Source organism: Nyctereutes procyonoides, unplaced genomic scaffold (genome assembly GCF_905146905.1).
Source record: "Nyctereutes procyonoides isolate TBG_1078 unplaced genomic scaffold, NYPRO_anot_genome, whole genome shotgun sequence".
In the NCBI taxonomy this organism is placed as follows: domain Eukaryota; kingdom Metazoa; phylum Chordata; class Mammalia; order Carnivora; family Canidae; genus Nyctereutes; species Nyctereutes procyonoides.
The window spans coordinates 35,673,942-35,818,120 of NW_026575139.1; the positions used below are offsets into that span (position 1 = coordinate 35,673,942).

The window sequence follows — 144,179 nt, forward strand, 5'->3', positions numbered from 1 at the left end:
TATGATCCTCTGAACTGAGTTGTTTCATCTTTCCTTAAAATACTCCTCTACCTCAGGTAAAAAGTAGCCTCTGTCATCACATGCTGTATCTCTATGGAGCAAAAAATTAAAAGTTAGAAGAAAAAAAAAAACCCTCTTCAGAGAGCAGCTAGCTAACTTGACCCATATGGACAGCCTTTCTAGTATAGTTGAACAGAAGAGACTAGGAAACCTCCTTCTCTGTTGTCAATATAACTCACCAAATAATTGCCAAATCCCCTCTTCATCTGGGACCACCTCAAGAAAAATAACAGATGTGAGAAGACATGATGGAAAAGTCAGGGTAATCTCAAGATCATGGAACTACTTGATCACAAAGACAGAAATCAAGCACAGATATGAGTTTAATCTTTACTGAACTATTTATGTCTGCAGATACAATTTTATAAGTACTTCAGTTCTCCTGGGAAGTGATCAGAGCACATCTTCCACTAAATATTTTGGATTTTAAAATTAAATATTTAAATACCATACAGTCCACCTTAGAATCCATTTAAACTGTAATCATCTCACTCAAGACAACCCTTGAATCTTGTCCCTCCTTGAGATGATCACAGATGTAATGCTAATCCTGTCTCCTACCCCTTATCTTTTTGCTAAAAAGAATGAGATGCTTCACTATGTAGTAGAATACATATTAAAATTCATCTGGACTTCAAATTATCACCCAAGATTCCTCTTGAGCCATGTCTCTGCATTTCCCTGGAGAGACTCTAAGGAAACTGTAAAGAGACTATGGAGTTCACAAGACATACAATGTGATTTGATTCATCAATAAAATGTTACTCAATATATTTTTTTAATCACTACAAAGGACTTTAAGAACCATAGTCATGGATAACCATCTCAAGTATTTTAACATTTAAAGATGAGTACATCCCTGTTGAAGGAATGTCAGAAATAGCAATCATTTGTCAAGTTTTTGGTTCTGTAGATGATTTACTTTAAAACTCTATTCCCTCTCCAATATTCTGTTTCTGCTTACAATTTTATATGATTTACTTTGGTGTTTTTAACAGGTTACGTATGTATCTAGTGCACATACGCATGTAGAAATGCTCCATCCTACTCAGGGCTGTCAGACTCTGCCCTGTGGCTCTGGAAACATCAACTCAAGTGATCTTTATTTGTGAAAGCACCCCTGAACAGTGTAGAAATGCTCTAAGATAACTAGTGTGAGCAACTAAAATCCTTAGCCAGCCTGTAATGTTCTAGTGTCACCATGGGTTAGGAAGAACTGAAGCAACAAATGAGCTTACAGTTAGCAGGTTTTCTTTAAATAATCGCCACTCCTACAATATTGAAAATAAGATAGTTTTTTAAAAAGGAAAAAAATGTGTGTGCTACTGTGTAGAAGATTCTCACCAAATGGATTCATTTGCCTGTACACACAAACTATAGTTCCTAGCCTTCTTAAATATAGGTGGAGCCATGTGACTCATTCTGACCAAAAGAGTTTAGATGAAAGTGGCAATCATTTCCTCTAAGCCTGGTTCCTTAACTGTACATTTGATTCTCATGCTTTTTCTTCCTCCTCCAATTTGCATGGCCATATATCCCTTCAGAGGCCCTAAGGACTCTGGGATGGCTATCAGTCCCTGAGATGCTGCTAAGAAAGAAAGCTGCATGGGCAAAGAACATCCTAGGGAGAAATGAACCTATCTTATGCAGACTCACTGACATTTAGGGTTGTTTATTATAACGAGTAGCATTAATTATTTCAACTAATTCAATATGCAAAAATGGTAAAAATAGATTTCCCCTGAAACATCTAGAGAATGTTTTGTTTGTCTATTTGTTTTGGGGATGTCAATGATGTTTTTACTGCTATGGAGGTCTGACCATAATAGCTCTGCCCTTGTATTTCTAGCTCACTGCACCACAGCTTTGTAAACATGTTTGAACTGGGTATACACAGAGGGGCCAGGACTCCTGACAAAAGCCTCCCTGCTGAACAATTACGTACCCTTTTGTACAGGATACCTATATTTTGCCTTCTCAGAATCCTCTTCAGGTGCAACTTAGTTATTTCAGGTGATCTTTATGTATTATAGTTCCTTACTTACCCAATATTCAATACTTTAACATTTGAGTTAAAATGTTGATTCATATATGTGTTCAACATAAAAGCCTAGAGCATCCTAAAATGAAAATAAATTATAGGGGTCATAAATGTAATATCATTCTAATATATATGTCTGTAGTTGGCATGGTTTTGGAGTTAATGGTTTCTGTGTATACTAAAATAAGCAATATCATTCAGACCCATAAAATTTGCATGTTGATGCTGCAAAATTGTATCTTTTTTTAGCATAAAAAAATTCACACGTATACATATAAGCCATCTGCTTAAACTTTATTGATAAAACCAGTAGCAGCAGTTTTACAAAATTAGAATGATTTTCGGTTTTGAACTATCATGAGTTCAGTTGCAGCAGACATTTTGTACAAACTGGGGCTAATACTTCCATGTTTCTGCTTTAAACAAAAAGCAATTCGAATTTATCCTCATGCATTTAAATATCTAATACAGAAATAGTTTTTAGGCTGCATAAAATATGCTTCCAACATCACTGTAAGACAGAACATCTGCTTTTAGCATTATTTGTACCAGAAAACAATAATTCTTCTAATCACAAACTTATTCTCTATCACAGGTAAACAATTTTAAATGTTCTAACATATTTTCAAGGGTGTTTCTATCCCAAGAGTATGGATATTAAATATTTCCCTGGCTTGCCCAGTAATAACACAAGACATAACAGTACAGCCAAAACACATTAAAACCACTGTTATGAAATCTTGAACATTACAAAAGGTAGAAAGGTATAACAGTTTTTAAGTTTAGCAATTAAAAAAAAATTCCAAACCTTTTCCTATACACTAATTATTCATCAATAGAAGTAATTTTAGAAATGGGTGGGTCATTACATTCTATAGCTGTTTGTTTTGGTAACAGCTGGAGATACATTCATGCTTCTTAAATAGAAGACACTGTAAGTCAGTAAGTCATTCTGTGAGGAACACAGGGACACCTACATGGAATGTTCTGAAGATTTCCGAAGTTTCTAACATGAGAGTTCTCAACCCTTTGGAGGAGAAAATCCTTTTTGTTTCTCCCTTGAACTCCTGGACCACTCAGAGATTGCTTCTCTGCTGGAAAACTTTGGAGAAGAAAATATGACAGCAGCCCTATCTAGAAATGCCCATGAAGTAATGGGACAGGTTTTGGGGCAGCTCCTACCTTACAATTAACAAGTCTGGCCTGGGACAATGGATTTGCCCATGGAAGCCTTCTTTTGACTTAGAAATTTAAAGGAAGACCAGATTTTAAGCCACATTATGCTAAATTGTCCCCACAAGTGAAATCCATTAAACTATTGGCCGCCGTTCACAGCCACCAAAAATTCAGGACAGTTGATTGCATGTAATTCATTAAAGTAAACATGAGATAGAAAAGATACAGGATAACAATATTAATACATCTCCAGCATCCAGCTGTGATTTGAACTGAAATACAACCTGCTGAGAACAGTGTGCTCCATGTAGGGTAAAATCTCCCCAAAATAGTTACATATGTTCAAAATGAATGAATCATTCACATTTACTTTTTTTTTGCATGCAAGTTCTTCAAGGACACCCATCAAAAGTTGAGATTTAAAGGAAAACCAATAAAATATTTTAAAACAACAGAGTTGCACACAGTATGCATATGGTGAAACATAAAAGTGTGAATGTGAACAACTGTTTCGGATGCCATATGAAGACCAAAAAAAAAAAAATCGAGAGTCAGATTTATCTTGCACTGTGAACACCAAATATTGCTATGAAATCTTGGATGTACCTTGAAAATGTTTTTTTTAAATCTTTACTTTTTTTCTGGGAGATGATAAATGGTATTTAGGAAGAAAATGATTATACGTGGGTGAGGAAAGTCACTTAGGAGGGGAAAGCTGAAGAAATTTAATTCTCCAAGAGAAATATAATAATGTAGACTGAAGGACATTTTCTGGTGGGGGAAGTATCTTTCCAAATACTGTATTCAAATTCCATTTTGTGAAAAAAAAAAGTGCTATTCAACTTAATACTTTCCCTGTACTTAAAGTTAAATTGTTCCAAAGAAGAAAGATCTATGTTCAACTCGAAGATTGGCAAGCCTGCCAAAACAATGGATTTACAATTTGTTCCGTGGTCAGGGTATCTGAACAAAAGATTTTGAACCTAATACTTTATTTCTAGCTTCTCAGAGGCACAATGGTTAAAGACCATTTTGACTGTAACTTTTAGTCAAATAACTGGCACTCTATGAATATAGCTCGATGACTGGCAGAGATCTAGAAGCGTCAATTACTTTGATATATTGACATATAGAACTGATTTCACTTTCAAATAAAAACAAGAAAATATCTCACAGCCCTCAAAAACTCTCAGTTCTGCAAAGTGTATTTCCATCTATTACCTTGTTATGCCTGTGACCCCCATACATAGTGAGGACTCTGGTCTGAGTGTTTGTGATATTAATGAAGGAATGAATGAATCTTATAACAACATGGTGAAAACAAGTAAAATGAGTATTACTATTCCCAGCTGACAGATGCAAAATTGAAGGCTTAGAGAACCTGTGACTTGACATTCATTTTAGAGCTCATTAGAGGAAGACTTGGTATAGAACATAGGCCTCATTAATTTTAATCTAATCCAATATTCTTTCCACAACCACACTCATCTCTGCAACAATGCCTCGCTCCACAGGTGCTGCAGCTACAAAGCAAAGGGCAATCAGTGCACATGAAAATGTCAAAATGTTTCTCAGATATTGATCATCAGTCAGGTCCTCCAATTCACCCAGTATGATTATCAGTGTTATCACTCCAGTATCCACTACTTGTTCATTCAGCCTATGCATTATCCCAGGTCATCCTTCTATTCAAAATTCAGAGTTCCTGTGTGATCCAGATGCTTACATACCACTTTCAGCTAATTTGCACAATTGACTATGACAGGGTGCAATCACGAAGCTTCCTTTCTCTTGGCAGCAGCGGTAAATGTAAAGTCATACAAACTAGTAACAGAAGGTGGTTTTCTGTCATGAATCAGTAATAATGTAATTAGCACTTTTTATCAATGTACATTTAAATCAGTGCTCAACAAGAGAAAACACCACAGAGTCGCTAAATTTGGGGATCATATCCTCATTGCCTTCAGAACTTTCTCTGCTTAGATTCCAACTGTGAAATTACGTAATGTTTTCCATGAATCTTCTCCTCAAAGGTGAAGCAAGCCTAATATCACACAGGTGAAATTTACACCGGACTGGAAATTGCTACATGTTACTTCATGCATCACATGAATTAATGCTCCAGTTTTCTTGAGAACATGAACATTGGCAAACTGTACACTGGCAATCAGAACCAAAAATAAACGTAAATAATGAACAGACCAGCACATCCAGACAATGAGATATTATTATTATTCAGCGCTAAAAAGAAATGAACTATGAAGCTGTGAAGAGACAGGAAGGAACCTTAAATGCACATTACTATGTGAAAGCAGCCAATCTGAAAAGACTGTATGATTCCAACTATATGACATTCTGGAAAAAAGCAAGCTATGGAGACAGTAAAGAGATCATTGGTTGCCAAGGGTTAGGGAGGAGGGATGCATAGCCAGAGCACAGAAAATGTTTAAGGTAGTGAAACACCAAGAGTGAACCCTCATGTAAAATATGTAATTTGGATGGTAATGCTGTGCCTGAGTAGGCCCATCACTCTAACATACCCACTCTGGTGAGGTATTCCGACAGTGGGGAAGGTTGTGCAAGTATGGGGGCAGGGCATATACAGGAACTCTAGTTTCTACTCAAATTTGCTATAAACCTAAAATTGCTCCCAAAAAAGTTTACTGATTTTTTTTAAAGCAAGTAAAATCACAAAGACCATTATGCTTTTTTTCCTGGAAATAGAGGCCAAATCTTATTTCAAAATATTATCAGAGAAATGTCTCGGTCACACTGAAGTATACAAATACTAACTTCTTATTCACAAACTTAAAATAACAAAATCTGCAATATTAAAATTTAAAATTCTGGAAAACATTTTGTGTTTCATAATAACGAAATTTAATTTACATCTGCATTAGTATGGTGGCATAGTAAAAGACTGCAATATAATTTGGTGTAGTTGTGAATTAATAAAGCTTATCATGGCCCACAGGGAAATGGCAATATTAGGAAGCTTTGCTCAAGGTGCTACCTGTAAGAAACTTGACAAACTCTTAAGAGAGACATGTGGCCCTAGAATGTGAACATAGTATACAGAAGAGCTTACATGGAAATAGCATTCTTTTGATGTACATACTACTCACCAGTTTTTAGTGGCAGCCTTTTAATATCTTTTCCCCCCAATCAAGGTCCTTATCAAATAAGAGATGTAAACTATTTTATTATGGACCATCCACTGGGGCAACACTAAAAGACTATCTTCAGTACAAATTTAGGCCACCAAAGATTCTGACCTGGAATCATGGATTGAGACATATTTAGTTGATATTTAAGATAAGTTTCTATGGTGTTAAAAATTATAAGTATTAAGTCCATATGATAAACTCCTTTGTCTCCTGTTATGAAATTGAATATAAGAGTTTAAGACTATCTGCCAAGGAAGGGATACTCCCAATGTTGACTTTTACCCATTTCACAGAGATGTCCCAAATGTGTTTAGTGTATAATATCTAGGACAAACATTAATCAAAAGAAATAGATTGGTAAGCAGGAATCTTTGTTTCACACCGTTACCCCTTTATTTGGCAGCTATGGTTTCCACTTCACTCTTTCAAAAAGTAAAAGGTAGGAATGCCTTTTAGTTGTTAAAACATTGAGCTTTTAAGAACTGTATTACATTTGTTTGTACATTCCAGGCTCTGACCTGCTTCCTGCTTTATAAAAGATATTCAGTATTCAATTATGTAAGTGAAAAATACTAAATATCCATCTATTTCAAGCTATAACTCATGTCATTACTGGAATGGAATGCTGCATTTCTTCCCTCAGATATAAAGCATCCATTTATTTTGAAGGGAAGCATAGACTGATAAACAGTGCATTTATTTCTTAACCAGAGGCAGAATAATAACTTCCACTTTCCTTAAATCTTCTCCCTTTCAACAGGGAGTAAAAAAAAAAAAAAATTACAGAAATACATTTGGCAAAAATTAAAGGGTAATAAAAGATCTTATTGTTTACCTAGTTTAAAAAATGGAATATTTAGAAATAAAAGCAATCATTGAGCTCAAACTGTTCTACTCATCTACCATTCTCCAGCCCCTATTCCAGAACCTGGGATAAATATACTCAATATCTTTTGAATGAATAAATTTTAAAACAGTAATCAGATCCTTTAAGGGGAAAATGAAGTAGACAAAAATAATGCATAAATATGGTGGTATCAATGGGCAAGCAGCCTTCTTAGCATCCTCAGAGTAGAGTTGGTAGGTAGCATTGCTGCTCAAAGGCATGAAGTAAAAATTCCCATGGAGACAGCTTAAGGCAGCATTAGTGAGCAAGGGAGCTCAGGTAGTAACATTCAGGGGTGGTTTATTCTAGGAACGTCCACAGGCCTCGATGACTGCCCCTGAGTTTTTTCTATAAAGCCTCAAGCTGTTTTACAGGTTCCACAGTAGCTATAAATACAGCTGATTATTGTCTGTGTGTCTAGGATACTGCTTGGAGCCCCAGGGGAAAGAAAAACGCCATAGGAGAGGAAACTCATCCAGAGCCTGCAGGCATCCCCAAAGTCACTTAAACAAAGCCCAAACAGGAACTCCCCAGAGAATACCTTCTATGAAGCAGAGAAAAATCAATGTGGAAACAATGTCCAAAGGGGAAGAGGACAGGCCTAGAGTGTTGTTATTGTTGATTCTGTCTAGAGGTTACATATAAAATATTAGACTTAGAAGGAACTTTAAAAGCCTTCTAAGATGATTCTGTGCTCTCCTTGGACAATTCCTTCTCCAATGTGACCAAGGTCCACTGCAGGTCCCGGCTTCTTAGACACTCTCTCCAATACATTCAGTCAATACATTTCACCTCCTTTCAACAATAACCCATAACAAGGAACTCTGTTTTTTATAGCACATGATTGGATCAACTGAACAATTGTTGATAAATGTTGTTTTTATCATGATGACTAATTGCTTCAATGTGTAATCACACCACTCCAAAAAGTTGGAGGGGGAAAAAAGAGATTTTAAGTCCTATATTATGACAAATAGCCTGGTGCTAGACCCAGGAAAATCTGATGAACACATTTTGAATTAATGCAAAACAACCTTCAAATCCTTCTCCTTATATCTAAGGTAAACTCTTGTGACTTGATTTAGATGGAAGCTCTCACTCTGTCCACATGACCAGGAAGGGAAGGAACACACATTCTGGATAACTGTTTCTAGAAATCACTCCACAGTCTTTCAACTCCCATCCATTCCCTGTAACTGCCAACGTGAACTGTTCCCTACGTGAACTGTTCCCGACAAAACCCCTCAGCTAAATGATTCTCTTCTAGTGTCTCCATTTCTCCTTAAGTGGAAATCCCAGAACCTGACGCAGCACTTTGGCAACCTGGCAATCTTGGGGATGTAGGCTCATATTTCCACATTCCAGAATCACATTTGGCTTAAGACATCAAGTAGTGCATGACTGGTTCATGGCACTTCGTTACCCTAAACTTGAGGTGGTTTGTTCCTGACCACTTCTGCAGATCAAATGTCCACAAAATTCTCAGGAAATTCTCCTTTTTACTCACAGTCTGAACTCTTGAACACAACTCAACATGTTTTATATTACATCAGCAAATCACTCTTTAAAACCCTTTTCAAGAAGGACTTAATATGAACTCTAATAGAATTCCTTTCATTGTGATCTCCTCAGGGAAACAGTGATAAATGACTGGTCCTGAAAAGAATTATCCAGTTAAACAGATGAGTTTTGATAGCTGCATGAGAACAGTTTTAAAAATTTGCCTATGAAGATATCTTTAGTATAGGCTAAAAAATTGTCCATTTTTAAACAAGTGTCAGTGAATGGACATACCATTTTTTAAAAAATGTTCATGCCAAAGTTGAAATATGTACTCAAATTGTCACCTGACCAACTCTTTTCATTGGTATACGGTGCTCTGTCCATGTCTGAATTGAAGAGAACAGGGGGTAAAGCAATTTATGAAGACGTGCGCAAGCACCAAGGTTTTGCGTCCACTCCAAAGTAAGGGGGTGAAAGATGAAGATTGGTTATTATACATCATTTGGGGTTTATTAAGACCCAATAAATCAGGCTTATCTCTTTCTAGGTTACCCCATAAGACTTCTTTTCTTTACAAATTCAGACCATACTTTATAAGTCTACCCTTTTTAAAATATCTAAGAATTGTTTATATAGCCTTTCTCTGTTACTATTACTTTTGCTAGACAGAAACAAATCTTAAAGGCTTTATTCTTGTTTAAGTATGACTGGGGATGGGGGAAATTGAATGCTTATTATATGCCAGGCTCAATGGTATTATTTCATTACCATCTTTTAAAAAAAAACCTGATGAGGTAGGTATCACTTTCCATTTTCCAGTTGAGGCATCAGGGATACAGACTGGCTAAGCATTTTCTTAAGGCCACACAGCTGGTGGAGTTCCATTCTACCCCAGGCAAAGACTGCAGCCTTGGTCAACTTCATTGAGCTAAACTGGTCTCACTTCCCTCATTTTTAAGTATTTTCCAAAATTCCACAAGTTGTGAAAAAATGATAGCTAGTTAACCTGAAATGTCTTTTGGTTTATTTGTGTACTCTTCTTGAATATATGCCAGTGGAGGCTGAAGGTATCTAGCATATTTATTTATTATTTCATTCTTCCATACTTATGCTATATGATTTGTCTTTTATAGTTTTGCCTAGCCTTTCTTTTTTGGAAAAAAATGATTTTTTAAGACAAAATACTTTTGCCACTTCAGGATTATCTATTGTTTGTGTTTGTTGTGGATCAAATGGAATAGAATGCGCTTTCGCTACAGTTCCCTTAAACTAAGAGGAGACACTGCAGGTGCTTTCTGGTCCTGTTTGTTGTTAAAACATGTGTCTCTATTTGGTTTTATGTCATCTACAAATAATCCTCTTCTCTCACTTTTCTGATCTTAACATACTAACTTCTCTGCTGCAAAAGGATAGCCTGGCCTTTGGGGAACCCCACAGTTCAATGCCCACACTGAACCATCAGATTCATAAATTTAGTGGCTATCAGAGAATCATGTTTACTAAACTCAATGGTAGTTTCAACTTAAATGATGAGTTACTTGAAAAGAATTTTTGGTTCTCCGATATGAGCATCTAGTACAGCCATAGTGTACACAGATGTGAAGCATAGTGTCTGACCAAGGGGTGTCAACAATTTGTAAAATGCCCCCAAAGCCCCTCTGCTGCAAATACAGAGGCTATGTTCTCACCACAGCACCTCACACTGCGGAGAACATCAGTGTCCAAGCTCTATCAGTAACTGTCATCAAAGAAAGAGCAGAGTACTGGGTGCCTTAAGTGAAGGACAATGCAGTAGCATGCTCTCTTTGCCCCCTAGCAGTCACAGTGAGGATTCTTTCTCGAACTCTGTGCAGGTGGATGCCAAGAGTAATACATCCAACAGCGGTACAAGTTCTTCTACTGTTAAGGAAGGCAAGACCTCCTTCCAACAGCTATGCTACATCAGCATAAACAGGGGCACAAACAACTGCGCATCACACAGGGAGCCAATGAAGGAGAGAGAAGCCAGAGCAGATGCCTGGCTGCCTGGTGAATGGTCCATTTACAAATTCAACAATAGTCAGAGGGGAGCAGGGAGCACCAGAGCCACCACCATGATTGGTGAGACCAGCACTTCTCAATTCAGTGTAAATTACTGTCCTGAAAGAAGATACACTATAAAGCAGATTTGTATAAACCTAGTGCAGCAGTTACCCTCTATCGTAGTATTTAAAAAGCACTGTCTTCAAGAAAAATCATGGAAAGAACTACTCATGTAACAAATACTGGTGCTTCTTTTCTTCAATTTCAAATGTCTCTATGAGATGTTAATTCTTAGCTAGATAAAATAGGCAAAAGGAGCTTTTCTACCACTGAACTAACTAATTATCTTTCATAACTCTGTTAAAAAGCAAATGTAGATGTGAGAGCTCTAGTGAAAAGAAAAACATGCTGAGTGCATTGTGTCTAGACTTTGCCAAGCAAATAAGGGAGTTGAAATGTACAAAATCAAAAGATCTTACTAAACCAGAATTTCAAGTCAATGTAAAAAAAAAATTCAGCCTCATATTTTAATGTATCTTGTCATTAGCATTTTATATTTACACAGTTTTAGATTGCTGTATATTCAAGATGTACATGCATCCTACGTGGTGAATAGCACCAACATAGTACAATTACAAAAATTAAAAAATGCCTTTCAGGCGTTTTGTTCCTTAAAATGCTGCACATTCCTGCAACAGTCCCATAAACAGACTTATCAGAAAAGAGATCAAACCCACAAGGATAGCTTCACTATACCAGAAAACCCTAAAAATTGATGGGTCAAGGCAGCAGAAAATGAAGCATAGGTGATTATTGGGCACCGCAAGACAAGGGATGCAGCAAAGCAGAGAGCAGGAAAATATGAGGGGGAGAAATCCAGGATGGTCAGTACAATATATGCAGGTTTTTTTCAAATGTAAATCTTAAAGTGAATGCTGCTTTTATGTTACTGCATAAAGGAAAGCATAACAAGGCTGCTCTACTTCCCTTTAAACACAAGCACATAAAGAGAGTAAGAGATGTGAAAAGCCAATTCTTTGTGCCGCTACTTAATCAATTGCACTCAGTTCTACTCGATGAGAGCCACACTGCAAAGACCACTCCGCAGTTAATGGATATAATGTTGGAAAAGCACTTTGAGGTCTTCTAAAGAAAGGTAGGATAAAAACCCAAAGGAGCATGGTTTTATTACTTATTCCCAATAACCGAGCAGTATTAGAGATGAAACTCCCATGACCTAAAAAGAAATTAAGATATTAATTTATTTTGCTAATTCTGATTCTTCCACCTGAAATCACTTCTTCCAAAAATTGGTACTTGAAATCACAGAAGAATTATCCTGTGCCCCCGTCTCTTCTTGTCAGGATAACCATTACATACTGCACTGTAAGGAATAAATATGTTCTTCAAGTGTTACAGCCTACATTTACAATCTGTCAAAATGTAGAGCTGAGGAGGAGTTATGTGTTTTTAACTGTATACATCCATCACTAGCTATCACTCTTCCCACAGACAGCAAAAAGTCAACAATGAAACATAAAAGCTAAAAATAAGTGACTGAGCAATTGCTCAGAAGAGCTGCACATTAGGTGCCACATTACATGTACACACATTTTCCCTTTTATTACTGACAATTTAAAGTAATTAAAATTAAGGACTCACATATAAGCAAAAGAAAAATAAACAGGCACTGCACAGATATGTAAAAGTCGGTTGGAGATACAATTTCATGCTCATCACTGTACAAGATCAGTGTTCTGAATGGCACATGCCCAGAATGCACATAGTGACTAATATATACTGCCGCAAATGCCATGGAAAATGACAATTATAGGCACTTTCAATGCTCAACAAAACAAAACAAAACAAACCCAACTCAGTGTCATTTCATACAAGCTGAAAATATTTCTTCATTCACAGGTATCATAACATGTTTATTTTTCAGAGTCAATTAAATCAACATTTATTAAGGACCCATTGTGTACAATTTACTATGCTCTAATGATGGAAGATAATTACATAAAAAAGAATATGGTTTACATGCAGGTGGACATTCAAAATATTTGTATGAGTATATATCACTGAATATAGAAAAAGTATAATCTAAAGGAGAACATTCGATTCAGAAAATCAACAAATCCATGACTTAAATAGGTTTTTTGTTTGTTTTTAGTTTTCTTCTTATTCTGTAAGAATTTATGAGGTGAGAAAAATAGCATAAAAACTATGAAAATTATAAGTTGGAAATCCTACATATTAAAAGGAGACAAGATATCTTTCAACAGTATTTTTCAATTGTTTTACCTTCAAAATTATTCATCTAACCAAATCTCATAGGAAACCGCAATACATAAATGAGAAAGAAAGGTATTTAATGAACAAAAATTTGTTTTGTAAGTACGAATTTATAACATTTATTTGTTAGGTAAATAAGGAGTTTTCTTCATAAAGAGAAAAATGTAAAACAGGGGATTAAGGATGACAGTTACATTCTCTTATGAACCTAGGCATCTTATTCATTTCTGCAGTAAGGAATTTTTTGGCACCATATTAACAAAATTCTGATTGATACACATACCTGGTTACAATAGTGAGATTTAACAGCTCCCTTGTAATCTCAGGGGACTCTTCAAGCAAATAGAGACAGCAAGAGAAGCTTCATTCCACTGGCTGAACCCAGACTCAATAATATATTAACACAAATTAACTCATCATCACTGTTCCTAACTGTGGTTAATTTTCCATAAAGTACACTTGACCGTGTATGTGGTTTTTTAAAAATTACAATAACTGAACCAAATCAAACCTTGGAGAGACCCAAAGATCCTGCTTAGAATGTCCCAGAGGTTAGTAGATTCTAATACCTATTTGTAAGCCTGTCTTTAAAATGCCTACCAGCATATGCTGGGTTGGTATCAATGGCCATAACACTGGTCACTGGGGCAGATGTAGCATGCAAATGCCTGTTGGCAAAACTAGGATTCGAGCAAGGTGTGCCACCTGCAGATTTGCTGACCTTTGGTTTCCTTCATTTCCTCCCAATGGTCTTGTTCTTCCTCTCCACTACTGTTTTGGCCCAGAGCAATCCAACCAATCATCTCTTTACGCTTCATAGTACGCCTGTTATAAACGGAAATCATCAATGTGACATCAGAGAGCTGAAAGAGGGCCACCTGGAAAACAAACGTTTCCTTATAGACAGGATTGGGTTGACCACGTCGAATGGACGTCTTACAACGGGACATCTCTTGACCCACAGAATTGAGAAGAAAGAGCTTTCCATAAGTATCTAAGGAAAAAAAACAACAGAAATAAGAAAACACCAGAGCTCAGTTCCACTAGTTTTGCTGTAATATTTACACAGGCTCCAAATTTTTCCTTTTTAACATACTGTTCAGCATCCTTAGGCCTGGTGTTTGCTGTAGGACTAACGTACTTCCCATGAAGGAAAGGGATCATTACCTTCAATGTTTAATGTTTCCTGCAGCCTGCTATGGGTACCTTGCTGGCATTCATTAGAAGCTCTACATGTACAAAGGTGTATACATGCATAACCACAATGCTATTTGTGAGCATGCATGGTTCTTAAATAAATAAATAAATAAATAAAATGTGGATGAAGATAAATATGTACATTTGCTCTATGTGTATTTTTCTTTTCATAATCAAAATACTATTTTATGCCTAGATTAAAGAGTATCTTCTCTTCTCACTCCCTACATACAATATTCTTTCAATCATCTTACCCACTCAGGGACAAGTACCAAATCTGTATCTCTGGCCTAGACTTCTCTTCCAAACTCAAGCCATACTTATTTCTTCCTGTGGACATAGATCCCACACGTGTCTCGGACATCATGTCCCCAACTCTTAAAAACTTGCTGCTCCAGTATTCCCCATCTCTGCAAACAGTAGCATCATCCACTCAATTATCCAAATCAGGAGTCAGGATGACATTTTTGACAAGCCTGCCTCCTCACCCCTAGTCCAGCCAATCAATTACCAAGCTCTGTTGATTCTGTATCCTAAATAGCATCTAGGGCAGTCCATGTCTTTCCATCCCCAAGGCCCCTGAACTCAGTGTGCATGGCAAGCTCCAGTCACAAGCTTCCATTGCCTACATCACTGCAGGTCTCCTCACCCATCTCCCATCACCAGGCTGCCCAATCCCACAGTCATAGGGAGCTCTGTAAAATGCAAATCAGTTTATGTCACTCTCACTAATAGACAAAACCAATAATGCCCACTAATCCCAGGGTAAAAACAAAATTTCTTGGTATAGATTACATACTCTGACCCTTTACCTTCCAGTTTCACTGGGTACCACTGCTGCCTTTATATATAGCATTCTCACTCCACTGAACTACCTTCATCCCTCCAACCCACCTTTCTCTTTCCCTTTCACTTCTGTACCAACTGTACATACTCTGATACCACAAGTGATATCCACTTTCCCATTATTTCTGTTCATTAGTTGGGTCTGGATGTGGCTTTAGCCAGGAATTTTTGCTAACCACTTGTCCACATCCTGACCAGATCTGGTTAAGATAACCCCTCTGTGGGCTTCATCAAAACCTAGCTTCAGATTATCCCAGGACTTAGTACCTAGCATTATCACTGATTGCTTACTCATCTGCAAGGGTGTCAGTTTGAAAGAGGAAAGGCCTTGTTTATGACTGTACCTCTGGTTCCTGGCCTAGTATCTAAAACATGGTAGACATTCGATATATATTAAATATTCTGTAACATATATACATGGCTATTCAGCAGGCTCAACTTTCTTTTTTCTTTTGGTCTTGGGCTTTTAAACTTGCAAAATGAAGATAAACCCCTTGGTTTTATCATCTTTGCACTAGAATGCTATAAAATGGTGACTAGCCTCATAAATTTAATGATTTATAGAAAGGAAAGAAAATATCCAAATTTTACTAATGTAGTCTATTACTTCTGCTAAAATTCCTGAATAATTATAAAGATAATTATCCTTGAAGACAATTATATTTATATTACAATCACTTAAATTGACAATTTCTTGACCCTCTCTCAACTATAATTTTTACCACTACTTATGTGTGTCCTAGTCTTAAAAAAAAAAAAACCCTAAATGTTAGGGCGTTTCCCAGATTCTGTCATTCTGTACATTCTGTTCAATGCAGGCTGAAAGCTGATTAGTGTTTACTGCTCACTTTCCCACCTAACAACCAGTCAAACTTTTAAAAGTGTAAATCCAGATCTCTGTAATTTACTGTTCCTACAAGAGTATTGTAAGATAGGAAACAAATTACAACCTGCAGTTTTCTTTCTATGTTGATCTTTTTCTATTCCGGTTTGATGTGTTATTTTATTCACTTATCTGCTGAGAAACACAAGGTGTGAAATTACACTTCAGGTGTGAAAACACTTCTCTGTCTCAGAAACAGGGCTCTCCACTCTTCAAACTGCTCTACGGAGAAAGCTGTCAGAAAACCAGCAATAGGGGAGTGAATCTGTGTTTCCGCAGCTGTACAGCTACATGATTCCTATAGGAAAAGTTCAATCCAGTCACTGAACTGCTCTGGCAATTCTTTCCCCTCAGTTATGGCAGTGGGAATTGAGTTAATGTTGCAAACAAAGACCTGCTCATTTCACAAAGTGCAATTTCAATCTTTATCCTGTCACAGATCACATTCTAATTACAAAAAAGGCCATTTACTACCAAACCACCATCACCGAAGCTGAATTATATGTGTATGACAAAAGGGGAAAATAATCATTTTATCAACAATCCAGGCTGAGGGCACCTAACCAGAAGAAGGGAAATGTTGCTGATTGTTCCAGCTCAGAGGGAATCTTTCCTCTATAGCAATACTGTGTTTACTTTTCAGTGTCCAGAGCAAAGGCTGTGCCCAAGAAAGTCTACCTATGAGGAACAATGCAGCGTACACCTGGGGTCTTTTCGGATTCAATGATTTATTCCAATGAGCACCAGTCAGAATGGATAAAGAAAGAGTTAAGTGAATATAAAACGTAATTGAATTCTGTTTTAATTCTTTGGAATTGATAGCATTGCTACAAAACAATACCAAGTGATATTTTATCTTCTGATAATGATTGAGAATGCCCCTCAGTGGTTCTAGTAACTCAAAACCATCATCAAAAGTTTGGATGAGTCACAATTCTTTGATAGTCCTCGATGCTGTTCTTCTGACTCCGCTGTGTCAGCTGCTTTACCCATCATTGTATCCTCCAAAAAGGAAGATGCCATGTGTACCAAAAAAAAAAAAAATTATAAGAGTACACAATCTTCAATTTATCGTGGCACAAAAATATGTCATTTGAAACTCAGAAGTCATTTTTCCAAAGAAATAACACTGTCTGTCCATTTGCAACATGATTATCTACCGATAGTACTACAGACTCTGCCTTGGGACAGGGGTAGGGCACCATGCCTGTCTGGGCAAGAGAAAAGAATTTGGTCATTTAACTTCCCTTTTCCAGGACGCCTAGGTGGCTCAGTGGTTTGGTGTCTGTCTTCGGCTCAGGGCGTGATCCTGGAGACCTGGGATCAAGTCCCACATCAGGCTCCCTGCGTGGAGCTTGCTTCTCCCTCTGCTTATGTTTTTGCCTCTCTCTGTGTCTCATGAATAAATAAATAAAATCTTAAAAAAAATAACTTCCCTTTTCCTGTTAATTTATCCATAATTACAAGATATTTTAAGCATATATAAGAGAGTAGAGAACAATGTTACACATATACAAATACCTAACACATGGACTTGTGATATTGAGCATTTGTCATATTTGCTACTGATCTTTTGCTTTTGTTTGATTTTTAGGAAATAAAATATTATAATTAAAGATCCTTGAGGACCCCTCCTTGATCCTATTTTATTTCTTCTCTCACTAAAGGTAATTACTACCCTGGATTTGGAGTTCATTATTTTCATATATGTTTTTAGATTTTCACTAGATGGGCACTGAGGGGGGCACTTGATAGGAAGAGCACTGGTGTTATACTATATGTTAGCAAATCAAACTTCAATAAAAAATTTTTTAAAAAAACTTTTCACTATATAAGTAAACATAAATATATCCAAAATGTACTTAACAGAATTTTGCACATTTTAAAAAAAGTATTTAGCATTTTACTGTAGGTATTCCTAAAATTTGCCTTTTTTTATTCAGCATTATATATTTTATATTACCTATACTGATATATATATCTGTGATTCATTTCTTTTAAGTGCTGTATAGTGTTCTAAACCATAACTCACTTGTCCATTCTCTTAATTAATGGATATTTATTTATAATTACCGAGAACTGAAAATAATAAGGTATCACTGAATATTTTTCATTTTATACTGTACAAAAATTTGAGAATTTTTTCAGTATATGTCTAGGAGTAGATTGCTAGCTCTTTATAAATTCTAGATACAAAATCTTTGTTATAGTTATTGCTAGTATCTTCTCTCTGTATCATTTTATTTTATAGTGACCTTCGTAGTATAACTGCTTTAAATTTTTTGTGGAGAGAGAGGCAGAGACACAGGCAGAGAGGGAGAAGCAGCCTCCTCACAGGGAGCCCGATGCGAAATTCAATCCCGGGATCACGCCCTAAGCGGAAGGCAGACACAACCTCTAAGCCACCCAGGTGTCCCTTATGCATTAATTCTTTAAGAAATCTTACCCAAACTCAATAGTCTCATATATTTTCTTTTTTGAGTCATAAGAATTTATTTTTCATATTTGATCTTTAATCTACCTAAAATTGATCTTTATATGTGATGTGACATAGGGATCTATATATTTTTTCCATATGGTAAGCATTTATTAAAACTCCTGTTATCTCCCAACTGATTTGTAATACAATGTCAGATACCAAGTTTCTAGGCTTGAGTGTCTTTCTTCCATCTGATAATAGTTATTATCATCATTTTATAATACGCCTTTGTGTCTGCTATGAAGAATACTACTATTGTCTTTTTAAAAACTTTTCATTATTTTAAGTTCTTGCTTGGTTTTACTGGCTGTTGCATATGAATTTAGAACCAGCTTGTCAGGTCCTATTTTTTTTTAAAAAAAAAAGCAAAATATATGAAAAAAACAACAAACAAACAAACCCTAAACCCTGTGGGGATTTGGGTTGGGATTCTACTGGATATATAGATTAATGTGAGGAAAGTTTTTGTCTTCACAATATAGAACATTCCCACCAATGAACATAGTTTACTTATCTATTTTGTTTTCTTTTATGTTTTTCAAAAAGTTTTATATTTTTCTCCATTATTTTCTTAGTCATCTCTTATTAATGTTATCCCTTGATACTTAGGTACTTCCTCACTGTTTTACATAGTAATGTTTCAAAATTCTACTTTCTTTCCTTTTTTTGGGGGGGGGGATGAGGAGGGGCAGAAGGAGAGGGAGAATCTTACATAGGCTCTGAGCCCAGCAGAGAGGCTAACCAGGGGCTGGATCTCAGGATCCTGAGATCATGACCTGAGTCGAAATCAAGAGTCAGCTGTTTAACCAAGCCACCCAGGCATGCCTTATAATTCTACTTCATAATTGTTATTGATGAATTAGAAAATAACTGGTTTTATATGAGAAACTTATTAGTTCAAGTTTGTAGATTTTCTAATGTAAACAATTTTTTATGAATAATGATAGTTTTGTTTCTTCCTTTCATATCTCAAATTTTTATTTCTCTTTCTTACCCTACTGAATTACCTTGAGCATCCAGTCTAACACTGAGTAAGAGTGGTGCCAGTGGGAATCCTTATTTTATTCCTGACTTATTAAAGAAATTTCAGGATTAAGAATGATAGTACAGATTTTCTGTAAATGCCCACTATTGAGATTAAGCAAGCTCCCTTCCATATCTCATATTAGTTGTTGATATTGAACACCATTTTCACCTTTCTATGCAATTTCCTGTACCAAAGGGGCATACAACTTAAAACTACATTTCCCTAAATCTCCTGCCAGTAAGATTCCACTAATGAATGCTGCTTGTCTGAGACTGGAAGTAGAAGAAAAGGGGAGCCACGTCTCTCTAGATCCAGTAGCTGGCATGCATCTGGGCACTACAGATGGCAAAGTAGGGGTTTTGCCCATGGTGTTTAAACAACCTTATGAGAATAACTCCTTTCCTACACAAACAGCTCAGACCATTTTGGCATTTTTCCTGTGATGTCTGTACTTCTATATTTCCTGAGGGAGCCCTCCCATGCTTCAACCCTATAATAAACAACATCTGACTCAAAGTATCTAGACTATTTCTATTTCCCTGACAAAATATGACTGATATTGTAAGTGATCATCTGGACTGGATTGTTGCCATAATAAAAACATGAGAATGGGCACTGGCATCAAAGGTGGGTGCCAGATGATGAAGAGATCAGAAGCTAGGACAGTGGAGACCCATAATCCATTTTATGTGATGGTAAAATCACCATCTGATATAAGTTGGGAAGGAGGGCATAAACCCAGTGAGTTTGTTGCTCTAGAGAAACAGATTGGAAAACAGAATGTTAGAAGTGTATTTAGTACTACTAGCTTCATTTGGGAGACAGAGATAGACAAAAGGTAAGCTTGGGAAAGAACTGGCCAGTGTGCAAGGAAAACAGAAAGGAAAAAGAAGAAATACTGAAATTCAGACCTTTTTGTAGTTGGAAAAGCTGTTTCCAGACTTCCAAACAATGAGCAATGGATCTTAAAAGAATTCAAACAACAAAGGCCCAACAAACCTTCTCAGCAGAGTAAGATTAGAATGAATCAGGTCAAATATCAAACTAAGGATGTAGTCTTCATACCAGATTTGAGTTGACCAGGCCTTGTGACTGACTGAATTCTGAATAATTCCACCCAAGCAAGAAATTTCCCATGCTGTCTCTTCCCCTTCCATGACAACAATGAAGGTCACATTTTGAATATGGTAACATTGTTTCATTAGATGGAAAGAGCCTGTATGCCTTTGTCCCAGCTGAGAGGACTCACCTGGATCACTATAGACAATGATGTAAGGGAGCACTGAACTTTGCTGTGTTGAGCCACCCAGACTGCAGGCCTTATTTGTTACTGCATCTTAGCCTACCCTATACTAACATACCTTCGATTATCCATCTGCTGAGTTCTCTTTATCAATAATGCATAGTGCATTATCTCAAAGGCTCCTTTTGCACCTGTTGAGATAATTATAATGGTTTCCCAGAAATCAGTTAATATGGTGAATTACACTAGTGGATTTTCCTAATGTCAAACCCTTCTTATATGCCTGAGGTAAGCTCAGTTCATTGGTAATTAGAATTTTTTTTCTAATACATTATGAGGCCATGTGGGCCAACATAAACTACAGTGTGAGTGAAGGGAGGGGAAACAGGGAGAGACTGGGAGCAAGAGAGATAATATAGTGTTGTATCTATCTTTTACACAGCAATTTTAATCTCTTTACATTTATTATGATCACTGATAAATTTGTATTTATTTTTATCATTTTGGTTTTTTTATTTTTTTTATTTTTATCATTTTAGTTTGTGCTTTCTAACCTGCATTTTCTATGCTTTTACATATCCTTTTCTGGTTTCTACTGATCCACTGACTTTTCTTTATTCTAATTTATTCCCTCTATTGGTTTGAAAGTTAGATGAAAATTTTAACATGTACCTTGATTTAATGTCTAAGATTAATATTTCTACTCCTCTTAAGCAACATAAGGATCTCACAATTCTTTGATTTCTATTTCCCCTTCTCATTCTCCATGTGACTTCTGCCTATAACTTCATTTTGACTTGTTGTTGTATTCCCAATATATTAGTCATTTTTCCTACTGCTGCTTTTTTGTTTCTTGCAGTATTTACCTACATGTTTACCAAGATTTTTGTTCATTATTCCTTCCTGAACTTTACTATTTCCTTCCAAGTTCAATTTCTTTCCTTCTGAACTACATCAGTTAGTAGTTCTTTCAGTGATAAACCCTTTCAAACTTTGTGGAAAATATCTTTATTTTTCCTTCACTCAAACAGAACACTAAACGTTGAGAGTGTTTTCCTCTCATGACTTTGGTGATATTGTCCCCTTGTCCTCTGGCTTCTGTCATTGCTGTTGAAAAGTCTATCCTTGGTCTTACTGCCATTCTTCTATAGGTAACCTGGTTTAAAAACAACAAAAACAGGGGATCCCTGGGTGGCGCAGCGGTTTGGCGCCTGCCTTTGGCCCAGGGCGCGATCCTGGAGACCCGGGATCGAATCCCACATCGGGCTCCCGGTGCATGGAGCCTGCTTCTCCCTCTGCCTGTGTCTCTGCCTCTCTCTCTCTCTCTCTGTGTGTGACTATAATAAATAAATTTTAAAAAAACAAAAACAAACAAACAACAACAAAAAAAAATACCACCACCACCAAACAGCTTGATTGGGATATAATTCACATAACATGATAACCGTATCTCCCTCCTGTTGCTATTCTGTCTAGATTTTTCTGACTAACTTCATTCAGTATTGTTGTGGGAGTTCAGTGGGTTAATGGAAGTAAAGGATTATCACCTATGCACTCAGTAAATTAGTGCCACATATAAAATCTCCATTTAATTCTGAGCACACAGTGGTTACTAATATACACTGATAAACACATATTTGGCTGAAAACTGGACCAGGATTTTGAAGGAAAGTGATATGCCCCATATCTGTTCATTTTCATTTAGCCCTTTTCCCCCTTAACCTGCACTCCATTTGTACAGCTCACCCCCTACATCCCACCTGTTCTTCGCACTCGACATGAGGCAGCTTGATATGCTTTTTTTTTCCTTTGCTCTAGTCTCTGCTATTGTGAGTGCCAAACAAGGTTAATATGCTGGTGCTCTAAGTATTATCATTTGGGATGTAATTATCACATGTGGCTAATCATGCACATGCTGAGACACTGGGAACTTGTTGTTTTTAACTGGAGGGGACATCTTAATGATAGTTTTTGACAAGAACCATTATATGTGTGTATATATACACAAACATATACACAATGCAGTAATGCGCTATAGGAGACATAGTGAAAATAAATATGGAGAAAGAGAACCTGCCAACAGAATAGCTAATATATTTTTTTAACTTAGCACTTGTATCAGTAACATTAGCTTGTTAACCTCATTTAATAGGGAAGGAAATGAAATTCAGAGAGGTTAAATCAAATGTCGAGGCCATGCAGTAATTGGGTGGCAGGCAGAACAGAGCTGCTAAATTGTTAGTGAATTGCTTTCCCATGAAGCCAAATTTGAGGATAATCAAATGTTTCTAATTCTCCATGGAAACTTTTTCAAAAGCATTTGGAAATGCATATCGAGATTTCATATGTCTACTAGGTACTATAAAACTGCTTTTTCACCTGAACCATCCACCATGTATAGATATGGAGACTATTCCTTGCCATCAGTTTGTAGACTAGCCTATGCCACCTTAACAGCAATAACGACAATATTTTTGAACACTGACCACACATACTAAATGAAGTATTACCCTGAGAACAGCTGGCATGGTTCTTGGCACACTGTTACATGACTGAGGCTAAGATTAGTTCATGCTGTTGCTTCATTTATATGTTGTTTCTGAATTGGTTCAATGGGCTTCTTTCAGTAATTTTCAAATAACCTATTTTATCATCCCTAGCCCACCTATTATATGAAAAAAAAATTATAACATGGGCATTTTCCAAAAAGAAAGAAAGAAAAAAGTATGTAGATAGATGCAAATCTAGATACAAATCTATCTATATCTATGTCTATATCTATCTATATCTATATCTATATCTATATCTATATCTATATCTATATCTATATCTATCTATCCATCTATCCATCCATCCATGCATTGGATGAACAGAGAAAAGGTTAAAGTTAGAAATCAAGAGGTACTTGTTCACACACTTTTTCTTGGGATGGGTGTGGTTTATGGAGAGTGCTACAGAAGATGTCCTTAGGTTCAGTTGCTTGTTACTCTATCCTATCCATTTGAATCAGGGGGATAAAGTTGGACCTTAATATGTCAACATAAATAATCAAAAACAATGTGATCTAACCACAGAAGCTGAGGCTTATGTTTTATTTTTACCCACTTGACCCAGCTGAACTATTCTAGACTAGACCAGCTTTTTCTGACCAATACTGTATAAGTAGAATTTTCAAGTACACTGAAAATTTGAAATAATTATACAGTGGACATCCATATATACTTACTGCCTAGATTCTACATATGTTATATTTTGCTTTGTTTGTACTATGGACTGAATGTGTGTATTCTCCCAAAATTATATGTTGAAGTGTTGAAGCCCTAATCCCCAACGTGATGGTATTTAGATATGTGACCTTTGGGAGGTAATTAGGTCATGAGGGTGGATCTCTCTTGAATGAGATTAATGCTCTCATAAGAAGATATGAGACATGATTTCTCTATCTCTGTCTGTATGCAAAGCAGGAAGAGGGTTCTCAGTAGGAACCAAATCAGCTGGACTTTGATCTTGAACTTCCCAGCCTCCAGAACTGTGAGAAGTAAGTTTCAGTGAAGCCACTTAGTCTATGACATTTTTGTTGTAGTAGCCCAAGCTCAGACCATTTTCTTTCTTACATACCTGCTTATCTATCTACCCATCAATCCATTCTAGCTGTGTTCATCATTATTCTTCACCCATAAACATTTCAGCACGTATTTAATTAACCAGAGTTCAATATTTTATGGTTCTTTGTTATTTTAAGGAAAAATTAACACACAGTGAAATGCACAAAGCCTAGTTCCATTCAGTAAGTTTTGACAAATGCAAACACCCATTTAACTCATACTCCCATCAAAATATAGAACATGTCCATCACTCAAAATACTCTTTCATGTCTGTGTCCAGTTCATCTTGACACCAATACCAATCCTAAGGCAACTATTCTTCTGCTCATTTTCAGTATAGATGAGTTTTTGCCTATCTTAGAACTTCCTAAAAATGGAGTCATGTAGTAGGTACTCAGTATGTTTTTGAGATCCCATGTTAATTTCATTCTTTTTTAGTTGTTGAATAGTATTCCATTATATAAACATATCTTAATTTGTTTATTCATTCATATGAACATGAGGACTCTTGCAGTTTTTGCCATGGTGAATAAATCTGCTCTGAACATTCTTGTGCAGGTCTTTTCTTCTTCTTCTTAACATATGGGTAAATGTCTAAAAATAGAACTGCTGGATTTAGTGCAAGTTTAGTTGTGTAAGAAACTGCCAGGCCTTTTCCCAAAGTAGTTGTTCCATTCCCACCAAGAATGTATTCTCCACATCCTCACCAACACTTGGTGGAATCAGCCTTACTTCTAACCATTCTGGCACATGTCATAGAGACTCATACCTAAGAATGCTCTCAGCAGCTTCTGCTTATCAGCAAAACCTGACTCTCGCTGAACCCTCTCCTTCAAGGATTTATCTCAGAGGTTTGAGAAGGAGGGCTTACATTTCAGTGGTTTATTTCTTCTAGGGCCCTAGTAGTGAAGAGGAATTTCATCCACTATCTGCCCACTTTTCCTCTATCTTGCTTAGGAAGAAAAGTTTAAAACATCCTAACAGTCATCCAACTGGATCAGGTTGGCAAGTTCAAAATTATCTTTTGTTTCATGATATATTTTGAAGCAAAAGATTCTCACTTGTAAATCTCAGCCTTTCTCACAGTTTCTAGAAATATTTAGAAACTTTGATATTCTAAAGAAGAAAAGTTCCCAATATTTAGGCTCAACCTATTCTCCTTTAGGCTTCTCTAAGGACCATTCTTCAATTTTCAGAGCTAGTCTGTAAAGCAGGATTGGTGTCCCCTCTTTACAGAAGAGGAAACTGTCCCAGAGCCCCAGAGGGTTTTACAACCCTCACACAAGTGTTACCACACATGTCTCTACCCTGGCAGGCAGTTCCTTGTGGCAGCCTCTGATGCAGGCTCTGGTGGCACCTCTTGCCCTCTGTCCACTTCATGGGGACAGTGCACTTGGCAGTTTCCCTCAGCCACCCATCACTCCCAGGCTCATTCATCCCCCAGCTTGCATCCTCTCTTCTCCCCCTTTCTTCTAACTCTGCTCAGTTATCTCATAAAATTCTTGTTCTGTCTCTTATTTTCTTCCATATGGGAACTAAAAATGTATCCTAAGCTTGCCTGATGACTGCCAAAGTAGTGCTAGTGGCATAATAAAGTGAGACATAATGAAGAACAAATGCCATCAACATCTAAAGCCCTTGAAAATACCACGAGATCCCTTTTACAATCTCCACAAAGGAACCTTCTACTTTCTCAGCCCCTCCTGAATAAACGGGTTTTTCCTCAAGTACCAGACTCTACATAAACAAAAAACTGTTGTCTTCACTACTAGGCTTCTGTTTTAATGAACAGCATCACAGCAACATTGTTTTCTATTACTCTGGTTGCAAAGATACAGCATGTCAGTTAGGGCTTAAATTAAATTGCAACATTATGTCTACAAAAAAATCATGTAGCAAATGCCAAACTGACTTAAACTTCTGGAATAAAATCAATTTCTAAATTAGGACTTGCCTTTTTTTTCTTATTCAGTTTTAAATATTTGTTACAAGAATTTCCTCTTTGGCATGTTTTCTCTTATATAGAAATGTATAATGATACAATAGTACCATCCTCAACATCACAGCTTTCTATGTAGTATTTCTACCTAGAAAGTATATATGATTATAATTCCATTTTACAGACGAGGAAGCTGAGATTTAGTAAAGTTTAATAATTCCCATCTAGTAAGTGGCAGAGCCTGAATTCACACCTTAGCTTATTAGCCTTCAGCTCATGCTTTCTTAGCCACCATATTACCACCCAGCACACAGATTAAAACTTCCCAGCATGGAATGGAATAGGTCATGACTGTGTGATTCACCTCCATATCATTCTTTGCCACACCACCATGTTCTACCCAAAGAATTACACAGATCTCAACACATTTCAGGAGGATAGGAGAAAAGTGGCAAAAGCTCTAACGGAAAAGCAGCAAATAGAGGTCTTTAATAAGTCCAGAGCTATTTTTAAAAACAAGGCTGTATCTAACAAAGAGACTAGCTGTGTGATTAATAATCAGCACCTATGATGCATTTAAATAGCTCTCACGTGGCTATGAGCATCAACCCAGAACATTGCTTATGTACCTGCTCTCTTGTTATCTGGAGAGCTGGGTTTTCCAACTACCTTGCTCTAAGGGTATTCAAATAAATACAGATTGACTAACAAGATACCACTGAACAGAGACTTTGTGGGCTGCAACACAGTTAAAGACTAAGAAAAGAGAGAGCCTGGATTTGCTATAGAAGCTGACACTTTTCTACTAGCATGGCTGGCTCTTCACCTGATGCTGACATGTGAGGCCAGAGACCATTAACTCCTTTAGCCTACCACGTTGTTACCAACTTCATCCTTATTTCAGTAACATTCTGGTCCCTGGGGTGGATAGGCTCACTTGCCCTCTACTCTACCCCTTCTAGTTTACTTTCTGGGCTTAAAAGGTTGGAAATTCAACAACATTTTTCAGACTCCCTTGCAGCTAGAACTCCAGGTACAAATTAGGTTCCTCTCATTATATGTATTTGCATGAGATCCAGAATGCAGAAGTGATGCAGAAACCATCTTCCTATCCCCCTTTTAAGCTACTTTTGCTGACAATTATTAAGGACGAGCTAACTTTGAGCAGTATTATTCTGATGCTCAGTCTCTAACTTCTTGGATCCTGATAGGCAGTTGTGGCTGTTTTCAGCAGCAGCATTTTTATTCCAGGTTTCTGAACACAGGACTGCAGCTATGGGAGTACCTTGAGCCTCTCTTTCCAGTGATGATCTCCAAAGTGGTAGCTCTCCTGGTAAGTCAGGTTCATATTACCCCAGATCCTCCTCTTCCACCTCCTCCTCTGTCAGCACCATAACCACTAATATTTCTTATATGCTCACTATGTGTTAGGCATTATGCTAAATGCTTTATGCAAATCGTTTTATTTAAACCTTCTGCCAAAAAACCCATAAGGAAAGTATTATTACCATCCCTTTGTTCCAGATGATTCTACTGAGATTCAGAATTGAGAGTTAAATTGTACTGGGTCAGAGCAAAGCTAATGGGTAAGTGGGTAGATCTGGAATTTGACCCCAGCTCTGCCTCACTCCAAAGCCTAACTCTGCCTATTTAAAATTATTTGTAGGCCTAGAACCTATAAGCAGATTTTAATTGCCCATACATATTATATTGCTGAAAATACATCACTTCCCTTTCACCATATACATGCAGAGGCCAGCCTATTTTGCATGGAGATACATCCAGGTATTGAAGAAGCCTTCAATCTAATTAGAAAGGCATTTTAATATTCATTCAGAGGTATCACTTTGTAAAAACGTGTCTAAGTCATACCAAGATCATTTCTTTATAAAAGTTAAAGAATTAAGACCAAAGCAAACACAGCCTTCTACTTGCCCCTGGTAGGCCCAGAACTGGGGGGTATAGACATGCACTTACCAGGCGCTCTATTCACAGCGAGGTTTCGGAAATGGCTGCCTTTGATCATTTCCACAGATAATCGCCCTGTTGTGGCATTGTATGCCAGCCCCACCAATAGCTCTGGCACCCCTCCATGAGACAGCGACTGCGTGGATGAAGCACTATCACTGTGAGAAACTGCAGATGGGCTCAGCGGAGACTCTCCACTCTGGAGGGGAAGAACAACAAAGAATCCATTGGTCCATGCTGTATGACTCTCTTACAGAAAGCCAATATTATGTGTGGTGAAATTGTGGCGCCATCTCAACTGCTGCCAAAGATTACTAATGGTGCACTTGGTGTGAATGATAATGGGCCTGGGGAGTGCAGGCCTGGATGAGATGCCCTGCATTATTAGCTGACATATTTGCTTCAAGAGCTGTCTCCATTCAACATTTCCTCTCTAAAGACGAAACGGACAGAGATATTATTACTAGTGTAAATCAGACTCTCTCAGATACGTGAAGAGCTAATAATACATTTAATATAGACCAAAAATTCCCTCCTGTGTAATTTGTGCTGAAATGCTTCTATGGAACCCATCCACTCTAGGCAGGAGTTTTGTTTCTGTTCTCTGTAGCTTCTTGATAAATGTAGCAATACAGGAGGCACTTTGTCTTCACTAGAAAAGAAATAGCCACTACCATCTACCGTCACATAGAACATTTGGCCTCTAGTTCTGCTTCATAGGGTTGTCAGGAATATGCCAGACGCTACATTTCCCCCCCCCCCGGTGAAATGAACTACATTGAAAATGGGCACTTTTATGACTGTTTGGCAAAAAAAAAAAAAAAAAAAAAAAAAAAGTGCCCATGTGTGGACTATAGATCTCAGAGAACTTGCATGCACCAGGTGAGCCTAGGAGACAGACTGTCTTCTGTCCTGTTTATTTACACGCTTGCTTCTCCAAAGTACCCAGACATGTTGGAAGGAGGAGAGCAAAGCATGTTGACTCTCATTCGAGAAGTATAGTGGGCAGTGGCTCCATGGGGGCAAGATGACTAGCCTCTCAGAGGCTAACACCACCTCCTCCACCAGAAGCAAGTGCATCAGACTTAGCTCAAACTTTCTTCTCAACATCTGAAATAATTTCCTAAAACTTTTTATCAAAAACTCCAACAAAATAAATACACTAAAAAGGATTAGATATTCTTCACATCTGTAGGAAAAGACCCTGTTTACCAAGCCATGATCCCTGCTATCTAGATAGATGATGACAGTCTAGTAGTGACATATTTGTTTAGTTTAGGGTAAGGATCCCCTGTGCTTCTACAGAAGCATCTACCAAGATACCTATCACTACAAAGCTTGCCTTTCCCATCACGTTTTGAATCCTTATAAATCACTCCATCCAGTGCATAGCCCAATGCCTGGCATATAATCATGATCAACAGATAAATGATGAAGAATTTTTACCTTCAAAGTTCTTTCACACTGGCTCAGCTTCCTACTCAACTCTGTGCCCTTAGGACAAGACCTGGCACAGAGAAATAGGGTTGTGATCATACCTACTCCTATGCCTTATAGTGCAGGATTCTTTCTGACCTCCTCTGGCTTCCATTTTCCAGGGTTTCAGATATACTTTACACAGAGCTTAAGAAAAAAGAGGAATTTAAGCAGATATGAGACATGATCTGGCTTGTATTTTTTGTTTTTTTTAAGATTTTTATTTATTTTAGAGAGGGAGCACTAGTAGGGGAGGGGCAGAGGGAGCAAGAGAATCCTAAGGAGACACCACAGCTGAGAGCAAAGCCTGACCCGGGGCTCCATCCCAGGACCCTGAGACCATGACTGGTGCCAAAATCAAGGGTTGCATGCTTCATGAACTAAGCCACCCAGGTGCTCCTAAAAGTCTCATTTGGGTCCCTGGATTGAGAATAGTCTGTAAGGGACAAATGCAAAAGCAGGAAGACCACTAGGAGGCCATTTGAGTAATCCAGCAGAGTTAGGTTCTGGTTATAGTTTGAAGATAGAGCCAATAGGATTTCAGGTTGACCTGAACAATTAAAAGGATGAAATTTCCTTTAGCCAAGATGGGAAGGCAGCAGGGAGAATAGATTTAGGGAGACAAGTCTGGAGATATTAATTTTGAGACATCTATTAAAAATTTCAGTGGCTGGATCTCCCACTACTACACTCCAGACTTTCTGGCTCCTTTTCTCCCCCTGGACAGGACAAGTTCCTTTCTACTCCTTGATGCCTGCATGTGCCATTCCCTCTGCCTGGAATCCTTGGTTATCCACATGTCATCAGTCTTGACCCCTTGATTTGAGGAGTTCTATGTTTTATTACCACTTCAAAGACACATTCTCTGACTCTTCTAAACCCAGAGCAGTCTCTCTCCCTCTCTCTCCCTTCACGTACCCTGGTTTGCAATTGTTGCCCCTCTTCCACCAGGTTGTAAGCTCTTGAGGGCAGAGGCATCACCCTTTCTGTTCTTTCCTACATCCCCTCTGCCTATACAGTATCTGACATAGCAGCCACTCAGTAAACATTTTTGAATGGATGACTGATTGGCCTAATAGCAAATCAGACAAGATAGCTCCCTGATCTTTCTCATGGTTTTTATAAAGGAGGCCCTCATATTAGATGACACTTAACCCCTAGAAATAGTGGGTTGTCCATTTTGTAGACATATAAGCTATGCTGTCCTTCCTCAAAACCCCAGCAGGAATGCAGAGGATAAGGCACATGGGAGTTGGCCAGTCATATAAATGGAAGGTCCTAGAGGTGGCTGGAGATCAGGGCTGCTGTTGTAGCCCACTCAGAAATACATGTTAAGGAGCTCCCCTTGAATGTCCCATCTCTGAGATTCATCATAATGCATATTAAGAGTGGGGCAAGAGGGAGAGAGTCAGACCACAGGTCAGTTAATCAGCAAGCTAAGACCTCCCCCTACACTTGCTGTCATTTCCAGAAATGGACAGGGAATATATCCATCGGCTTATAAGGAAGATGAGCAGAAAGAAAGAAGAAAAGAAAGAAAGAAAGAAAGAAAGAAAGAAAGAAAGAAAGAAAGAAAGAAAGAAAGAAAGAAAAGAAAAAAGAAAACAAAGAAAAGAAAAAAGAAAACAAAGAAAAGAAAAGAAACCATTGTACCATGAAATGCAAACCATGGCTTACAAGGATGAGGAGAGCCAAATGGAAAATTAAATTAAGGTGTTTGAATTCACAGGCTGAATGTATTAAATCAAGGGCTGACAATTCCAGATCCTTGAACATATCGCATCATTAGCAGCACCATTTAACATACTCACACTGATATTACTTCTTGGCTCCAGAACCAGAGTCACTTTCATTTCCCCTTCTGGGTGCAGGTGGCTGAGATGGAAGAGCTTCTCTCCCATCATTCTCTCACGGGTCATCATGCGGGCAGCATACAGGCGGAAGCGGATAGCATAGGCAGCCACATCTCTGGGCTCCAGCTTAGCAAAGGTGACCTTCTCCTTGAAGACAGGGTTGGGGCCTCTTTGTATGCTTGTCCTGCCCCTCTGTTTCTTACTGGGCAGCAGCACCACATGAACTTGCCAGGAGTTAACACCACTTCGGTCCTTATCTGGGAGGCCCTGTGCTCTCACAATGGTCACCGTGAGCTTCTGGCTGGAAGCTCTATATTCAAAGATGACATCCAGGTCACCACATTTTGAGATGGGCTCCAAGACCCCAGTTGGCACCTGCAAATTGGCCCCACCCTGTTCCTGTTGCAGATAGAGGAAGAGATTAGGAATTGAAATGATAAGGCCCAAATATATTTTGGTGAGATGGTGCCTCTCTGTCCTCCTTTAGAACCTTGCACTTTTTGACCACTGGCATATATCCCTATACATTAGAAGGGTCTGTTTACTGGTCTGTGTCTCCCCTAGACTGTGAATTCTTTAGGGGTACAATGCCTGGCATATGGTGAGCTTCATGAATGCTTTTGGCATGAATGAAGAAAGCTTTTATATTTACGAAGTGTTTTCATATACATGGGCTCTCAAAAAGCACAACTGACCACTATCATGAAACTGAGATACTAAGTCTAAAATTAGTCAACTATGCAACTGCCAAGAAATTACTTTTTCTGGAGTCCCCAGGAGAAATGGTTGATTTTGGGCCTGTGCTCCAAGGGCCAGGAGTTCTACAGATGTGAATCCTAATGGGGCTCATGGACAGGTGATCCTTCAGTAGATTTTCAGCTGCATTGGAGAAAAGGTTTAGAGTAGAACTTCCAAACGTTCAAGTGGACTTGAGTCACTCAGAGTTTCTGATTCCATAGAACTGGGATGGGGCCCGAGACTGCATTTCTTAGGTCATGAGTATTTCAGTGGGCCTCAAACTGCACTTTGAGTATCAAGAGTTTAGGAGGGCATCTGCACCAGCCGCTTAGCAAACAGTGACACTGGTTGTGGAGATAGAACACCTGGATTGAAATCATAACTCTACCATGCACTAGCTTTTTTTAAAAAAATTTAATTTTATTTTTTTTAATAAATTAATTTTTATTGGTGTTCGATTTACCAACATACAGAATAACACCCAGTGCTCATCCCGTCAAGTGTCTCCTTCAGTAGCTTTTTGATTCTGGTCAAATAGACTACCCTCTCTGTGCTCTAGCTGCAAAATTATGATGCCTACTTGATGGAGTGGTGTGGAATCCCAGTTGTATGGAATCAGAATATCTATTCTCATCAATGAACTGAGGCTACCTATTTTCAAACATGGGCCCCTCATTATAAAATAGCACCCTTAGACAACAATTCACCCGTAGCCAGTCAGCTCTGATGACCTCACTGAGAAAACTGAGCTGCACTGTATTATCACAACGAAGTACTCTCCAAAAAACTATAATGTCAACATAGTATGATTTTTTTCTATGAAGGCATGATACTTACTCATAACTAAACTTTGACCTGATTCTTATTGTAAATTGGGATCCATTCTAATTTATGTAATTGAACACCAGTCTTCACTAACTTAAAGACTATTTTTTAAAGTATATAGTGAAAATGTGCATTCATCAACAAAACTTTCCTGCAGAGTTGAGGTGAAAGTGCATGGTTCTCTGGAGTGAGACATACTTGGGAATCCCAGGTCTATCACTTACTCCCTCTATGGCACTGGATAAATTATTTAATCCTTTCCACTCTCGGCTTTCTTCCACAGTAAAATGGGGATGAAATCTACTTATAGAGTTGTTGTGAAAATGAATGGACTTGACACACAGGAGACATGGGATAAATGCCTTCTCTTTTAAAATTCACATTAGTCTACCAAGAAAATTTAGGCTTTTTGCAAAATAAGGAAGCTCCTTATATTCTTTCCTTAGCATGCATTCATGTGAGAGTGTTTCTATTCAGAGGTACTTAGTTTCAAGTGATAAAAGTGGTTGCTATAGAAACTTCTGAATACAACTGACTAGTGTAGATATAATATTAGAAGCAAGTCTCCAAGGAGTTAGGCTAACTCAGAAATCAAGTTGCAGTCTTCTGTCAAAACTCCCATCTATTTTAGCCTACTCTTGATCATCTCTCTATTGGATCTTCTGATCCAAACACGTTGGATCAGAAGTCATGATGGTCAATATCCACTAAGTCCTATCTTACGCCAGGTGCCATACTAAATCCTTTACAGAGTGCAAAAGCCCACTCCTATGCACTTCAAACCTTCTTGGCTTTGCCTTTTGTTACATCTCCCCTACAGGCACAGCCTGTTGGACTCTAAGTAGCTTCAGCATGACACAGCCCAACAAGGTCTCACCTCCTGCCCACATGATTTGACTCTCAACTCCCACCACAGGCCTCTCTGTTGATGTTAAGGCTTGGAAAATTTATAGAGTCCTGCTTGGCATCCACGTATATAAAGTCCAGCTTGTGTGTGAGGTTACTGCCCCATGCAGTAAACCTGTCTCCCCTTGGACGAGTGTCCTGAGATCAGTTAATACAGCTTCTTATAGCATGGTCTCTCAAGATTAAGCCAAGAGTCACACTTAGTAGTAGCCAACTTGATTGCCCATTCTCATACTGGCTCTTTCTTCTTCCCTGCCTCACTCCCCTTTGTCCTTCACTCTTGTTCCAGGGAATGTATATCCTAACAAAATAGACTTTGCTTTTTGGGAAATGCAGCTAGGAAATGTGGTCTTTTAAAATGTTCATATTAACCTAATGAGGTAGAAATTTCAATACCTTCATTTTATGAGGGAGGAAATTTAAGATTCAGAAACTCACTCCCTGCCCCCAACATCATAATGTCCCACCAGGGCTGTACAGGATTTACCAGTAGTAATACTCAAAATCTGAAACCTTATGTCAAGCCATGATGTCTCCCTTCTTCTCCCCAAGCCTCTCGCCATAGCTATTTATATTTGTAGTAAGTGGGTGGGGTGAGGCAGGAGTAAGATGAAAGATGGGAAGACATACTACTTTGAATTTCACATCCTTTTAAGTTCCTGCTCTTAATGATTGTTAACAGTCCCCAGTTTTGTCAGCAGCTTCAATGTCAAGGTAAAAATATTCTGGTCAGTGAGTTTGTGTCCACTTATCTATCAGGCTATCTATTCAGACTAATGCTCACTCTACCTATAGGTCTGTGAAGTCCTTCGAAAGGCTCTAAAACAACCCTCCTCAGAACCCTGCATTAGACAGAGCTGTAGGCCACAGCCAGGCCCTGCACAGGGCCAGTCCAAGCTGTGGCACAGGGAAGCTGGGCTTTGTGGCTCTTTCCTGGGTTGATCTGAAACAAAGATTTGTGAAGGCTGGTACTTTCATAGCAATTAATTATTTCAACACCTGTTACTTATCACCAGGTTCTCCTCATGTGGGTACTGTTAATACCACTAATCCATCTGACCTTCCTGCAAGGTAAAAATCTCTTCATTTTTATCCCCATTTGGCAGATTTTAATTAACTTCTCAAGGCCAACCAGTTAAATCAGTAGAAAACAGAGATGAAAAGTGGGACACCTGCTTCCCTGCATGCTCAGAATCGCCAGCCACCCTCCCATTGTCTTCCCTGCAAAGCCTTGGGTCTGCAGGAAAAAGTCGATGGCCTTTTCCAGCAGAGAGTGGTGCTAAAAAATCCATCAGCCTAACAGGTAGTCATACCACATGACTGGTTTCCTTCTAAGGCAAAACAAAGGATTCTTTTAATTCTAATATCCTGATTTTTCTTTAAGATGGGAATACCTGTAACACTCTGACAAAACCCTTGTAGGTTTAAAGACTTTCTATCAGATTGAAAGCCTCTGTGTTTTAGTAAGATAGCATTGATGTCATCTGTGCGGCCCCAAGTAAAGAGACCTGCAATCTGTTCCTGATGCCAGCTACACAGGGGAAGACGGGGTTCTTAATACAGCTAAGAGGCAAATAAATCAATTCTTAAAAGGCAAGCTAAGCCTGCAAAGCAGGCAGTTACAGGAACTGCCTCCGAGCTGCATCTGAGATTCTACTGTAGGAGCACCAAATTATAGTTTTGTCTCAAAATAGATAGGAGGTTGAATGGAGCACACAGCGATGTCTGGGTATTTTTGGAGTCTGAGAACATTTAGTGCTCTCAACACCAAGTCTTCTATTAAAGCTCCATGAGTCAGGCAGATGGGAGGTTACCTGAAGAAAAGCAATCTCAAGCCTAAGGAAACAGTTATCAAGGGGCAGGTGAACAAGGTTATCAAGGAACAGTTATCAAGGGGCAGTATCAATAGGCAGGTGAACAGTTTTGTTTTGCTTTTGTGGTGAGAAAGCCAAAAAGAATATTTTTAAATGTTAAATGTTATTGTGTGGGATTTTATAGGACTTTGGACAGTAGACCAACTGGGAAGCAGAATTAAAAAAAAAACTTATAAGGTTAATAGCTTTGGGTGTCTCTAGATGCAGGGTTGCTCTTAACAAACCACAAATCATGTATCTGAGTTACTATTTCTTGTCCTCAGCCATAACAGCAACACATGGGCATGTGCACACACACACACACACGTGCACACCTCCTTATGCTCTCTCTACACATCCCACTGCATTAGCAGCTAGGTTTTGGAACATGATTTTCTGTGATTTTTTTTCTCTCTTGATGAGCATTTGGTATGTATGACAGTCTAGATCCTAATAAAAGAGTCCACCTGTTTATTTTCTCAGGCAGACTGATGCTAACAAACCATGCACTTTTCTCCTTCCTCTTGCCCCACAAATTATATTAATATTTTATATACATATATTATGTATTTCATCAAAGTTAATTTCAAAGGAGGCATTAGATATTATTTAACATCTCTTAATGTCACCGAATCATAATAAAAGAGATATAGCTAATAAAGAATAATCATAAATGCCTGTTAGATAATGTTTGCAAATCTTCATCACAGTGCCTGGCACATAGTAACTGCTCAACAAATGGTAGTGTCTATAATAATGACCTCCAATCATACCTCGTGGTGGTTAGGCATACTCTGGAGCAAGTTTTAATTAATTAATAAATTTAGAAGGAGCATCTTTTATCAGAGATTTATTCTAAAAAACAATGTCAATGGCTAGAGGGTCATCACAAACTAACACCATCTCCTAGATCTTGAATTTAATTCAAATCTAACAAAAATACTGCAAGATCTTCATTATAATATCTTGCATCATTTCATTTGGAGAGCCATTTTAGTTTAATTTTCAAATAATTCTTTTATTCAAGTAATTATAACTCAAGATATGGGGCAAATAAAAATAGACTCCACTTAATTGAAAACCATGAAGGAAATAAACCAGTCTTCTCGGAAGAACTAAAAATTCTTTTATATAAACAAGAAGTGTGATTGTTGCTGGCTCCATTCTGCCACCATCCTTTTTTCCCAGTTTGATAGAAATTTATCTCTGATTCTTTTATTGGTACACACAGGGGCTGTGACTTGGTCACCTGAAAAAAATTTATTTCAAATAAAGTTTCTTTACATCTTTGTTTTTCAAGGCAATGCTTCCTTTTTTGGAGAAATCTTTTTCTTGAGGCTTGGGGAGCAAGAGGAAAGTATGAACTCACCAGAGAGCACACAACATTTAAGTATAAAAAGAATGGAAAACAAATAACTTGCCTCTGGACTCCACATGGAGGAGCTGTCAGTAGCATAGGAATCTTCAAATCCCCGGTTATTAAAAGCTGTCTCCAATTCCACGCTGCCTTCTGTGGACTGGCGACGGAGGCCTCGAGGCACATTGGTCTCTTGGGGAGATGCACCATGGTGTCTGCTGTTCCCCACCTCACATGGGGCTTGTGAGTGGGCGGAAATGGGATCATCTTCACCATAGGACAGATTCTCAGAGTAATTCAGCTGGCTGGCTCCATCCAAATCTAAATTTGCAATAAGGAAACTATTTTAAATGTACTATTATTTTACACCTTTTTACCTAGAGAAATTGAGCAGTAGCAACAATACAAATACAAAGACCTCAAAAGCAAAACCCTTCAAATAACACCTGCAGATTATATTATGTGCAGATTATATTATTATATTATATATATTATATTATATAACACCTAGATTATATTATGCAGAAATATAATTCCAGGCCATGTGGTGGATAAACATGGTCTATATAACCAAAAAGACCATTAGTTCATCACATGGGATATAAGGTTTAATACTTTCTAATAATATGAATATGAAGGATGTGTGCTCATGTTAAAAGGTTAAAATAAACACATTAGCGTTTTGTTGAACCTAATGATCACAAGACTTTGGGGATAGATCTAGAAAGCAAGAACAGCAATCTACCACAGAGATCATTTTGTCTCTTGACTCTACCGTTCTTCTTTCTCTCTTCCATGTTCACCATCTTACCTCTCCTTGAAAGGCTTCAGTGGTTCTCACAAGTAAAAAGTTCTTTACTTGATTCATGGAAGAACACTAGACTTGGATTCAGATGATCTAGATTTAAACCCTAGATTTGCATTATGAATTTATGCAGTCTTTGCACTGTCCAAACTTTTGTTTCCTTATCTATAAAATGATGATAAAAGCCATCAGAAAATCATTGTGGACACATGAAAGAATAGCCACCTGGCATCCACTAGGCTTTCCATAAATATTAGCCTTGCTTGCTTGTCTGGCCCAAACTGGCCTCATACAACCCAGTAAACCCCATTTTCTACTGCCTCCCACATTGCTGTCACCTGTGGTCTCATGGGCTCATGGAAACACTAGTTGTGTATTTCTATTCACTGTGGTCCTCAAACCCCCTCTCCTGCCCTTTCCTTCTTGTCTATCCAAAGCCCGACAACTCCCAAATCTTACCTGACTTCTTGGACTCAGTGTTCTTCTCTGACCTTAGTGTTATTCTATTTTCTCTGTTAGCACTCCCTCACTAAGCATCCCCTTCCTCTCCTTTAAAACCTAGATTACCCTCAGACAGTAAAGAAAAACTGCCAGGATCTTCCTAAGCAATAGCTTTTACCCTAAATTTTCTCCCACATCCAAAAAGTAGCCAAGGATGTATTCTCTCTTTAGTCCCCAGTCTCCTCCAGAAGCCACCATTCCAGAATAAGAGAAAATTAGAGATATAGATGGGATGAATGAGTGGGATAACAAAGTATGGATCATGAATTCAGCTCTTATTTATACTGTATGGTAGCAATTGTTTCCACCGTTGGTCTTAAAGCCTCAGCAAGAACAATAGCTCCTTGAAGGTACTAAGCCACATACCTATGCTTTCCAGTCTTTATCCACCAGTAGGTTTCACTATACTCTCAAATAACTTTCAAGGCTAGGAGGGTAACAAATATTTGAAGCAGCCAGGTATGTGGCAGTATGGAGTAGTGGTGACACTGGTTTACCAGAGAGTTTATGACTGTCCTGTAGTAAACATGCAAACTTAAAAATATATATTATCACTCTATGCAGACTATACAAAAACATCTTTAGGCAGACTTTGTACCAGAGTGCAACTTCAGACTCCTGACTTGGGATTTTGCAAAACCGTGGCAATCCACAGGGAATTTCCCCTAACTGCCTTGTTATTCTTAATCATTCACTTCAGGTCCCTTTGGAAACACTTTCATAGGACACCATAACATTTTTACATTCATACACTCTCAGTTATTGGGCAAACACACTTTTAAAAGGCCACAGAAAATGACAGAACAAGGGATATTCCATATGCAAAACCCTACAACATAAAGCAGAATTTTCTTCTAAGGCTCTAATTAGCACATCCATTCCTCATATACATGAACACTAAAATGTCCTATTAAACAGTAGGCTATTCATCAACGTGGGCAGCACCCAGCAGGATTTCAGCACAAAATCTAACTTTGCCAAGAAATTACCCCCATAAAATTGTCTCATGACTTTAACTCCTATGGTGATAATACCTAGATCAGTAATAAGGGAATTTTCAAAAGCTACATTAAGCCTTGAAAAGCTATTCATAACTGAAAAACATAAGAACTATATTAATGTAACAAACCATTTTCCTTGACAGACAAGCGAGGAATGAATTAGAAAAGCAAATCTGGGGTAAAAATCATGAGGAGGAGGAAAAAGAAAGGGGATTCACCATTACATAAAGCAGTTTTCTCATCCTCTAAGTTAAAGAAGATTGTGTCACCTTAAACGCATACAGAAAAGTAACTGCCTGTTTCCAGAGAAAGGCATCCTAGCTTCTTAGAAATTATAGGCCATAATTATGTCACATAAACCATATTTATTTTAGCAGAAAATTTTTGCACTTTTTAATCCATATCCCACTTTGATATGGTATAACACTATTATCCAGTTACTTTATTTTACACCAAACCCTTCCCTCCTACCGCCACCCACAGACACATGCTTTTGCCCACCACCTGCAATGGTCAGTTTTATGTGTCAACATGGCCAAACTATAAGATTCAACTAATCAATCAAACACTAATTTAGGAGATACTGTAGAGGTATTTTGTAGATGTGACTAAAGCCCTTAAGCAGCTGACTTTAAGTAAAGGAGATTATCCTACATAATTAGTCCACTGAGAGTCTTAGGAGAAATGAGGTGTCCCTGGACACAAAGATATTTCACCTATGGATTTCAGAGCTCTGTATTTCTGTTTCCTAGCCAGCTCTAGCAATAGCATAGTTCAATTCTTTGCAATAAATCTCTTGAGATATATATATATATATATATGTATATATATATATATATATATCACTCTAATATCACCTTTTAAAAATTTGTTCTAAGTAAACTCTATCCCAACATGGTGCTTGAACTCATGACCCCAAGATCAAGAGTTGCAAGCTCTATCAAATGAGCCAGCCAGGTGCCCTAGTGTCACCTTGGTATATATAAAATCCTAATAAATACACCATCCCAAACAAAATTGAGCACACATTCCAGGAATAATTGAGGTGTTTTAAATGACACCAGGAGTGTAACGAATAGCTTTTATGAAACATAGCTTTCATGTAGTTCCTAAGAACTACATATTTCACAAGCAAAAATAAGGCTTTGTTCAAAAATAAACGAACAAACAAATAAATGCTTCAATAAGTGGATTACTATTCTGCAGCCCACTTTTCAGACCTAAAGACCTGATATACAGCCTTTGCTCTGGATCACTTAACATAAACCCTCTTTGACATTACTGGGGATGCAGTGACAGTGAATACACAACTATACTAAGTCAGATAAATGAGACAAGAGATAACTTGCCAGGATTACGAAGATAGCATTTGCTTGGTTCTAATTACCTCACCAGTCCATCTAGAATGAAGGATCCCACTTGATGAAACATTAGACAAGCTACCGATACCTCATTCACCGTTCAGATTTTACTTGGATTTGGACCTTTACTTTCACTAGTCCAAAATTTTGAAAGCACTTTTAAAGTGGGAGAATTGTCTACAATTAAATTTTATCTTAGAAAATCATATTTAAATTAGAGTGAAAAAACCTAAGTAGATGGAGGACAGGCAAAAAAAACCACAACTCCTCTCTGGGGTGCATGCTTAACCTCTTTATTGCTGAAAACAAATTCACAGATCTAAAGATGAGCAAAAAGAAATGACAGAGAAAAAATCATGCAATAAAAATTACATTAACATTTCCATGGCATTTGATAACCTAAAATTTAGCATGCAGTTATTCCCTTCTATGAAGATCCTGCTGATTTTCTTCAAAATCTACAGGTAATTTACCCAGTGCAGGGTGCTTTTTCCTCCCTCTGATAGAGAAAGAAATGTGATCTTTCCTATCCCTCTCTGACAAGAATTTCAGAATCACCAGTTATGACTAAAGTTATTGCTAATTCCAGAAAGGAAGGGTGAGGGTTACAATGGTTGTCAGAACTCTCAGAACATGGGCCATTTGTATAAATCAGAAACTAGACATTTGGGCTTCTGGGAAATGGAACCATTAACTTTAGAATACACCGAGCTGCTCCCAGGGAATCAGCTATTAACTTTCATTAGCTAATACTTGCCCTCACAGCGGAGAGGGAGGAAGGCTGTGATGTAACACCACGGAAAGGGACAACAGGAGAGGGGTGAGTGAATGACAGAGGGCTATAGCTATTGATACAATTAGATCATTACTTACCTTGGGCTTAAGGGAATGGCAATAAAATATGTTATGTTGGGCAGCCCCGGTGGCTCAGCGGTTTAGTGCCTCCTTCAGCCTAGGGTGTGATCCTGGAGACCCGGGATCGAGTCCCCACATCAGGCTCCCTGCATGGAACCTGCTTCTCCCTCTACCTTTGTCTCTGCCTCTCTCTCTGTCTCTCATGAATAAATAACTAAAATTTTTTAAAAAATATGTTGGCCCATTTCAATAAGTACAATTACACGACAGCTAATTATTACATTTCTGCTGACAAATAAAGTTCTTCCTGTATGTTCTCTTTTTAAATAATTTTTACTTTGTTCTTTTTTGGGCTGCCTCATCCACCTTGACAAGCCAGACATTTCTTTTCTGTTATCTTCTTTCAATCTTTGGATTCTTCTCTTTCTATTGGGAAGTGTTGAAAAATATGGAAGACCTACAACTATGTCCCCATTAGTTTAACTGACCACATGTCCAAAGGGAGGAAGGAAAAGATTCAAGAGCCCAGGTTACTGAGTCCGGGTCACTAAAGCAGGTGGTGTTACACTTCTTCTAGCTGTCTGCCTAATATAATTCATAGACGCATCCCTGTTTCAATATCCTGTACCCCTTCAGGATTCTGGGCATAAAGGAGTAAGAGAGATGCCTGACCTTCACTAGGGAAATCACTACGAAATATTTAGCTGTTCTTTCTCCAGCTTATTTTGTGTGGTGTGGAGGGAGGACTCCTAACAATGCCTACCTACCATAATGAGCCACTAGCTGTGCTTACTCTACTTCAGAGCATTTCTCCTCCCCACTGTCGAAGGTACTTAGTCTGAGAATGGCAGAAGACCTTGCTCTTGCTCTGCAAGCAATTCTCCTGTGGGGCAGGGGATGGAGGTGGGGCGGGGGGCAGGGGGAGGGAACAGAGACTACAGGGAATGTGGGAGGGTGTGTTGTTTGCAAAAGGTTATTCAATATTACTGTCACACATATTTTTATTTGAAAGATAAAACACACGTATTGCTTTAATAATATGAACTATTAAAGGTTTCAAAAATGGTCAGAGCCTATATAGATGGATAGAAAATAGATTCTATGATTCCAAATGAGAGAAAAGGCAGAGAATCTCACCATCAGCAAACAGGTATGTGAAATGTTTGTATTTATCAGAAGAGAATAAGATTTTATAAAGCTTAATAAATACCATCCTGATTCTAGCCATTAGTATTCAAATACAAAATGATAACCTACAAGGAAGGAAGGGGTCCTGCAAATCAGGGTCAAGATTTTGGCATTCCTCCTCTCAGTTCCCTGCATGACATCCCCTCTGCCGAGTTTTGAAAGAACCCCTTTACTCTGTTCCAGCCTCTAGGTCTTGCCCCATTTTCTTTTCCTCTCTGGACTCTCAGATACAAGTGTAGTGACTAAGTGACTCAAAGGTGCTCTTACCATTGTCCACCCCTGCTTTAGTTAAAGGAAGGGTTTCATGCAAAGAATACCTTCACAGGCAGACACTTTTCTGTTATCCTCCTCACAGGTAGAGAGCAGGCGGCTGAATTTTGATTTCTGCTCCAATCCCACCTGCTTTCCTTTCTCAGATGCTTCTGAATGGAAACTCTGGGACCGGGACACAGAAATCTCAAATTGTTTGATCACCTCTTCGTCACTATCAGAAGACGTGCATGGCTCCTCATCATCTCCAAAGCTGTTAACTGGGAGCAAACAAGAGCCATGAGTCTCATGTGGGGTTCACAAGAATACAGAGATATGTAATCCAGAGAAAGAACATGAGTGATTAGTCTGGATAAAGCAGGCCTAAACCAGACAGAAACATCTTAAAGCATTTTTTGAAACACAAATTTGAGTCTTAAGGAATAAAACAGGAAAAGAAAGTTTAGGTGGGCAAGTAGAAATATATGGCTAGAACCCAGGAGGAACCATCAGGAAGCCCCTAGATGACATAACAAGGCAGGGCCCTCTTGAGCAGGGCGTCCCTGCTGATTTGCTGTGTTGCTGACATGTGTTTATAACTGCGAACAGGACATTTGACTTACGTTCATCCTAGTCAATGATGACCGAAAATATGCTCTTAGCCTCATCTCTGTTATCAAAACACAAAGAGCCAAGCCCCACTCCAGAGAGGACATACTTGCAACTGAGATCTTCCAAAAGTGTGCTAGTTTTGAAGACACACCCATAGTAGTGTATGTTAAACAAAACAAAACAAAACAAAACTAGCTTATAAAATGCTGATGACTCTCAGCACCAACAACCCAACCCAAACACCCTTTGAATTATTTGTACCACTTTCCCCATATCAGCTCACTGGCCCTTTCATTTTCTCCAATAAGCCAAGATAGTTCTTCCCTTTCAGTTCTTTGCCCTTGTTCCATCCATCTGGAACCCTCCTGCCCCTGGTGTTTTCCTGGCTGGCTCCTCTCACCCCCTGAGGTGTCAGCTCCACTGTCACTTCATCCTAATTCCTAATCCCTTCCTTCTGGATTTGTTTTGCTCTTTTATGAAGCTGCTGATCCAAGAGCACAGCACTGTCAACTCACTCAATGCTGTTGGCTGTGACCAGTATCAGTAAGATCTAAAAAAACTAAATGTGAGAAGACACTAGATATCCTGCTAATACTAAAAAACAATCCCCATGGAAAACCATCATAAGAGGCAGCCTTCCCATGTCTTAATATGCTGTGCAAAGCACCTGTTGTGGGATAGACCATCACATATGGGAGAGGCCCAGAGACCAACGAAGCAAAATTTAACTCCCTTCACCATTAGTGCATAGGACCAGCTAAGCGCCTGGGAAATATGCATTGGAGGAAGCATTTGTTGGAGTTCTTTCTAAGTCTGAGATCCATTCCATTTGTATTATTAGGTCAGTTTTTAAAATGTAAGTAGCCATAGTCATCAATTTCAAATTGACAGAGTGGATATTTCCTCATCTATAAAATCGATAATTGGAATTCATTAATTTTTTTTTTTTTAGAATTCATTACTTTACATTATATGATCCTTGAAGTTTTGTTTCCCCAGTGAGTCATTGATCTTCCACAGAGGAAAGATTTCCATTTCACTAAACATAGACTATATTCCAGGCACCTTCTTGGACTTTACATATATTATCCCATGTAATCATCACATCAACACCATGAAGTAAGGATTATTATTATTCTCATCCTAGAGATGGAAATCAGAGGCACAGAAAAGTAACTTGCCCTAGGCAACAAAGTTAGCAAAGTAACAAAATGGGACTTGAACACAGACCCTACGTTTTTAGCCAATGTGTGTATCATCAGAAGTTATTGCATGAGGACACTAAAGCCATACCTAGTTTACTTTTCAGAGTGAGGTGAGGGCACTCTGCCACTTCCACCCTGAAATCTGCCAGGAGGTTCCTTCCTTTGTGAGAAGAGAAGAGAAGTCTGTCCATGTGGGAATGAATACATACAGGCAGGCTGCAGTATAACTGGCCTATTGCTCTCCATGGGATTATAAATAAAACTGCTTATACTATTCTAAGTCTCACTCTCCAAGGATCTCAGGGAATTCTCCATTCAAAAATGAAAACCGCCATCCTTCCTAAAAACCACTAAGCAGCAATGTAAGTAACTAGTGACACTATTACAAAAGCAATTCCATACACAGCACATATCATGAATACTGCAGGGGCTATTCTAGAACATTATATATTTTAATTTATTTACTCCTTAACTCTTTAGGTTATACTAAATAACCTAAAGAATAGCTACTTATCATTCCCATTCGTTGAATGGGAAAACGGAGACAAAGTCAGGTTCATGATTGGCCATTGTCGTACAGTTAGTAGATAGTGGAACCAAGATTCAAACCCAGGCTGTGTTGCTCCAAAGTCAGTGTAAATGAACATAATGCTCTCTCTACCATCTGCTGCCTCAAGAAAAAAAATTCTTAAATCCTAGTAAAAATCTACACAACTCTGTTTTATCACTAAGAACACAAAATCACATAGGTTGAGCTGGAACGAATTTTTATAAGCATATTTTTTAAAAGATTCTTGCTATTTGCCTTGTAATGAGTCAATGTCAACAACTAAATAGCTGATCTGGTTTGCATTCAACTTAAATTTTTGAAAATCACAAAGTTTCAATCTCAGTTGTGACACTTATTTCAGAGATAAGATAATACTTCCTAAAACACCATAGAAATATCTAGTTTAGACCCCTTTCAAGCTAAGTAACCTAGGAAATAGCACAGTGGGAATTTGTATTAAAATCTTCATCCAAAAAAAAAATCTTCATCCAATTAGTTTGCTAAAATAATAAGGAAAAATTGCACAATTACCATGGATGTGGATACATCTTAAAGTTGAGATTATTCATTTCACTCAAACACAGAATACAAAGGGATCATAGATAGCACTCAAATATCCACCACCAAAGAGAAGGCATATTCTTTTGCAACGTTTCTGATGCTTGGCCACCCAGCCTCATCCCTTTGTTCACACACAGTCAAGGTGCTACTGGGGGCTTCTTCCACTGGTAGAAAGTTCATGTCTCAGAAAGGTACAGAGAGCTGACTGACGACCCATCAATATTGAATCCTTACTACGATGGAGTCAGATTGTCCCTCCCTCTAACTTTTAATTATTTTTTTTTCTAGTTTAAGTAGCAAGGGGCAGAACAATGCCATCTTTATCTTTCACATTTAAGTAAAGAAGCTGGGGCCCCTGTGCCACAGAAACTGCCTGTCAAGTATAACATCAGTCAAGGTTAGGGTGGTTAAAAGAGTGTGGAATCTGGAGTCAAGATGCCTGAGTTTGAAATTGGTGTCTTCCATTTGCTAATTTGAGACCTAAGTAAGTTCCTATTCTTTCTGAACTTCAGTGTCCTTATTTTGTGATTTCTAACTTCCTAATGTTGAAAGAAGTGAAATAAATCAGGGCACCAGGGTGGCTTAGTGGGTTAAGCATCTGCCTTCAGCTTGAGTCATGATCCTAGGGTCCTAGGATAGAGCCACAAATCCTTACTTAGTGGGAATCCTGCTTCTCCCTCTACCCCTCCCCCTGCTTATACTTTCTCTCAAATAAATAAATAAAGTCTTTTAAAAATATAAATGGAATAAACTACTTAGCACATGCCTGGTACATGATATGCTAAAATATATTATTATTATTATTATTATTATTATTATTATTATTATCATCATCATCATCATCATCACCCATCATGGCAGTGCCCTGGGTGGAAACTCTTCTATGAAGCTTTGCAATCACTTGCAAAGGTAAGAATGTGCCTGTTCTTGCAGGGTCTCATTTGAAAACTCATCATCAGGGTTGTTGTAGGGGAAAAGTAGAAGAAACAAGGGCTGGGAGAGGAGAAGGATAAGGCAATAATGTGAATAATGTTACCTTCTTTACCTCACTATCTTTTTCCCCAAGCCTGGAGGTGGAGTGCTCTGTAAGAGCTGGCAATGCTGTCAGGATGTGGGCAGTGCCTAACACCTGCTCATTTTCTTGTTTCTTTTAAGGCAACAAAACCACCAACTGGTGATGCAAGGGAAGGATTTCTTAAGCCTGTCTGCCGCAATTTTACAGATGGAGTTTGAATTTACAAATGATCAGTGCAGCTCCAAGCTTATTAATTCATTCCCACCCACACAGGAGTAATTAGATGGAAGGAAGTCCTGCTCACATGGTATAGATGGGAAGTGGAGACAGGTGGGGGTGGGTGGTGCTCAGTGGTGCAGTACCTGGGTGCTACTTTTAGCTACAATTGCAGGAAATCCCTTATATATACTAGATTTCTCAAATACCCACAGCAAATGTCTGCCCAAAGTGGCTGGATAAGAATGGAAATAAGAACAAGAAGTTAGTTAATGTGATAAAGCAGAAGGGAGGTCATATGAGACAACTGCCCATTTCAGATCCTAAGAACATAACCCACATTTCTAGAGGTACGATCCAGCTAATATTGGATTCACACAGGAGAGAAAAATATTTTTATTTATTATTAAGCCTTAAGGGTTTTTTTTTTCAGACTATGTTCTGTGGAAGTCTAGGGCTCTACAAAGGAGCTTCAATGCCACTATACAAGTGGAGGTATGGGTGGTTGCACTGAGCAAGTTGGGTCATATACCCTCAAAGCTATTTTGCTCTAATATTATTTACATTTGTATGAGATTCTGTTGGGAAAAAAATTGGAACCCTGACACTTTTTAAAGGTTTGAAAAACATTAATTTAACCCAACTTCCTCATTCAACAGAATAGAAACTGGGTTTCAGGTTACGTAAGGGACTCACCCATAGTCAAATAGCTAATTGGCAGAAGAAGTACTAGCACCCAGTTCTTCTGTGCACACCTGTTTTGTCACCCTCCACCTTGTGTGAGAGATTTTGACAACTCCATTTTCTATTTGCACAGAGATGGCATTTGTAACAGTTAGACATGAGTGAGTCAAAAAGAAAATATTGTATTAAAACTAGTTACAGATCATTATACTAGGGAAAAGTTACAATATTGAAGGTCCCAGTTCTGACAACAGCAGAATAAGTGATTTGAACTCACCTACGAATTACAAATCCATGAAAAAAAAATTTAAGTCAACTATTTGAAGGCATAGAGAGTAAGCAAGAGCAGGACAATCTGGAGAGGACCCAATTTTTTTTTAATAAATTTATTTTTTATTGGTGTTCAATTTGTCAACATACAGAATAACACCCAGTGCTCATCCCGTCAAGTGCCCACCTCAGTGCCCGCCACCCAGTCACCTCCACCCCCCGCCCACCTCCCCTTCCACCACCCCTAGTTCGTTTCCCAGAGTTAGGAGTCTCTCATGTTCTGTCTCCCTTTCTGATATTTCCCACTTATTTTTTCTCCTTTCCCCTTTATTCCCTTTCACTATTTTTTATATTCCCCAAATGAATGAGACCATATAATTTTTGAGGACCCAACTTTTGAAAGAAGGAAACCTCACTGGGAGAGATACATGGTTACATGTCTTTTCTGCTAAAAATACCAGCAAGTTTATGAAGTACAGGGTATCTCAGACTCTAGCAGACACAGGAGTCTTATTGAATTAAGGTGTCAGAGGACAGAATTCAAGGCAGCTGGAGATATAGAGGGAAACTCCAGAAAGGAGGGAACCACAGAAAAAGAACTTCAGAATCTGCATATGAACTCGGCAAATGCTGGACTAAAACCTGAAATATGAATACATGGGGGAAAAAATCCAAGGAACCCCCAAAAAATAAGAGCTAGGGGGCTAAAAATTTGAGCCAAATGTCTAGGCTGCAGCCTATATCAGGGAAGACTGAGCCAGGACTTTGAATCTGGCCATGTTAGAGACCCCAGGTATTCCATTAAAACTCTAGACAGATTAGCCTTAGAGCTAAGACTAAAAATAAAACTGAAACAAGCCCAACAGAACAAAGCATGAAGCCAATACCTCATGAGATCAAAGGAATCAACTCATAATTTAATTGTTTACTAAAACAAAAAGAACTCCTTTCTCTTTCCCACCAGGCCAAACCCATCCAAGGTAAGAGAGAAGACATCATGAAGACATCTGGGGTGAGGTGATTGCCTCAGACTATGGGGATCACAAAAAGGCTGCACCATAAAAGGTAGTACAGACCTGTGTCTGTACTCACTAGGGCCTCATTTCTCACTATCTGATTCTCTCAACTACAAATGTTTCCTGAACACTTGACTTTCACAATCACTTTCTGGTTCATCACTGCAACAGGGCTCACCTGGACAAGAGCAAGTACTAAAATATTAACCTCCCTGACTCTTTCCAGCTCTGGTCTCTAATATGTATGCCTCCAACAAGGGAATTTCTTGATAGGACCCAAGTGTTGTGTTGTTTTCTGCTATAGTGGCATTTACATACAAATTAATGGCCATGTTGTAATTTATTCTGCTGAGAACTGTGGTGACCTGATAATTAAATTTCTCTGCAAATGCAAAAAAAACCCATAAAATCAGAATGGTTGCTCTTGCTTTCTTTTTCCCAACCCCCAATACTTCTCTATCACTCCAATGAATCCTTACAAGCAAATGTGAATCAACATTTTGATCTACAAGTGTTCTGATTAGGAAGACAAAAAACAAACTCCATTGCCATGGATACTAAAATGAAGGGCCTGAGATGGATAACCAAGACTGAGAGAGATAATAAACAGATCTTGAGATGTGCAGGTGTTGTGAGTTTTTGAAATTCTATTTATTCAGTTCATTCACTCATCTTTCCAAAATCCCATGCTGCAAATAATTCTCAAGGCAGTTTCCAAAGTTATTGTTTTATCTTGCAAGAGAGCCCAGTCAAGCTACAGAGATAATTTAGGTGAGGCAGTCTGAAACTCTCCTCGGTACCAAATCTACAGTAAATATATCCAAATATATCATGATAACTGAAAGAAATAGGCTGAAAATGCTCACTTGGCTAAGTAAGAGCTTCTTTAGAAGAAAAATAAAAGCTGTATTCCAAGAAAAGGCACATAATTCATACATCATATATTCAGTGTTGGTATGCATATATTAGAATAGTAGCCCTCAATGATGCCACTGATAATATCAGGTAATGAATAACTTCTCTCCACTTGGAGAAAAGTTAATGGAAATTTTTCTAAATGTTTGACTTTTCCCATAAAGTTTCTATCCCTTGGGTGCCTGTTATCACATAGGCTAATGTGCACACCCAAGTAAAAAAAAAATTAACAAAGAAATGAAGTAGCTAATCATGCTTCTTTCCTCAGCTTGTTTTGTCATAGATATGCATACTCATGGCTGTGACTGTTATATGGCTTACATCATCTAGTCATATTTTCCACTGGCAAAATGAGTCCTGCTTCATAATGAAAATAAATACATTAAAATTGCATGGGGTGCCACAAAAATCACATCAGTTTTCGGCATTGAGCCACCTCAACAAGTCTGGCACCACTGAATTAGAAAATGTTGCACTGGGTATAATCATGTCCTTTGTTCCATCTATATTCTTAACTGTCACATAGAACTTACCTTCTGTTATTTATCTTACTTACATTTTCTAAATGGGTTTCTGTAGCTGTGGCTCCTCTAGCATGTTCAAGGAATTTGTGGTCCTAATTCATTCTTCTCTATTCTATCACCTTAGTGTCTAACATACTATGAGGAATAAAGCAAATCCTTTGATAATTAATAAACAAATGAATTTAGAATTAGTACAGTAGTGTATTAGCCAGGTTATCTAGATAAACAGAACCAATAGGGGCTTTATATATTTTTTTTAATTTATTTATATTTATTTATCTTAAGGTATTGGCTCATATAATTATGGAGGCTGAGAAGTTTCAAGACTTATAATTGGCAAGCTGGAGACCCAGGAGACCCAGTGGTATAGTTCCAGGGTGACTGAAGGTCTGAGAACAAGGAGAGCCAATGGTGTACATTCTAGTCCAAGACCAGGTGAAGGGCAATGTTTTTGTTCAAGGAATCAGGCAGATGAAGTTCTCTCTTACTCAGCTTTTTTATTCTATTCAGGTCTTCAATTTATTGGGTGAAGCCCACCCACATTAGGGATGGCAGTTTGCTTTACTCAGTCTACCAATTCAAATTTAATCTCATCCAGAAACATCCTCCCACATGCACCCAGAATAATATTTGACCCATTATTTTGGCACCTGTGGCACAATAAAATGGTACATAATATTAACTATCACAAATATCATACAAAAGCCAAGGGCAAAGTGAGAAGAACACCAAAAAGATGCAAGTCACATATAGGTTTTTTTTTTTTAATTTTTATTTATTTATGATAGTCACAGAGAGAGAGAGAGAGGCAGAGACACAGGCAGAGGGAGAAGCAGGCTCCATGCACCGGGAGCCCGACGTGGGATTCGATCCCGGGTCTGTGGGATTCGATCCCGGGTCTCCAGGATCGCGCCCCGGGCCAAAGGCAGGCGCCAAACCGCTGCGCCACCCAGGGATCCCCACATATAGGTTTTTATCCCAGCTCTGACACTTCCCAAATGAGTGATCTTGGGTGAACTTCAGTTTATTCAACTTTAAAAACTAGACCAGATTTTGGAAGTCTGAGGCCATATAAAACCCCTCCTGCTAAAAACTCATAGAAATGCTGACAAAATTAGAAAGATATCTGGTATTATCCCAGAGGGATAATCAATTCATTTGGCTGATATCTAGGATATTAATGGTTCATGCAAGGCTGGATTCAGGACCCTAGTATAAAGCTACTACTCTTTAATAAAAGCTGCCCTTTCTATGAAAAGAGGACTAGTAAATTTGAGCTAACAGTTTGGGCCTAGAGAAGTAGCAAGGAAGGTTACTACCCATTAGGGTTGTGGATGACAAAAAAAATTATTCTATGAGAAATAAAAATGAGTCTACCTCTCAAAGAGATTTAGTACCAGCAGAGCACAGATATCTGAAGCTAAGAAATTAATATGGGAAGTGGGTAAGCACCTATGAAATCCAGGAGACCCAAGAGAAGTAAGTGCAAAATTACTCTATAGGAATACCTCCATAAATTAGTATACACAGGATTACACCCCTCATCAAGCACAAATGTACCCCTTCTAAAGATGAGCTAATCCTGAAACCCACAAACTATAAAACAAAGAGGAATTAAACTATCTTGAGATGAGATGGAAAACAATCTAAGAACACACGGTGATTTAAATATGTGGAAGATTTACAAAAATTAGCCATGTATTAGGCCACAGAGGAAGCCTCAAAAATATAATTATACCACATTCTAATCTCAAAACAGTTAGAAATAAAAGACTTTTAAAAAATTATAAAAATGTCTTTTGGAAACCAGAATCCACATTTTTAAATAATTGATGGGTCAAAGAATAAACCCTAATTGGAATGATAAAATATTTATAACTGAAAAATAATGAACACCCCACATATCATACACTTGTGGGCTATATATTTAAAGTGGTACTTAAAACAAATTTATGGATTCATTTAAGGTATATGTTAGAAATCAAGAAAAAGACTGAAAGATTAATATTATGATAAATGGTCAATTTAAGATGCTATTGATCAACAGTTTCAACCAAAGTAAAGTACATGGAAGAAATAAAAAAGACAAAGAGCAGATACTAATAAAAATGTTACTACAAAGAAAATATTGAAACCTAGAGAAGATGAAGACAGTCTCCTAAAGATAATCCATTGCCAAGATTAAGACAAAGAATAAATTTATAGATAAAATGGACATTTAAAAATCATAAGAGAACAAAAACAAGTTAAACAATTTTTAAAAAGAACAAATAAATAACATAAAGACCAAGTGCCACTAGAGAAATAACAGGTAGAAAAAAATTCAAAAAGTGACACAACACATCCAGATGGTTTTGTTTAACTCCTTCCAACTTCCAGGTGAAAAGATAACTGCTCTTTTATATAAGCCAATCTAGAAGGGAACACTTCTTGTAATACTTTTTAAGGACAGCATAAACTCAAGTAAGGGAATTTATATAGTAGACCAATCTCTTACAATGCTAGTTGCAAATATTATAAACTAAGCAGGAAACAAAATTCATGATATGTCAAAAACAAATGCATTAAGAATAAGTTTAAGCACCAGGAAAATCTCTTAAATGTACTTAACCACATTAATGAAGATGAAAAACATCTCAACAGATGTGGAAAATCATTAAATAAGTTTCAAAACCTATTTATGACAATGATTCTCAGTAACTAGGAATAAAAGGAAATTTTCTCCACCCAGAAAAGAAAATGTACCATGCATTACACTCGAAAGTAAACTTTAACATTTCTTAGAAACAAAAGACAAGAACACTTGACCTTATCACTTCCTTGCGATTCTTTTTTTTTTTTAAAGACTTTTTATTTATTTATTCATGAGAGACACAGAGAGAGAGAGAGAGAGGCAGAGACACAGGCAGAAGGAGAAGCAGGCTCCACGCAGGGAGCCCGATGTGGGACTGGATCCCAGGACTCCAGGATCACGCCCTGGGCAGAAGGCAGTGCTAAACCGCTGAGCCACCCGGGCTGCCCACTTCCTTGTAATTCTATACTGGAGATCTCAAAAGCAGTATAAGACAAGAAAAATAAATGAAGGGCATGTGTTGGAAAGCAAGAAATGAAAGGCCAAAAGACTGAACTTTCCATGTCAAAAAAAATTCCAAGAGAAGCCAAGGCCAGCCTTTCAATTATTAAGGATTCATCAAGGGGACTTCTTCCTCTAATCAAGATGAAATAACACGTACTAAATTTAGCCTCACACGTGGAATAACTAAAAACCTGGACAGAAAAAATGGTTCTGAAAATATTAAACATTAAACAACTAAAAACAGGGATTCCTGAGAGATGAGAAATGAGTGAATAAGTTCTATGCTTACCTACACTGACTGCCTGGAGAAAGTTTTGAGGCAAAGCTGGTGGTCTCCCTGATTTGAGGAGATGGAGCTAGAGGGCCAAGGCTGTGAGAACTCACCAAAATAGCACGGAAGAGAAAGCTACAAAGAGAACTCAGAGACCTGCTGGGTATTTGAAGTCTTCAGAAGAATATTATTAAGTGCATGTGAGGAAAAATACTGAAGAGTTAATGGAAATGAAAAGAATTGATGGAAATGATTGGAGATAATAGTATCTGGAGCTCACACAGAACCAGGAACATCGCCTGGTTCAATAGCAAGCATAGAAAACCTCCTCATTAAGTGGGGCATTGGTTAAACTACTCGGAAGGTTTTGCCTCAGTAGGAAGGAACAATTAGCCTGAGATAAAACAGTACTTCAGCCCTACCTAACAAAGTTTAAAATCAAGACCTGAAAGGATCAAACAGTTTCCAAGTAGCTTATCCACATTCCAGATCCAAGCTCAAGAACTGTTATACATCTAGCATGCAAAAGGGAAAATTACAATGTATACCATCCAATCAAACATTTCTAGGCATGCAGAGAAGCAGAAAAATATCACCCATAATGCAGAAAAAAAGTCAATCAATTGAAAGGGTCTAAGAAATCACATAGATAATAGAATCAGTAGGCAAGGACACTAAAACAGTATCACTGTATGTATTCCATACATTCAAGAAGCTAAAAAGAAAGATTGAACATTCAAGAAACTAAAAAGATTGAACATAATAGAGATATGAAAAATTTGAATGAAACTTAGAAATGAACTACACTAAGATGAAAAAATACACGGATTGGAATTAATGGCAGATTGTGCACTACAGAAAGACTAGTGAGGGACACCTGGGTGGCTGAGTGGTTGAGCATCTGCCTTTGGCTCAGGTCATGATCCCAGGGTCCTGGCATTGAGACTCCCATCAGGCTCCCCACAGGGAGCCTGCTTCTCCCTCTGCGTATGTCTCTGTCTGTCTCTCTGTGTCTCATGAATAGATAAATAAAATCTTTAAAAGAAGACTAGTGAGGTATCCCTGGGTAGCTCAGCGGTTTGGCGCCTGCCTTTGGCCCAGGTTGCGATCCTGGAGTCCCAGGATCAAGTCCCGCGTCAGGCTCCCGGCATAGAGCCTGCTTCTCCCTTCTGCCTGTGTCTCTGCCTCTCTCTCTCTCTCTCTATCATGAATCAATAAATAAAATCTTTAAAAAAAAAAAAAAGAAGACTCATGAGCCTGAAAACATAGCAATAGAAACCCATCCAAAAGGAAACAAATATAATCACTGTAAAAACATGAACAGGAAAAAAAAAAAAACATGAACAGAGGGACACCTGGGTGGCTTAGCAGGTGAGTGTCTGCTTTTGGCTCAGGGTGTGAGCCCAGGGTCCTAGGATTGAGTCCCACATCGGGATCCCTGCATGGAGCCTGCTTCTCCTTCTGTCTGTGTCTCTGCCTCTCTCTCTCTCTCTCTCTCTCATAAATAAATAAAATCTTAAAAAAGAAAAAAACATGAACAGAGAACCAGCGAGCAGTGGGACATCTTCAGGCAGCATAAAATAACATGTAATTGGAGCCCATGAAGGAAGGAAGGGGCAGGAAAAAAAAACTGAAAAAAAGCATAGACAATCTTTTCCATGTTTGATGAAAATGATAAATCCACCAATTCAAGAAGCTCAACACATCCTAAGTCCAAGAAGTATGGTGGAAACTACACCAACACACACCATAATCAAATAGCTGAAAACCAGTAAGAGATAATTGGGAACAAAACAGAGTGAACTCTAATGTAAACTATGGGCTGTATTTAGTAGTAATATATCATTTTGCTTCATCAATTGTAGAAATGTACCACAATAATCCAAGATGATACTAATAGGAGAAACAGGGCAGTAGGAGTGAGAATATGTGGTAACTCTCCATATTTTTTTGTCCAATTTCTCTATAAACCTAAAACTACTCTAAAAATAGTCTTAATTTTTTTCAAAAGTAGCCTAAGGGAAAAAAAAGACAGTTTATGAACAGAGGAGTTATAGATAAGAACAGCAGGTTTCTCACTGTGAAATCCCACAGTGAAGAAATATTTTTAAAGTGCTAAAAGAAAAACACTGACAGAATTCTATACCCAGAGAAGATATCTTTCAAAAACAAAGGGAAAATAAAGACTTGTCAGGAAGAATTCATCACCAACAAAACAAGAAATGTTAAAAGAAGTCCTTCAAACAAACAAACAAAAAAATCCCATAGGATATAAATCTGCACCTGTACAAAGAAATGAAGAGCACAGCACCTGCTATGTGGGTAAATACATAAAAACTTGGGTTCTTCGTATTAAAATGTCTTTCTTTAATGTCCCAACTTTTATATATGTGTTATACTATACAGATGTTTATTTGACCTTCTAGAATCTTTCCCTCTCTTTTGGTAATGACATCCTGATTTTCTTTTTAGGAAGCCACACCTCTCCATATTTCAAACCATGAGGTTGCAGTGAGGCTGACTTTCATTTTAGGGTAGGCAAACAACTCAAATCTGGTCAATGACAGTCAGCCTTGGGCCTTTGCTGGAAGTATTGAAAAGGAGCACTCCCACTCCTGCAGCTGGGGTTGATAAGCTAGTAGGTTGTAAGCCTATATCTATCTGCCATCATCTGGAGGATAGCCTGCCTCAAAAAGAAGCCAACACTGAATAAAGGAGAACCAAGAATTGTAGATTCCTGATACCTGCTGTAAACTGAAGCCAATCATTCCTATATACAGAATAATCCACTGGGTTTTTCACTTATGTGAGCCAATAAACCATTGTGTGTGTGTGTGTGTGTGTCTGTGTGTGTGTGTGTGTGTTTAAGCCCCTTTTGAATCTTCTCTCACTGGCACTCAGAAGGATTGCGCCTAATATAATAATGAAGTGTAAAGAGTATTAAAGGTTATAGTGAAGGGATCTTCATTCTAGATCTGCCTCTTTCAACACATAATTATGAAATCTTGGCCAAGAAACTTTATATCTTTCTCCTCTGAATTCCTACAATAAATGTTATCTGCATAATTCATTAAGCAAATAAGCATGTACTGCTTTACGATAGGTCTTCTCTCTTGGCTAGCTGTTTAAATCCTTATTAATATTTGATTCACTTAGTCTTATTTCCCCAATCAGATTATATGTCCTTGACTCCTCACACATAGCTGATGCTGCTCCCCTGAACCAAAACACACACATAGCACACCTAATATGGGTCAGCTCCTATTTTAAGGCCCTTTCAGTTTAAAACAAATTTATAATTCTATAAGAATTCCATGGCCCCAAATATCATGACTGTTTCCTGATTCCACAGCATATCACTCATATTGGCCAAGCTGCTCTGTTCTTTCTCCCTGAAATACCATGAGTTACTGGAAGCAGAATCTACCTTAATTAAGCCTTTACAGCCCTGAAATGGAGAAGAAGGCTCTTGACACTGTCAGCATAATGAAAGAATTGGCTGAATTGAACTGAATTCTATCCAAATTTTCCTTTACATCCAGAAATATTCTCCTTCATTGAAGAAGAACAGAAGTGAAGAGCAAATCATTTAGAATCAAAAGACCTAAGTTTTAGGTTCTGCCACTTGTCAGCTATGTGACTTGCCATTTGTTACTTAACTTTTCTGGGCTTCCATTTTTTCTATACAAATGGAAACAATAATCCCTTACTTTTTAAGGTGAGGAACAAAAGCAAATATGTATAGGCAAAGAAGGACTCCAAGCAACATTTATGAAACATTATTATGTACTCATTACATTACATATAATATCCCATTTAAAACTTAACAATGTCATTGGAGGTGGATACTGTATCCTGACCTGACGTATGAAGTTAATGAGGTCCCCCAACAGCTAAATAATGTGTAAACTCTGACTCACAAGTCCATATTCCCTCTGTCACATTATTTTACTTGGTAAATACAAAGTTATGTACAAATAACAGGTGTTCCATTTCCCAGGTGCCAGGAAACTATGAAATAGTATGAGTCTGGGCCTTAAAACCAAAATGACAAAGAACAAATGAAGCAGGACCCAAAGTTCCTGCTTATCCATAGTAGGTAGGATTGACAAAATCATGGAACACATGCCATTACAACTCTTCTCTCCTTACCCAAAGCAGAGGATAGTCACTGGCTGTGGCACTGTTGCCTGATCAGCTTGGGTGTGATCTCAGATTCTGCAAACTTCACTCCAAACAGCAAAATCCACCCATCAGAGCTGCCTGCAATAGGGAGCTACTGGTCATACTTGGGCCCTGTAAAGACCCTGCCTACATCCTGTTCAGAGACTGCAGAGTGGAGCTACAGCCACACCTAGAAGCAGGATGGGAGAAAAAAAGAGAGAATGCCAAAAAAATTACTTATTTAAAAGTCCATCTGCTTAATAAACAGTTTAGACCCTATGACATGCCTGGCTCAGGACCTGATGTCAGCATACAATGGCTAACAATCAATAGATGAGTGGATAAAGAAGGTGTGATATGGAATATTGGAATATTCCAATATTACAATGGAATATTATTCATCAAAAAAATGAAATTTTGCCATTTGCAACAACATGGGTGGAGCTAGAGAGTATGACTAAGCAAAAATAAATCAATGAGAAGAAGACAAATACCATATGATTTCACTCATAGGTGAAATTTAAGAAACAAAACAAATGAGCAAAGGGGAAAATGAGAGAAAGAGAAAGAGAAAAATCAAAGTTATAGAGAATTGATGGTTACCAGAAGGGAGGAGTGTGGGGAGAGGGTGAAATAGGTGATGGGTATTAAGAAGGGCACTTGTCTCGATGAGCATTGGGTAATGCACAGAATTATCGAATCACTATATTGTATACCTGAAACTAATAAAATACTTATGTTAACTGGAATTAAAATAAAAACTTAAAAAGCCTCACATACATACAAAAATAGACCCTGGTCCTCACCTGGCATGGAAGTCCATGAAGCAGGCAGGAAAAGCAGGCTCTTTGAAGAAAGTAGAAACAGCCTAAATGGGTCAGTATTAAGACTGCCAGGTCCATTGCTGGAACCCTTGGGGCTAGATACATTTCAGAATTTGGGTTCTCTTGGATTTTAAAAAGCCAATATGGTGCACATACCATATATTATTTAACAAATCAGTGGAGTCTGTGGCAACACCTTGTAATAAAATGCATTAATAATTAAAACGTGAATATTCACTCTAAGAGAGATGAGTAAAGGCTCTAAATAACCTCATTTCAACTCAAGTCATCTTCAACCTTACTAAATAATTCCAGTTTCCAATGTTTTGGGAGTTTAGAATTTAGGACAAGAGTTTGTATACTTGTATTAAGGCTAATTTTGAAAATATCAGCTGAAGATAAAAGCTAATTTCATGTATCTGATTTCTAGAAGAGACATCCCAAGCCATATGTTAGTATTTTAATAAGCTATGGAAGTCCTTTCCACAAGATTTACTGATAAATTAGTATTTTTTAAAGATTCAGTAATCTCAAATATTCTAAAATTCTTATTTTAATATATTAAAGAAGCCCATTTGCAGGATAACATCCAGTTCTAGGGTCTGGAGATAGCAAAGAAAAGATGAGGAAATTTCACAAATACAAGGAAAATCCTAGTACAAAAATACCAGGATTTTCCTTATATTTGTGTACAGGACTTGTGTACAGGGTTCCTTGTCATAGCTAGGCTGGAAGGGCAAAAAGCCCATGCTCCTAAAAATCACTTAACATAGGGGCTAATGTTCTCAAAGCATCTGACACCTGCCTTTGTAACTCAGAGGCAAAGGTGTCTAAGTAGACTGACTTGTCCCTTGTTGAAAGATGACTTTCACTTCTACATGACTACCCTTCTCACAGAATGTGACAACACTGGAGACATTCCTTCCCTGATCTTTGGCAGCAATAGAGCCTTATGGCTTTCTGCCCCTATCCTGAACCTCCCTGTTCATCTCTTGGCACCAGTCCTTAGGGTTCCACCCTGAGCACTTTGTTCAGTACACATGGTCTTCCGGCAAGCCACCCACAGCTCCAACTACCACCTCCACAGTGATGACCAGTAGAGAATCTCTGCCAGGCCTCTTTACTGAGCTTACGCTAATGTATGTACCCAACACCTGCCTCCAGTCTGGCTTTCTCCACAGCTGCCACCTTGCCCATCCGGTTCCCATCTTCCCCAATGTGTTACCTTCTTCCTTTATTCTCAACTTCTTGTCTCTTTGCCCAGAACAACATCTGCCTGCCCTCAACTTCCATGCTCAATCTGACCTCATTCTTCAAAGTGCTTCTGGCTTCATTTCCTGAAGGATTCACCCTCCACATCCCCCAAAGACAAACTGAGCCTTTCCCTTATTCTTGCTCTCTCTAGCTTTCTGTGCCTACCCCCTTGAAAGCACTAATCAAAATAATTTCAAACTCTCCATTTACTTGTACATGCTCCCTCCAGACTGATGGCTCCTTAAAAGTGGGAGCAGAGTCCCTATCTCTGCATCTTCAGAACTAAGACAGTGCAGTGTCAGGCTGACAACAACCGATCAATAAATATTAAGAACAATAATTAATTAACCCTATCCCATTGTTGTGGGAGAAGTTGGAAACCCCAAAAGCATCTAACACAGAAAAGCACCTATCACCATATCAGGCACAGAATGGGTGTTTAACACAGATGTATTAAATGAATCGGTTATATACTTTATTAGCACTTATAGGACTCTTTGTCTTGTATTTTAGATACACACAGATTAAATGAACTTCTCTGGTCTAGACTGGAGGTCCAATTTTTAAAGGAAAATGCCTCTCAAGTTCCAAATAGCTTACAAAGCCACACTTAGAACACAACTCCTTGGTAAGCAGGGGCTGAGTGTATAAGAGTGACATACCATTTATCCAATTTAGCTTCTATTAATCTATTTTAAATTCTTTCCACTAAACCTGTCAATGGATAGCAACTTGTCTCTTTAATGGAATTACAAATGTTATCTCTAATTATTTCCCCCTGTGTTCTGTCCTTCCTCTCTTTATCTTCATGGGTTTTTTTCTTAATTAAATGAATTCAACCTTGTTAGGAGCTATTATATGATTTTTAAAAAGTGAACAGAATCATCTGATTAAATAATTAGGACAAGGTAAAAATTAAAGCAGTGTACAGCACAAACAGAAAGAACTCATATTTTAAAAAATAAGATGCTAATGAATTTCGGCTATGGCCCCTTATAGCTACTTCATGCTACGTTCTAGAACAAATGGTAAAACTGATCATGATGCAAATTGGATTTAAGGAAGCTACCACCTCTAGCAATATGTCAAATAACCTGCATGGGGATTGGATGCCAAAAGTGCCCTAGGGGCAAGTGCCTTGGATGATCTGATCCTCTATACTCAAAACTTACCCACTGACTGCCCCAGGAAAGTGCATGTGTGCACATGAGTGCACACACACTTGAGGACACTTCAGAAAAACATTGCATCTATCACTGCTAAAAAAACTTCAAGGCAAACCGAAAGAAACCTGCAGGTATGATGTTTAGTCAATTCCACTGATGAAAGTAAAACTTTTGTTTTGCCAGAAGATGTCTATGTGGAACAGTTTTCATTTTGTTTGTGATGAGGGTTTTTTTTAAAGATTTTATTTATTTATTCATGAGAGAAACAGAAAGAGAGGCAGAGACAGGCAGAAGGAGAAGCAGGATCCCCACAGAGAGCCTGATGCAGGACTAGATCCAGGACCCTGGGATCATGACCTGAGCCAAAGGCAGACATTCAACCACTGAGCCACCCAGGCATCCCAGAAGATTCTTTTTAAAACAGGCTTATAAATATATAATTCACATGATATACAATTCACCAACTTTAAGCATGCAATTCAGTGGTTCACAGAGCTGTGCAACCACCAGTACAATTTTAGAACATTTTCAACATTCCAAGAGAAAATCTCCCATCTCTTTCTCATCAGCTGGTCCCCATAATCACCTCATTCCCCCCCAGCCCTAGCCAGCCATGTATCTACTTTCTATCTCTATGAATTGGCCTACTTTCCTTCAGCATAATGTTTTCAAGATTTAACTATTTTGTAGCATGAGTCAATACTTCATTATGGTCAAATAATATTCCATCGTATGGATGTGGCATATTTGTTTACCTATTCAGTTAATGGACATTTAGGTTGTTTTAGACTTTTTCTGATGGTTAATGACATTGAACATCTTTTCATGTGCTGATGGTGATTGTAAACCCTCTCTGAAGAAATATTTATTCAAGTCCTTTTCCATTTTTAAGTGGTTTATTTTCATTTTGTTACTGAGTTGTAGGAGTTATTTATATGTTCTAGATAGAAGTCCCTTGCTGGATATATAATTTGCAGGCACTCTCTCCCATCCCTTAGGGTGTCTTTTAATTTTATTGATGGTGTATCATTTGCGGCACATAAGTTTTCCATTTTTATGAAGTCTAATGCATCTAGTGTTGTGTATACCACTTGTGTTTTAGTATCACATCTAATAAGGCTTTGGCTAAACCCAGGTGATAAGATTTAATCCCAGGTTTTTTTCTAAGAGTTTTATAGTTTGGGTCTTACAGTTATGTCTGTGACCCATTTTGAATTAATTCTTGTTTGTGCTATAAGGAAGTTTTGTTTTTTTAATTGGATATTAGTTATATATTCACAATTATAATGTATCTCTACATCTTTGATTTTCCTACATGGTACTAACCCATTCCCTCCTCTCTCTCTACTTTGCTCATACACTCTTTCTGCATAATGGCTAATGAACTTGTTGACACAGGATTTTAAATGTCTTCCAGAATGTCTGTCTGTATTTTGAAAATTAAAAGGTGAGGTATTCAATGCTAGTTTCCATGCTTTGTACATTGGGGTAGGAGAGGAGGGATATTCCCAGTTTGATAACAAAAATTTATACTTAGTGGATTTATCTGTCATATTGTCAAACATTTTATTTCTGCTTTTTACCTGCAGTAGAAAAAAGTTCAGCTTATTTCATTAGTAACAAAATCTGAAGATATATTTTTATCTCTGATTTTATAAAATGTCTCACAGCACCTACTTTCCAATTGTCCTATGGTTTTTGAGATGTACTTTTGCCTCAATATTTTCAAATAAAATATTTAGTCTTCTATATACATTTTTCTGAGATATTTTCTGAAATATTAACAAAAAAGTATTTTTCTTAAGTTTATTATGCTGAATTTATATCAGACACACTTTTAATTTCATTAAGTATAATGTCTTTCAAAGGTTATACTGTAATTTGTGATCTAGTGTTAGATTCATATTTAATTGTTGGTATATTTCTAAAACTACAGAATTCAAAATAAACCAATTTGGATGAGTACACCTGAAATAATTAGGAATAAATATTTCTTTCATCCATTGTAATGACACTTTCATTAGGTAGGTAGACTTAAAAACTTTGTTTACCAAAATATTCTTTTCCTGCAAAAAATCATCAACCACCCCATTTGCAACCCTCTTCAATTCAATGTTTTTTAAAATTGTTATTACATATATTTTTTCACTAAGTTTAGGAGCTCTCCAATCTATCAAAACTTCTGGATAAGAGTATTTCTTGCAAAACCAATCAGGAATTTAGAGCTAAAAGATCATTATCATTGTTCAGTATCATTACCGTATGTGGATTCATGTTTATAAGCTCAAATACATAAATATTTATGAACTCAAGCAAGAATATGCTGTGTACTAGGTAAACAAAAGCATCTTTAATGGATATTACAAAAGAATTGATTTGAAACTGTCACTATTTGAAGGAATTTTTAAATAAATGATCCTTGATTCTTCTAAATATCCTAGAATAACAGACCTAAAGGATAGCATGCTATTGAAATTCTTATATTACAGAGAAAGTAATTAAAACCTAGAAAGATTAAATGTTTTTTCCATAATGAATAAAATGACAAAAGTTATCTTAATAGCATCCTATATTTCTATGAAATTTTCAATTTTATTAAGATGTTCAATTGCTTGCAATAATACCAACATTCACCCTCTTTATTTTTAGGCTTCTACCATTTTTCTTTTGTAAATCCACTTTTCTTCCCATGCTTACCTACCTTTCAGTCTACAGGGTCATCTATCTCATCATTCCCCTTTCATTGATCCAAACCACCAAATTTCCTTCTACCCTCTCTAGTCATTGTTAAGGTAATTCACCTGCTATTCTGCACTACATTAAATTCCCTTCCATTTTTACAGTTTGAAAATCATGCTGCTGCCTTTTTCAGATTTCATTGTCTGCAGCCTCCTGCTTTTAGGGTTCAGATGAAGTTCATCTTTCCTATATAGGTCTTTCCCCATTTCCCATCAGTCTTTTAGTACCAGATAAATCTAAAGTCTTCCTCTTTGGGCCACACAAAACTATCTGACACACTCTTATCTTCAGTAAAAGGTTTGACTACCTGGTGTCTAGGATCACCAAATTGAAAGTCAACACTTGATCAAGATTTTCCAATTTACCCAGGGAGATAAGTTTGACATTGAGTCATTGTATGGGTCATGACATGTGTCCCCTGTCACCACCTATTCATGTGATTTAGAGCAGGTTCACAATCTCCTCCAGATCTGTTTCCTGAACTGTAACACAAGGGGACTCTTCTGTTTTTTCTGTTACTTTTAGCCTCAAGACACTATCCATTCTTCTCACTTCCAGGCTAACATTTGCCTCTTGTTTTCATGATTAGTAGAAGTGAAAAGATGCCCAAAAGTTCAACTACCTGTTCATGTAGATTAGCAACTATCTGCCTTTCAAATGAGGTTGAACTATTTTTTCCACCTTTAAAATATACTGTGAACATCATCTCCATTTCTGAACAGCTCCACAGTGTTTTTCTAACTATAGTGTTTGTGCTAAATGTGAATAGACCTGCAAATTAATGCAGTTTAGCTCACTCAAAACCCAAATTGGCAAGTCTCTTTCTCTGAACTCAACTGAACAGGAGTCAGTTTTGAGGACATGGCTGTGTTTAATACAGGGAGGTATGTATTTATTTGCATATTGTGACTTTTTATCTTCTAACACATTGCATAGGTTTTCAAAGGGGCTTTAAGGCAATATAAGTTTCAAAGGGGCTTTAAGGCAATAAGTTTAAATATTAAACTAAGTAGGTTTTAATAGTTCAATAAAATCTATTCTGGATAGATTGTGTGCTTTTCAGTTCTCACATAGTTCTCACAACAATGTTATGAGGCATGTACTGTTATTTCCTCTATTTTATAGATAAGAAAACTGAGGCACAGAGGAGGTAAGTTAACCTCCTCTTTAACCTGTTTAAGCTCACCTAGGCTTCGATCCTAGACAATTTGTTCCATGGCACATATTCAACTTGAAATGATAGAGCATCCCTGATGCTTATTAATAGCCAAATGCAACAGATAAATCATAACCTTAATTCTCTTTCTTTGCAGCTTTTCATTTTTTTAATACAAAAGTCCAATGTCTAAAAATCCACGTTCTTTCATCTATCTATGCTTGGCTTCACTCATTGATAAAACAGTCTATTGGCAACTGAGAGAAAGAGTAAAGTCACCTTTGAGTCTAACAAATAGCAAAATAAAAACCTCTGTACCCTTGTTGCAGAATGATCAAAGCAATATTCTGCTCCTGGCAAGGAAGTGAGACAGTAGTTCAGCTATACCGAAGACAGAAAGTGACAGTTAAAAACAATTTACAGCACTAAGCTATACAGGACTTGAATTGATATGGAGACAGCCTCTATGGATCTTTTACTTTGCTACAAATTAAGGTAAATCAAGGCCAGATTGGTCTCAGTACAACTCAACATTCAAAAACATTTCAAAATTATTTCTACACAAGGAATTCATCACTTTATGCAATGGGTGAATCTTCTGTGAGAAAATTCTGTTTATAACACTTTCAACATTAATTTTTCCCCTAGCATCACAATATAAAGTGGACAAAGCTACCATTCTATTGTTAAGAAAACTTGTTTTTAAAAAGAGAAAGATTGGCAAAAAATGGCTTTAATTTGAGCACAAAGATACACTTCAGTTTGGCTCTATACTGAATATTTTCAATAATTATCAAACTTTCCCATCATCCGATCTTCCCTAAAAGAGCTAAATATCCCATAGCTTTCCTGTGCTATCTGCTGATGCCTAGCCATGGAGGAGGGTAGGAGGAATGGGTGGTTGAGGGTGGTCACCTACCAGCTGCTGTTAAAATCTGTCAACTGGCAAATGAAGCCTCCTTATTTGTGAGCAATTTCCAAAAGAAAAAAAAAATCACAACTACCATCTGGGAAGTGGGAAGAAGATACCACTTGGCAAAAGTGTTTCAGAAAACATAGGCAAACACAGAAACACACACAAACACACCAGTGTGTACACACACAGAAATGCAATGCCCTCAAGTTGATAAACCAACAACCCTCCCTATTACTAAGCTTCCCCTCCCCCAATTACCCTAAAATTAATTAAAAGGGAGATGAGAGAGTCAGTGGGTAATAGAATAATTCGATTCTGCTGGTAGTCCCACTGATGACTCACCACCCGACTTCAAGCAAACCACCTGTTATGAACTCATGGCGTAGCTTATCAATTTGCAAAGCAGGTGTGAGCATTCTCACCTTCCACAAATCATGAAGCTCATTTAAATGAAGATTTCAAAGAACTGTGCTATTCTGGGAATAGCATTCCCGAAAGGGAGTGTAACATATCATTTTTAGAGTTCCACATGATCTCCATACACTCATCAAGAATCTTCACAATCACGATAAACCCACCGGTGGGCATCGCAGTTTGTTCACACAGGTGCAGAAGAAAAGCCATGAAGCATGGCTGCTGCAAGTATTGGGAAGCTGTGATCTATGCTCTTTGTGTCTCCACTTCACCTCACATTCGCCCAAGACTGATCCAAAAGGGCCACTTCATTCCTAATTATGATATTCAGGCTGGCCCTATGGGGGCCTCTCAGATGAAAAGTAATTGTGCAAAGCATCACACACCGCTTAAAACTGGCCCCTGAATTTTTCACTGAGGAACAACAGACAGCTACTTTTGCTTTAAAGAAATAATTCCCAGAATTTGATATTGAAATATTCTGTGTTTGTTTTTCATTATACCAAGTAAATTCTGCAGAGTTTCACCTGCTTCTTTCCCTGGATTACACTTCACCGTACTGTCTATATACTTAGTACTTTCAAGTTTGCATTTATAAATTAATTTTCAAGTTTCCTTTAAATTATCTTTTAGGCTCAGTTGAAAATATTAGCATAATTCACTGCAACACACACACACACACACACCCAACACTGGTTGTGATAATATCATAAGACTTTAGCCTTTCAGATGTTTATGTTTTGGTGACTTTTCCCTTTCAATAATAAACCCTGGTATTAATCAGTCTCTTCAAATAATTCTTAATTCTATTTTGCAAACAATAATTAACATGAAAAATTCCTATAAAATATCCCCCAACTTACCTAAAAGTTTAAAAGTTTAAACAAAGGGATGCTATGGATTATTTACAGAGGCAGCATAGCAATGTGATCCAGAGTCAGATTGCCTGTGTTCAAATCCTGATCTGCCATATACTAGTTATGTGACCCTGGGTTTAAATCATCTGTGCCTCAGTTTTCCATTTTGTCAAATGGAGTCAATAATAGTACTTATAGAATTGTATATATAAAGCCCTTAGAATTGCTTAATACACAGCTTTCAGGAAACGATATCTTTTATAATCACCATCATCACCTGTTCAATAAGTGCATAATCCACTTATTTGAGAATCTGATCAAACAGTTTCAGGACAATAAATTGAAGGCAGAGGCCAAACATAAATGACTGTTCAGGGCATGGTGTGGTGGCACAATCCAACTGAGCAAATTCTGCCTTCCAAAGCCCAGAGAGCAGAGAAACAGCACAGGCTTGGCTGTTTCACTGAACAAAGAGATACTCAGATGGAACATGAAAGCTTTTAGTGACAAGGAGGATACAAAAAACAATCATTTACAACCATTCTGGTGGAAAAAACCCAAAAAACAAAAAACCAGAGATTTCTCCTACCTAAGGAATCACATCCCACATTTGACATCCCCAGCAGTGAAGAAGTCTGCAATAAAAATGAGCAACTTTTCAGGGATGCACTGACTGCTTTACGTACAAAATACCCTTTGATATACAAAGGCTCTTTTCATGCAGTATGAAGGAGGGAACAGAAGGAACAGAAGACTCAAACATGACTGGCTTGAGACTTCTGAGTTGTGCTTCCAATCAGGTACCCAAGCCTGATTCAATGGGAAGGTCATGGAGAGTCAAACTCCCAACATTACATCAAACATGCAAGGTTATGAAACTGCAGGAACCGAAGGATGATGATTGGTGAAATGTCACCCGGAAGAGTATTAATACTGTATATGTAAGGCTGGATTGAAATACAATGGATGGCAAACTCATGCTTCAATCTAAAAACAAAAACAAAACAAAAAAACATAATATTACAGTAAGAGAAGGATTTTAAACATTTTTAACAGACAACAAGAAAACATTAGCATCAACCAATCAAAATAGTCTCTGGTTGTAAAAGCTCTTCTATCCATCCCTGCCATGTACCCTTAGGAAACCCAGATCTAGAATCACTAACCAGAAAATAAGATCTCTCTCCAGTTCAGACCACAATCCCCCTCAACTTTTGAGCTCGACTTTTGAGGTGACTAGAATCATCTCTTTCCAAGTCCTACATTGATATCATTAGGTCGACATTCATTCTGGAAAGTACTGCTATCAGAGCTGAAACATGGCTAGGCTGAGTTGGGATGTGAAACCATATACTGCATCTTATGGATAAAATCCCAGATACTAGAAGACAAAACAGGAAAACAAAGAGGTTTAACATACTCTTAGGGAACTTTCCCCACTTTTCCCACAGATTATTTAATGAAGTAAGTTACAGGTTAATTTCAGGAAAAGATGAGTTGAAGGCAAAGAGCATTAAGTGGATGGAGAAGTTAGTGTTACAAATGATAAAAAAGAAAATCCACAATGAAGACATCATCATTACAAACAATGCTGTGAGAACACAAAGCATTTAAATGTATAAAAAACATTTTAATACACACATGAAAAAATACTTCCCAGTCTCTAACAGAGCAAGTAAGCAAAAAGTAGTCAAAATATGAATATAATTAATAACTACACATACATCAAACACTATCACTTAAAAGCAGAGAAGACATCTTATATTCAAGTGTCAATAAAGTGCTTATAACAGATCATATACTTGGTCTTGAAGGAAAAACCTAATACATTCCCAGGAGGAGAAAATGTTATTTATCAAGTTTTATCAGAGTACCTACTACATTTCCAGGCTGTGTGCTGGTTCTGGTGTTATAGTAGTAAACAAGGCAGATAGGATGCCTGCCTCCACAGAGTTTGCACAGAGCTAGTGAAAGAAAGAGAAAATAATGGGTAATTATAATGCAGTTTGAAATACACTTCATTATGGGGAAAACATGAGTCAGTAGAGTCTCCTCCCCCTACACACTATGTGAGGCTTAAGGAAAAAGAAAAGTTTGCTCATGGAAAGCCATCTATAGAGTTGAACAAAAGTACATATAAAACAACTGTTTGAACAAATGTTTGAAGTTATTCAAGAACCAACACAGGTAGGATTAGGGTCTGTGATCATCAAAAGGAAAGAAGCATTGAAGGTGAACTACACATTCATCTATACCACCTCCTTGAGAGCATATTTCAAAATCCCAGGATGGGAGACTAAAGAGGAAGATAAAAAGGTCAGGGTTTAGAAAAGCCCAAAGAAGCTGAGGCTTTGGGGCAAAATCCCAGGGAGAAACTAGCCTCAGAAGAATCTGAATAAAAATGTCCCTCAAGTTGTTGGCTAATTTCTAGGCTGTATATGCACTTTAGAAAGCTTACAGCTGGAAGGCTAAAAAGCTGCAAACATAGATTTTATTGGTTTCATGTTTTAGGAGAGACAGAAGGTGGAAGTCAATCTCCATGAAGGCAGAGTAAGTTTGATAAACACTCTTTTAGTGAGCCCTTAGAAGCAGTACAGATGAGGAATAAGAAACATTTCAAAAAGTAAAGACTGAAAAAAAAAACCTGCTTCCAAATGCCTAAAAATACATCCTCACAAGTATCAGTGTGATCCATTGGTACTCTTACTGCCTGCCAGCATAAAAATTTCCTTTTTTTTGGAAGAACAGAAAATCATCCAGAGCCTTTGTGATTTGCGGTTTATAATGTTGGTATTCAGTTACTATTAAAGATTTTATTTATTTATTCATGAGAGACACAGAGAGAAGGCAGAGACATAGGTAGAGGGAGAAGTAGGCTCCATGCAGAGAGCCTGATGTGGGACTCAATCCCAGAACTCCAGGATCATGCCCTGAACTGAAGGCAGATGCTCAAACACTAAGCCACCCACGTGTCCCAAAATTTTTAAGATCAATAAGTTTGAAAATATGAAAGTTGAATAGTTAGACAGAGACTTGAAGGCTGTTTCTTTAAAAAGTGAGTCAAATGGAAAGTCTAGAACTTAAATATAAACTAATATTAAGAATTCAACTGATGGGCTCAATAGCAGACCAGAGAAAGCAAAACAGAGGTGAACTGAAAATACCTATACTTAAGCATGTAGAGAAATAGATTGCAAACATGGAATAAGTACCTAAATAGCTTATGAAACACAAATATATATATATATATGTATATATATGTGTGTGTGTGTATAATGTGTATGCAGTACATGTGTATATGTATGCATTATATGTAACTGAAAAACCAGGAAAAGAATATGGCAGAGATACTATATGAAGAAATAATGGTCAAAATCCTCCAAATGGATGAAAGACATCAAACCACATATTCAAAAAGCCCTCTGAACGCTAAGCAGAATAAATAAAAAGCAAACCACAACTAAACATATCACGGCAAAACTGCAAATAAACTCATAAATGAAGCCAGAGAAAAACGCATTAGCTTCAAAGGAGAAAGAGTGACTGAAGTTGAGGGCTCAAATTATACACCCCCAATGATCAAGAGGTATGTCCTCCCAACTGAGCCAGCCAGGTGCCCCTAAAATCTAAATATATATATTTTTAATTATGAAAGCTGACAGTGGAATGACATATTTAAAGTACTAAAATAAAAAGCACTACCAGTTTAGAGTTTTATATCCAGCAAAAATAAACTTCAAGAATACATTTCAAACATATAAATTCTAAGAAATTCATTACTAGTGGACTGGCACTGTAAGAAGTACTAAATGGAATTCTTAAAGCTAAAGGGAAATTATCCTGTGTGGAATTATGGATATGTGAAGGAATTAAATACAAAGCAATGGATGAATAAATCTTGCCTTTTTTGACAATAACTATAATATTCCTCCCACTAGAATATTTTGATTCTCTCCTACTCCTGCCAAAACAAAACAAAACAAAACAAAATGCAAAATTACAACTTTTCTTGAACTCATTATAGAAAGCTTATCTTTCAGGGCAACCAACCAACCCAACTAACTAAGGAAGACAGGAGCCTCCAAAGAGGCTCAAGACACCAAAACTTGCTTACCTAAGGTAGACACTGAACACCAATCAAACCATTATGAATAATTCATCTAAAACTTTTAACAAATTGCTAAAAACCAAGTATGAGTTAGCATGAGAGCCAACCACCGCTAGGAGCTGCAGACACAAAAGATATTTACTCCCCTTCAGAGACCCTTCTCAACTATCCTCATCAAGTACTGTTAGAAAGACTGCAGGCAGTCTCTTTCTTAATGCAATCTTGTTGGAAGAAAACAGCAGCCACTGTGGAAAAGATCCACACCGATTCTTCCCTATCTCTCTAGGGCACAAGAAACATAAACCACTAGGGGGAAGACAGAAAATCCTGTTGGCTTTAGGGTACAGGTGAAGACCTCTGCAGGCAGCAAAAAGGAAGAGAGAACACTCTCTAACTCTACTACTAGAGGGTGGCAGGAACACATCCTATATCCCCAACATTAGCCATCCCCTAGCTCTCAGCAAGAGGCAGGATTACCAAGAAGTCCACACCCATGAGAGTCTGGGAGATAACACCCCCTAAAACCAAATCTGTAACAGAACAACAGAGAATACCATGCCCTTCTGCCCACTAGGCTAGCAATTACCAATAACTAGAGACAGCAGTCTGCTGCAGGGGTGTGTCAAGACCTTTTATGATGTGGAAACCAAAAAGTACACTTAAACCTAAGGGTAGAACAAACATTAAGAAAAAACCCTCTGGCAAACCTGCCCCTATCCTAAATTCCAAAGTAACACTAGAAGAATTTGAAGACTGTAGTGCCTAGAAGGTAATCTTAGCCATAATAAAACCTAAAGCTAGCTCAAATTTTGGCTATTTTAACTCCTCACACTAAAGGCATAGTAAAAGATAAGGTACAAGTATTTCTAATCATAAATGCATTTACCTTAGTTCTTAATCTATATATCTTACATAGGATGTCTAGATTTCAGAAACAAATTATGGGACGCCAAAAAAAAAAAAGAAGAAAGAAGAAAGAAGAAAGAAGAAGAAGGAGGAGGAGGAGGAGGGAAGAAGAAGAAGAAGGAGAAGAAAAGAAGAAGAAGAAGAAGAAGAAGAAGAAGAAGAAGAAGAAGAAGAAGAAGAAGAAGAAGAAAGAAGAAGAAGAAAGAAGGAGGAGGAGGAGGAGGAGGAGGAAAAAAAAAAACAAGACATTATCAAGAGACAAAGCAATTAAGAGAACCAGGCTCAGTAGTGCCAGAGATGCTAGAACTATGAGACGAGGAAATTAAAACAACAATAATAGATATGTTAAAGATAACAGAAAAGGAAGATAACATGTATCATCAGACGAGGTATTTCAGAGATGGATATTTTAAAAAAGAACCTGGTGGAAATGCTAGGAAAAAAGACACTGCAAGAGATGAAGAATCCATTTAATGGTATCAGCATTAAACTTAACACAGTCCAGAAAAAACATCATTAAATTTAAAACAGGTCAACAGGAATTATCCCAATTGCAACACAAAGGTTAAAAAAAAGAGTTATATGTTTTAGAATAGAATATCCAAGAACTGTGGTCAATATGAGATATTGGAATTTTGATTAGGAAGAGAGAGGGAACAGAGCAAAAAAATGTTTAAAGAGATAACTGTCAATAATTCTTTCAAATTAATAAACAGCCAACCACTGGTCCAAGAAGCTTAAAGAATCTTAACACAAATCCAGCTAAATTAAACACACACAAACATATACACATCTCATATTCAAACTGCTGAAAAACAAGGTTAAATCAATTTCTTGCCAGCTTTCAGGGAGAAAAGTATACATTACACATATGGGGGAACAGAGATAAAAATCCTTTGTTAAAAACTATGTAGCCATAGACAATTGGAATGGCATCCAGGTGTTGAGAGGGAAGCAATGAAAATATCTACCAAAAATGATATCAAAATATAGACATTTTCAAACAAAAACAGAGAACTCATTTGCCATACACCTGTACTAAAGACCAAGCTTTTCAGAGTGAAGAACTGTTCACATAGATAGACACTTGAACCTATATAATGAAATGAAGAGTACTAGAGATGACAAAAGTGAAGGGAAATTTAAAAATGTATTTTCTTCTTAATTTTTCTAAAAGCTAACTGTCTAAAGCAAAAATAATAGCAATATCTTAGGTATTCAGAGCATATGTTAAAGTAAAATATATGATGACAAATGATAGAAAATAAATAGAAATACAGTGTTGTAATGTCCTTACACAACACATGAACATTTAAATTATACTTTACAAAACAAAATTAGGGCCACCTGGGTGGCTCAGTTGACTGAGTGTCCAACTCCTGACTTTGGCTCAGGCCATGATCTCAAGGTCATGAGATCAAGCCCCATGTTGGGCTGCATGCTCCGCACAGAGTGGGCTTGGAATTCTCTCTCCCTCTGCACCTCACCCCATTCTCTCTGTCTCTCTCTCCTTCTCTCAAGAAATAAAATATTCAAAAAAAATCAAAACCCCAAGAAATTAATTACAATTCCTTGGGGATTTAAAATATTTCTAGAAGTAAAAGATAGGACATCAAAAGTACAAAGGTGTGTATATGTGAAATTAAAATGTTATAAAGTTTTTGCATTGTTCAGAAGTAATAAAGTATTAATTTAGAGTAGACTTTAAAATGTCAATGAAAAAAATAAAATAAAATAAAATAAAATGTCAATGAGTATTATAATCTCTAGGGTAACCAGCTATGGAATAAAAGAATATATAACTAAAAAAGTTAAAGAAAATTAGACTAATCCAAGTGTTTGATTAATCCAAAGGCAAGGAAAAAATAATGGAACAAAGAACAGTCAGGATGAGACTAGTAAACAAAGAGGTCTTAAATCCAACTGTATCAATAACTACATTGAATATAAATGGACTGAATACTCCACTTATAAGTATCATCACACAAGATAAAAGTAAAAGAAATCCAATTATAGCTATTTACTAGGTAAATAGGCCTACTTTAAGTTTGATAAAACTAGAAAGAAAAAAGATGTAGCATGTAACCAAAAATAATATGCTATAGCTATATTAATATTAAACAGAGTAAACTTTAAGGCAAGAAGTATTCAATATACAAAACAATATTTCATAATAAGATGGTCAATTTAATAGGAAACATAACCTAAATATAACTTCAAATCATATAAAGAGAAAAGGTCTGTAATCTTATTTCAAGATTTTAAACAAACTTCTCTCTAAAACTGATAGAATTGAAAATAAAACAAAGTATATAAAAACAGTGTGAATACCTAAATCACTCAAATATATATATATATATATATATATATATATATATATATATATATAATACACACCTTCATGATATGTATTCTTTTCAAGTTTACATGGAATATTTATATCAAAAATGGACTATAAGGAAAAAAAGGACTACATTGCTGTACCATAAAGTATTACAAGTTTCCAATTTCAAAGGATCAAAATTGCAAGAGTATATTCTCTGACCACAGGGCAGTTAAACTAGAAATCAATAAAAGAAAGATAAACATGAAGACCTCCTGGATCAAATTAGAAAATATGTTGGCTTAATTATAAGGAAAATAATCATATTAAGCCTGTGGGAGGCAGCTAAAGCAGTGTTTTTAAGGAAACTTATAACTTAAAATGTGTACATGAGAAAAAAGTTATATATTTGAAAAGAGGTGACAAAAGAGGAAAATCCGAAAGGTTCATTATTTATTAAAGAAATTTAATTAAAAAAAAGGAATTTAATCAATTATTTCATTTCTTTTTACAAAGAAACTCCAGTCCCAGATGGCTTCATTGTTGAAATCTGCCTAACTGTAAAGAGGAAAAAATACCTAACTTGAATAAAAGAAGTAAACATTGCCCAAATCATGTGATAATGCAGACATAAACTTGATACTAAAATCTAAAAAGGATATTGCAAGAAAGGAAAATGATAGGCCTATATTTTTCATGAACAAAGATGTAGAACTGTAACCAAGATATTTGAAATTCAAATTCCTTGGTATAAAAGAATTATACATCTAAACCAGGTGGGATTCATTCCAAAATGCAAAGTTAGTTTAACATTTGAAAATCAACCAATATGGTAGAAAGGGAGGTGGGCGGGGGGTGGGGGTGACTGGGTGATGGGCACTGAGAGGGGCACTTGATGGGATGAGCACTGGGTGTTATTCTATATGTTGGCAAATTGAACACCAAAAAAAAAAAAAAAAAAGAAGAAAAAAAGAAAATCAACCAATATAATCTACTCAGTAATAAATAAAGGAAGGGAAAAAATCATATAGTTATATCAATACATGCAGAATAAGCACACAATAAAATTTATCTCCTGTTCTATTCCTAAACAAAGTAGGAAGAGAAATAAATATCCTTAATCTATGGTGATACATGTCACAACAGTGGTTACCTTAGGGGCAAGCATGAGGGAGCTGTCTGGGGTCACTAATTTGATGTGTATGGTAATTACAAGGGTGGAAACATAAATAAACATAAATAAACAGTCTTCAAGACTCATGTGCTTCATTGGATATAAATTATACTTAAACAAAAGAATAAATAAAAAGACCAAAAAATGAAAAAAATTTTAAAAACCTAAGTACTAGGACAGGAGTTGACCAATAGCTAATGGACTAGGTAAGGCATCCCCACCACATATTAACAGACAGAAGAAGATGATAAATGATAAGGGAAGCTCTATAGCTTTAAAAAAATCAACAGGGAAAAAACTGCTCAGCAAATTATACTTTGAAAAATATGGCACATCAGAAAAACCTAGAACTTTACCTGTTCCCATATACCAAAATGAACTCCTAAGGGATCACAAAGTTAAATGTAAAACAACCCTCTTCCCAACAACCATGGACAAAAAAAGGCTAAAAGAAAATGTAGCTGAATATTCAACTGACAGAAGTTCAAATGGTTAATATATATTAAGAACCTACTGCAGGTTAGGCACTACCTAAATGCTTTGCATGCAGCATACATGAAATACAATTAGCAGATAACATAGATTGGAAAACTGAGGTCCAGATTCACCAAGAAATTTGCCTAAGGATCACACAAGAAATAAATGTTTGGACCAGAATTCAAATCCAGATGGTGAAATGCCATGGAAACTGCTGCTTCAGAGTGATACCTTAGAAAATGGGACTTTACACAAAATTGCTTTGAGGTTTTATTCTTGCCTCTGGGTGATTCTGAACATAAAGACAATGAACAATCATTTCCTCCCACATGATCAACTGACAACTATATTAAAAGCGTATTTGGTAAAAAAATATTTGCAAAACATGCAAAAGTGTAACAGTTATGACACAGGATGAGTTTTTAGGAGGGGATGGCTTAAGAAGAAAACCCCCAACAATGAATAAAACCAGGAGAAGGGCACCTACGTGGACTGTCAGGAGACATGTTTTAAAAATTAAACAGTTCACATTCCAAGAAAGAATAAAATTCTGCCTCTCATGAGTGTGAACCTTCACAACTTTTCTTTTTCTCAAGCCATCCACATCCTGAGAACTCAGGACTAGAGTTGGCCATGTCCATGTGAATTTCCTTGCCTGCAGCGACCACCAAGGGGCACAAACGATGTGCACAGGCCCTGGGGATATGGGGTTCCCTAATCAGTGCTATGGGTCTGGTCTCTCCTGAACCTGTCAGGACCAAATTCCCAGCTCACTTAGTGATGTCCACCTTAATCCTCAGAGATTCCTGGTGTTCACTGGGAATTTTAGCTAAGCTTTGCAGAGACTTGAACAAAGACTCATTAGGGGTGGATGAGCCCTCATGTGGGGAGGCCAATCTGAGGTTCCTGCTGAGAGCCAGAGATGTAGCCCTGGTTGGTTAAAAAGGAATTTGTGGAGGCAGAAGTAAAAACGTAGAAGCTTTCTGGGAGATCAAGTGGTATCTCCATTACCTCGTGCTACTCTTTCCCCTTGCAAAAGGTAGAAAACTTTGAAAGTGAACTCTCCAAATTCAATTCATTATTTTCTTGGCGAATTTATAGGTAAATTTCAGAACTCTCCAAAGATCTCTAGAATGAAGTGATTTTGTTTTTGTTTTAAAAAGAGAGATGTAGAATTGTAGCTGCCCTCCTAAAAAAGAAATAAGGTAATAGGAATAGAGGAGGAAAAAAATCACGTAAACTTGAGTGAGATCATATGTTAATTTACTTTTACCTATCTACTAGCAAGAAGGAAAAACTTTAAGAAAATGAAAACAGTGAGGGTTTTAAATTTTTTTTTATTTATTTATGATAGTCACAGAGAGAGAGAGAGAGAGAGGCGCAGAGACATAGGCAGAGGGAGAAGCAGGCTCCATGCACCGGGAGCCCGATGTGGGACTCAATCCCGGGTCTCCAGGATCGCGCCCTGGGCCAAAGGCAGGCGCCAAATTGCTGCGCCACCCAGGGATCCCCAGTGAGGGTTTTAAAGGTTTTAGAATCTCTAAAGTTCTTTCCAGCCTGCTAAAATAATCACAGGATAAAGAAATGTCCGGAATTCAACACAAGAACTCCAAGACTGTCAAGCTAATTTCTTTAGGAACCATTAAGTCTGATTTATGAACCGACCCAGACAAAATCAACTGCATTGCTAATCCAAGTGTATCTCTAACCAACAAATTAGAAAGGAGGAGTAGGAGGAAGAGGGGGAGGGGAAGGGGGAGGAGGAGGAGAGGGAAGAGAAGAAGAATACTTAAGAAAAAGTTACCTGGCTAACTCTGTCTAGTTTGGGGTAAGTTCTCACATTTAACTAGATACTGCTATCCCCTGCTACAGATGAGAAAAGAGAGCCTCCTTAGGTTAAGTAACTTGTCTTTGCTTGCATAAGCAAGAAAGTAGCAATTTGACATTTGAACCCCATGGTTCCAAGATCAAAGTCTTCACACCACAGCTCACTGTGATAATTCAGAAAATTTTTTTCCCTGAGGAAAAAGGCATAAAATATCTTCATTTGTGAGGTTCCTGGGTGGCTCAGTCGGTTGGGTGTCCCACTCCTTATTTTGGCTCAGGTCATGATCTCAGGATTGTGAGATTGAGCCCTGTGTTGGGCTCCAACACTGGGCATGGAGGCTGCTTAAGATTCTCACTCTCCCTCTCCCTTTACCTCTTACTCTGCTTGCTTGCTTTTTCTCTCTCTCCCTAGGGGGAAAAACAGCTTAATTTCTGTGTTTTTCCCAGGTTCCCAGATTCTTTTAAGAAATAAAAATATTATAATTCTGCTTGATCATCTATTAAAACCTAAGCCTCAAAATAAAGTCTTTAAATTACTACAGTGTTATTTCTTCTGTTAAAGTTTTAGCTCACTTCTAACACTTGTGAAGAGTGAAGAAAAACTACAATCCTTACATTTCCAATAGCTTATTGTTCCTCTTATTGTAAGTCTAAAAGCATCTAAATGCAAATTCTGTCACTCAATTTTTGAATACTGTCAGAATAAACTATTTGAAAATGGGACATGCCAAATACAAAAAAAAAGTATTCGTTCTTTTATTCAACAAATATTTATTTCTTACCACCATACGGCAAGCACTTCTAGATGCAGGGGATACATCGGTGAATGAAATGGATAAAAATGCCTGCCCTTATGGATACAATAAGTACAACAGATCAAATGGTAGGACACGCTGTAGGAAAAAAAATAATATAGAAAGGGGATGGGTACAGTGTACATTCATGTGATCAGGGAGGCCCCTGAGATGGGCCATTTGAGTAAAGATTTGTGTGAAATGAGGGAGCAAACACCGAAGACACCTGGAGGATGGGCCTTCCAGGCAGAGCAAAAAGCTTATGGAAAAGCTGTGAAGCAACAGCACAGCTGGTGTTTTAGAAGATCTGAGGGGCCCAGAGTTGCCAGGACAGAGTAAACAAGTGGGAAAATAGTGGAATGAAGTTAGAGGGGTGATGTGGGACTAGATTATGAAGGACCACACAGACACTGAAAAACACTCTGGCTTTTATTCTAAATCAGATGGAAAGTATTGACAGCAACTTAAGTTTTAAAACACTGAGCACTATGTTGAAAACAGGCCACAGGAGATCTAAGTTGAATATAGAGAAATCAGGATATAAATTCAGTAATCCACAGGAAAGACAATGGTTTTTTAAATCACTATGAAGGCAATGATGGTAGGAAGACACAACCTGATTCTAGATATATTTTTATTGCAGAGCCAATAGGATTTGCTGATGGATTATGTGTAGGACAGAATGGAAAGGTGTGAATGATGACTCTAAGATTTTTGGTGTACAAAACTGGAAGGATAGAATTGCTATTTAGAGACAGGCAATATTGTGGGAAGTACAAGATTTTGAGAGGAGATTGTAAATTCAGATTTGGATGTATTAGATTTGAGATGTCCATTAGACTCCCAGAGTTGCAAGCAAGCACTTGGATAGTTCAAGAGTAGAGTGTAGACTCATTAGCATATTAATGTTATTTAAAACCTTGAGATTAGGAAAGAGAGAAATCCAAAGGCTAAAATCTGGATCATGACATTCAGATGTCAGGGAGATGTTAAACATCAAGCAAAATAGGCTAAGAGAAACTGACCAGTTAAGTAGAAAGGAGTATTTGCAGTCCTACACCAACAATGTAACCTTTGGAACCTTAAAGAACCATTAATAAAATACGTGTTTGATGAATATCACTTTTTTCACATATTTTTTAAAATCCCAACAGTTAAAAAATTTCTGAATACATAACAGACCAAAAAAGTAGTCCACCAAGAATTTTTTCACCATGCCCCCAGAGTCAGTCAGTCATTTACTTATTCACTTACTATTTATTTATTTATTTATTTATTTATTTATTTATGCATGCCTGTAAAGCTATTCCAGAATCTTGGCAAAGTTTAACATTTCCACTAACTTAACTGTGAAATATTTATTGCGACTCTAGCATATGCAAGTCACAGCACTAAATATAGTGTCAATGGGATATAAGAATCATTAATATATGGTCCAAGTTCTAGGGAGTTTATACTCTAGTGGGGGAACTTAAACATGGACATCAGAATAACAAAAAAAAAGTTAATGTAGTTAAAACACAGCAGTTTCAGACACACATTTGGGGGGTCAAATTCTTATAGTTCAACAAGAGTTCCATTGTCATCAATGCCATAACTATAAACCAAAAATATAATTGAAATATTTCAAAGACTCAGCTGATAACCAGCAAAATAAATATTCTTCTGCACTAATACTGATTGAATATTATATATATGACATCTCTCCCATTTTAGCTAAAAATCTTTAGACAAGAAGACACCTATTGTGAAAGTGACTTGGGACCATGCCACTGAGTATTGAAAGAGCATGACTTCATTTCCACAGCTGGAGTGCCAAAGAAGAGCTAGTGCTCCCTTGATCTTCTGTCCCTGGTGCATGCTCAGGAGATGTTGCCAGGACATATCAATTGGCTCGCCACTGTAATAGCTTTACTACTGCCAAGTTGTCTAAGCCAGTCCATTCACAGCTGCTCTGCATGGTGATGCCATAGTAGCCTCACCAGAGCTCCCTACTTCAATTACAGAGGCAAAGCTCATAGGTCTTACTTTGTACCTCAAAGTACAACTAACAACTACAAGTGAAGGCTAACACAGTAACATTCGCGATTCATTTTACTTGGTTGGTAAGTCTTCATTAACGCTGGATGGAGACGGCCAAAGCAAGTCTTGAGATACTTTTTGTTTGTATCTTCCAACAGTGTCAAAAGTGTAAAGAAACCTGGAGGGTGTCATTGACTAGATTCTTCCAACAATCAATACTCTATAGTTAATGGTAGAATAGGCTGATCATTTTCCTGAGGGTAAGGATATGTGGTAATGACCATTAAGATTAAGGTTGTGTTCAATCATTAAGTCATTCCTTTTTTTTTCATTTCATGAAATTAATGTTTGCTAAATGCTAGAAATGCAAAGATTTTTTTATTGGAGTTCAGTTTGCCAACATATAGCATAACACCCAGTGCTCATCCCGTCAAGTGCCCCCCCCCTCAGTGCCCATCACCCAGTCACCCCAATCCCCCGCCCACCTCCCTTTCCACTACCCCTTGTTCATTTACCAGAGTTAGGAGTCTCTCATGTTCGGTCACCCTCACTGATATTTCCCACTCATTTTCTCTCCTTTCCCCTTTATTTCCTTTCACTATTTTTTATATTCCCCGAATGAATGAGACCATATAATGTTTGTCCTCTGATTGACTTATTTCACTCAGCATAATACCCTCCAGTTCCATCCACGTTGAAGCAAATGGTGGGTATTCATCGTTTCTAATGGCTGAGTAATATTCCATTGGATACATAGACCACATCGTCCTTATCCATTCATCTTTTGATGGACACCGAGGCTCCTTCCACAGTTTGCAGAAATGCAAAGATTTTTAAAAGCCTTGTATTAAAGAGTGTACAGACTTGGGTGGGTACACTTATTTTTTTTAAGTTACATACACTATAAAGCCTATATTGTTCAGAAGTGCTTAGGTATTGGAACACAGAAGAGGAAGCAGCTAGCTGCTGGGAAAAGATGGGGGATTGGGGCACACAGGGGAATAGTGTGAGGAATATGACAGAAGGTGGAGAAGATAGGGAAGGATTCTTTTATGAACTAAATGGCTTTGCCCTGCCTCCAGTTCTTCTCTTGAAATCCTAAGCCTTCAATATGTTGGTATTAGGAGGTGGGGACACTGGGAGGTGATTAGCTCATGATGGTAGAGCTAAATGGGATTTATGCCCTTAGCAAAAAGACCCCAGAGTGTCTACCACGTGAGGACACAGCAAGAAGATGTCTATATATGAACCAGAAAGCAGCCTCTTACCAGATAAGATCTGCTGGTGCCTTAATCTGGGACTCCCCAGCATCTGAAATCGTGAGAAATAAACATCGTTTAAGCTGCTCAGTCTATAGTATTTTTGGTACAGCAGCCTGAATGGACTAAGAGAGATTCCCAGAGAAAATGATACTTAAAGTATCAATGTACTCTTGAAAGTGAGCAGTTTTCACTAAGCAGGCATAAGCACAAGGAGAAAGAAACCAAATGTTTAGGTGTGAAATGGGCTCATTGTTTCCAGATGCTGGAAGATGCTGGGCCCAAATCATTGAAGCCTATGCATCTTTCAAAGTAAAGAAATCATCCTGGAAGGCTTTTTGTATGAGAAAGTATAAAATCTGATGCAGAGTTTAGAAAGAACATCTTGAGGGGAACCCCAGGAATGGAGAGAGATGGGAAGAACACAGAAATAGAAAGGCCAGTTTCCATATTATAGCCATAGACCAAGCAGAAGAAGATATATATCTGAATTAAGGTAGAGGGATAAAGAGGAGTTGGATGGACAGATACAAGAGAATTTGGAGACAGAATCAATAGGATTCAGTACATACTGAAAAAAATACAAGTAGGGTAGGGAAGCTGGAAAAGATAAGAAGCTGAGAGAAACTTCTCTTACTTTGATGACTAGCTTACCATAAATGAAATAGCAAAGAAAGATGATTAGCTATGTTTTTCAACATGTTGAATTTGGGATGTATGAAACCATTCAAGTGAAGACAGTTGAATATATGAGCCCAGAACTCACGAGAAGGTCCAGACTAGAGATACAGATTTGAAGTGGAAGTTATGGAAGTGTGTGTTAAGAGGGAAACCAATATTCAAGGGATAGGAAGAGGAAGGTGAAAGGGAAGGAGTGAATAGATGAAGCAAGAGGAAAACTAAGAACATGAGGAGTCCAAAACTCAGGTAATGAATGAGTTTCAAGAAAAGAATATTTAGCAATGTTCATAGCCAAATAAGTAGAATGGGGATGGCTATGCTGCTTATATAATGACGTGCATGGTCACTGCAGTGGTACAGTAGAAGCAAGACTGTGGTGAGTAAAGAAGCAAGCAGGAGCTAGGGAAATGGAGACTGCAAATACAGCCTATTCTCCCATTAATTCCTTAAACTCAGGAGTTCACTGTCAGAAGCTATAAGGCACAGTAATTTGTTGCCAGTAACTGTTGTGGAGCTGAAGGTGTGGGTTGGAAGTGGGAGCAATTCAGCCCACTTTAGGACAGCAGCTACATGAGGAAAGCATCTTGATGTTTTGAGTCAGACACATGTGGTTTGATATCCCAGCTTCTTTACAGGCTAGGGACACTGAAGTAGTAACTGAACCTCCCTAGAACTCCCGACTTTTCTTTAAAAATAAAAATAATCGGGATCCCTGGGTGGCGCAGCGGTTTGGCGCCTGCCTTTGGCCCAGGGCGCGATCCTGGAGACCCGGGATCAAATCCCACATCGGGCTCCCGGTGCATGGAGCCTGCTTCTCCCTCTGCCTGTGTCTCTGCCTCTGTCTCTCTCTCTCTCTGTGACTATCATAAGTAAATAAAAAATTAAAAAAAAATGTTCTTTAAAAAAAAAAATAAAAATAAAAATAAAAATAATCCATTCACTCACCAACAGACCATATTTCACAAAATTATGATTAAGTGATATAATGTTTAGAAAATATCTAGCCCATAATCAAGGTTATACTTTATTGAATACCTATCACCGTTATATTTATTATTATTGATATTAGCAAACCAAGAAATTCATCACCTGCTGTGATCTACAAAATCAATAAGAACTCTTGGCAAGGTCCCTTGGGTACTTCCCATGAGAAAGCATATGCCAGTAGTGAGTTTTCCTGCAGTCTTCATTCCCTTTACTCTCTTTACCATTTCAAAATCAATTCAAGTCTACAGATTTAGTTTCTAACCAAAATCTTTTGATGAACAATTCCTGGATGAACGATTTGCAGAGCAGCCAAGAGAAAGGAACAGTTGTCTTTAAGATAAAAATACAATTTCTTCACTTGAAAAAATCTTTACATTCAAATAACTCAAATGAAGGTATATAAGTAGCTCCTACCTTTTGTGTAGCTTCTCTATTCTATTTAAATAACCAATCTAGGATGCTGTGGTAGGCGGATCCCAAGGTAGTCATCCATACCCCACCCCTGCCTCCTAATATTCATACCTTTGTGTAACCCCTTCCCCCTCAGTATGGCTGGGACTTGTGATGTGCTTCTAACCAGTATACTATGACAAAGGTGATGGCATGTCATATCCATCATAACATTACATAATACAAGATTCCTTTGTCAGCAGGCTCTCTTTGCTAGCTTGATGTAGTAACAACCACACTGAGGAAGCCCATATGGCAAAGAACCAGGAATGATACCTATGAACCACATGTAGCCTCCAAGCAATAACCAACATAAAGCTGGGACCCTCAGTCTATATCTGCAAGGAAACTAATTCTGCCAATGACCTGAGAAACCTGGAAGTAGATTTTTCTCCAGTCTAACCTCCAAATGAGAATGCAGCTGAGCTGATATTTTGAGGCTTGTGAGACCCTAACCAGAGGACCCAGCTAACCTATGCCTGGATCCCTAATCTATAGAACCTGACATAATGAACGTATGCCATTTTAAGCCATTAAGTTTGTGATAATTTATTATGTAATACATAATTTATTATTATTATGGATAATGCAGGTCCTATATAGTTAATTGTGCAGTTAAGTCAATCTAAAAAGGGTGAGTTAGAGGTGCGCCTGGGTGACTCATTTGGTTAAATGTTGACCCTTGATTTTAGCTCATGGCACGGCATCAAGGTCATGAGATCTAATCCTGTGTTGGGCTCTGCACTGGGCATGGACCCTGCTTAGGATTCTCTATCTCCCTCTCCACCTGCACCTCTCCCCACTCTAAAAAAATAAATAGATAAGTAAAAGGGTGAGTTAGGGAGATTTTCTAACATTCACAAGAGGAGCCATGATCTAAATTAGAAGTATCAAATGAAAAATTGTTTTTCCTGACTTGAAGTAGATATTAATCCCTAAGTACTGAGAAGAAGCAGGTATTCATAGCACCTATGATGATGTAAGATATATGTGGTGACACAAAGAATCCAGATTCATCCTTGGAACAGGCTTGCAATCAGTGTACAATGTACAGACAGTAAAAAGACATTGACTCCTCTGAAAGAGCTCTTGGTTTTTTGTTTGTTTGTGTTCTGCATTGTTTTTGTGATTTGTCCCACACAACCAACCACCTGGACCCACATGCACACCTTGTTATTTGTGAGAGTCGTGTTGTATGAATAACCTTGGAACCCTGGTTGCTTAAAATATATTATTTGGCCTCAACGTCATAACTGGCCCTTTTGTTCTGGACACTAAGGGCTCAAATCTTGTCCCCCATCCCTTCCTGCTCAAGGCTGGGCTGGCCGCCTAGAATGGAATCCAAGAGAAGAGGCAGACACACATAGCCCAGGCTCCTTGAAAATATAGAAACATAATAATATGGAAATACAACTTGCTCCAAACTACACATAGCAACAAATGTTTAATTTCAAACCTTGTTATTTGCCTTATAAATATGGCCCTTATGGGGATGGCCATTTGGAAGTCTCATGTGAGGGGAAGGCTCTCTGCCCAGGCCTCTCAATCAGGACTCCAGCCTGGCTGTTTCCACAGAGCTTTCCCAGCTGAGGAGGTTGGATGTTGTAAGTGCCCAATTTGATGTAACTTTGCCTTATTCTCATTCATTATCTATTACTACCTTAATCTATTTGTAAATTCCTTTCCTCTTCTGTTTCTATTAGGCTTCTATAATAATGATAAAGTTTTCTTTCCTTTTTGAAACTGAAACACAGCTGTTGTGAATCTTCTGTTCAGAACAGTTTGGGGACGCCTGGGTTAGCAGTTGAGCACCTGCCCCTGGCTCAGGACATGATCCATGGTCTCAGGATCAAGTCCCACAGCAGGCTCCCTGCCTGGAGCCTACTACTCCCTCTGCCTACATCTCTGCCTTTCTCTGTCTGTGTCTTTCATGAATAAAAAAATAAAATCTTTAAAACAAAACAAAAGAACAGTTTGGCCACCCAACATCTATTCTTCCAACTTTTGAAATTCTGATTTTCTTCTGGTAAATCACTTTTCCTCCATGATTAGACCATTTTTCTGGTAAAGCTCTATCTATACCATGTCCAGGAATGACATCTGACATGGGTCTAATAAGAGCATCACATTTCCCTGATTTCTAAGGTTTGCCACATAATTCAAGCCACGCCAAGCCAGGTAAATAGAAACCACTTAGTGCTAATCCTAGAATTATTTTTTCAAATTGTCAGAAATTGGCATCTCTTTTTCCATTGGATTATAATCCAAGAAGATATAAACCTGAAGCTTCTGGCAACCATGTCACTACACACAGAGCCAAAGAATGGAGCTAGTCCAGATGAAAGCAGAGACAAAAGATTAGAGGTAGGGGAAGAAAACCCAAAAGATAACACTTGAACTCCTAGATAGAATTCAGGAAAACAGATTCACTTCAGATTTATCAATTACTTGAGTTCAGTCTCTCTTTTTATTTACTGATAAGAAATTGAAAAATTCCCAGTATAACTTGAATTTGTTTCAATTATGAAAATAGCATGGTTACTGGGACACAAGCAATATTGCCTCAATGCTATTTTATGGTTAAGTTCAGCCATGCAAAGGGAAGTATCAAGAGTCAGAAATAATGGTTTATATACAAACTGATCTAGCACAGGTTAACATAAAAATAACTGTGTCATTATGGGTCTAAATGCAGGAACACAGTTTTCCAATTTTTCATACATAAGTTTAGCAGTGGCTACTTTTTGCAGGATCAAAAAAGAAGAAAAACCAGAAGAACCTGAGTTCTAATTTGGTTTTGAAATGGGCTCTGACATTACAGCTTAAGAAGGTAATGCTTGAAATTTCAACTTCATGTTTCTTCTTATCCCTTCTCCACAAAGAAACTGATTTTTGAGATTATATAAAAGTTTTTCAAGTCTTTCCATGAACAAGAATGTCTCCTATAATAATCTCATACCTACCTCCTTAAGCAAAAGATTTAGAAGACATCAGAAAATTTCTCAAACAGCAAAAATTCCAGAATAACAACTGGACAGTATTACTGATGGCCAGATGTTGATAAGCTTGGGTAAAGCTGCATTTTATAGTCAATCAGCCAAACACACTTCTCACCCTACTCAATGTTTTGCCCAACTACCTTCCCTCTGTCGGCAATGCTCTTCCCTTAGATATTTGCATAGCTCACTCTCTCACTTCCTTCACAGCTCTGCTTAACTGCTGCCTTCCTGGAGAGGTCATACTATATAAAATATAGCACCACCTATATAAAATATAGAACCACCCATATAAAATGCAGGTCATTCTGGGGACCTGGGTGGTTCAGTCTGTTAAGCATCTGCCTTCAGGTCATGATCTTGGGGTCCTGGGATGGAGCCCCAGTCTTCTGGCTCCCTGCTCAGCAGGAAGTCTGCTTCTCCCTCTCCCTCTGCTCCTCCCCCCTGCTCCTGTGCTCGCACTCTCTCTCTCTCTCTCTCTCTGCCTGTCTGTCTCTTTAGCATGCTGTCTCTTAAATAAATAAAATCTTTTAAAAATCAATTATCTTTTAAAAATACAGGTTATTCTATATAAAATATAAGATCATCCTATATAAGATTCCACTCTCCTGATTAATTTTTACTCCCCTAACCTTCTTTATTTTCCTGCATGGCACTTATTATCTGACATGCTACATTTGTTTGCCTGGTGAATATCAAATATGGATAAGACTTAGATGCTCATTTTACCAGTTACCTATCACTTCCACAAAGTCCCAGTTCACACGCACATTCTAGCTCTTCCATAATTAATATGGACTACTTCAAAATCTATACAACTGTTTGGACAATACTTTAATTGCTATATTGGTCAAGGTTCAGCTTGGAAAACAAAAATCACAACAGCCATTTCAATAGAGGGAACTTCATATAGAGAATTGGTTCTATAGCTACTGGGTATTGAATGAATAGAAAGAAGAACATGGAAATAGCTCAGAGATTATAACTGCAGGAAGCAGCTACCACCCCTGCAGCTAGAGAAGTAAAGGGAAGCAGTCAAGGTTATTGGAACTAGAAGCTCAGAGATGACACCCAATGGATATGAGACTTGGATATTGGATGTAGGAGATGGGGTATCACTGGGCTGTTACTGGTGGTTCAGGATCTCAGAAGAGGAGCCCCACCAAGTCTGGGCTCTGGGGAGGGGAAAATGCCTGGATAGAGTTGTCACCTCTGAGTAAGGTATCATGAGGCTGGTTCTGTAATGCTGAAAGAAAGTGGAAACTGGAACCCAAACTGCTGACAGCAGTGTGAAGGGCTCTTCTGGGATTCCAGTAACAGCAACAGTGAGGAAAAGCAGGAAAAAGCAAGTCCTTTTTCCCTTCCTCCCATCTTCCAATATCCCTCCACCACTTCTATCAGCACAACATAGGAGAATGCCCCTATGGGGCATTCCTATACTGAAAGGAAGTATAGTTTGCAGAATTCCAGCCCCAACATCCAAAGCAGGACATAGCAGAATAGATTGGAGCATAGAGAGAACAGCTTAAGAACAACACAGACCCTAATGTATTTCTTCAATTTTATTTTTTTAGGAGAAAAGTAAAACTTCAAATGAAATGGTATAGTGGTTGACTCCTGACTGTATTATCACTAGCTCTTTTTTGTAAACCTTACAGACTTTAGAGTATCACAGATGAACTTCACATGGTCCATGAACCCATGAAATTTCATTATAAAAAATGTTTTGAAAGATCATGTGTATGTTTTTTGAATAAGTAGTTTCATAACTTTTGTTAAAGTTTCAAAGGAGCTTGTAACCCCCCTAAAATTTGATATCACTACCCATGTTCTCATTCAATATTTAAACTTGCTACGGAAAACACACACAACTTTTATATTCTTTTAATGCCTTCAGCATAGTATTGGTTATGAATATCTTGGTTACAGAACCAGTATGAACCACCTTAAGGAAAAGTGGAGGAGGACCAAGGAATCTATTCAAAGGATCTCAACCCAGGAAGAAATTACCTAGCTAAAATAAGGGGCTCAAAACAGTTCATCTCCTTTATACATGCCATCTAAAGAATCTCCAGTAAATGTGCCCAAAGATACATTCATGTTGCAGAATTATTCATAATAGTGAAAATTTGGAGATAAATTCAATGTTCATAAGAATGAATAATTTGGGACGCCTGGGTAGCTCAGTGGTTGAGCATCTGCCTTTGGCTCAGGGAGTGATTCCAGAGTCCTGGGATCAAGTCCCCCAAGGAAGACTCCCCTAGGGGAGCCTGCTTCTTCCTCTGCCTATGTCTCTGCCTCTCTCTTGTCTCTCATGAATAAACAAAATGTTTTTAAAAATTTAAAAATTAATGGATAAATTATGATGAATTGCTGATTTCTACTCCAGAAGCCAATATTGCACTCTATGTTAATAGACTAAATTTTTTTAAATGGATCAATTAGATCCATATGAATGTATAAATGGCATGTTACCTAATATAGTGGACTACTATAAAACAGTTAAAATAAATCAAATCTACATGTGTCTGAATAACTCAAAAGCATTGCATTGGGTGGGAAGCAAAAACAAGTTGTAGAATAACATGCTTAATTTCATACCATTTGTAGTGTTTTAAAACATGAAAAATTATGTTGTGAAAAATCTACAGATACAAATACTTGCAGCAAAAGAATAAAAACACACTGGGAATCATGCCTCCAAATCTAGATTTGTTTTACTCCTAGTGAAGAGAGAAGAGAAAGTAAAGAGATGAGTTCACAGGGAGTTCTATTTACATTGGTCCTAGATTAATTCTGTAAAATAAATCTCACTTCAATATGGCAAAACCTTAAGATGTGGCAAAGTTAAGTAGTAGATTTGTGGATATTTGTTATACCATGCTATAGTTGTTTTGAATATAATTTTGAAATGTTTCATAAATTTAAAAACTAGGAAATGTAAGGGCACTAAAAACTCCATTAGCAGTGGTCAGGACCACCCCCTGAGCATAATTAACAGGAGCTCAAGGGAAGAAAAACTCATCATCACAAATCAGAAACCCCATTATAAGGCTCTTCTTCAGAAACAAGACCCTCAGAGATGGATTTCTGACAAGAGTACCAGGCAAGAGAAAAAGGGGATTTGCCAAAGAAAGATGAATAGAAGAGGGAAAGATAGTAATGGCATCTTAAAGGATGAGTAAACAACAAAGAAACACACAGGTTAGAATGTCCCTCAGCAAGAAGAAACAAGATAGTAAATGAACAAAAGATCTTATTAAATTTATAACTGGCTCTGGCTTCCTCCCCAGTAGGCTAGATAATTGCAAAAAAGAGTCACCTGGCTCTATTACTGTCTGAGTCTCAAGGCAAGGAAGACTCAAGTTTTTTTACTACTGAACTATTTTATTATCAAGTAATTTCATTATTGCAGAGAAATGTCTGGAGGTGCCTGGGTGGCTCAGTTGGGTGGGCATCAGACTCTTGGTTTCAGCTCAGGCCCTGATCTCAGGGTCATGAGAATGAGCCCTGTGTTGGGCTCCCTAATCAGCAGGGAGTCTGCTTGAAGATTCTCTCCCTCTGATCTTCCCAATCTCACCTGTCCACATGCACACACTCTCTCTATATATATCAAATAAGTCTTTTCTAAAAAAGAAAAATCTGTGGTTTCTTGGGAATTGGAAAAATGGAACTTAAGCTTATTTGTAGTATAACTTACCTCTAATCCTTCTAATCTATCCCTAACAATGGTAAGAATGGGAAAACAGAAAGTGGACTTTACTTCCTCATTTTAAACCTGTCTTCAAAGTGTTCAAGCATTCTATTGCAGTAGCATCCAGAAATTGTGGTAAAAATTGAATCCACATTATGACCACTTGGATAAGTCATATGTTCTAACTTCTGTCCATATAAGATTTTGTTACAAGCCTAAAATTTCCTTTAAAAATGACACAAAATTGCAAAATAAATAACAGAGGCAATAACAATCTCCTTGCCTTCACTGTCAAGGCTCTGACAATTGTATGTCAGATCCTAGCATGTTCATTAATACCTATCTTTTCTAAAACATGCAAGTCAATGTATCAAAATTAACTTCAAAAGGTTTTTAGAGAACAAATTCTGAAGATTTTGCAGAATACTCATGGAGAGTCTGGATAACCAAGGAACATGATGGTATGTGCTAGCAAATGAAGGACTAATGAATGAAGACAAATTTAATTAGGGATAGTTTTACTTTCAAGAAATCACTTGTGCAGTGCAAAAGCAAAGTTCCTGTATTGCAAATAAAGGAAAGGCAGGATGCAACATTTCATGTGCAGTAACATGTCCTATCGAAAAGAAATGAAGCCTGTATGATTTATAAATCAATCGCATTATATTGCCTGATACATTTAGTCTCAATTGCCACAAGCAATGCTAAGAATACTGACAACACAAAATACCTCCAATCCATAAAAGCTTGAGACCAACCAGCGACTAAGAACACTGTAGGATTTTCCTTTTCATGTTATATTAGCCTCATAATCTGACTGGAAAGTCAAATTGTATCACCATGATTCCAAAGCCTGCTGTTCTGGTTTTTTTTTTTTTTTTAATTCATTCCATCTAGCCAAGAGTGTTTCTGAAGTTCTATATGCCAGTGTACTTGGAACACATTAATTCCATTAGCAAGCTATTTCAGGAAATAGTGAGCATATTTCTTGGAAACAAATACATGTGGTTAAAAAACAGCCTCAAAAAAAAGTATGAGGTGAAAAACTGAAAACAAAGATGATTTTTAAATGCAATTAGAACTCTTTCCCATCACATATCAAAGGTGTCATAACTGCTTCTTGACTGAGAAGCTGGTGTTTTGGATTTGGGTCTTTAAACCAAAAAACCTATCTTGAGATGGCACTGTAAGGAGTCTATCTGCCTCTTAATCATAGGCAACTGCTAAATGAAGTGTATCTTTTTTCTCTGTTACATTACTATTGGCAACCAGATCCTCAGCAAGTGCCCAGAAATGTTTCCATGGTTACAAAAAGCATTCAGCATCCCTCTTGTTTTGGGCCAATTTAGCTTAAAATCTATTGTGGAGAAAAAATATGGCACATTAAGGAACATAAAATCAAGATACAATGTTATGAAAAGAATTCAAGGTTAAATGGGAAAAGCAGGCTTGACAAGGCTTTTTAAAAAATGCATATAAATTACTGATTAAAATGCCGCCTTTTCTTAGAGTATCTCCAAATACATCTCTTTAATAGACTGCAAAGCAGCCATGTACTGCAGCTGCCGTGATCCGTTCGTATAAAAGAAAAAAAAATGAGCACGTGATGATAATTTAAGACTGCCACCAAACAGGTAGAATCCGCACACCCCAAAAGAAGTATTTAATAATCATACAGCTAAGAATCCAGTCCCTTATCCTGGTTTCATAGGTGCTCAGGGCATGTAAATATTTTGAGAAAAGAGGAATAAGGGCTTTTGTTCACCGGTTATAAAGCATTTGAAGTAAATTAGTGGGATATATCACATCAGGAAAAAAGTCAAAGATGGAAGTTCCCCAGAGGCAACTTAGTAAAGCTCCCCCACCTATGAGTGAACTGGGCCAATTCACTCAATTCATGAGTGAACTGGGCCAATTGGACTGTCTCATTCCAAATCTCTGCTGCATCCCCACTCTCACTGCCACCAATAGCCATTAAAAACATCTGTTCATCTTCTAGAATGTATTAAACAAATGGTATAAGCTTTTCAATAATCTGGAGAGGCCCCATGGCTTATACTTGTGTATAGTAGTCCATTCCCCATAGTGCTTTGTACATGGTAGACTTCAATAAGCATTTGATTAAGTGAGAACAGCCATCAGACAAAACCTCTCCTTTTAGAGGAGTGTTTCTCCCCATATTGACCAATAGATACATGTCTCCCTTTATCATTTCCTATTGCTCTTGTTTTCACTGTGAAATGGAGAGAAGTGGGTGAGATTTAGTCACAATGCTGTTAAGGACTAATTTGAAGACTTGCACTTCCAGGAAGATAGAATAGATGTCTTTTCCCCTATTCTTCCCCCTAAGTACAACCAAAAGCCCTAGACACTATATATAAAACAAAGATAAGAAGACTAAAAGGTACAGAGAAGATAAGATGGCAGACTGGTCAGTGACCATGAAATTCAAGGAACAATATGGTGGTGAGTTTCCTGGGTTTGTTTGCCACACATATCCCAGAATAAAGCTGAAGAAACTGGCAACCCAGAAATTCTAACAGACACAGGTAACAAAGGCCCCAAAAATAGCCTATTCTCTCTATGCAAAGGACCCGGGAAGGGGCACTCTAGCAAAACAGAAAACTCTTAGACAATAAATGTTCTACTCTAGACAAACAGCACAGAAAATAACTGTTACCTACCATGATCCATGCCTAAACTTCCATCCTCACCAGTATGTAATGAGGCAACCAAATACCCCCACCAGAGGGTGCCAGAGAAGGCAAAGTAGGGATCCAGGACTTTCCTTTTTGATAGCCAGTAATGAGTATCCTCCACTTCTATAGTATCAGAATAGTCCACATGAGGAGCCTGGACCCCCACCTGAAAGTATTGAGGCACTCCTGCCACTTCCAACTTGGGTGGTATCAGAGGAGCTCTAGTGGAGACACGATTTTCAACATCACCTAATAGTAATAAAACTACCTTCAACTCAGTGGAAATCACTGGGAAGGAAAAGAAAGAGCTCCCATTCCAACCCAACATTAATGAGGAGCACCCCTTCAAGAGTAAAGGAGGCCAAAAGGGAAACTTGGACTTCTGCCTCCACTGTAATAAGCCAATGCCCCATTGCTCTGTCAGAGCCCTGTCAAAGACGCTTTTAGATGCCTTTTTGATGACATCATTTTGTCATGAAAATAATGTCAACTATCTCTCTCTCTCTCTCTCTCTCTATATATATATATATATATATATATATATTCATATTGTTTCAGACACTATTTCTTCTTACAAATTACTACAATACCTCCCTAACATACATTATTTCTCCCAAATTAGCCTCTAAACTGGTGCTAGAGTTATCCTTCTAAAACAAGGCTCTGTTGGTATCACTTGTGATTAGAGTATTTTTGAGATTCCTAAATGTTTACAAAATAAAAGCTAAATCCTTAACATAGAAAAACAAAAACCTTACTAATTGCACGCTAAGATCTAGCTAATTTTCCAACCCTAAAAATGTCAGACTTGTCCACATGTCTAGTGTTCATGCCATTTCCTCCAAAAGGAATGCCTTTCTCCCTTCATTCACCATTAAAGGTGAGTAAATAAAACAAAATAAAAACTTCCACCTCTGGGGTAGGGGCAGAAAGAAGTCGGGGTCAGACCACTGTGGGGAGGGCAGGATTATTGAGAAGGCCCCCACCCTAAGACATCGGGACATAAGACCTGCCTAAAAAGAGGCTGCTCCCAAACAGCAGAAAACAGAAATTTCCAACACAACCACACCACATGAGTAAATACCAAGTAATAGATAACAGAGAAGACTCCTTCTGGAAAAGGGACAAAAGCCTAAAAAAAGAGACACTTCCTGAGGCACAGACAAAAAGAAGAAACTCAAGCTGAGGATTGGGCAGATTTTACAAAACTCTGTAGAAAACAAGCCCCTACCCTAAACATAATGTAATAATAGAAAAATTTGAAGCCTATATAGCACTGAAATTAGTAACAACAAAGCCCAAACCCAAATCAAATTCTGATTAAATTGACTCAACCCTCTCTGAGCATTAGAAAGACTAACCTATTTCCAGACAGAAATACTATTTACATTCCCTACCTATGATGTTTGATTATGAGTCAAAAATTACAAGACAAGAAAAATAAACAGAAAGGAAATATACACTATCAATAGACAAAGCAATCAAAAAAGCCAAACTCAGAGATGACTCAGATGTTGGGATTATCAGACAGGAAATTTAAATAACTATAATTAATATGTTAAAAGCCATAGTGGGAAAAGGGGAACACACAAAAACTCATGGAGAACTTCAGCAAAGAAGACTGAAATTATTTTTTTAAAAAATCAAATCAAAATGATAGAAATTAAAAAATATGATAACAGAGATGAAGAATGCTTTCAGTGGACTCATTATCAGAACTGACACAAAGAAAATATTAGTAAACTTGAAGAATGTATGATATTAGATTGTACTACCTAAACTAAAATTCAAAAAGGAAAAAAGAATGAAGGAAAAAGAATACTCAGGAGCTGTGGGATGATATCAAATGGTGTAATATTGGGGATCCCTGGGTGGCTCAGGGGTTTGGCACCTGCCTTCAGCCCAGGACCTGATCCTGGAGTCCCGGGATCAAGTCCTGCATCAGGTTCCCTGCATGGAGCCTGCTTCTCCCTCTCCCTGTGTCTCTGTCTCTCTCTGTCATGAATAAATAAATAAAATCTTAAAAAAAACAAATGGTTTAATATTTGTGTAACTGGAATACTAGAGAGAGGAGCAAAAGAGAATATATTTGAAGATATGATGGCCAAGAATTTTCCAGAAGTAATGAAACTCACTAAACCATAGACACAAAAAAGCTCAGAGAACACACACACACACACATACACACCCCTAGATACAGCTGCTGAGAACCACAGATAAACACAAAATCTTGAAGGTATTTAATAGAAAAAAGATACATTACATGCAAAGGAACAAAAGTAAGAATTATGGCATACTTCTCAAATGGAAACTGTGCAAGCTATAAGACGGTGAAATGAAAACCTTAAGGTGCTGGGAAAATAAGTGTTAACTCAGAATTCCATACCTTGCTGAAATAGATTGAAAAATAAATATTTTTCAGACAATCAACTAAGATAATTTATTAGCAGCATATATGCACAAGCTAAAGAGCTTCAAACAGCATAAATGAAGTAAATATAAAATTCTTTTTTTCTTATTTTAATAATTCAGAGAGACAACCAACTATCTAAAGCAAACCAGCTCATTGTATTGAGCACTGCATGTATAAAAGTTAGTATATCAGGATGCCTGGGTGGCTCAGGGGTTGAGCATATGCTTTCAGCTCATGGAGTGATACCAGAGTCCGGGATCGAGTCCCACATTGGGCTCCCTGCAGGGAGCCTGCTTCTCCCTCTGCCCGGAATGGAGATGAAATGGAATCTTAAAAATACTCAATTCAAAAGAAGATGTGAAACAAAAAAATAAGAAAAAACAGACAAAGAACAGATGAAACAAATAGGAAATAATCTAACAAGATGACAGATTTTAATACAATATCAATAATTACTTAAATATAAAGTTAAGACCAAGTAACAGTGAGAGAGACCAATTAATCCTGAAAATTTGTCAGATTGTATTAAAAAAATAAGACCCAACTTTATGCTATGTACAAGAATCCCACTATAAGTATAAAGACAAATTTTAAGTTAATGAATAAGGGGTGGTCTAAGTAAATGATTATCTAATTTTGTCACCTGGGTGACATCAGTCATTAAGCATCTGCCTTCCACTCAAGTCATGATCTCAGGATCTCAGGATCCTGGGATAGAGCCCAGTGTCAGGCTCCCTGCTCAGTGGGGAGTCTGCTCCTCCCTTTCCCTCTGTCCCCCCCCCTGCTGTGCTATCCCTCTCTCTCTCAAATAAACAAATAACATCTTTAAACTTTAAAAAAAAATAAAGTTAATGAATACAAAAGAATATATCACACCAACACTAATCAAAAGAAAGCTGGAGTAGCCATATTAATATCAAAATTGACTTTAGGGATAAAAAAGGTATATAATATAATGACCAATTAATCAAGGAGACACATATTTCTAAAATGTGTATACAATTGACAACAGAGCTTTACATGAAGCAAAAACTGATAGAACTCTAAAGAGAAATAGACAAATCCACAAGAATTAGAGACTGCAATACTCTTCTCTCAGTAATCAACAGAACAAAATCAATTGGCAAAATTAGTAGATAAAATAAGTATATAAAAAAATCTGAAAAAACAGCCTCAAAAAACTTGAAGTAATTTATAGAGCACCATGCCCAACAACAGCAAAAAACACACAAGTCTTTTTACAGTCTTTTTCAAGTACACAGGAAATATCCAACAAGTCAGAACATATTCAGAGTGATAAAACAAAGCTTAATTAATTTAAAAAACCAAAATCATGTAATATATGTACTCAGATTATAACTAAGTTAAACTAGAAATTGGTTACAGAAAATTATCTAAAATATTCCTAGTACTTGGAATATTTCCAACATATTTTAAAATAAACTAGGCATCAAAGAGGAAGTCAAAGGGAAACTAGAAAATATTTTTAATAGAATGACAACATATTAATAATTTTTGGATGCAGATAAAGCAATTCTTAGGAAAAAATTATACATTAAATAATTAGAAAAAAGGACAAATTATAACCAATAGAGGCAGAAGGAAGAAAAAAAATAAAGATAACAGCAACAATCAATAAAATTAGGGACAGAAAAACAATAGGGAAAAATTAATAAAACCAAAAACTAGTTCCTTGAAAAAAAATAGAGAAATTAGATAATCATTTACTTAGACCACACCCTCTGCAAAATAAGAAGACAAAAATGACCAATATCAGGAAATAAAGAGGGAGATCACTGTAATCTCTACAAACATTAAAAAGATAGCAAGGAAATACTGTCTATAAATTTAATAACATAGATGAAATTTAAAAATTCTTGAGAAACACAAACTGCATAAAATCACTCAAGAAAAAAACATTTAACTTGAATAATCCTATACATACTAAAGAAACTAAATTTGTATTTCAAAATATCCCCCCCACCCACCCAAACACCCCACTACACACACACAAAATTTCTGGTTCAGAAGGTTTCACTGGGAAATTGTAGCAAACTTTTAAGAAATAAATAATGCTTATTTAATAAGAAATTTTCCAGGCCACCGTGAAGGAGAAACATTTCACAATTCATTTTATGAGGCCAACATTACACTGATACCAAAACTACACAAAAACAATACAAGAAAAATACAGACTAATATCTTAATGAAAATAGATGGGAAAAAAAAGAAAAACACCTCAACAAAATACTAGCAAATCAAATTCAACAATACATGAAAAGAACAGTATACCATGACCAAGTGGATTTTATCCCAGGTATGCAAGACATATTCAACACTCAAAAAGTAATCAGTGCAATTCATTTCAACACTGACCAAGAAAGATTACGTAGTTATCCTAATATATGCAAAACAGCATTTGACAGAATTCCTTTTTGATGAAAACTCTCAACAAATTGAAATAAAAAGGAACTTCTTCAATATAATAAAGAGCATCTACAGAAACCTACACCTAAATACTAGGTAATAATGAAAGACAAAGTTTTTCCACTAAGCTCAGAATCAAAGCAAAGATAACTACTTTTACCACTCTTATTCAACATAATATAGTGTAATCAGTCAAGATACATCAATAATAGAAATGAATATTGGGGAGGAAGAAATAAAACTGTCATTTTGCACACTAATTATATAATTTTCTATGGAGAAAAATCCCAATATTTTGGGAAAGGTATCAGAATGATAATCAGTGGGTTTGGGAAGATTACATGATGGAAGGTCAATATACAAAGGTCAATGGAATTTTTATATATTAGTAAGCAGCAGTTTCAAATTGAAAGTTATAAAAGTACTATTTACAGGGGATCCCTGGGTGGCTCAGCCGTTTAGCACCTGCCTTTGGCCCAGGGCTTGATCCTAGAGTCACCTGCCTTTGGCCCAGGGCGTGATACTGGAGTCCCTGCATGAAGCCTGCTTCTCCCTCTGCCTGTGTCTCTGCCTGTCTGTCTGTCTCTGTCTCTCTCTCTCTGTGCCTCTGATGAATAAATAAAATCTGTTTTTTTAAAAAAGTACTATTTACAATAGAATCCAAAAAGAAGGAATTACTTAGGTATAAATCTAACAAAATAGAATGAGGCCTTTATGCTGGAAACTACAAAATAAAACAGACAAAATCACTACATACCTATGAGAATGGCTAAAAAATTTTTTATAATAAAATGCTACAAAGTGCTGGTGTGGATATGAGTGACTAGAAATCTCACACATTACTTTGGGAATGTAAATGGTACTTCAGAAAATAGTAGAATTTTTTTTTATAAAGTTAAACATATACCTCCCATAGGACCCAACAATCCCACTCCTAGGCATTTACCTAATTGAAATGAAAACTTACATTTGTACCAAAACTGTTTTGTGACTGTTTATAGCAATTTTATTTACACTGTTAAAAACTGGAAACCACCCAAATATTCCTCAACTGATGAGTAGATCAACAAACTATGGTGCATTCATGCAATGGAATACTACTCAGCAATTTAAAAAAAGTGAACTACTGAAACACACATCTATCTAAACATGGATAGATTTCAAATGCATTACTGTAACTGCATTATAAAAGAAGCAAGACTCAAAAGGCTACCATCTGCATATTTCCATTTATATAGCATTCTGGAAAAGACAAAATGATAGAAAATATGCTAGCAATTGCTAGGAGCTGGAGATAGGGAAATGAGTACAAAGGGACTTGAATTTGTTGAGGTGATAGAACTGTTTATACCCAAAGATAAACTCAAAATGGATGAAAGATCTAAATGTGAGACAAGATTCCATCAAAATTCTAGAGGAGAACTCAGGCAACACCCTTTTTGAACTTGGCCACAGTAACTTCTTGCAAGATACATCCATGAAAGCAAAAGAAACAAAAGCAAAAATGAACCATTGGGACTTCATCAAGATAAGAAGCTTTTGCACAGCAAAGGATACAGTCAACAAAACTCAAAGACAACCTACAGGATGGGAGAAGATATTTGCAAATAACATATCAGATAAAGGGCTAGTTTCCAAAATCTATAAAGAACTTATTAAACTCAACACCAAAGAAACAAACAATCCAATCATGAAATGGGCAAAAGACATGAAGAGAAATCTCACAGAGGAAGACATAGACATAGCCAACAAGCACATGAGAAAATGCTCTGCATCACTTGCCATCAGGGAAATACAAATCAAAACCACAATGAGATACCACCTCACACCAGTGAGAATGGGGAAAATTAACAAGGCAGGAAACAACAAATGTTGGAGAGGATGCGGAGAAAAGGGAACCCTCTTACACTGTTGGTGGGAGTGTGAACTGGTGCAGCCACTCTGGAAAACTGTGTGGAGGTTCCTCAAAGAATTAAAAATAGACCTGCCCTACGACCCAGCAATTGCACTGTTAGGGATTTACCCCAAAGATTCAGATGCAACGAAACGCCGGGACACCTGCACCCCGATGTTTCTAGCAGCCATGTCCACAATAGCCAAACTGTGGAAGGAGCCTCGGTGCCCATCGAAAGATGAATGGATAAAGAAGATGTGGTTTATGTATACAATGGAATATTACTCAGCCATTAGAAACGACAAATACCCACCATTTGCTTCAACGTGGATGGAACTGGAGGGTATAATGCTGAGTGAAGTAAGTCAATCGGAGAAGGACAAACAGTGTATGTTCTCATTCATTTGGGGAATATGAATAATAGTGAGAGGGAATATAAGGGAAGGGAGAGGAAATGTGTGGGAAATATCAGAAAGGGAGACAGAACATAAAGACTTCTAACTCTGGGAAATGAACTAGGGGTGGTGGAGGGGGAGGAGGGCGGGGGTGGGGGTGAATGGGTGACGGGCACTGAGGGGGACACTGGTCGGGATGAGCACTGGGTGTTATTCTGTATGTTGGTAAATTGAACACCAATAAAAATTAATTTATTAAAAAAATAAAAAAAGAACTGTTTATACCTCGATTGTAGCAGTGATTACAAAACAGGGTGTTAAAAACTCACAGAACCATATACTAATGAGAGTGAATTTCACCATATGTAAATTATACCTTGAGAAGGAGGAGAAAAAAAGAGACAGAATATGTATAAACTCTAGAATCAGACTCCCTGAGCTGTGCCTCTTTATAAATATGGATCTTGGGCATATTCTCTAACACTCTAAGCATCAATCTTCTCAACTGTAAAGTGAGATTAGTTAGCTTTCCTTGTTGTTCTTCCATCATTATTATTTGGTGTCCTGTTACATACCTAACATTGTGCTTGATGTTAAGGATACAAAAATTAACTTATGGTGTGGCCCTTGCCTCCCAAGAGGCTACAACCTAGTGAATAAATAAGTGAATATAATTGTTTTATTACAAACATTTTAAAAACCTAATATTAAGTAATTATTAAGCCAAATTCACATTAATAGTTTTTAATATAGTTCAACTTTAGCAGGAATTTTCTAAAATAGGAATAGAAATTTCCAATCAAATCTAAGAAATCCTACTGGATGCCCAGATATTTCTAGAATTATCTCTACAGATAATTTTAAAGGCTTGAAATTGCATTTATTTATAAGTTTATCAGATTCAGAAAGAATATCAGCCTACCCTATCCTGTTTTTACCATTTTATTCTAGCATTTCAACATTAAGTAAGAGTATCAAGAAAATACTATAAAAATAATATGAAATTATGTTTCCTCATTTTCTAAGGCTTAATGTATCTTGATAAAATGTTTCCCTAAAAAGAAAAAGCTAAGAGGAATCCCTGAAAATGGATGAAGAAGCTTCGAAATATCCCAGAAAATCTGTTCCTTTAAAAAGAAAAGAATTAATGACTTCACCTTTCTGTCACATAAAAGATCCAGTAATCTTTGTGAGAGATGTATGTATTACAACTACACATCACAAATACACACCCAACACCTTTCTTGGCATATCAGCCATCTCTGTCCTCTCAACCAAGTGGGATGTCCTTACTTCAGGCATTAGAAGCCTGAAAAATTCATGCCAGGACATACTACAGCTACTTTTATAGCGTCAATTACATTTTCACTATATTCAGGATATCTGACAGGATAAAGCTCTAAAGACAGTTTGTTTTAAATGTGTCCTTTCCACTCAAGGCTTAAAGAAAATCAAGCTATTCTTATTTCAAAGATTTCCTATCTACTGTCATCTCACATCACGTCTCAGTGAAACACTGTGAAAAGTGTTCTTGGAGTGTTATCAACTAAAAATTTTGCAACAAGTATGGCTTTTTGCACAGGATTTCACACTGAATAATATAGTAACATCTAGAGATTCCTAACCTAGTGAAAAAAGGAGAACATTTTAAAAGATATTTTAAAAAGCATGACATATGCACAAGGGCTTCTCAAACAGAACCTATCGACTTGTTTTAACAATTTTATTTGATCTGAACTATTGTTCTGAAATATGGAGCCCACAAATATGGGTCTCCCATAGTTTTATATGTTGAAAATATTCCTAAGAAGAACATCTCTCAATAAGAAGCCAGCATGTTAAAAGGTATAAAGAGAGAGAGAAAATAAAATTCATATGATAACTAAAACAAGTCAAAAATAAGATTAGTAGAAATGCCCTTTGGAAGAACCCAGAGAAAATGATCACTGGCTACCTTACCTTGCTTTTTTCCATTAACATTTTCTAAAATACCAGATTGCTGGCTGTTAAAGCTGTGTTGAAGGTCACTCTTTTGTTTTTCAAGGTGATGTTCTTCCTCAGCAATAGAAGAAAGCACATGTGGTAGCTTTTGGTCATCAAGGGTCTGACTGGGCCACTGGGACATTATGGAACATGAGTCCTTTGCATGTTGGCTAAGTCTGGGGCTCAAACTTTGGGCAGAGTCCTGCAAATCACTATTACAACAGGAGAAATGATCCACTTCAAGAAACAAGGGATTTGCATCCTCTTGACGCCAATCATTGCCTTGTTCTTCATCTTCAAAGTAAGCTTTCTGAATCTGAATATCATCTAAGTCCTGGTCTAGCTTGTCACTCAATTTAGAGTCTTGTTTGCTTAAGTTAACCAGCGAAGCAGATAACATATCTCCTGCTTGCTGGAGAGCTTCATAAACCCGAGATATCCAGGAAGAGAGAGGCTGGAAGAAGTTCTGAGCATCCTGAGACGCCATGGCCAAAACCATGGCCAGCTATCTGATGTCTACAAGTCGACTTGTTCAGCTCCTTCAGTACTCTGGACTTAATGTGAACTATAGAATAAGCTTGATGACAAATTAAATTGGAGGTCTCTTAATGGCTGTGAATAGTTCACTCTCAAAACTTCTCAGCTGAAACAGAGGAAAGAAATACTTACACCTATTACAGTAACAACCTCAGACCCACTACCGATACCTGTAATCAATGTCAAACAACATTCAGGGACTAAAAGAGATCATCATTGAAATCTGAAAGTAGCTAAATAAAAATTACTGTGCAAGTCTAAATGTAGATTACTTCAATGCGTATTCACCTGCTCAGGCATGTGCAAAACTTTCATCAGCAGTAATGGGCTCTATTCATGTGGACTGAGAAGTCGATCCCCACATAGACCATACTTAACAGTGTAAAAAGGATAAATGAATCTTCATTAAGAGGTTGGATATGACATTTCAAAATACAAGAAAGGTTGGATGCTTCATCTACGAACCTGCAGATCCCAGCGAGCAGGCTAATAAGCATCTCTGCTTCATGACACAAAGATTTATCCTTTCAAAAGGAAATGTGTGCCTGGAATTAAAAAGCTTTTAACAGATCTTAAAGTAAGACTGTATATTTTTATGCAATTTCTACAAATCATATCTATTCTTGAGGAGCAAAGAACCACTAAAAAAACAGTGCGACAAGTGGAATATGCAGCTTACTAGAGACATGATCCTAGCATCTTGTTGCCTTTGTCTATGTTCTGACCTCCCAAAGACAACCCTCCACAACCTGGAAGACTCCTGAGACACCCTCCTTCCCCCAAATTCACAACCTAAAGGAGGCAGCTATAGGACATCATCAGAGCAACAAGGCACAATGAAGATTCTGGACCTAAACATCTATACTTATACACTCATACAAACACATACAAACATATACATACATGTATTTGCATAGGTATGTGTATTGTGTGTGAGTGTGGAGATATATATATATATATATCAATAAACAAATATTGATTAAGTGCCTATTAAGTTCTGGGCACAATGCCAAGTATAAGGTAACCTTGAGATCTCTGTCCCTATGGAGCCCACATTCCAATTAAGGGGAAACTGAGCTCTCTGCACTTTTCCTTTATGTTAAATAATTCATGAGTCTGTCTTTCAGGCTCTTCCTTGACTTCCCACCAAGTACATATATGCAACCATTCATTTTCCTATGGTTACTCCTCCTGCCCCTTCATATTCAATCAGCTGCAAGAGCTGACCCATCCATAAGACTCAACACTGTGTTTTTTTAACTCTAAAATATACATCACCAGCCTATAGTTCAATCCCTTTATACAGGCTTGTATCTCTTGTCATCTAAGCTAGTGATTACAAACTTTGTATGAGAATCACCTGGTAAGTGAAAGAAAAGAAAGAAAGAAAGAAAGAAAGAAAGAAAGAAAGAAAGAAAGAAAGAAGAAAGAAAGAAAGAAAGAAAGAAAGAAAGAAAAGAAGAAAGAAAGAAAGAAAGAAAGAAAGAAAGAAAGAAAGAAAGAAAGAAAGAAAGAAAGAAAAAGAAAAAAGAAGCTCAGATGGGTTAAAGGAATAGGCCCTGAATCTTTTTATTTTTGTCAAGTTCCTCAGGTGATTCTGACACACACCAGAGTTTGAGAAATGATGATCTAAGGATATAGCGACACTTGGGCATCTCACCAAAATCTCAAATTCAGCCATCAAAACCTAGCACATCACTTCTACTGCTACAAGTGTTCAATACTCTAGACTCACGATTGTGAATTTCTCTCTTCAACACTGCCCCCTTTGATTCCTTCCATTCCAAGTTCTGATAGCTTTCAGTCTATGAAGACTTCCATTGTGCTTTGTATGGTGATAACCTTTCCTACACTCTAATTTCCCCAGATGTTACATAACTAGTTGGTTTCCGTCTCGTCTTCCAAGCTTTGGTCCTTCCTCTGGATTTGCTCGCCATTACCTGAACTTCTATTACTTTTATTGCCTGTCTCCTCCTCTAGAATAGACATATCTAGAGGGCAGGTACCATATGTTTTATTCTCTAGCTTATCCACAGTGCAAAGAAGTGTTCTAAGCATGTAGTCAATTCTCAACAAATTTTTTAATATTAGTAACAACCAATAAAGATGAAAGGAATGTCATTGATATATTCCCAGGGGCTATATCACATTTCTTTATCATTTTAATTAGAATTCCATTTTAATTATAAAAATATTTACATAAGGTCATTTTAAACATAGAAAATGACTAAATAGTAAACACTAAAGAGTTGTTTCTATAGGGGGGATAATTATCAAATTCCTGAGCCATTGCTTTATCACATATTTTGATCATCCTCACCAAGGGTAATTGTGAACAGAAAAGTAGTGGTTCCATGCCCAGAATAATAACGCTCATGGTCCTTTAAAGGCTGTTAGTTAAATCTTTCTGACCCTATTTTCTATCTGATGACAGATGCTTGGAGGGAGAGAGGAAAGTTACCACCTAAGAAGAAATACTAGCTTCTGGGAGGTATGCCTTAAAAATGAATGGTATTTTGGTGAAAGATAAAGTGGAAGCCTGTATGCCTGTGTGATTTTTAAAGGATTATGAGATCCTGGAGAGAGTCAAAAACATTGAGAGAAAAGAAAATGTTTCTAATAATATGGTCCACAGGTAACCTAGCGGCAAATCAAAATCTTATACCAGTTAATCTACTGAAGTGTGTTAATGTTTAGCAATTTTTTTAAAGGAGAAATCACCCTGGAAAATCTATCCTTCTTCTTCTCTACCAAGATCTGTAGGGCAGTCATAAGTAAAAGTCAAGAATATTGGGTTTGGAGATGGGTGAAATAGATGTATGAGGTACAAACTTCCAATTCTAAAATGAATAAGTCACAAGGATGAGAAGTACATCATAGGGAATAGAGTCAATAATATTGTAATAACGTATGGTGACAGATGGTAATGGTGAGCAGTGCATAATGTATAGACTTGTCTAATTACTATGTTGTATATCTGAAGTTAATATAACAGTGTTTATCAATATACTTCAATAATAAAAAAATACGTAAAAAAAAGAATATTGGGTTTATCTGAAGTATCTTTTTATAGTCATCGGTTAACTCCCTTGTGTCTTCTCTTAAATGTAATTTAGTTATCACTGACTTCTTAGAGTGGTCATAAGGCTAATTAAGTCTATAATTTTATAACAATTATCATACCTTTCAGAGAATGGCATCTTGCATTACCTAGTGTGAACAAGAAAGCTTAGAAACATGAATAACACATAGAGTCAAAATAACTATAAAATGGGCTGTAATCCATCTTCAACATGATTCAAAAGAGACTACAGGTGTTTTCTGTTAAGAAAAAATTTGTTATATGGGTAGGAATATCTGTCACTGAGATGAAATATCTTTTGTAGCATTTGTCCAAAATGTGATCTAAAGGCTGAAATCCTAAATATAAAAACAGACTACTGAGGACCATTTACATCAATGATATGGATACAATACAATACAGCCATATTTTCATTGCTAGGGTATGTGCAATACAACAGACCCTTTACCACTAGACTTCAGGTGGGTGGCCAGAAGAGGGGAGGCAATTAGCATAAAGCTAAATGTGAAACTGCCCTATTACCAAAACATACTTTCATCAGTAGACATTGAGAAAAATGAGACAGCATGAAGAAAAGCAGTAGCAATGGACTTGGAATCACACAAAACACTGCTTAATGTTGGATAATCTTTCAGTTATGCCACAGCATGAGGCAAATCACATTACCTGAGTGCACTTAAAGTGTCTTCATCTACAATATAGGGAGTACTACCCTCTGTCTTACAATTCACAGTGGAAATTAGATTCCTCGATGTTTCTAAGGTACCTAGAATAGAATCCAGTACATAACAGGCACTGATTATCAGTTATTCATTACTAAACCCAAATTTGTGACATTTTAAAGGGCAAAACGTATCAAACTCTTTTAATCCTTTCTCTAATGTGCAAAGACCCAGAAACACAATACTACCATTATAGGCAACATTTGCCAGGCACTTTACAACATGCAATGTTTTTTGACAACCTATATAAACAAAAACTCTTTGTGAAAGATAGTAGCCTTTGCATTTTGTAGTTGAAAAAACTGAGGCTCAGAAGGGGTGATTTGCCCCAAGGTTCACACCTATAATAAATAATGTAGCTAGGATTCCAATTATTCCTTGAATTCCAAATTCTTCCTTTAACCACTATTCCAAAAGACCTTAGAAATAAAAAACGTAAAGGTATTTTCCTCATTAGTGGCCAAGGTGAGGTTCAAATCCAGGTTTGTCTGACCTCAAAGTCTATTGTCATTTTGTTTCCATTCCACCTTTGCTGCCTATTTCACTATAATGAAACTCTTTAAAAAATGAAACTATTGGAATTATTTTTCCAAAGTAAGTATAGTAAAGTTTTTTAAATATTCTAAACTACTGCTTAAGTTGAGGAAGATTTATTGTAAAATACATTTTTCAACCTATCCAACAGACAGCTTTGTGTTTGAGCATGATGACCTTAACAAAAAGACTAGGGTGGGTTCAACCAGAGCTTTAAATTGCTCAATGCTTTTGCTATTGTAACAATAGCACCTTTTATTCTCCAAATTTCTTAAGCCCATTCAGTATTTTAGACTATCTACTATGACACATAGTTGATTGTGTCATTCCATTTTTGAAATGACTTAAAATTACTTTTACTGCTCCTAAGATGAAATCCAAAATCCTTCACAGGACTTGGAAGGACATGCATGGTTTGACCCCTTCTTATCTGTAACTACTCTCTATCTGCTCTTTGTTCTTCAGTATCTCGTATCACCCCTTCATCTTACTTCAACAAACTCCTCCAACTGAGACCATGCTCCTCCCTCAGGCTTTCTTCCCCTGTCCCCCAAAGCCCATCCACCTCCTTTCCTGTCTCAGCCTGACAACAGCCATCTCAGACTCAAGTATGTCTTCTTGAAACAGTCTCATTTAAAATTTTATTTATTTATTTTATTTATTTATTTATTTATTTACGAGAGGACACACAAGGAGAACAGAGTGGGAGGGAGAAGGACAAGCAGACTCCACAATGAACATGGATTATGATGCAGGGCTCAATCCCAGAACCCTGATAATATGACCTAAGCCAAACCAAGATTAGGCTGGTTAACCTACTGAGCCTCTCAGTCACCCCTGAAATAGTCTCTCTTAGCACCTCTTATTCCTTCTTATTAACACTTACTATATTATAATGGCAGGGTTTTTTACCCCCCGCAGCTACCTCCCCTCTGACAAACATCAGTTTGTTCTCTATAGCTAAGAGTTTGCTACTTGATTTGTCTCTCTTTTTTCCCTTTGCATGTTTTGTTTTGTTTCTTAAATTCCACATATGAATGAGATCATATGGTACTTGTCTTCTTCTGAAGAAGACTTCTTCTGACTGACTTTACTTCACTTACTTTCTAGCTCTATCCATGTTGTTGCAAATGGCAAGATTCTTTTTTATGGTGGAGTAATATTCCATTGTGTATATACACCACATCTTCTTTATCTATTCCTCAGTCAACGGACACTTGGGCTGTTTCCATATTGTAAATAATGCCACAATAAACACAGGAGTGCATGTATCCCTTTGAATTCACCTTTTAATATTTTTTGAGTAAATATCCAGTATTGCAATTCCTAGATTATAGGGTAGTTCCATTTTTAATTTTTTGAGGAGCCTTCATACCATTTTCCACAGTAGTTGCACCAATTTGCATTCCCACCAACAGTACAAACCAACAGTTCCTTTTTTTCCACATCCTTGCTAACACTTGTTTCTTATGTTTTTTGATTTTAGTCATTCTGAAAGGTTTGAGAATGATATTTCACTGTGGTTTTGAATTGCATTTCCCTGATGATGAGTGATGTTGAGCATCTTTTCATGTGTCTGTTGGCCATTTATATGTCTTCTTTAGAGAAATGCCTTTTCATGTCTTCTGCCTGTTTCTTAATTGGATTATTTGTTTTTTGGATATGGAGTTGTATAAGTTCTTTATATATTTGGGATACTAACCATTTATCAGATATGTCATTTGTAAATATCTTCTCCCATTTCACATGTTGCCTTTCAATTTTGTTGATTGTTTCCTTCGTTGTTCATAAACTTTTATTTTGATGTGGTCCCAAAAGTTTATTTTTGCTTTTATTTCCCTTGCTTTAGGACACATACCTAGAAAAATGTTACAGCTGATGTCAGAGATATCACTACCTATGCTCTCTTCAAGGATTTTTATGGTTTCAGGCCTCAAAATTAGGTCTTTAATCCATTTTGAGTTTATTTTTGTGTATAGTGAAAGAAAGTGGTCCAGTTTCCTCTTTTTGCATGTAGCTGTCCAATATTCCCAACACCATTGTTGAAGAGACTTTTTCCCATTGTGTATTCATTCTTCTTTTGTTGTAGATAAATTGACCATATCATTGTGGGCTTACTTCTGGGTTTTCTCTTCTGTTCTGTTGATCTATGTGTCTATTTTTAGGCCAGTACCATACTGTTTTAATTACTACTGTTTTGTAATATAACTTGAAATCAGGAATTGTGATACCTTCAGGTTTGTTTTTCTTTTTCAAGGTTGCTTTGGCTATTTGAGTCTTTTGTAGTTTCATACAAGTTTTAGGATTTCTTATTCTAGTTCTATGAAAAAAGTTGTTGGCATTTGGATAGGGATTGCATTAAATTGCATTAAATCTATAGATTGCTTTGGGTAGTATAGACATTTTAGCACTATTTTTTCTTCCAACCTATGAGGATGAATGGCTTTCCAATTCTTTGCATCATTTTAAATTTCTTTCATCAGTGTTTTATAGTTTTCCGAGTACATTTCTTTCATCTCTTTGGTTAAGTTTATCCCTAGATGTTTTATTATTTTGGGTGCAATTGTAAATGGGATTATTTTCTTAATTTCACTTTCTGCTACTTCATCACTTGAGAAGAGGAATGCAACAGATTTCTGTATGTTGATTTTGTATCCTGCAACCTTACTGAATTCATTTATCAGTTCTAGTAGGTTTTGATGGAGTCTTTAAGGTTTATAATTTTAGCTCATTGATAACTTACATAATTATTTCTTTTAACATCTATCTTCCTCTCTAAACTAGAAGCTCCATAAGATCAGGTAACAGGCTAGTTTTACCTCTGCCTATTGTCAGCATCTAGTTGAGTGACTACTGTAGAATAGGCCATCAATGGTTGTGAATATCTGAATATACCTTTTGCAAAGTCTCAAAAGCATCTTTCACCAACTACTGCCAATTGTCACTGCTATGAAAAGCACTGATTGGTGAGATTAGTTCTATCTCTAAAAGATACCTTGCAAAAAATAAAAATAAAATAAATAAAATAAAAGATACCTTGCAACCAACAATTATACCATTTTAATTTGGATCCAACTATGTTTGTGATGAAGAAAATATGAATCTTGTATCTAATGAAACTTTCATATATAGCCATAAAACCACTCCAGCACAAATTATTAATCTATTATACATGTTTCTGCTAGTTCTTAGGACATGGCCTCATATTCTTATTTATGCTGGCCCCCTTCTGTCTATGAATGAACATATCAATACTCTTAGATTGGAACTCTCGACCTAAATCAATGCTAACAAGTGTTCAGTATTTTTCCTTATGTTTTCCCTTTTCATTTGTTTACATAAGCTTCAAACTAATCAGGTAGTAAAATTGTTCATTACAAAAATGACTATCGCTACACATTTTATCTCCTTCATTAGTGGTTATCAAAATAAGGTCTCCTGGGGTCCTTGATGACTGGGCTCTTAGAATAGTAATGCTAATAACATGACAATATCAATACTTCTGTGTCTGGCAAACATTAATAATCAGTTCCCCCTGGGAGCCCATCAAAAGCAGCAGACTTAATGGGATCTTTGTGGTTATAAACACAAGTAGGTTAGGTGGGTGGTACATGACGTCTCTCAATCCTGACCGGCCAAAGTGGCCCCAATCAAAGAACATTTGAAAACACTCCTTTCACATTTTCTTTCCCACTGGTGGAGAATTTCACATAAGAACTGGGAAGCACTGTTTTCTCAGTATAATAGTGGATCCAAATGTTCTTAACTAATTCTACATACACGTGTGACCTATTTTATAGCATTATATATAGTTACACAGATTGTATTTATTCAGTTAAACCAAAATGCTAGTTATATTTCTATTTTAAGCCAACAATGCCTGTCTTTTACTTTTGTCTTCTCTTTCATTTTCAATCCTTCCAATTTCTCACTAAAAGATAAGAAACTTGCTTGTGGAGGATTAGCAAATGCCCCTGAATTCTTCTGTTAGTACAGTTCAGTCCAACGAGGATTTATTACCATCACCCATAATAAATGATTCTACTTTCTGGTAATAAAATACTAACATTTCATCACAAAAAGCATACTGGTATAAATGTGAGTCCTATGATAGAACAGCTAATGAAAAGAAAAATCCTCCAAGTGATATGGAAAGTGACATTTCACACTGGTATACCATTTCTAAACACAGTCCCACACAAAATACACATTTTGGTTAGTTTTAGACTCTTTGGGGGAAATTCTAAATGGAATTGTTGTCCTAAAATATTCTTAAAACTAATACCAGTTTAAGTCTTTGATTATAAAGCCAACCCATGAGAAAAATAAAAATTTTTAGAACTCTGACATCTTTCCAACATAGAATGGTGAGCTACTGAGTATAGCTTTAGTAAGCATTACTTGTTTAAGGGCAGAAGAGCGATGAAGGAATTTGGGAAGATAAAAAAAACAACTTCAAAAAAAGGGAGAGGGGGGATCCCTGGGTGGCTCAACAGTTTTGCGCCTGCCTTCAGCCCAGGGCGTGGTCCCAGGGCGTGGTCCTGGAGTCCCAGGATCGAGTCCTGCCTTGGGCTATTTGCATGGAGACTGCTTCTCCCTCTGCCTTTGTCTCTGCCTCTCTCTCTCTCTCTCTCTCTCTCTCTCTCTCTCTCTCTCTCTGTCTCTCTCTTTGCCATGGATAAATAAATAAAATCTTTAAAAAATAAAAAAATTAAAAATTAAATTAAATTTAAATTTAAATTTTAAAAAAGGAGAGAACTTTCTGCTACTGAGTCCAGGTAAGACATTGAGAATTTCACCATACTTTGCATAATGTGCCTTATAATGCCATTTTTTGTATTTCATTTCAAAATAATTTTAAAAGAAATATTCAAATGCCCTAAAGGTAAGGTTTTCTCCATCACTCTCCTCTCTCAAGTGGCCCACACTTTTATGAAATGACAAATGTAAATTATCACTCTACACTCAACGCTCACCAGAGAAAAACAAAAAAGAAAAGTTTTTAAGCAGGTAGCAATTCATTCTATAACATTGATATTAATTGTTCCTAAGTTTTAAGAACTGTTTTTGAAGACTTGGAGTATGGAAACTTAGAAAATAAGATTCAAAATGGTTTTGGAATTCCTAAATTCACACGCTTCAAATAATACCTGTCGCCTTGTTGTTAAACCTCATTCAGTAAGCCTAGGATAAAAGAGACTTGCAATTATTATGAGAGCTTCTGTGAATAAAGCATTTGCTCCTTTAAGTGGGTTTTAGAAGAATGCAGATATTTTTATGGAAATATGTAACCATAGACATGTTTTTTCTTTTACTTTAATCTGTCAGGCTAAGAAAATGATGATATTTTAAAGCTGTTACTCCAATAACTAGTTTAAAACTGAGTACTCAAATAGCTAGTTCAGCATATAAACTCATACACACCCACTTTAACGCAGAAAATTATCTGTGCTACTATTCTACACAAACAATAATCCTTTCTCCTTGCCACCCACCTACCAACTGAAGTTTTCTTTTTATGTAAGGCATGTATATCTTTAAAGTATAATAAGCATTGCTGTCTTGCTGACAGGAGAAGCACAAAAACCTAATGTCCTCCAATAAATGTAACTTTTGTCACCTATGCTATCCTCCAGATACTGTGTATCTTTGGAAGATATTACAAAGAGAACAACTGTTGTTAACTGTGCCATTCTTTAGCATGTGTAAACGCATAAGCTCTAAACTTAAAAGCAATTTCCTGATCTATAAATGAAAATAATAGGTTCATCTCCACTACATCAAAATCCCTCAAAGCTACCCATAAAGTTAGTGAGTTAGTTTCAGCATCTCCATTCAAAAGGGTGTATGTTTAAGGCCTCCTCATATAATTCTGATGATCAGTTCTGAAAAAAAGAGGAGAAAGAACTTCAATCCACCAAGCAATAAACATTTAGTGAGTGCCTCTATGTGAACTGCCAAGGTTGACACAGGTCTACCTAGAACTCTGGGATAAAATTCTATGCTATGGCTATTTCAAATGCAAAAAAAGCTCCAGAGTTTCTGCCAAAATTCAGACTTAGGACTATATATGTTAGATATATAGACATACACACACACACCTCCATATGTTTAGAGTCATTGGAAAAGTGAAAACTCATCAAAGAAATTTTCTACAGCTTCTGAAATGGTGATGTGTGTTTAGGGAGTTCTCAAACTTAGGTGTTAAACATTTCCACAGCATACTTACAGAGAGCTTCAGATTTGTTTTTATTAATATCCTAGCATCACAGAGGAAGCTCAAATGCCACAAGAATCTGTTTCTAAGGTAACTCATCATATACCCTTATATAAATAGCTCAGAAAGCAGAGATCCTTATATTCCAACTATAAATGTGCTCAGATTTGTCAAAGGTCCTCTGAACCCTTAATCTAATGTCTCCCATCTCTGGCAATCAGCTAGTGTGTAACATGTTCATTTGCTGGGTCAACTCCTTGAACTGGGGATAATAACCCATAATTTAAGTTGCAAGAAAACAAATAGTAAAGGATGAGACATTTTACAGGGACAGACATCTAGTCCCTGTATTTCTCAAGGAAAACAAGGAAATGGAGACAATAGGGTTTAAATTAGAAATTAATTCTCTTTGTTAATAATTGTTGAAGCTGAGCTATAGGTACATGGGGTTCATTATACAATCTTTTCTCTACTTTCCTGTCTGTATAATAATGTCCATAATAAAGTTTTTAAAAAGTGAAGATCTCTTCCCAACCTCCCAACTGTTAAGGAAGGAAAGAAGAATACGAACACATGTTAATAAAGCACCTGTGATGGTTAATTTTATGGATCAACTTGACTGAGACATAGTGCCCAGATATTTGATCAAACATTACTCTGGATATTTCTGTGACGTGATTTTTATGAATGAGAGTAACACCTAAATTGGTAGACTTTGTGTAAAGCAGAATGCCCTCCATAATATGGGTGAGCCTCATCCAATCAGTTGAAAACTTTAACAGAAAAAAAGACTGACCTCCCAAGAGCAAGAAGGAATTTGGCCAGCAGATAGCATTTGGATTTCAACTGCAACATCGGTTTCTCCCTGGGTTTCTAGTCTATCGGCCCATCCTGTAGATTTTGGACTTGCTAAGCCTCCATAATTGTATAAACAAATTCCTTAAGATAACCTCTCCCTCTCTTTCAATGTATCTCCTCCCCTCCATCTCTAGGTACATTCGTGTACATAGACATTAGATCATGTACACGAATGTACCTAGAGATGGAGGGGAGGAGATACACATACATATATACACAGAAATGGAGAGAGAGCTATATCTCTCTATTATATAAATATGCTTATATGTATATAAACTATTTGGATATAGACATAGGTATAGGTTTAAATAGATAGTGATAGAGATAAATTTAGATATAGGGAAGGATAACCAAAATGTCTGTAGTGGCTATTAGGAGCTATATAAGGGTTCTTCAGAGAAACAGATCAATATAATGTGGTGTGCATGCATGTGTGTGTTTCTCTCTCTACCCAACAATGAGTAAGATGTAAGATGTGTTCAACTCTTATCTAGAGTAAATCTCCCCACTTTCAATTACCATTTTAATTTCTAATATTATTTGTAATAACCTATATTTTGTCTCTTTACTTTCAATTTTGTTTTTGTCTCTCTTTGTCAAAAAATTTAATTAATTTCCAAAGGAGTAAGGACTACATATTTCTTTTTCATCATTTCATTTCTAGCACTTAGCACACTATAGTATAACACAGATTCCCAACAAATAATATTGAATGGATGGATGAACATTCTCAAACCAGTAACTTCTCAACTAGGTTCTTTGGAATTCATACCCACCAAACAAGGTGCAATTAGTGATTCTTTGATGGGTCCGTTGAGAAGTATTCTCAATTATCTGTGTCTTAATCAAGTCAATAAAACTAGTACCTGGACAACACAATGAGACATACTGTGGTTTGTCTTAATGTTCAAACTTTTACAGCACTTCAATTCTCAATTTTTCATCTCATGTATTATGTTGAATCACATGAAACTTCTAATCTACAAAAAGAGTAATTTATTAGAATTCAACCTAATATGACACATAGTTAGAGAAATGCATATTCTATGCAATGAAAGCCTTAAAATCAAAAGAGAAATTACTTTTAAATCTAGATTGTTGAAAAGTGAATCTTCCACTCTAGCTACTACCTTCAAATTGGGTCTTGTTCATAAGAATTATAGAGGGGCTATTCCATTTATCCCACTATTTCAGAAAAAAATGGGGAAAGAAGGGGTAGTTTTAAGGATTATACAATCCATAACTCTAAAATAAGTTATTGTGCAATCCAGAAGTTTTTAATTGTATAAAAAGCATTTCGGTGGCATTTATAGTTTTCAATTATCCCAAGAGTGGGGCGCTTGGGTGGCTCAGTTGGTTAAATGTCCTACTCTTGATCTCAGTTCAGGTCTTGATCTAAAGGTTGTGAGTTCAAGCCCCACATTGGGCTTCATGATGGGTATGGAAGGAAGGAAGGAAGGAAGGAAGGAAGGAAGGAAGGAAGGAAGGAAGGAAGGAAGGAAAGGAGGGAGGGTGGGAGGGAGGAAGGACGGATGGAAGGGGGAAGAAAATACTGAACTTTTTTTTAAATTCCAAAATATCTGATACACTTAAAATTCATCTGAGTAGTTCATGCCCAAAATCAATGCACAGATCTATAGGTGAAGATACCTAGACTCTGGGTACAGGTAAAATAAAATAGACTGTTAAAAATGACATCTAAAAAACCCCCAGTAAAGTATGGATTGTATGGTGTGTACAGTATCCTTTAAAAAAACCCCACCCTTTTCTGCCTATAATTAATTAATCAACCATACTAAACATAAGATACAAAGAAGAGGATGTTGGTTACTTACAACTGTAAGATGAGCACATGGCTATATGTCCCTCTTACCTCAAGGAGCCGAAAATAAATACAAAAGTGAAACCATTCCTATCTGCTGGTAAGTACCCTTTATATTTTTATTTTTATATATGTTTCAGATCCTGATTCATACCATTTTGTAATGTTTATCATTGCTCTTTCTTATTTGGGCATAAAAGGAAAATAAAATGTTGTCAAAATCATTCAGAAAACATTGGAAGTTTTATCAATGGAATGGCCACACTTTTCTGTTTGGGCCAAATTCACTAAAAATTTGTAAAAATTTTCAGTTCAGGTCTTGATCTGAGGGTTGTGAGTTCAAGCCCCACATTGGGCTTCATGATGGGTATGGAAGGAAAGAAGGAAGGAAGGAAGGAAGGAAGGAAGGAAGGAAGGAAGGAAGGGAGGGAGGGTAGGAGACAGGGAGGGAGGGAGGGAGGGAAGAAGGAAGGGAGGGAAAGTTCTTGAAAATCTTGAAAGATTCCAAGAGTTTTCAATTGGAATTCAATTGGAATTGGTTGTAATTTGGCAACTCTGAATAATTTTATAAAGTAGGTACTTTTCCTAAATATCTTATTTTTAAAAATCCCTGTACAGAAGCTACTGGTTATGTTATGGTATATACAGGGCTTTGGAAAGGGAAAATATCATAAAGAGAAAAGCTTGCTTGATGACCAAGGCAGAACTGAATTGAAGTAGTCAGGGAAGGAAACACGTAGGGAACCACCAGATGGATACCTTGTGGGCAGAAGCAAGGGTCGATTTGGCGAGTGTTAACACTCTGCTCGCACACTATCCTTCCTGACCTGAAAGGGAAAATTAGCAGTGAACCTATCTCCATGTCCATCCATGGTACTCCACCGTGGCCACACCTTTAAGTCACCTAGTACTCTTTGTAAAGCTATATGATTTCCCTGCCACTACCACTCTCTATTCTGATTTGATTCATTTGCAGTGAGCTTTGGGCGCTGTTTTTGTTTTGTTTTTTAAGTGTCTCAGGATTGAGACCCAGTGCAGTTCAACAGGGATTGCAGTTAGAAAGCAAACTGACTGATGATTACAATCCATATTATAAGCATTTGACTTAAATTTTTGTTGCATCTCTTTGTAAAAATCATTCTAACACCAGGTGGGGCATGTGGAATGCCACTAATGAAAACAGAGAAAAGAGAATCCTGCATCCAATTCTTCATCAACTCTCCAAATTTGGAATGATTAAAAACCACTTCCAGGTTATGCTTTCACTTCCTCTCCCCCTTGTAGTGGCTAAATGGTGGCCCCCAATAAAGATATGCCCGTCCTTATCCCTGGAACCCATGAATGTTGGAAAGGTCTTTGCAGATGTAGTTAAGGATCTTGAGAAGAGATCCTCCTGGATTTTCAGGGTAAAATCTAAATCCAATGATAAATGACACAGAGAGCACAGACACACACAGGAGGAGAAGGCATCATGAGGATGGAGGCAGAGCTTGAAGCTAGAAGCTTGTGGACCTGCTGACATCCTGATTTTAAATTTCCGGTCTCTAGAATTGTGCCAAAAATAAATTTATGCTATTATAAGACACCAAGTTTGTGACATTTTGTATGGCAGCCACAAGAACCAAAACTAACTGTCCCTTATTTTTTCTCATCCCAGAAATTCAATAGCATGAAGTAGTGGACTGAGTTGGGAAGATTAGCTGAGCAGAAAAAAAGTCTGACTAAGATCTGGGCCTCTGGCCTAAGGCACTCCCAGATGCAAGTCCCAGCTCTGCCACTTAATGGGGGAGAAAAATGTCTCTCTGAACCCTAGTTTCCCCATCTACAAGATGGAGATATTAGGACCTCTTTATTTAATTGTTTAGTGGGAATGTTGTACTTGAACATATTCTGACCTAAATACAGAAATGAAATAAAAAAAATATTTGACAACAGCAGCCATCATAGCCCAAACAGAAGGAAATGGCACAGCATGGAGACTCCTCCTGGACCAGAAGCTAACCCATTTAGCTGCAGGTAAGGGTGGTCTTGGGGGAAGACCCAGTCAGCTGGGCCCTCTTCCCAACTGGTGGGGAGAAATTGCTGTATTTTAACCAGAAAGCTTTGAAAGAAAGCTTTTGAGGGAGAAATAAACAGAAAAACAAAATTATTCTCTCTCTCTCTCTCTCGCAAAGCTAGGTTTCTTCAAAAACTATTTCATGATGGGAATTTCTTTCTTGTTTTTTTTTTTTTTTGTTTGTTTGTTTTTTGTTTTTTTGTGGGTATTTTTTTGTGGATATTTTTAATCAGATTTTTCTCTCTTGAATCTGAAAAATGCCTCCTTTGTTACAAGTAGTACCGGCCCTTTCCCCAAACAACACTAATACCTTGCATAAAGAAACCAAGTAAAACATGTAACATACTTAGCAGGAGCATGGTAATATTAAATGCTAAATAAGTGATAGCTATCAAGTGTCACTGTCAAATTATTATTACTACTTGTGTCATTAGGAAGAAACAGTTGCAGTTTCTTTTCTCCCTTTACCTAAATCCACATAGAACCATATGTGTAAGTTCTTTGAACTTTGAAAATTTTATAGCCTAAAAGAAAGCAAAGTATTTTGTCAGGTAGGTGATTTTGCATGATGGCTTCAGAAAAAAAGACTGCCTCTGATATTACTACACAAATGAAAAGAATTACTTTATTCTTCAGAATATCACATATATTCAATTATAATGACTAGCCATTATAGCCATTTGAAGATAGCCATTTCTTGGGTCTATAAAAACGGCAGTTTCATATGGTTCAATCTATGCGTGGGATGCTCTAGTTGACTGTTAATCATTTCTATTAGGTCTCTTCCATTCATAGACTGAGATCTAAAGAAGAAATTGCTATGGTAACCCTAAGAATCCAAGAGGACTGCATGAGGGAAATTAGGAGAAAACGAGTCCAAACTCATCACTTTGAAAATGAGGACTTAAGCCCCAGAAAGGTGACATGAGCTTCCCAAAATATCACAGCTAATTAGTGGCAAAACAGCTCTGGCTGTCTTCACTATGCATCTTTCCACCACATCAGGCTGCCTTCCTTACTTCTTTACATTTGCCAAATTTCACTGAGAAATCAGTGTTCTGAGGATGATAATTAAGGCAAATATCAAGACTTAGACAAAATCTGGGATACAAGCACAGTTCTCAAAAATACTTTTGATCAGTGATAATTAGACTTTTTTTTACCAACAATTAAACTTTTAAAAGGAGCAATGTCCTAATGAAAGTGTATAGTTCTTAGACATTATAATTTGGGATTCTCCTGATTAAACTATTTTTAAAGCTCTCTTTCTATGACCCCACTCTAAGTTTGAGACATAGATGTTTTCAGTGTTTCTTCAGCTGACAGCTTCTGATTCATGCTTTATTGTTATTGTTTCAACATTATCTTTAAACCTTAACTTATTTGCAAGTATAATTCATAATTGTCTCTAAAATACTCAGATAACATGTCAAACAAGACAAAAAAATCTTAAATAGCTCTAACCTTAGTTCTCTGTACCTGTTATAGTTTGCAAAGGAGAAAACATCGCCAATTTTAATCTCCCAATTTAAGTAATGAATACAATGTGTTTATGGGTGATGACAGTCTTAAAAGCCATTACTGTGACTGATATTTTATTAACGCTGCATGGCTGTGATTCTATTAGGACTTTTACCATAGGTACCATGCTGATATCTTTACAAAAGTAATTCATTAATCTAGTTTAACCCTGTAGAAGATGTATTGATTATCCCAAAATACAGATGAGGAAATTGAAGTTTAGAATGGTTCTATAATTTGCTAAGTCACACAATTTGTGCCAACCAGCTGATTATGGGGGGAAAGTAGAATTGCTGTGAATCTTACCTCCATACTACCCCATGACCAAGCAGAAGTCTATTCGTCTTGCAAACTTATGTCCCAGCTGGGACAGTAGTGGCTAAACCACTTGTAAGTCCCAGATTTTACCTGACAAACTCATTTTACCTGACAGGGAAGAAGAAATGAGGATTGGAATGATTTTTTTACAAAAGAGAGAGAGCTTAGTTGTTACCCGTAAGATAAGAGCACTATCTTTAAATGCCCAGCTTCTGTGTGATGACAACCATCACTCTGTGGTAACTTCCTGCACTATAAAGTTCTACATTCCAGCAATTAAAAATAAAATATGTCCTTTAAGAACAGGAAGCCAATTATTTATTTGAGTATATTATTTTTCTTCAACAAAATGGCAGTTAGTAAATTATGTAGTAGATTCAGTGACCTTAAGGAGTAAAAAATTCCCTTTGGAAAAGTAATTATTGCCCTGTGAGGTGGGAAGTGGATCTGAGCAATGAAAATCTCAGAAACAGCTAACTGAAGTGAAATGGCAACACTGCTGCAATATAATGAGACTAAAACATATCAAGGTTCTTGTCAATGAAAAACCACTTTTTTTGTCAAGCATTAGTCAGAGGGAAACTCAACACACACATCTAAAGAGCTCAAACGACAGGAAGTGGTGGTCAGCCTTTTCCCATCTGCTCTTCAAACTCAAAGAAGGGCATTACTTTCACAAAGCTAATGTATTCTTCGGTAATGTCTGTTCATCATGTCTACCACAGCAGCATCCAAACAGCTCACATGTGATTTCTTAATGGGGCCTATCCTGGAAACAGTGATACTCCTCCCCTGACCAAAACCACAGCAAGTTGCCGAGCTCAGGAAAATGTAAGGCGTCATGCTTACCCAGCCCCTCATGGATCCCAGTCTTGTCTTTAGAGTGCTTCCTTTTCCCTCGTTGCTCCAGGCATGGAAGGCCTATTTTTTCTAAATATATCTTCTTGTTGATGAAGAGGAAGAGGACAACCAGAAGAACAATAAAGACCCCAACTGCTGATAGGAAGCCAATGGCTTCAGGAGGAACTGGCAAGAGAGCACAAAAGAAAAAAAACATCATCACAATTAAAGTAAACCAACTTTTACTTCTAACTGATCAAAGTTTATATTTATTAATTAAAGTGGCAAATACTCTACAAGTCTTAACACTTGCTGGCAGTTCCAGGACTGTGTACAGGAGAAAGGAAAAAAACAATTGTTGCTCAGTACATCCCGCTAGGCTGGTTCTTCAGATGACAGACCTCACTATTCTTTTGCACTTGTGTTTTCTTCCTACCCTCAGCCTAATATTCAGCTTCAAACACACAAACTACATGAGATATATCTGTTAAATGGGTTGAGCTGGAAATGGTTGATCAGTGTTTTAAAAGAAAATCCCTGGAAAACACAGCTGCCCAAAGCTTAAAAGATAATCTCTTGAGACAAACTTTCAGACATCTTCCTTTTCAATATTTGCAGTTGGAGAAAAAAATCATTTCCTGGATATAGTTTTGCAAACCCAACTATGCAATATGATGATTATCATCATCAATGGAGACAAGAAAATTCCTAATCCATGCCATCAATGTAAGAAATCGGAAATATATTTTGACTGGTAATATTTTAGAAGCCTGATAAATGAAATTTTATCTTCTTCCTCCTCTTCATCAAAATATCCTGAGTTTTATTTGACCTTGGTGAAGTGCTACCCAATATACTTTAAAGAGTTCCAGCCACTGAATTCAGCTATGAAGGGCAAATAGCAGGGAGACTAGAACTAATTCAGGAATTTTTTTTAACTAATTCAGGATTGAGGGAAGATTCATCTAAGGAAATGACATTTGGGCCAAGACATTACTCAGTAAAGAAATCCAGAAAGCAAATTATTAAGGAATTAATTACAGAGCAGGTGTCAATAGAGTTATTTAAGGGAGTTGAGTATATGTGAAAACTTATTAAAATGAATCTCCTAAAATGTAGCTTTAATCCCTTGGCAGGTTTAATATGTAGACTAATAAATATGAAGGGAAAATATTTACCTCACCCTACCATCCAGATACCAGAGAAAGGATGAATCAAACCGGTTCCAATGCCATGAAAAGATAAAGAAAATAAATGGTACTGCCTCACAGAACCAATCCAGTGGCAAGCCAATGAAAGAATAAACAAAGATAATAGCTTGGTAGTCTGCAAAATGATAATAGTGTCTGCTATCAAAGCCAACATTTACCATGAAAAAAAGTATGCACATATTGATTATTCCCTCTGTCTTTAGAGGCAGCATAGGTAGTAGTGCTTACTGGCATGCATTCAGCAATTATATTGCCTGAGAGAAAATCACACTCTGTCACTTATTATCTGTGTGGCCTTGAGCAAATTATTTAACCTCTCTGTGCTTCAGTTTCCTAAGCAACAAGAGGATATAATAAATATAGCTATATCAAAGATTAAATGTGTTAACACATAGAAAATAATCAGTGTGGCACCTGACATAATAGTGATTTCTCCAACAGAAATAACCATCTTCCCCAACATCATCATCATCATCATCTTTGAAGAGCTGTTAAAATACCTAGGAGCAGTAATTTGAAAAGATACATGCACCTCTATGTTTATTGCAGCATTATTTAAAATACCTAAGATAAGGAAGCTACCCAAGTATTCATCAATTGATAAATGGATAAAGAGGATATGGTATATATACCAAATGGAACATTACTCAGCCATAAAAAAGAATGAGGCCTTGGCATTTACAACAACATGGATGGACCTAGAGGGTATTATGCTAAGTGAAATAAGTCAGACTAAGAAAGACAAATACCATATGACTTCACTTATATGTGGAATCCAAAAAACAAAACAAACAAAAAAAGCAGAAATAGACCCATAAATGCAAAGACAACTGATGGTTGCCAGATGGGAGGGGTTGGGGGTGGGCCAAGTGGGTGGAGGTGAGTGGGAGGTTCAGGCTTCCACTTATGGAATATATAAGTCAGGGGGATGAAAGGTACAGCCTAAGGAATATATTCAGTAGTATTATAATAGCATTGTATGGTGACAGATGGTAGCTACACTTGTGGTGAGCATGACATAATGTATAAACTTGTCAAATCACTATGTTGTACACCTGAAACTAACATAACATTTATATGAACTAAACTTTAATTTAAAAAAATATCTAGCAGTGGAGCCTGGGTGACTCAGTCAGTTAAGTCTCTGACTTTAGCTAAAGTCATGATCTCAGGGTCCTGAGATGGAGCCCCATGTCTGGCTCATGCTCAGCAGATATTCTCTTATCCCTCTGTCCCCTCTCCCACTCACTCATTCTCTCTCTCTCTCTCTCTCTCTCTCTCTCTCTCTCTCAAGCAAATAAAATATTTTTTTAAATATCTAGCAGCAAACATGGGATGCATGCACTGCTTTGTGCAGTCTGTGCTCTGGACCCTATCTCCATCCCTTTCATCAAAACAATTACCTCTCTCTGTGTTTGCCCCTCATTCATGTATTTTCAACTATTTCCCCTTATAAATACATCTTTCTCACCTGCATTAATCTACAAAAAGCCCAAAGCAAATATCATTCTCAATGGGGAAGCACTGGGAGCCTTTCCCCTAAGATCAGGAACAAGACAGGGATGTCCACTCTCACCACTGCTATTCAACATACTACTGGAAGTCCTAGCCTCAGCAATCAGACAACAAAAAGACATTAAAGGCATTCAAATTGGCAAAGAAGAAGTCAAATTCTCCCTCTTCGCCGATGACATGATACTCTACATAGAAAACCCAAAAGCCTCCACCCCAAGATTGCTAGAACTCATACAGCAATTTGGTAGCATGGCAGGATACAAAATCAATGCCCAGAAATCAGTGGCATTTCTATACACTAACAATGAGACTGAAGAAAGAGAAATGAAGGAGTTAATCCCATTTACAATTGCACCCAAAAGCATAAGATACCTAGGAATAAACCTAACCAAAGAGATAAAGGATCTATACCCTAAAAACTATAGAGCACTTCTGAAAGAAATAGAGGAAGACACAAAGAGATGGGAAAATATTCCATGCTCATGGATTGGCAGAATATTGTGAAAATGTCAATGTTACCAAGGGCAATTGACACGTTTAATGCAATCCCTATCAAAATACCATGGACTTTCTTCAGAGACTTAGAACAAATTATTTTAAGATTTGTGTGGAATCAGAAAAGACCCCGAATAGCCAGGGGAATTTTAAAAAAGAAAACCATATCTGGGGGCATCACAATGCCAGATTTCAGGTTGTAATACAAAGCTGTGGTCATCAAGACAGTGTGGTATTGGCACAAAAACAGACACATAGATCAATGGAACAGAATAGAGAACCCAGAAGTGGACCCTGAACTTTATGGTCAACTAATATTCGATAAAGGAGGAAAGACTATTCATTGGACGAAAGTCTCTTCAATAAATGGTGCTGGGAAAATTGGACATCCACATGCAGAAGAATGAAACTAGACCACTCTCTTGCACCATACACAAAGATAAACTCAAAATGGATGAAAGATCTAAATGTGAGACAAGATTCCATCAAAATCCTAGAGGAGAACACAGGCAACACCCTTTTTGAACGCAGCCACAGTAACTTCTTGCAAGATACATCCACGAAGGCAAAAGAAACAAGAGCAAAAATGAACTATTGGGACTTCATCAAGACAAGAAGCTTTTGCACAGCAAAGGATACAGTCAACAAAACTAAAAGACAACCTACAGAATGGGAGAAGGTATTTGCAAATGACGTATCAGATAAAGGGCTAGTTTCCAAGATCTATAAAGAACTTATTCAACTCAACACCAAAGAAACAAACAATCCAATCATGAAATGGGCAAAAGACATGAACAGAAATCTCACAGAGGAAGACATAGACATGGCCAACATGCACATGAGAAAATGCTCTGCATCACTTGCCATCAGGGAAATACTAATCAAAACCACAATGATATACCACCTCACACCAGTGAGAATGGGGAAAATTAACAAGGCAGGAAACCACAAATGTTGGAGGGGATGCAGAGAAAAGGGAACCCTCTTACACTGTTGGTGGGAATGTGAACTGGTGCAGCCACTCTGGAAAACCGTGTGGAGGTTCCTCAAAGGGTTAAAAATAGACCTGCCCTACTACCCAGCAATTGCACTGTTGGGGATTTACCCCAAAGATTCAGATGCAATGAAACGCCGGGACACCTGCACCCCGATGTTTATAGCAGCCATGTCCACAATAGCCAAACTGTGGAAGGAGCCTCGGTGTCCATCGAAAGATGAATGGATAAAGAAGATGTGGTTTATGTATACAATGGAATATTACTCAGCCATTAGAAATGACAAACACCCACCATTTGCTTCGACGTGGATGGAACTGGAGGGTATTATGCTGAGTGAAGTAAGTCAATCAGAGAAGGACAAACATTATATGTTCTCATTCATTTGGGCAATATAAATAATAGTGAAAGGGAATATAAGGGAAGGGAGAAGAAATGTGTGGGAAATATCAGAAAGGGAGACAGAGCATAAGACTCCTAACTCTGGGAAACGAACTAGGGGTGGTGGAAGGGGAGGAGGGAAGGGGGTGGGGGTGAATGGGTGACGGGCACTGAGAGGGGCACTTGACGGGATGAGCACTGGGTATTATTCTGTATGTTGGTAAATTGAACACCAATAAAAAATAAATTTATTATAAAAAAACGCATCAAATACCTCCCAACCTTTTAAAGCCTCTCTTCACTACCACATGCTCAACCATAGCCCTCTCTCTTTTCCCCTTTGCAACTATCTTCTGATTATTTCTTACACTCATCTCCTCTTTCTCACCTCTGAAGTCACTAGCATCCTTTACCCACACTCCCACTGATCTGCATGTGCTCAGAATTACCCCCTCAAATCCCTTCTTTACACAAGAGCTGGGGAAATCCTCCTGAAATACAAATCTGATTTGCTTATGTGCAAATCCTTATGTCATGGGTTGAATTGTGACCCCCAAAAGATACATCCACCCCAAATTTCAGAATGTGACCTAATTTGAAATAAAGGCTTTTGCAGATATAATTAGGACAGGATCTTTAGATGAGATCATCCTGGATAATGGTGGGCCTTAAATTTAGTGATCAATACCTCTACAAGGGACTGAATAGGAAAAAACTGAGAGAAGAAAGCCATGTGAACACAGGAACTGAGACAAGAGTTACAAAACCTCTATCTAGGGTACACGAAGGGTTGCCAGCAGCCACCAAGAGCCAGGATAGATTCATGAAACAGATTCTCCCTCAGAGATTTCAGAGGAACCAACTCCACTGACATCTTGATTTTGGACTTCTGGCATTGAAAAAATAATACATTTGTTGGTTTTTTTAAGATTTAATTTATTCATTTATTCATGAGAGACACAGAGAGAGAGGCAGAGACATAGATAGAGGGAGAACCAGGCTTCCTGAAGGGAGCCTAACGTGGTACTTGATCCCAGGACCCCAGGATCACGACCTGAGCCGAAGGCAGCTGTTCAACCACTGAGCTACCCAGGAGCCCCATTTCTGTTGCTTTAAGCCATAAAGTTTCTGGGAATTTGTCATGGTAATTCTAGGAAACTAACATATCCTGCAGTGGCTTCCCATTACCCATAGGACAAAATCCTATTTCATTAACTTGTTTTACAAGGCCATTCATGACATAGCTACTGATTTCAGCCTTTATCGCTTAGCACTCCCCAACATCAAGCTTTTTTTTCTAACATCAAACTTTTTGTTGCCAGTGTATTCACCTACTTCTGGTCCCCCAAACATGGCTCACCTCCAGACCTTTGGATAGGCTATTTCAACTAGGTGAGGCAAATGCTTACTCTCTTCTGGCTAATTCTGATACTGTACTTCTGAAAGCCTTTCTTGTTCTTCCTGACCAGGCTAGATGCTTCTACTTTGTGTTTCCCATCACTGCACTTCTGACAGATTCATCAACAATTTTCAAATAAGACATAATTTTATAAGAACAGGGACTGTGCTTTGGTGACTCATTGCACTCTCAGCAGCCAACATAGGGTGGGTACTCATAAATATTTGATACCTAAATAAATGTTGAACTCCTCTTTGTTTAACACATTGATTAATGTAACTATTAATGTAACTATCAATGAAAACTTCTGGAAAGAAAAGATAAACTTCAAGTGGGTCAGTAACAGTAAGCAACACAGGATATGATTTACATAATATTCAGTCTTAGAAAAGAGAGTTTATCTATCATTCATAAGCAGAAAAATTTGGACCTAATGTCATTCATTAATGAAATGAATTTTTTATTTTTGTACAAGCATATTTTTCCATTAGAAAGCAACATGAGGCTCATTACATAAAATCTGCAAAATATAGAAAAAATTAAGACAACCATCATTAAGATTTTTGTACTTCCTTCCAGTCATTTTGACTACTGGGAAAATACTAAATTGTCTATATTGATTTTACCTTTTTGGTTCATAAAACATTTTTACTAGATTAAAAGTTCTATTATTTTTAGAGATGTTAGATAAAAAATGATTCATTCATGTAGTAGAATATTTTGATAACAATGAAAATGTAAAAGAAAAGATCATATGGAATCTTACCACCCATCACTGTTAACCTTTTTTCTTACAAATTTTTAACTATCTTTATCATCAATGAAATACTATTTGATATGCCGATATTAATGCATTTAATATAAAAATACAGATTTCAGAATGGAAACAACATGAAGAAATTATTCAATATAATATCCAAAGATGCAAAAAAATGAGGGAACAAACCCTTTTGTTCCTCAATATAACTTTGTTTTTTGGAGATGAAAATATTTCTGTTAGCAATAATTCTGGTAGCAGGGCAGCCCAGGTGGCTCAGCGGTTTAGCACCACCTTCAGCTCAGGGCCTGATCCTGGAGTCCTGGGATCGAGGCCCTCATCAGGCTCCCTGCATGGAGCCTGCTTCTCCCTATGCCTGTGCCTCTGCCTCTCTCTCTCTGTGTCTCTCATGAATAAATAAATAAAATCTTTAAAAAAAAAATAATTCTGGTAGCATTGAGTTAACTATGGATAGGTATAAAATTCTAAAGTCTCAATATCTTTTTCTCCCAAAAGCTGGGTAGATATTGCTCCATTATGTTTATCTTTAATGTTTAAAATAAGTGTGATTCTATAGCTTACTTTTTTTTTCTACTTTTTGAATGGGCAACAGAATGTTTTGGTCAGAATGTTGCTAGAATATTTTAATGCAAAAATTTTACCAGAAGGTGTCTCTTTGTGGGCATCTTCTGTTGATTTTTTTCCTAGAACCCAGATTTTCTACCCAAATGTCAATGGCTTTTGTAAAGCTTGGGAGAGTTTTCTTCAGTTATGTCTTTGGCAGTTTCTTCTATTGAACTGTTCTTGTTTCTATATTAAACTGGGTAAGTATTTCTTTGGCTACCAACTTCAAGTTTTTCCCTGTGTTTTTTTTTTCTTATGCATTCTGATAGATCTTCTTAAATACAGACCATACATTTTCACTCAAGTAAATAGGTGAAAGTATGCTCTTAACCACTATGCCATACTCATTACTGTAAACCCTGAATATCTCATTTAGTGCCACATGGGGGGAAGATATTCTCTTTTTCCCTCCTTTCAAGTTGGATGGTGGAAAGCTCTAGGAATAAGTACACATCTGGCTAAAGCAGAGAGAAAGCTGATTTTGGCACGTTTGGCTATTTCAAGAGTTTATGTGCATCCTAGAATCTATCAATTCTAATTTCATCTTTTTGCTATGTGTTTATCAGTACTAAGTGGAAAGTTTGAACAGGTTCATGAGGGGTTGCTAGAGAAATGCTATGTTAAACTGTAGGTCAGCTTATGTGCTTTCTACACGAGTAGGCAATGGCTAAGAAGTTGGCAGTGATCACAGACTTGTAACAATTGCTTTACCAAGGTTCCACACAAACTTTCCTTTTTAAAGGTGACTTAAAATTCCAACCATAATCTAGCAATTCCACCTCTGGTATATAATCAAGAGAATTGAAAACATACGTTCACACAAAAATGTGTTCATGAATATTTGTAACAGTATTATTCATAACACCCAAAAGGTAGACATAGCCCAAATGTCCATCAACTGATAAACAAAATGTGATACAGTTAAACATTCTGCAGTGAAAAAATGAAGTGGTAATACATGCTGCAACATGGATGAATCTGGAAAGCATGCTAACTGAAAGAAGTCAGATACAAAAGGCCACATAAAGTACAATTCCATTAAATGAAATGTCCAGAATAGGCAAATCCATAGAGACAGTAAGGATATTATCTGTTCCCAGAAGGTTGGAGAAGGGAAGAAGTTAGTGGTGTTTACAAATGGGTATGGGTTTTCTTTCTGAGGTAGTGAAAGTACTCTGGAATTAGTTAGTGGTGATGGTTGTGCAACTTTGTGAATATACTAAAAACTACTGACTTCTACACTTTAAAAGGGTGTTGATTTTATATAACATAGATTTTATCTCAAAAAGTTAAAAATGCAAATATGTCATTTTAATAACGACTGGAAGGAAATATGAAAAGAATTATAATAATTTTCTTCAATTTGGTTTGAAAGTGACTTTCTTCATGTTTAAACATTCTGTAATTTTATTATTCAATATGTAGAATTAAAAATAAAGTTTAAATATTATAGGTTATGAGAACTGGAGTCAGCACAGCTCTACCCTCAATGTGTAACACTGAACACAGCAAGCCAACAGTTCTATCAGTATAAGCCAAGGAGGGTTTGATGCTGCATTTGGGTCTAAACAAAATTAGAGACTTTGGCAGGGAAGCTTAAATTCATTTTACATCCCATATATACAAATGCTATAGCGAAGAACAAGCATTACATGTATCATCTGCTATAGATGACAAGGGCACATATGTCAAGAAACTTAAGTGCCATCTGCAAAGTAACTCATCTAATTATTCCAGTAATTACTAAATTGGAAATCAGATGGCTATGAAGTTTGGTCACATAGTTTATATTGAAAACTTCCTTAAAGTTAAATATATCTCTCATGTTCCACTGGATAGCCCCATCTGTTGATTTTCAAGCAATGGCTCAAGAAGATAGAGCATACAGTGACATAAATAGGGAAGTCTCTGCATGTCACACAGTCACTAGATGTTTGTAAATTTCTTTCTGTGGTTGTTGAAAAGGTTAAAAAATAAGGTTAACCAGGGGATCTCTGGGTGGCGCAGCGGTTTGGCGCCTGCCTTTGGCCCAGGGCGCGATCCTGGAGACCCGGGATCGAATCCCATGTTGGGCTCCAGGTGCATGGAGCCTGCTTCTCCCTCTGCCTATGTCTCTGCCTCTCTCTCTCTCTCTCTCTCTCTCTCTCTCTCTCTCTCTCTATCATAAATAAATAAAAAAAAATAAGGTTAACCAATTACAGCCATTTGACTCACAAGAGCTAGAAATAAGATGGGAGGAAGCTGAAAATTTATTCAACAGAACTGTAAGGGGAATCAAAATTAACTGAGCAATGACAATAGAAGTAATTTAAAAGTAAAGTTATAATTTCTCAGGAATAAACTCTCTTGACATCACTTTGAGGAACATGAGGAATCTCAAAAACATGAGGAAAGGGCAGCCCAGGTTGCTCAGTGGTTTAGTGCCACTTTTAGCCCAGGGCCTGATCCTGGAGACCCAGGATCGAGTCCCATGTCAGGCTCCCTACATGGAACCTGCTTCTCCCTCTGCCTGTGTCTCTGCCTCTCAATCTGTGTCTCCATGAATAAATAAACAAAAATCTTAAACACACACACACACACACATGAGGAAAGCCCAAAATAAATCTAAAACTCTACTCACTTATACAACCCTACTCTCTTTGAGTGCCCTTCAACCTGGAAGCCCTGTTTTCAGAGATATAATTTCAATTTCACTCATCCCTGTAAAAAGTAGCATGACTTTAAACTTGTTTTTATGATATTCTTAAGCATGGTTATGCAAAAAAGTCCCTGACTTGAGCCTAAGTTTGTTTACCTTAGAATTCTGGGATAAATCTAATGCACAGCACAGTGATTACAAACAGTGCTATTAATAAACCTCAAAGCTGCTAAGAATCTAGATCTTAATTGTTCCCACTGCAAAAAAAAAGAGATAATTATGTGACATAATAGATGAGTTAGCCAATGGTACAGTGGTAATCATATTGCAAAATATAAATGTATCAAATCAACCCATTGTACACCTTAAACTTACACAATGTTGTATGTCAATTATATCTCAAGAAGAGTAAATTGAAAAAAGAATTCAGGATTGTCTGGGCATGGCTACATCCTCTTCCAGGGATCCATCCACCTAGGGCTTGAGAAGCTTCCCAGGAAGGACAGTGAACAAGGTCAGAGTAAAGGTAAACTGAGTATAGCACAGGTTTAGCACAGGTCTACCAGTCGGGTTGACCCAAGCCAGGATTCTAGGGTGAAGAAGTGACAATAAAAGCTATTGTGTTAGATATCGGAGGCTTTGGCAAAACAAGGAGATGTCTTCAAGGCCAATTTTGGGATAATAAAAGTTGAGGCCTGGGACACCTGGGTGGCTCAGTTGGTTAAATGTCCAACTCTTGATCTCAGCTCATGTCTCAGGGTTGTGAGTTGAAACCCCACATTGGGCTGTACAAAAGAGTTGAGACCTTTGACCTATAGTTTATGCTCAGACTTTCTTTGCAACTACCAAAAAGAACAGAACGTAGAAAAAGAGAAACTTTTTAAGAGTTGAACACCAATTTGCCAACTCCATATATAGATACTTCAGTGCACAAATTTAAAATATACATACAATTAGACTCATTTATATCATTAGATGTGTTTTTACAATAAACTATGAAATTAGGGATGCCTGCATGGCTCAGCAGTTGAGCATCTGCCTTTGATCTTGGTCCCGGGGTGCCAGGATCAAGTCCCACATCAGGCTCCCCACAAGGAGTCTGCTTCTTCCTCTGCCTATGTCTCTGCCTCTCTCTGTGTGTCTCTCACAAATAAATAAATAAAAACATTTTAAAAAATCAACTATGAAATTAGTCACTTTTAAAAATTAGCATAGAACAACTTAAACTGAGGGTTTAATTTTCCTTTTTTTCCTCTGATAATGCTTCCAGAACTAAAAATATTAATAATGATAAAAGAACAAAGGCTTTGATATTTAGCATATTATGTTTCCATGTCTAAATTTAAGGCTAATTATTATAACCTCAACAATCTTCGTGGATAGTCAATAATTTTTCTAAAACTTCCTAGGACTATGAAATATAAAATATTTTACATAAAATTTATATATTTAAAGAAAAATGGGTAGTTCCACTTAAATTTTCTTCCCAGTAATAGCTAACCAGGATATGTTAACCACATATTCAAACAAATCCTTTGGAAGGAAAAAATAGACCTTTCAAAAAATGGCTTAATGAAACCTAAGTGAGATTTTAACATGTTCCAAAATAAAACATAGCAACATATGGAGTCACTAGCAACCAATCATTTCTCAAAACAGTTAAGAATACAGCATTTGGGGGTATACATGGTGTGCTGTCTTTAATATAATAATATATGTGTGTTGAAATGTGTTCATCTTCTTCTAAGAATTAAGTAACCTAACCTGCCTGCTTTACATGTTTAAAATGTTAATTCTCCTTTAGCATTCACAGACACACACACACACACAAACACACATGCACACACTTCTAGAAGCCAAGATTCATCAGCAATCTTGCTCTCCTTTCCCTTCATGCTCAGATGGTTAGCTCAGAAGCAGCATTTAATGATGAAAGTGGGTGAAGTGCACCAATAGGTCCATGGAAGGAATCTTTGAGACTTTATATGACAAAATTAGGAACATATGCCCAATGAAAGTATGTCATGTTGAAACATCAGAGAATATACATGTATATCATTTTGTTTGAATGGTTGTTGAATCAATGTGGCAATTTAGCTTTCAAGCACAAAGAGAATATTTTTATAAATGAGAGAAATTGAGAGACAAGTCTACTTCAGGCAGACAAAATATCGGAAGAAAGATATCCAACTTTCTTCAACTCTCCAAAACAAATGCATTTGGAAAGCATTTGGAGTGAAATGTAATTCTGATTTGTTTATAACTTCTTTATTTTTCAACTCACAGAATACTTCCCACACAGTGAGACTGAAGTTTTAACAAAATTGTTTTTTACCAACCAATACCCTCAAAAAAAAAAAAAAAAGATTTGCTTGCAGTCTAGCACAGTTAAATTTTTTCAAAGATTATTATAAAGACTTCAATTTTTAACTTTTTAAAATTTTTTTTTATTTATGATGGTCACACACAGAGAGAGAGAGAGAGAGAGAGAGAGAGGCAGAGACATAGGCAGAGGGAGAAGCAGGCTCCATGCACCGGGAGCCCGACATGGGATTCGATCCTGGGTCTCCAGGATCACGCCCTGGGCCAAAGGCAGGCGCCAAACCGCTGTGCCACCCAGGGATCCCAATTTTTAACTTTTTAAAAGAGATGTTATTTATTTATTTGAGAGAGCACATGTACAAGCAGGAGGAACAGTAGGCTCCTGGATCAAGCCTGACATGGGGCTCGATCCCAGGACCCTGGGATCATGACCTGAGCCAAAGGTAAATGCTTAACCAATTGAGCCACCCAGGTGCCCCCAAGTTTTAACTTTTGATCCCAAGAAGTAGTATGTAGAGCTTTATGCTCAAAAACTAAGCAGCATATAGGACATCAGAAATAGGATGAAGATTTAAATGCCCAGTTTCTCAGACAATACATTTTTGTGTATTCAGAAAGTTATCCATCCACAGAGACACAAGTTTACCCTGTTAGTGAGAATTTGCTGGGAACACTGAAAATCCACTGACATTTCAGCTAGGAGCATAAAGTATAGTTCTAACAATAAAATCAATTATCTAGCATCAGCATCCCTGTCTAAAGTTCAGACCACATGCAACCATTTAGGTAACAACATTGAATAAAATTATCATTGTATTCAAATAAAATAGCTATCTTTTACCTATTCTTCTTCTGTAGTAGAAACTTAGAAGTTTCTCTGGAATTAATTTCTGAATAAAAACCCCTTTCCAAAACAGATGGGATTCTAATCGATTCTCATATTTCTCTACTAGAAGCATTTACTGGCTCTTTTTTAATTATAAAAAAAAGGAAAAAAGAAAAAAACAGCATAAATTGTCTGTTTTACTGTCTGTGCTAATTTCATTTCATTATATCCTTGGAGTAAGCTATTATTTTCTCACTGGTTCCCATGGCATTCTTCATTATCAGCTGCTAATTGTCTAGCATTCACATAGGACTGTGAACCACGTAGGCTGCTGCGTGGGCTGAAGTTCTAGGGGAAGCTGAACAGCAAAAGGATTCTGCATTGTTATTATTGTGACACATTAGAAAGCTTCCACCCACTTACGTGCCCACATCACTCTGCTGCATAGCGTCCCTACCCAGAAGGGCCATGTACTGAAACACGGGAGGCCATCTGCACCAGGCATTCCACTTGGTAATTACTGCACGTCAAGGGAAGAGTACACGGGGTCAAACCGTTGTAGGTACGGAAGCCAGAGGTCTGGCTCCATGTGGTAGTCATGAGTATTGATCTTAAAACACAACTATAATAGGTCTTTCTAAAAGGCTTCCTTTATTCCCAGCCTTGAGCATAAGTACCTAACACGGGCCAATTACTCCTTCAAACGTCTCCTCATTTACCCTTCCAAAATCAAGGCCAATTTAGAGATTTAAACATTTTTTGAAAGATGCAAAAATGTCAGAGACTTTTAAGTAAATTTTGAGATGCACTGCTCCTTGACATTATTCCCAACAGAGGCTTGAGTATCTGGAGCTAATTACATTTGACCTTATAAATTCAGAATGTGCCAAACAAAAGCTATTAGAAGAGCCAAACAACATGCAACATTTTACACATTTAGGTCAAGAGGGAGTTGTGAAAGTCTCTTAATTAGCAAAGCAAACAAGGACTATAAAAGTAGGGCTTTGAGGCACAGAAGATAGTGTTTTATTCTAGTGCTTTGCAGGCACCATGTTGCAAAGTCTCGTGGAACAAAGCTCTGATTTCATAGTGCGCTATGCACTGATCACTTTTACCAGAAAAGTGTGGCCCTTGAAACACCTGTGTCTCCTCCAGGCGCATTTTCTTAGGGTAAGAGCTACCCTCACCAGATCAGAATCACAGGGAGCTAAATTTCTTTTGTGGGCTAACCAGGATCCTTCTGACGTTGTAAAACATGAAAGAGATAGGATGATGGGTTCAAACTGAACCTCAATTATTGGTACATCCTTGTGAGGCCACCACAGTCTGATACTATTCCAGGGTTTAAGAATATGATATTTAAAGTTTACCATGACACGCTCAGACTCTTGAGGACTAGTTCATTGTAGTTAAATCAACCAGAGGCTAAAAGCACAAAGGCAAAGTAGATACAAAAAAGCTTTTGGCCCTTAGTTAAGGAGATTCAGGTCCAGCACTATACTACCTAATTCTATATCCCAAGGTGATGTGAGGTCCTGAAGGGAGGACTGTGTGACATCTATGTGCTTTTCCACCAATAAGGTATGTGACAAATCAGAACCCCAACCTTTTTATTATCATGGTTATTCCTGGCCCAGAAACTACAACCAACTTTGTATCTATAGGACTACAGCCAATCTTATATCTGGTAGTTGGCCACTTAAGATGAAACTATGGGTCAAAGGTTGCCTGGTGAGCAACAGAAAAAGAGCATGAAAATTAGGGTCTTTCTGAGGCCTATTTCCACCCCTGAATGACGTAAATTACTTAGGTACCTTCTCACAAAGACACTCTTGCTCAGATCCCTTTAAAGGAATAGTCCTTTAAAATCAGAATGCCCAAACCTCTGGGCAGAGCTAGAACCCACATCACACATCTTTGCTCTTCAACTTTTCTTTCTACATGCCTAAGTCATCACCAGAATTTTCCAATTTAGGCTTTGCTTCTTATCACTTCACCCACTCTCTCAGAGCTCCACTTCTCTGCTCACGTCTCAGAGTTTTTTATTCTTTAAGATTCTGTGTTTGGGTTCCATTCCTTCATATATTTTGTGTATTCTCATGACTTCAGCTGTCATTGAGGGTTACTAAGTATGTGTCTATAAGCCAAAACTCTAATTTGACACAAATATCTCTTCCAGGATATCCTGCAGGCATTCCCAAAACTACCAAGCCTAGTACTTAACTCATTATCCTTTTCAGAAGCCTTCTGAAATCTCAAAAATCTTCACCATTCCATTCTTAGTTCAGTGCTTAAGTCAGATTCTTATCAGGCTGAACCTCTACAAAGATTACAAATTGAGGGGATCCCTGGGTGGCCCAGCGGTTTGGTGCCTGCCTTTGGTCCAGGGCGTGATCCTGGGGTCCCGGGATTGAGTCCCGCTTTGGGATCCCAGCATAGAGCCTGCTTCTCCCTCTGCCTGTGTCTCTGCCTCTCTCTCTCTCTTTCTATCATGAATAAATAAATAAATAAAATCGTTAAAAAAATTACAAATTGATGTCATCTGCCTTCCCTGTCTCCCTTCCCTTCCCTCCCCTTCCCCCTTCCCCCTTTTCTTTCCTTCTTTCCTTCCTCCCTCCCTGATATTTTTTATTAAAGCCTAGTTCAAGTTTTCAACTATTTGATTTCTTAAAAATATAATTTGGAAAAAAAATATATAATTTGGGTCTTTGGCAAAACAAGACTTAGCTGGGCTCAGCTACTTTAATAATAAACTTACAGGATAGTGAGGTTCAGATTGAGGTCATTTCATGAATATGGCCGAACATTGATTATTACACACACACACATGTAGGCTGGATACTGTCAGATTCCCCACAACACCAACCCATTCTACTAACCCCTAACAGAGTTAGCCATATGAACCACAGACCTACAGTCATGCATAAATGATTCTAGGACTCTCCACAACCTCAAGATCAAAGCTCAAACTATTACCGTAACATTTGAGACTCCCTCCAAATCATCCCAAAACCACCTTTTCAGTCTGGTTACCAAGTACATCTCCCAAGTATACCACGCTTGCCTTTGTCAGATAGATATTCACTGTTCTCTAAGCCTTCGTGTACTTTCAAACCCTTATGTGTTTTCTCAGAATAATCCCTCTCCCTGGAATGACCTTTTCCAAGGTGAAGTCCTGCCCCTCTTGTAAGGACCCACTGGAAAGAACACTCCTCCGGCAAAGCCCACCCCTGTTCCACCAGGCAGACCTTATGACTGTGCTTTTTGCACAGTGCTTATATCTTTACATCTAACTCATGACGTTGCATCACTGTTTGTTTATTCTAGCTATGATTTCCCACTAGACTGTAAATTCACTGAAACCAAAAATGGTGTCTTCTTATTCATCTTTATATTCTTGATGCCTTGCTCATAATAGATCTATTATGCATGCTAGCTTAATTAAATTAACAAGTATAACCTCCAAGATTATGTTTTATTTAAATTACTGATGAGTTTATTGCATATAAACTATCACTGAATTAGAGTAGGGAATGAGGAATTCTCTGGAAGAGTCCTTACAAAAATAAATCCTGTGTATGGTATGTTCTATCAGCTCCAACAAACATTGTTCTGCCACTCTTTTATTATGGTTTAAGCCCATCAGTGTTCCAGGCCTACAGTACACTAGCAGATGTGCAGGCTGGGAAAACTATTATCTCAAAGCTGATGATTTAGAAGGAACCCTGGAGGACACTGATTCAAACCTTTATTTTGCAAAAATAAAGGCTAAAGCCCAAACACCCAAAAATAGGGTGGGAGAGCCAAGATGAGAGCCTGGGTTTTCCCATGCATTTGGACAGTTCTGATCTCCCCTCTCTCTGCTGCTTCTCCCTGAAATCCTCTCCTAAAATCACAGCATCTTAGTGGTACCCTTCTCCCCACCAAAGACCTCCTACATCTCACTCAGTGAAGGAATCTAGTATATAGCAAACCTGACAGGCATCTGCATCTGTTCGAACACTTCTGGTGACTGGGAAGCTCACTAATCTGCCAAGCAACCCATTCCTTCTTTGTCCACATCTTCTGGGTAGACAGTCTTCTTCACAGAGAAAGCCAGTATTGACCCTGCCAATAACAAGATGGCACTTAGGCCTCCCCAACTTTTTCTCTACTGAAAGGACTGTAAGCTTCTTCAGCTATTCCTCAAAGCATATGGTTGTGACTCTGGATTTTACTTGTTGCCCTCTTCCCCCACAGAATATGACCTAGCTTTAAACAGCTTTGGATTTTGGAAAGGGAACAGAAATAAAGCCTTTGAAAAGAAATGTCCTTTGATGCCTGTATCTCTATTTTTTTTCAATGCAAAATTGTCACTTTCTTCAGCTCTGCACAATGTCTGGACAGTAATATGCAGGAGCCATCCACAGAAAACATTAACTGAGAATGTTTTGGTTCTGAACCAGTTTATCTTTGGTAGGGTTGTAAGGATGATAAACTATAATCATTATTGCAAGTCTCCAGGAAAAAAAAACTTTAGGTCTATAATATCCTAGAACATAAGCAAATCAAAAAACTCAGAATGCATTGAAACATCTCAAGACATTCTCTATTTTTTCTCCTTTCAATCCTCATCCCAAGTTTAAGAAAGTAGTCAGTGAAATATCAATTCTAAATCAAAAATATTCTGTATATATCTTTCATAAGATTGCAACTACCTAAACTCCTGCAGAGATTCTGTTTCAGAATCCTACTGTGAGTAGAAAAAGAGAAGAAGAAATTTATCTCTCAGCTTATCTGACATCTCTCCCAGCTAAACTTTCATTATTTCAACCTAGTGGAGTCCCATTTTGATAACACCACTGATATCTCCACTGAAGAGAGTAAAGATTGAATAGAGCCTGTTCTCCCGCCTGGAAAACCAACCTATTTACTGAGCACCCACTCATGACTGCACTGGAGTCTGAACTTCAAAAAGTTTAATAAAGATTTTCAAGGAAGGCTTTATACATGGAAATTTTATTTCACACAAAACAAGACTTGAAAAAGAGGATATAAAGATCAATTCTTGTAAAATGGGAAAAAATTTAAAGGAGGTTGAGTGACTTAGCAAGAAATGTTCCAACAACCTGACTTTAAAACATTCCATATCCCCATCTATAAGCAGCACCTTATCTTGTTAATAGTTCCAAAATAAAAATAAACCAAAATCTGAAATTATTGTGTAATTTACCTAATATATCTTGTCAAATTATAGTGAGATAGTATGCTCTGCCAATTTTTTGAATGTCCTTAATATTGGTAAACAAATTACTTGGTAAATAATATTTTTGTATATATGGCCAAAGAAGCCTTGCCTGGCAAAGGCAAGGACCCTCCTTTGCCCTTGGATGAATTTCATCTGGCTCCAGATATTTTCTGAAATCTTTGTTGACTTGTTTTTAGATTACCATCTTTAAGATAAATCATTCCAATTGTCCAAACTAGAAATTAAGGGTCTGCCCCACACTTCATTGAGATAGATGCATCAGCACTTGTGTGGGGAAAGGGACACATGTATAGCCTTGGTAATGAGGTCCTCCACCTGGGGGGGGGAGAGATGGAGACTGGGGAGGGAGCACTAAATGAGCCATTGAACTAAGAAGAAAAAAGGGATTCTGTTTAAGTAGGTAAGGGGGAAGCTACAGGCTGCAGCAGGAGAGGACATAATGAGAGGTGCTGAGCAGGAGGTGCTATCTCACAGAAGCAGGAGCAGGAAGGGAGAAGGATCAAGAACTTCTCAAAAAGTCACTAAAGATTACAAAAAGAACCCCACATTGCAGGGAAGTACAGGGTTATGAATGCAGATTTCAAAGATTACAAAATAAAACTAAACTAAACAAAAACTGCCACCCTTTGCCCAAGACAAAGAATAATCTGAAAGGAAAAGACACTGGAATAGACCTGAATTAGCACTGATTTGTACATGAGTTGGTGCCTTGATGAGGAAGCTGTGAATCTCAGGGCTCTAGGGAATCCTGTGGTGATGGAACATTTCACAAGGGGCCCACTAGGGACTTAAAAGGCCCCCAGGAGCAGCCACCAGAAGGCAGGTCACAGGTACAGGGAGAAGAGTTGATATACATCTAGCATGACCATGATCATGCAGAAGTCCATTTAAACTGAGAAATGGGGAAATAAATAAATAAATAAATAAATAAATAAATAAATAAATAAATAATAAACTGAGAAAGGGGGATGCCTGGGTGGCTCAGTCGTTGAGCATCTGCCTTTGGCTCAGTCATGATCCTGAGGTCCTGGGATCAAGTCCCACATCAGGCTCACTGCAGGGAGCCTGCTTCTCCCTCTGCCTATTCTCTGCCTCTCTCTCTGTGTGTCTCTCATGAATGAATAAATAAAATCTTAAAAATACAAATAAACTGAGAAAAGCAGAGAAGCTCATCTTCAACACCACCAGAGATGTATTTTTCCTGTGGATCCCAATTAAGACAATAAGAAGAGTCCTACCCACGCCCATTCTAACAGATCATCCAAACTTCTCCTGGATCATAAAAGTCCCCTGACTCTAAACAGGTGGTACTTGGGCAAGAGAAAGGGGCAAATGTCTCTGCCGAGGCCTGAGCAGCCCCTCCCTTCTGTGGAAACTTGGAGGGCCCACAGTGGCTACATGGGGAACTGCCCTCCAGGCACTGGCCTAAGTGGAAGGCAAAGGCTCAAGCAGAGTCTGTTTGGGACTGTTCTAGCAGAATTGCTCCCAAGACAAGCACAACTTGCAGATCTCGTCAACTACTTCTGGTTATCAGTCTAAAAGACAGCTGGTCTGAGGAGGATTCCAGGGAAGGCTGCCCAGTCCTATATGGGTTACAAAAGGGAAGCCTGGCAGGGGTGTAATGCAGAAGGAGCCAAGCAAGATCTGAATCTCCAGGGAAGCTACTCAGAACAAAGGCAAGCAAAATAATAATTATTATAGTTTACACTCACATGGCATTGACCATGTGCCAGGGACTTTATACTCATTTAAAACTTACAATCCTCTGAGGCTGGGACTATTATTATCCTCACTTATCAGATGACCAAAAAAACAAAAAACAAAAAAAAAACAAAACAAAACAAAACAAAAAAAACCCTGAGGTTTGGAGAGTAACTTATCCCTAAGTTGCAGAGGAGTGTCAGAGCCAGGATTTAACCCTGGCAATGTGGCAGGAGTCCCCAGTTTTAATCACTCCACTATCCTGCTTCATTGTGGTTTTTCTGAGACTAGAATTCAGTAAACATGCTCAGCAGAGGCTCAGCCCAAAATCCCAAGTAGAACAAGAATTTAGAAGTGAGGACAAAAAAAAAAAAGTGAGGACAGAGGGAGGGACATGGGGCCTCAGTCTCAGCCATCTGATGGGAACAGAGGACACTAGAAATAAAGCGGTCATCTCAGAGGAACAGATGAGAGAAGTCAGAAACAAGTGCTAGCCCTGAAAGGAGGACACTCATGAAAACCAGCTGTAATCTAATGCATCCGTTTATTCTATACATTCCATTTATCTTCTGAGATTCCCTCCCAGTGTTATAAAAATGATCATGCACATAAACAGGCAACTGCAATAAATATGGTAAGAAACTAGCATTGCCAGAGAAGTTAGAAGGGAAAAAAAAAAAAAGGAGAAAGGCTGCTAATCCTAAAATTGGGAGTTGAAAATCCCCCAGATGACATCAGCCTACATTGTCCTAGAAAAGGATGACAGAAAGCTGGCTCGGGAACTTCTGTTTGGATATGGCCATTTTACCACAAGGAACTGGGAGCCAAGAGCCTGCATAAGGGGTCAGGGAAGATGCTTGGCCCTGGTCCTCCTGCTGTGCCTCATCTTCTTTCTCCTCAGGTGCTGTTATTGATTAAATTGTGTCCCCCACAAAGTGCCTATGTTGAAGTCCTAACCTCCAGTACCTCAGAGTGTGACCGTATTTGGAGAGAGCATCTTTAAAGAGGCAATTAAGTTAATATGATGTCTTTCAGCTGGGCCCTAACCCCCTATGCTGATATCCTTATAAGAGCAGGAAATTCAAACCCAGGACTGTGACAAGACCAGGTGGAAACAAAGGGAAAAGATGATCACGTAGAATCTAAGGACAGAAGTGTCAGAATGAAACCAACCCTGCACACACCGTGCTCAAGACTACCAGCCTCCGGGACCGTGTGCAAATACACAGGGATTGCTGAAGCCACCCGTGTGTGGTGTGGCAGCCCTAGGGCAGCCCTACAGGTGTTTCCTCTTGAACTACATGTGTACATAAGAGAATTATTAGCTGACTCACTGAATAAACATGTTCCTGTTCCTGACCCTAAAACAGACTGACCATCAGTGCCTGGAGGAGATGATGCATCTAGTGGGGACAGATAGGAAAATGATTGAATTCCTGCAGACTTCTAAATTTTTTAAAGATTTTATTTATTTGTTCATGAGAGACACACAGAGAGAGAGGCAGAGACACAGGCAGAGGAAGAAGCAGGCTCCATGCAGGGAGCCCGATGCAGGACTTGATCCCAGGACCCTGGGATCACAACCTGAGCCAAAGGCAGATACTCAACCACTGAGCCCTAGTCATGCAGACTTCTGCAGCCAAGTTTCCAAGCACCAGGACCCCTCAGTTCATGTCCTTTATATATATCCCATATGAACTACCACAAAGTCCCCTTAGATTCTGTTTTTATGCTCTCATGGTCCCCTAAATATATCCTTAGCACTACACCAAATTCATCAAATACCATTTGTACCATGTCACTCTTATGCAACTGGTGTAAATGGTCACTCGAGTGCTACAAGATAAAGCCTAAATTCCCGTTAAGGCTATATGTGGTCTGACTCCAAGCAATCACCCCAAGCTTATCCATCTGTACCCCCAAGGGAAACTTACAGTTCAGCAAAATTAGCATCCTTAACTCACTGTCTCTGGGCAGAGTGGTACTTATCCACTTCTAGGTTCCTGGTCCTATAATCCAATCTCTCCCCAGGAATGCCTTCCTACTCTAAGCCTTCTCTTACCAGTTTCCTCCCAACCAACTGTGAAGGTGAACCAAATAGCATTTCCACACCACCTACCTGAGTGGACATTTCATGCCAGGCAAGCGAGGTGGCTTTTTATAGCTAAACTGTGCTGTGAAGACCTTGAAGGTAAATGTCTAATAGTCCTTGCACCCTGCCCCACCCCCAATCTCATAAAGCATCTGTCATGGTGTTTGGGTACAGTACTATTCACTAAACACCAGGGAAGGGAATAAGAGGAAAATGTGTAAAGAGATAGTCTGTAGTAGTTCCTACCTG

General features: G+C 37.5%; 1 protein-coding gene across 2 annotated transcripts; it reads right to left on the bottom strand.

The window, feature by feature from the left end:
• Positions 1 to 12,760: 12,760 nt before the first annotated feature.
• Positions 12,761 to 103,718, bottom strand: SYT16 (synaptotagmin 16). 2 transcript variants are annotated; one of them, XM_055304239.1, is made up of 6 exons: positions 103,196 to 103,718; positions 43,374 to 43,586; positions 37,470 to 37,666; positions 31,625 to 32,065; positions 28,347 to 28,536; positions 12,761 to 14,144 (listed from the first exon to the last, which is right to left on the bottom strand). In XM_055304239.1, the coding sequence occupies exons 1-6, from the start codon at positions 103,716 to 103,718 to the stop codon at positions 13,831 to 13,833; spliced, it is 1,878 nt and encodes a 625-aa protein (XP_055160214.1). In that variant the 3' UTR covers positions 12,761 to 13,830. The 2 variants fall into 2 exon arrangements, with proteins under 2 accessions (XP_055160214.1, XP_055160213.1); XM_055304238.1 differs by having other exon boundaries at positions 37,410 to 37,666.
• Positions 103,719 to 144,179: the final 40,461 nt, after the last annotated feature.

Coding starts and splice junctions, on each gene's coding strand:
- SYT16 (XM_055304238.1), bottom strand. CDS start 103,718: ATGGTTTTGGCCATGGCGTCTCAGGATGCTCAGAACTTCTTCCAGCCT. Junction 43,587..103,195: donor TGTTAATGGAAAAAAGCAAG/GTAAGGTAGCCA, acceptor GTTTGCTCCCAG/TTAACAGCTTTGGAGATGAT. Junction 32,066..37,409: donor CCTCCATGTGGAGTCCAGAG/GCAAGTTATTTG, acceptor TATCTGCAACAG/GAACAGGGTGGGGCCAATTT.